The following is a 138,587-nucleotide window of genomic DNA, read 5'->3' on the forward strand; positions in this document are numbered from 1 at the left end:
AAAAAAAACGCATTTCTTTTATTTGGGGGAAATGTGTTTTTACGCCATTCACCCTGGGGTAAAACTGACTTGTTATGCATGTTCCTCAAGTCGTTACGATTAAAACGATATGTAACATGTATAACTTATATTGTATCTGATGGCCTGTAAAAAATTCAAACCGTTGTTAACAAATATACGTCACTTAAAATGGCTCCATTCCCAGGCTTATAGCGCTTTTATCCTTTGGTCTATGGGTCTGTGTGAGGTGTCATTTTTTGCGCCATGATGTGATCTTTCTATCGGTACCTTGATTGCGCATATATGACTTTTTGATCGCTTTTTATTACAATTATTCTGGATTTGATGCGACAGAAATTGCGCAATTTTGCACTTTGGGATTTTTTTGCGCTGACGCCGTTTACCGTGTGAGATCAGGAATATGATTAATTAATAGTTTGGGCGATTACGTACGCGGCGATAGCAAACATGTTTGTTTATTAATTAATTAATTTATTTTTATTTATAAAATGGGGAAAGGGGGGTGATTCAGACTTTTATTAGGGGAGGGGATTTTGTGTTATTAAAAATACATTTGTCTTTTACTTTACACATATACTAGAAGCCCCCCTGGGGGACTTCTAGTATATGCACTCTGATCTCTCATAGAGATCCATGCAGTATAGTTATACTGCATGAATCCATGAGATCGGTGTTCTATTACTTTTGGCTGCTGCAGCCAAAAGCAATAGAATGCCGAGCCGGGATCAGCGCCATTACGGAGCAGACCCCGGCCCGGGATGGATGCAGGGATCGCCCCCCCGCAATCGCGCCGCAGGGGGGCGATCCCCCCACTAGACCACCAGGTATGAATAAAAGCAAGTATTTAGAAGCAGCTGTCAACTTTGACAGCTGCTTCTAAGTACTTAATTAGCGGGCACGGCGATCGGACCGTGCCCGCTAATAGCCGCGAGCCCGGGCTACACGCGGCACCCGGGATCGCGGCAGTTCAGAGGGTGGTCGCCGCGCGACCCCCCTCTGAACTCCCATAGCGGCACGAGGACGTTCAATAACGTCCTGGTGCAGCTATGGGTTAAGAAAGAGACACTGTTATGTAAACAATACATTGTACCAGCCTGACTGCGCAGGACAGGAAACTGCTGACCATCTATGGATTGACCTATCAGAGTGTGATATGTATGTCTTGTGACTTGAAACCCCGCCTGTATTGAAAGTTTATGTATTTCATGTGAATACACTGCTCATGAGTAGTACCACCCCATATTCTGTCTATAAAAGTTAACACAAATCAATAAAGGGGGCACTTACCAAGCTTATGTTACTGATACGTACATCAGTTGTCTGTGTCTGTGATTTTAATTTGTAAGTAGAACTGCAGCTGCTAACTCTAATCTGGAACCATCCTATCCTGGAGAGTGTTTGGCTTCATAAAGTCAGGCAAATTAATAGGTAACCTTATCACTGATCTAGAAAAATTTTTTACTAATAAAAAAACTAGGGATCATGGTGCAAAAAATGTTGCCCCATATGACCCTGTAGGTGAAAAAATAAAAGCACTGTAAGAGTCACAATGGGGCCGTTTTAAATATGCCTATTAGCAAAAAAAGTTTTACTGCTAATAGAAATAGTAAAACGTTAGAAAACCTAGTAACCATGCCTATCGCCGTGTTCAGACTGACCTACAGAATAAAGAAAAAGGTCAGTTTTACCGTAAAGTGCATCCCCTAAACATGGACCCCCCCCCCCAACTTTATGGAATTACATTTTTAGACCCAAATTCATCCAATAGATGATATTTTGGGGGTTTCGTCATTCATTTTATGGAAGATTGAAAGCTGCCATTACAAAGTACACCTGTTCCTGAAAAAAAACAAGCCCTCACATGGCCCTGTAGGTGGAAAAATAAGGAGGAGGAAAAAACAAAAACGCAATAGTGACAATTGGCCTGGTCCTAAAGGGGTTAAAGGGTTGAAAAAAACATATTGCTGTAATAATGTTCTATGATTATATAGTATAATCTCCTTCTGTTGAGTGGTGGCAGTAAAGGGCGGCGCAGGCCCCTCTGCTGCCACCAATGTTCGTTTAGAGAACTGCAGGCTATCTAACCCCCACACAGTGCGGTACAGAGCAGGCTCTAGTCCCAATGTGATAGCAGAGCTAGGAGGCCCCATAGAGAGTGAATGGAGCTCAGGTACTAACCACTCCATACCAGGAACGGCGTCCCACAAGACCCCACACTTTTGGAGATGCTGTTATCACAATTCGGCCCTCATCATAGTTGCTCAGATCCTTACGTTTGCTTATTTTTCTGCTTTTATCACAAATTTCAAGAACTGACCGACCACTTGTTGCCTGATACCCCCTCACCCCTGACAAGGGTAAATGTAATCTATCCACCTTATTTTGTGTTATGGTCACTTTAGAACAGTATCACCCATAGACATCAATGGAGCGTGACCATGAATGCACAACCAACTCGCTGCTCAGTTATCCTAATGGTGCGTTTACACAGAGAGGTTTATCTGGCAGATATCAGACAGAAGCCAAAGCCAGGAATTGATTTGAAAAGAGGAGAAATCTCAGTCTTTCCTTTATGAACTGATCTCTGTTTATAGTCTGTTTCTGGCTTTGGCATCAAATCGTTGGCTGATATTGTTTCAGATAATCTTTCTGTGTAAATGGACCCTTACAAAACTCCACCCAAATTGAAGACAAGAGTGGTGCTGTCTCTGGAAGAAAGTGGCCATGTTTTTGTAGCACTTGATATGGTACCAACCATATTGAACCTAAGGGGTCACATAACGCAGGCAGGGTCACTTAATTCATGTAGTTGCAGGGATTTAGTTGTTCTTTTCTATCTGACAATTCCTGGAATCTTTTCCTTCAGTTAGGTCATGTGATCCCACGGTAACCCCATAGAAATTACACGTGTGTCTGTGCTCTCAACGGGATGATCATCTCAGCCAGCAGAACCTCCTGCATGGACTGTCTAACAAAGGCTCTCCACAGGGGAGTATACAGCTCCTCTCACACAGGCCACATTCAGATGCTGTAAGAACAACGGCCACTGTCTGACATCTTCACCCGGCTAATACTATAGTATTGGCCGGATGAACATCATTTTATTTTAACTGGAATGCAGGCACATTTGGGTATGCCCGCAATCAAATTTCCAATAGACCACAGCGTAAAGTACAGCCAGGAGCCATATTTACACTGTGAGCACAGGCCATTACGTACAGCAGCTGTTCACTGGATAGCGGCCGTACAAAATAGACCTGTCAATTATTTTGTGCGGCCGCAGAGAACAACGGCCGTAGTGTATACAGAGTGTGTACACTATGGGGGAGATTTATCAAACATGGTGGAAAGTGAAAGTGGCTCAGTTGCCCCTAGCAACCAATCAGATTCCACCTTTCATTTTCCAAAGAGTCTGTGAGGAATGAAAGGTGGAATCTGATTGGTTGCTAGGGGCAACTGAGCCAGTGTCACTTTACACCATGCTTGATAAATCTCCCCCTATGGCCATTGTTCCATACACTACTATACAATAAGGCAGTGCTGTTAAACAACGGCCATTGTTGCACTTTTCAACAACGACTGTTGTTTAACAGCCAAATACAGTGTGTGAACATGGCCTTATAATGGATTTGATGACGGGATACTTTTAAGTCTCTCAGCTTAATAAGAGATGTATAAAATGAGCAAACAGAGATGGTACTGTCCTGAGCAGTCCTTTTGATGCTGTGCTGATACATCATGGGATTGATAGCAGATATGAAGATGTATTCGAAGATGCAGTTTGAAATTTTAAAGTCAAGATGGTGGTTGGTCAGAAGTCACATGGCCCATATACAGTAATAAAATGTATTATACAGCAGAGCTGGGATGAAACGGATGACACTACAAGAACTGTGATAGTGAGTGTACATTACTATCCGGGAATACTGCTTTATGACCACAGTCACACACTGCACTCAGCAGCCTCACTCCCTGTATCAATCAAGTAATCTAGGAATAAGAAAGAAAATGAGACACCTCCAATATGTAGAAAACATCTATTTACTGTAGTTTTATACCATGTATTCATGTACATTACAGAGACCATATACAGAGTGCAATACAGCAATGAGGGGCTGGGGGACGTGTAGGTCTGGGGGCTCTAGTCTTCCATGTAGAGCTTCTCTTTCCTCAGTCTCATCGTCTCTTTTACTTCCTGCAGCTGTCTCCTCTGTGTGACCATAGAACAAGGATAAAAGCAGTGAGAGGTATAGACACTACAGCAGTGAGGACAGGGCACAGCATCAGACTATGCCATCACTATAAGATCATAGGCCGACCTCTGGGACTCCGACCAGTCCTCACAATAAAGGGGAATGCAACGGTGATGTACTGCACTGTATAGAAGGTCACACACACACAGTACACTGTATATATGTTGCAGAGAAATGATAGAATCAGGGATTTAATCAAATCCTGGGAAATTATGGAAAGAATGCGCCGTTACATCATTTTCCTAGGGAATTGATCAAATCACTGACCCCTTTCAGGGAAATGATGGAATGAACTCCATCATTTAACCCCTCCCACCCACCCCCGTCCTGTCGGCTCTGCTCCCCGTCCGCCTCCGCCGCCTCTCTGCTCCCTGTTCCGCTTGTTTCCTCTGCTACCAGCTTCCCGCTCCCCCGGCCTGTCTGCTCTGCTCCACGTCTGCCCCTGCACGCCTTCCGGGAGGTGTGCTGCTCTGCTCCCCGTCCGCCCTGCGACATGCCTGCTGCTCCCCCGGCCCGTCCGCTCTGCTACACGTCCGCCCTAGCACCGTATGCCTGCCGGGAGGTGTGCCGCTCTGCTCCTGGTCCGCCTACGGTCCCGTTCGCCCCGCGACATGTCTCCTGCTCCCCTGGCCAATCCGCTCTGCTATATGTCCGACCCAGCACCATGTGCCTGCCGGGAGGTGTGCCGCTCTGCTCCCAGTCGCCATATGCCTGCCAGGAGGTGTGCCGCTCTGCTCCTTGTCCGCCTCCGGTCCCGTTCGCCCCACGACATCGTCCCATCCGCTCTGCTCCACGTCCGCCCCAACGCCGTATGCCTGCAAGGAGGTGTGCCGCTCTGCTCCTTGTCCGCCACCGGTCCCGTCCGCCCCACGACATCGTCCAGTCCACTCTGCTCCACGTCCGCACCAATGCCGTATGCCTGACAGGAGGTGTGCCGCTCTGCTCCTCCGTCCACCCCTGGTCCCATCTGCCTCGCCACCATTTGCCTGGCAGGGAGACGTGCCGCTCCGTTCTCCCGTCCGCCCTGCCGCCATAGCCTGCCGGGGAGGTGGGCTGCTCTGCTCCCTTTGTCTGCCTCCGCCACCGTATGCCTGCCAGGGAGGTGTGCCGCTCTGCTCCTCCGTCCACCCCCGGTCCCATCTTCCCCGCCACCATTTGCCTGGCAGGGAGGCGTGCCGCTCCGTTCTCCCGTCCGCCCTGCCGCCATAGCCTGCCGGGGAGGTGAGCTGCTCTGCTCCCTTCGTCTGCCTCCGCCACCGTATGCCTGCCAGGGAGGTGTGCCGCTCTGCTCCCCCGTCCGCCTCTGCCGCAAAACATAGAGCCGGGTGACTCCTCAATCATTCATTCTTTCATTTCCCTGATCAAATCCCTAGGGAAATGATGTAACAGCGCGTTCTTTCCATCATTTCCGGGGATTTGATCAAATCCCTGATTCTATCATTTCACTGCAACGTATATATGTTCAGAAAAGGCTCGGAGGATGACATTGGGGCGTAAACTACATTCAGGCTCTTGAACCCAAAAGCCACGCGCTCATCCGTGCTCGTATATGTTGGCATCCCATTTTGCTAGGGTGCCAGGGTACAGGTGCCACAAAAGGCACACATGTAAGGTAAACGTGGTCTAATGGTATGTGCACACTATGGATTCGGAGCGGAGATGTTCTTCGCATCCCATAGATTCCATTCTATGTTCAGGCAAATTCCGCCATCCACCCAAAGAATTGACATGTCTATGAGACGGGCGTAATTCAATTGGGCGTGCGTCGGAATCCACTTGAAGTTCTTTGCTTGGAATCCATAGTGTGCACATACCCTTAGAGCCCTTTTACACGGGTCGATTATCAGCAATGAGTGTTGAAATCCTCATTCAACCAGTAATAAGCCCGTGTAAAAGCGTCAGCGAGCAGCCAAGAAGCGAAAAAACACCCGATCCTCAGCCAATCGCATCTTTTATGCAGCCTTAAAAATAATCATTTATCGGTCGTACATCTCCCTGTGTAAACATAGCAATGAATATAAATGGCTGTACGAGCCATACAGGGGCCGTTTCATTAATTGTCTTCTTTAACTTTAACTTCTTTAGCTGATGTACAAGAGGATTGTCATGATTAGACGAATGATGCCTTCAAAAAAAAAAAAATGATGGGGGTACCAGGAATGCATCCCCATCCTACCCAGCCCTTTGTATAACTAAGTTGTTCATACGTACTGACTTGCACCGGAAATCACGCTGCGAGTTTAGCAGTGAGATCCGCTACGAGTTAAGGTCCTGGCAGATCCCTGGGACTATATACTCAGTATGTAATGCAGCCGCCCCCTTAACCCCTTCCGCTCGGCTCCCCCGCTGTCTGTATATACATTACCTCTCTCCTTGCCGCACGGGGTCCCCGCTTCCTTCTCTGCCACCCAGCCAATCAGTGTGTTGCCCAGCTGCAGCCACTGATTGGCTGGCTGGGCAGGAGAGCCGGACGCCGGGACCCCGTGCAGTGAGGAGAGAGGTAAAGTATATACAGACAGTGGGGGAGCCGGGCGGCAGCTGAAGGGGTTAAGGGGGCGGCTGCATTACATACTGGCAGAGGTCTTTCAGACCGCTGCGAGTATGTAGACCCAGAGGTCTGCCAGGACCTTAACTCATAACGGATCTTGCTGCAGAACTCACAGCCAAATTTCCGCTGCTAGTCAGTACGTGTGAACGTTCCCTTAAAGGGAATCTGTGAGCTGCAACTCACATTCCAGAATGCTGATACTGTCAGGACAAGAAGACCCATGATACTTATATATCCAGCTGTGCTTCCATTTTTTTTATTCTCTAGTTCAGGGATGGGGAACCTTTGGCTCTTCAGCTGTAGCAAAACTGCAACTCTCATCAAGCCCGGACAGACAAAGCGAAGCTTTGGCTGTTCAGGCTTGATGGGAATTGTAGTTTCGCAACAGCTGCAGAGCCAAAGGCTCCCCCATCCCTGAACTAGACAGAAAGAGCCAAAAAGGCTTTCCTAAGACCCTAAAGTGGAGCGGCAATTACAGCTGACAGATTCTCTCTAAATCTGTCACTAATAAAAACATGTCTCTAGTTCTGAGGGTTCAGACCTCAACTGATCACTAGAATGAGCTGAGAGACAACCGCACTGCCGGGCTCTTCTCTCCTCTCTCTGTGAGACCTGGACAGCCCCATAGACGTGCACTGTGAGTCCACCCAGGTCATGTTACACAGAGCGGGAATAAACACCCTAAACCAGGGATAGGGAACCTTGGCTCTCCAGCTGTTGCAAAACTACAACTCCCATCATGCCTGGACAGCCAAAGCTAAAGCTTGTAGTTTTGCAACAGCTAGAGAGCCAAGGTTCCCTACCCCTGCTCTAAGCCTTCAGTGCCCCTCGGGCTCAGTGCTGCCAACATGAAGATATCGCTGCCACAAAAATGAACGCATGGCCTAATACTACCGATACACAAGCCCCTAAACATATGTATGGACAGAGTCCGCTTCCTCTTCCCAATCACACGGTTGTTACCTGTTCATCTTGTTCAGGGGGATAAATCTCTCTCTGGAAAAAAATAAAAAATAAAAATTATAACAATCTTTATCCATTCATATAAACCCATATGGGAGCAGTATGTATGGGCCCTACAGTACAGCATATACACGTATATGGAAGTACGTATATGGAAGTATATTCACTCTATGGCGTCTCAGGCCATGGCTATTATGTTTCTGATTCCAAATGGTGGAATACTGGTATTAGGCAAGTGATGCATATATAAGCCCACTCCAGTACTACTGTATACCGTAACTAGTTCAGGACCACAAGGAAAGCTGGATGACAAACCCACCCATAGTGGTCATACTGACTGTCACCCAGCTTTCCTAGAAACGGATAAGACACAGCTATGAAGAAGGAGATCTAGATCTGTGTACTATAGACCCTTTTATAACACCATTTTCTCTCCAGCTGTTGCAGAACTATAATTCCCAGCATGCTTTGACATCCCTTGTGGCTTTGGATGAGCTACAGGTTTGGGACATTGTTCTGCAAGGCATCCTAATGGTAACAAGGTATCGCAGGGATCAGGCAAGAGCCCTCTAGTTGCCAATAATAGATGGTCATCTGGATACAGATTGTGACTTCAAGGGATACACCTGTAATCCATGTGATGGGAATAGTGGTATGAATCCACATGTCTATTACTGGACAGCTGATATACCGGGATCAGAAGTATATAAGACTTCTCTGTGACTTACCTTACGCTTCACTATGTATTCTTCAAAGTATTCTGGCTGATTAGAGATCCAGAACATTGTGACAGGGAAGGTCAGGTACAGCGCCATCTAGTGAGGGGAAAAGGAAAGAGCAAGAAAACTGAAAACCAAGTCGCCTCATAGTAGTGTTCTGCTGGACCTGCGCTGCGGACACCAGGGACGGGGAATCGGCAGCCCTCCTGCTGTTGTATAACTACAATTCCCATCATGCCTTGGCAGCCCAGGCATGATGGAAATTGTAGTGTTGCAGGTTCCCTATCCTTGGTGTATACCAATAAACCTTTGTGACTGGGGTCTATCCATTTTGTTTGTTGTTTTTGGATGGACCCTGTGATGGAGTTATCTCACGTAGGTGTGAACCCAGGGTGTAAAATGTTACAGGGTTTTATGAGAATACATCAAAGCCACCTTCTAGCTCCTAATATACTTTGTATTTTATTTTCTCGCCATTTTCAGGAACTCTCCTTGCTGTCAGTGAAAGGAAACCGTTGGTGATATGAAAAGCACAGATACAGGTCACTAGGCCTTTAGGCAGCGCTGCCCCCCTGGTACTACAACCCCCATCATATCCCACTACATAACTTGCAGCAGTTGTGCTGTTGTGACACTACAACTCCCAGCATGCTCCAGACCAGCATCACTACACCTAATGTGACACTACAACTCCCAGCATGCTCCAGACCAGCATCACTACACCTAATGTGACACTACAACTCCCAGCATGCTCCAGACCAGCATCACTACACCTAATGTGACACTACAACTCCCAGCATGCTTCAAACCAGCATCACTACACCTAATGTGACACTACAACTCCCAGCATGCTCCAAACCAGCATCACTACAACTGTGACACTACAACTCCCAGCATGCTCCAGACCAGCATCACTACACCTAATGTGACACTACAACTCCCAGCATGCTTCAAACCAGCATCACTACACCTAATGTGACACTACAACTCCCAGCATGCTCCAAACCAGCATCACTACAACTGTGACACTACAACTCCCAGCATGCTCCAAACCAGCATCACTACACCTAAGGTGACGCTACATCCCTCACTATACCCCGCAGCAACTCAGCTAGTGTGGCACTACAACTCCCAGCATCCCCCATGTCAGAGCCAGTGGCTTCCCCTTTGCTGTCACACTACAACCCTCAGCAGGCCATGCTGGGACTCTTAGTGTCCCTACAGGTTGCAGTGCACACAGCAGCAGGCTATCCCCTTCATGCTCCCCCTCACATACAGCTCCTGCCCCTATATACCACACAGGACACTTACCCGGAATATCTCCAGTTTGACCCCCATGTTGTACACAAGGCCACAGACCACGCCTCCTCTTCGTCTATTGGCTGCCGCGCTTGTCAGTCAGAGCAGGCAGACAGAGCACGTGACGACGTGCGCGTCGCCGGCCTGAAAACTGCGAGGCGCGCTCCCGAGTCTAGTGGAGCAACTACAGCTCCCAGCATGCTGGGGGTTATAGTTCCCATATATAATGTCATAATAAACTTATAAGAGGATCTGCAGCCGTTCACACACTGACTCCCTGCAGTTACCTGATAACTTGTAGCTTAGCCTTATCCATGTATTGCATATGGCTGACAGAGGGGGAGCCCTTTCCTGTATAACAGGGATGAGGAAGCTTCAGCCCCCCAGCTGCTGCAGGACTACAACCCCCATCATTCCTGGACAGCCAGCAATGTAGTTCTGCAGCAGCTGAAGGTTCCCTATGCTAACAGCTTAGATGCAATAGTCACTATTAAAGGGGTACTCCAGGAAAAATCCACAAGAAAGGGGAAAAATAGGAGATTGCAGGGGTCTGACCTCTGTACCCCCCACCACTCTCCATATCGGGCCCGGCCTCTGTATTATGTATAGAGCTGTGAGTACGCCACTATTCATTCCTATGGAGCCGTCAGAAGGAGACGAGTACAGCGCTCATCCATCTTACTCGGCTGTGTCCGTCGCTCCATAGGAATTAATAGAGCTGATGGTCACGTGCCGTACCCGCGGCTCTATTCATGATAAAGAAGATGGGGTCCGATACGGAGATTGGCGGGGGTGCCGTGGTTTGACCCCCCCGCAATAAATTTTCCCCTATCCTGTGGAATTTTTCCTGGAATACCCCTTTAACCCCGGCATCGAAGTGGTTAACTCTCTGGATCTGTGATATCTCTGATCCCAGCAGTTGTGGCAGGAGCGCTCTGCTATGTGTCTCAGCCAATGATCTTACACATATAGCTGCAGGAGCAGATTAGCATGATATATAAATATGTTATAACACAATAATTAGAGATGAGCGAGTAGTGAAATATTAGACTTTCGAGAATTCGAATCGAATAGGCACCGATATTCGACTATTTGAACGAGTATTCGATCCCATTATAGTCTATGGGGAAAAAAATTGCGGCACTTGAAAAATCAAAATTCAACCACTTGGAGGTCACCAGGTCCCCCATGAAACCTCCCTAAACGATGCGATGCAAACACCTCCGAAATGACACTGGGACATTAGGGGGAGCATCCCTCGGTGCACCCAACACCCCAAAATCGCAGTATAATGCCACTCTCCGCAGTTGCAAAGGAAAAATATTTGCGAACGCTTTACGAACATTTATGGCAATGTTCACACATTTCGTTCGTATTTCTTGTGCAGCGTTGCGTACATGATTCCAATGTGCACCCGTAGAGCGTCACGTGCCTTTTACTGGGCTACTGAAACAGTATGTATAACGTGCCCTTAGTGGACTAAACCAGGGACACTATAAGTCACTTGTACACACAGGGTACTGGAATGAATACACCTGCTGATGCTGCTGCTGTTATATCATCTATTTCTTAGCACTGAGAAGGGCTTTGGATTCAGAGATGACTTTTTCGCTGGACTTTAGCCCTGAAAAGGACTTTTGGGTTCAGTAGTAATTCTGCCTAACCAAAACGCTACTAAAACCTATCTCTCCCTGCTGCAAGATCTTTCCCTGACTAGGTTTAAAGCGCATCTGCGGTCGAGAGAGGCGAGAGCCAAGTATTTAAGATTTGAGGTCATGTGGTTCAGCCATCCAATGAGGGTAGACGCCGTTTTCGCGCTGTGTGCATACTCCCAGGGTCCCTCACGGCCTCCTTGCATGGTCATTGGATTAAATAAAGTACCAACTACGATGGGAGGGCTTTCCAATGTTTCCCGCGTATTCGCCTCACTACTCGATTGCATTTGAATCTTTTGAATACCGCAATATTCGATGGAATACCAACTCGATTGAATCGTGTTCGCTCATCTCTTAACAGTAATCATAGCACGTGATAAAATATCCAAATACATACACACACACACAGTATACAGGGCCGGCATTTCTAGCACTCCATTTACTGGGGGCTTCTGGAGCCATCCACCTATTAGCTGAGCCCACTTCAGTCTGAAAGCTTCCTGGCACAAGAGCTGAGCCTACTTCACAGGTGGTGACAGTTCCTGACATGGACAGAGGTGGCAGCAGAGAGCACTGGGTCAGACTGGGAAAAATACACCACTTCCTGCAGGACATACAGCATCTAATAAGTACTGGAAGATGGAAGAATTTAAAATTACTTATTTATATATCTTTCTGATATCAGTAAATTTGAAATATACCCCTTTAACACCTCAGATACCAGTCATTTGGGGGAATAATAGAGGGTGAGGGCCCCCCTATATCATGTGATCACCCCCCTGAGATTGTGAAGCAATGGGATGGTGCTAATAGCTTGTCATGGCAACCTGGTGAAGGCTGCACTACACTACACTACTAGTATTGCAGTGTACTGTACAAGAATTGTGCATTATCATGTCCTCTAAGAACCCTTTAAAGAGGACCTGTCTTTAAAGAGGACCTCCACCTGATCCATGACCTAAATTTACAGCCTGGGATGGGAAATCTTCAGCTATTGCAAAACTACAACTCCCATCATGCCTGGACAGCCAAAGCTAAAGCAGCATCACATTCCCGTCAGTTAAATATTTAAAGGGAACCTGTCACCCCCCGTGCCAGGCTTCTGACAAGGATATCTCCGTCCCGGGACCGGCTCTAGGAGCGGGACTTGGCGAGATGGGGTAAGTATCCGGGGCTCTAGCGGGGGGTCGGGCAGTCTTCACCCAGGCAATCTTGCAACAGTACGGCCCTATTTTCAATATTATGATGTGCTCCATCAAAGTCAGTGGGAAATTGGCCGTCAGTGCACACACCGTATGGAATAACGGCTATAATTGATTACGACTGTCCAGATAATGAACACGCTCAGTATTTACTACCTGATTTTGCAAAATATGTCTGTCCATGTGTGTCAGTGGAAAACTAAAAACATTGCGGGTCATAGAGGGTGGGGAGGAAGACAGTGTGAGAAAAAAAAAATCTATCCAGGGGTTGAAACGAGATTGAAAAAATGTTTTAAAGCTTAAAGCGTACCTGTCACTAGAAATAATTTTTCCCATGTGATCAGACATGCCAAGAGTTATTGATCAGAGTGGAACTGACTGCTGACACCCAGCTGGGGAGAGGACACAGCAGAGCGATGCAATCCCCGTCCAGCAGCAAAGTTCTTTAAAATTCATAATGGAAGTCTATGGGAAATATTGGCGCTCTGAGCTGCCGGCCAGAGAATGGATTGCACTGCCGCAATCTTTCCTGGCTATATCTCCTTATCAGAGCGGGTATCGGCAGTGAGACCCGCTCTGATCAATAACTTTAGATGTGTCTGATGACAAGAAAAAAGTTATTTGTAGTGACAGTGCCTGATTAAACTCTCCCTCTTTTTCCGTGTAACATAGTCTAGATCTTTGAACTATTAGCATACCACATTATTTATTCTGCACAATAGATGCCGTATTAAAGAAGAAATATTCTCAATACCAGAATTGCCGCGTTTTCAGGACCAAACCTCCAAAACAAGTAATAAAAAGTGAGGGAAAAGACACCAATAAAAACTACAGCTCAAAAAGAGGAGTCAGAATAAGGTCTTTTTAGTCATTTTAAAGTAGTAAAACATAAAATCCCTGAAACTGAAAATTATAAGAGTAAAAACTGACGTTGGAAATGAAAGAAATGAGGAGAAAAACATCCATTGTGAAAATATTACTGTAGGATTTATTAAAAAAAAAAGCATTGTAGTTTTTAAATTTGCCACTAGGTGTCAGGAGTAGACGCTGGTGTGTATCGTTCCCTATCTGGACTGTACAGTTCCATGCTTCTATATCTCCACAATCTGTTCTGTGTAAATAACTGCTGTCCCAGTCACATCCTTAGGCCTGATTCACACATCCGTTGTTCTGTCCGCAATTGCGGACAGAACATAAAACTAATGTTATTCAATGGCCCTGTTCACGCGTCCGTACGTATATACGGGGCCGAGATCCGTGCCGCAAAAAATCTGGACATGTTGTAATGTGGACCGGTTTTTGTGGCACGGATCGCTAGGGTGAATCAAGTGTAACGTAGTGCTCTGTGAGCACTACGGGTTCACATTCGTAGTGCGGGATGCCGGTCCGCGATCACGGACTGCACTATGGGTGTGTGAATGTGGCCTTAAGGGCCTATTCCACAGGAGCAATAATCGGCCGAATTGGCCCGATTCGTCCGATTTTCGCTCTGTGGAATAGAGAGAACGAACAGCCGATGATCGTGTCATCGGCTGATCGTTTATTCAGGTTCAGACCTAAAATCGTCGTTCACCACCAGCGCAACGCTACGGTTGAATAGCGGTGCCCAGCGGCAACTGACGATTTCAGCAGAACCATACATTACCTCTCTGGGTGCAGGTCTTCTTCTCCCAGTCCCGTGCGGCAGCTTCGGCTTCGGAGCGGGGCTGTCTGAACTGACAGACCGCTAAGCCAATCAGTGGCTGGGACCGCCGCAGCCAGTGATTGGCTAAGCGGTCTGTCAGTTCAGACAGCCCCGCTCCGAAGCTGCTGCCGCTCGGGACCGGGAGAAGAAGACCTGCGCCCGGACAGGTAATGTATGAAGCAAGGGCTGCAAAAACATTGGTAACGATGTCCCTGCAGACCTTGTTTCACCATCATCGGGGCCGTGGAATAGGCCCAGTAAACGAGCGCCGATCTAGCAGATCGGCGCTCCTTTACGTCGTTGATCGGGTCCTCCTCGTCCGGTGGAATATGACCCTTACAGTCACACAATGGAAAGACAGGTATCAGATGACTGGCAGCATGTAGTGAGTCTGAGGCCACATTCACACATCCATTGTTCTGTCCCCATTCACACATCTGACCGCAATTTGCATCTCAGATCTCTATATATGAAGTGACAATGTAGTGCTCTGTGAAGCATGGAATACTACAGATGCACGTTCGCAGTGTGGTCCGTGGCCTTGGGCTGCACTATGGACGTGTAAATGTAGCCTAGGGTAGGCTAGGGTCCCATGACATGGGTCATTCAGCTACAGATTGCCATATCGCTCACTGAGCCCATATACGACCCGATAATCGTTGTCATTGGCTGATCATTGTCTTTATTACACAGAGCGATGATTTGCCAAATCGGCCTAATTCAGCAGATTATCGCTCCATGTAATAGGGCCCAATGTATTGGGCTGATACTTTTAAAGAACTGCTTTAGCTATAAGGAGTAATCATCTGTATCCTGCTACTTTAGAGGCCAAGGACCTGTCATTAGGCCTATACTTATGTACACTGTCAGTGATGTCATCCCACATGTAATGTCATAACACTTAGGGGGAGATTTAGCAAACATGGTGTAAAGTGAAACTGGCTCATTTGCCCCTAGCAACCAATCAGATTCCACCTTTCATTTTCCAAAGAGCCTGTGAGGAATGAAAGGTGGAATCTGATTGGTTGCTAGGGGCAGTTTCACTTTACACCATGTTTGATAAATCTCCCCCTTAATGCTCTATTAGGCCACGTTCACACATAGTATGACACCGTCCGTTCTGCGACCTAGCCGTGTCACAGAACAGCCAGTGTCAGAAAAGATCATCCCGGTCAGTACTGCATTTTGATCTTTATTTCTATATGATCTTTTTTTTCTGTTGAATTGGAATGTGCATCCACATCCCAATTCACCATAGCACACAATGGAGAGTGCGGCCGGAGCCACACACTCCATTGTGTAAGTTGACATGTCTGTATGGCCGCAATTCAACGAATAGCGGCCGCACAAAACTGACATGTCGGTTTTCTGTGCGGCCGGTTGGAATCCCGGCCGGAGCGTATACTATGTGTATGCACTCCGGCTCGGATTCCATTCATTCAAATACAACATATCTTTTGCATTATTCACAGCCATTGTTGCAATTTGCAACAGTGGCCGTGATTTATATAAAACATACATGTACGTGTGAACATAGCCTTAAGCCACAAGACCCAATGGTTGCTGTTACAAGGGAGGTTCCTTGTACACTGCTGTAATCACTATTGACCAGCACTAAAGAGTTAAAAAAGTAAGAGTTAAAGGGGTTTTACAAACAGAGTTACTTTCTTCCAAAATCAGCACCACCCCTGTCCTCTGGTTTTGTGCATTATTACTATTCATCTCTATTCACTTCAATAGAGCTGAGCTGCAAAACCGCACACCCAAACTAAGGAAGGAGAGGCGCTGTTTCTGGAAGAAAGCGGCCATGTATTTCTAACCTCTTTAAAATAACATCCGCTATCCACAGGATAGGTGCTGCTAAAAAAATTCCCTAGACATCAGCTATCTATAGACTGCAGCTATCTATCTCACTTGACTGTCAATATGACAGAGTAGTCATCCTCTCAGACATCCTGCATATGTCCTGCTGCTCCTAGGTGTGGCTTTGATTTATCATCAATTCAAAACTTTAAAATGTCTCAATATGGGGCTTTTTTTGGTTTAATAAGCAGTACGTTGTAATATAGTGCTTTTGTGTTGTTTGTGGCGCCGCTAAGGCTGAGTCCACACTACGTTTTTGCAATCCGTTTTTGCAAAAAACGGATGGAAGAAACAGATGCAGTTTTGATCAGTTTTTCCATTGACTTCCATTGTAAAAAAAAAAACAAAAAAACAGGTCAAAGCGCATCCATTTTCTTTATCGGACACAAAAACGTGGCTGACCTTGCTTTTGTGTATGTTAAAAAAAGGATGCGTTTTGATCCGTTTTTTTAAAATAGGGAATTAAATGGAAAAATGGATCAAAAGGGATGCACACAACTGTATCCGTTTTTCATCCATTAAAAAAAAAAAACGGATAAAAAAACGGATTGCAAAAACATAGTGTGGACCCAGCCTAAGCAGGATAAAATTGCATGTCATGGTCTGGAGACAGAAAACTGCCCATACAATACATTTGGGCGTTGCACGGACACGTAAAAATATATATATATATGTTTTTTGCCATCTTCCCGAACTTGTTCCGAACTTTACAAAAAGTTTGTTTCGGAAGAAAACCAAACTTTGTGCAAAGTTCAGAACGAATCTGGGTTTATATCTTTTTCATCTTGTTTTTAAAGTGTACCCGTTGTTACAAAAAACTTTTGACATGTCATAGAGACGTCATAGAGACATGTTAAAAGTTTTGATTGGTCCGGATATGAGTGTTCACACTTGTACTGATCTAGAGATAGAGCCGGGAGAAGGCCGCTCTGCAGCAAGTCCTCTCCCCCAGAGTTAGAAAGAGTCGGGCTCCATAGAGCTCCATTATAAGTCTGACTCTTTTTTTTCTAACTCAGTGCGGAGAATGGACATGCTGCAGGGCGGTCCTCTCCCGGCTCGTTCTCACGATCGGTACAGGTGTGAGCACTCAGACCATGAGCGATCAAAACTTTTGACATCTCTCTATGATTTGTCAAACGTTTTTTGTAACAACAGTGACACTTTAAAAAATTGATGGTCAGACCTCATGATTACCTCTTAAGGACATATGATGTACCGGTACATCATATGTCCCCAGGAGGTGTTCAGAGCGGGGCCGCGCGGCGACCCCGCTCTGAAGCGCCGCGATCCCGGGTGCCGCGTGTAGCCTGGGACCGCCGCTATTAGCGGGCACGGTGTGATCGCCGTGCCCGCTAATCAGGTAATCGGAGGCAGCTGTCAAAGTTGACAGCTGCCTCCGATTACCGGCAGCAGCACTTCCCTGGTGTCTAGTGGGGGACGCAAAAAATAAGGGCTCATGTGGGTCTCTAAGTGAAAAAATGCAAGTGCTATGGCCTTTTAAACACAAGGAGGAAAAAACGAAAACGCAAAAACGAAAATTGGCCCCGTCCTTAAAGGGTTAATATGAAATAGTTGGGGGTCTGATTCCCTGCACCTCTGACGATTAGCTGATCAAGTGATCAAGGGTTTGCAGCTGTGATATGTATACAAAAATGAGTCCATATTATGATAATGTGAACCCAGCCTTATCCTTATTAAATTGTACATGTATTTCCATATATCAGAGGCGTACATATGAGGTGTGTGTCAGGGTTAGCTCCCAATGTATCAGGTATCTGGGGACTCCATGAGACATAAAGGTGTTTCCACCAAATCATCCATCTATTCATCCAATATATACCAGCTGATTTCCCATCCATTGACCCCACTATACATTATACATAAGGGGGGGTTATGGTGAACTGGTGTCACTCATTGTTATATATGTGTCTGTGTTTATATACATATCGATATATTTTTTTATTATTCCTTTTTCGGACACTCCCTTTAAAGGATTCATGTCCCGTACTGACATTGGGCATGACACATATCACAGAGGCCGTTCCAGGTCACTGTTCAATGTATTCACATCTGATCCTGGAAATATGACATTATATAATAGAGATCACGTAATGGACTCTAATCATCCTGCTACGTGTTATTGTGAGAAAAGTATGTGAACCCCTATGTAATGACCTGGTTTTGTATTGATTACTAATAAAATGGGATCTGATTGTTTTATAAGTCAGTAGTATACACGCTATTGGTGAGCAAACTTTTTGGCAGGTTCGCTGAACTTCATCCGAACCGAACTTGAAACAAACCGCACAAAAACAGCTAAACAATTGCAGGCGTTTAGCTGTTTTATTGCTGTTCCAAAAGTTTTCTCATCATACTTACCTGTCTGCGCTCCCCTCAGTATCCTTATTCTACAGTCCTGTCCTGTCTTCTCTGGTTACACTAAGCAGTGCTGTCCTATCCCAGTCAGCCAGTGATTGGCCGAGCAAGTTGTCACTATTGTCTGACGAGACTCTTGCCTGTCACGATGGGACAGCACTATGGCTAGTGAATGAGTGAGCGGACTGTCACTCTTGTCTGATGGGACTTTTGCCTGTTACTGATGGGACAGCACTATGGCTAGTGACTGGCTGAGTGGACTGTCACTCTTGTTTCAGGAGTGACAGCCCACCGTGGCCAGTGATTGGCTGTCACTATACAGCCAGCTGAAGATACCAGTGACCCACAAGAGGACACTGGGGGAGCATGGACAGGTAAGAATATCTTTTTTTTGCCATCTTCCCAAACTTGTTCCGAACTTTGCAAAATGTTTCTTAATTAAGAAGCAAACCAAACTCGGTGCAAAGTTTGGAACAAATCTGGGTTCTGACGGCTCAGCTTTCTCATCTCTAATACACACGAGGGGGGATTTATGTAGACAGGCGTACAAGTAAGCTGGTCTTTTATTAGGCCCGCCCCCTTTCCCAGCAGGATTCACTAAGAGGCGCACGCCTCTTAGTAAATCCGACCGGCTGGGTGCCGAACGTGCGCTCGGCGTACTAAAGCTACACCTGCTTCCAGCAGGTATAAATTTGGATCATGATAAATGAGGCGCGGGAGGAACTGGGCATACGGCAGGTGTACGCCAGGTGCAGATTCGTGTACGCATCGGGTGGATGTTTCATAAATGTCCCCCAAGAAATATAGGCACAAAATATAGCAAAATATGGCGGATACTTTCTGTAGCCTGACACTCCTTTCCTTAGTATATCTTCCAAGATGTGGAGGGGGCAGTAGTGTATATATATATATATATATATATATATATATATATATATATATATATATATTAATCCTTGCAGTGTGAGGCCGGTTTCACACGTAGTAACAGTGCGGGCGTTAAAATTTCTGTCCCGTACATCTCCGGGTGGTCTGGCGGCTGTATTTGAAAACCACTTACGGTCTTATCGTAAGAGTCCGGCCGTAGTGTCATGATGTGTCTTGGCTTGTTTGGCCCCGCTCAAAAGCATGTATTTGATTCATGAATCTGCCCCCGGGCCAAATAAGCACACCCACATCCCTATAAAATCTCCGCCCACTCGCGAAGTACGCCCATATGCTTGTAGTGTTTTGAATGCCAAAAAAATAAAAAAAAAGATGTCTGATGGCGCTAATAATGCGCCCTATGGGCCAGCCCGGCGTATGAGGCTGCGCCGCAAGCACCAGCTCGTGGTGCTTTCGATCCTGTGGAAGATGCGTAATTATTACCAGCGTTTGTGTGTAAGTCTCTATATATTTATTTATTTTTTTTTTTTTTTTTTTTTTTTTTTTTAAAGCTTTATGTAACTTATTTCAAACTAGCCTTACAAACTGTTTAGGCTTATAATCCGTAAAACATTGATTTAAATGTATTGTTTATGCAAGCTCCCTTAAGTACTGTTGACCAAAGGTCCTTAAATGCAACTGTGTAATAATTTTGTGACTAATTGAGATGTCTTAAAAATAATAAATTTAATTTTTGAAAAATTCTTCTCAGAGGCAAAAAGACGCAGAGCAGCGCCGTCTGCAGGAGGTGGGACGGCGATATTGGGTCCACCCCATCAATGTTCGGAGGGAGACCCGGGGCCACATTGGTTGCCTGTATGATGATTTGCGACGGTATGTCGATTTGAATACATCAAAGTCGTCAAATCTTTGAATGTAATATTGCAAATGTAAAGGTTACTGTCCACAAATGTTTACCCCAAAGTCCATAATTTTATTATGTTTTTTGTTTATCCTTACAACGTTTGATGTTAATTTCAACATTTGTAAACCGTATGACATCTTCCTATGATGTGTGTTTGTGTGTAATATTAGTGATCAATATTTTTCTTAATTTGTTGCAGACATCCTGACAAGTTCCAGGACTTCGTCCGCCTGCCTATGGAGGCCTTTGATAATTTACTTTCCATTTTGACCCCACATCTCCAGAGACAGGACACCTACATGCGGAAATCCATCCCTCCTGTGGGACGTCTGCTCATAACGTTAAGGTGAAGATGCTTTATTTTAATGCGAACTATTTGTTCATGTAATTGTAGTGAAATCTAATATAGTGTTAAAATATGTAATAATTTAATATGTAGCTGAATGTGAAATAGAATCATAAAATACTATTTTTCATTTTTTCACAGATTCTTGGCGACAGGGGAGAGTTATGTATCGTTGCACCTCCAATTCAGGGTTGGTACGTCCACCATCTCTGGAATTGTGAGGTGCACGTGCGCCGTGATCTGGGAGCATTTGCAGCCCATCGTGATGCCCAGTCCGACCCGGGAGATTTGGTTGCAGTCAGCAGCAGGCTTTCAGTCTGTGGCCAATTTCCCCAACTGTATAGGGGCGGTTGATGGTAAGCACATACGTGTGAAGCAACCACCGCGATCAGGATCACAGTATTTCAATTATAAGAAATTTTTTTCTGTGGTCCTGATCGCGGTTGTTGATTCCACGTATCGTTTCCTTGCCATCGACGTCGGCTCCTATGGCAGTACTGGGGACTCCCGGGCGCTACTGAGATCAGAGTTTGGGCGGCGCATACTCTTAGATCACGTGACTCTACCTCCTCCCACTCCTCTTCCGGGTACCACGCATCCCGCTCCATTCGTCATGGTAGGGGATCAAGCCTTCCCTTTACTCAACAACCTGCTGCGCCCTTACCCACGGAGAGGGCTGGATGAACGGGGGAGACTATTTAACCGGAGGCTGAGCCGGGCACGTAACTTCGTGGAGTGCGCCTTCGGGATCATGACTAGTCAGTGGAGAGTGTTTACCACTGCCCTGCAGTTGAAATTGGCCACAGTTGACATGGTCATTAAAGCTGCCTGTGTTCTCCACAACTACCTTCGGGACTATGCTCCCACCCCGGAGGTGAACGTGGAGACACTGCCAGCTTTTAGTGCCCCTATCAACTATGGCCAAGGGAGACAACTCAACCGCGGGATAGTGGTCAGGAACCTCTTTGCTGACTACTTCATGACTCCTGAAGGCGCCGTGCCCGTGCCCCTTTCACAGCCTCCCTTATGAGCCACGGCCACAGGACTGATGTTTTCCCGCATGTATGTCACCTGTCTCTGGGATGTGTGTTTTTTTATTTTCTTTTGTTGTTTGAACCCGATGTATTGGTTGATATTTAATTTTCATTCTCTTTTTACTAAAACAAAAAATATATTTTCTTATTCGACTAAACAATGTGTCTGCCTTTTCAATGTATGTAAAACATGTTGTGTGTTCCCACATAGTAGTGTTCGAAAATACACATTACCTCACTCGATATACTACTGGCCAGTAATTATCGAGCATGGTCACATCATGCTAATGTTAATTGTATAGTCCTTTGAACCTAGTGTGCTGAAAGATTGATGTGATCAAAACATGTGCATTTCCTATGGAGTGACCAGCAGGGTGCGCACTATATGTCTAACTTTCTAGTGTGGGATATGTAACAGGATCTGATATCTTCTAGTGCCACAGTCCATCTCACTTCTTAACAATCACTATTAACACACCACATATATCCCTCCACACATCACCCAGGTGCGCCAGCTGGATGTGGTCTACTTAGGTTGCGGTTCAAAAATATTATTTTATCATCCATTTTTTTTCTGTAAAACACAGAAGAGTGTATTCAAAGATTAGAAATCTCGCTCTTTACTTGATCACCTGTTCCTTGTCTACAGTCATCTCCTGGATTTCTTATCCAAAATCCATCACATCAATCTGCCAGTGTAAACGCTACATTATGTAGTTTATTGTGTGTACGTTTATATATCCTCCACTTTGTACATAATGACCACATGCTGGATGTCCTGCAGGAGGAGATTTCTACTACCATCGGACATAGAGCTCTATGTGGAAATGATAGTGTCATGATAATAACATTAATGTCCCAAAATATGTTAGTGCTCATCACAAGCCTCTCCTGCTCTGCCCACTTCCTGCCTTGGCTACAGATGTCAGCATAGAGCAGGCTCAGACCTCAAAAAGAAGGAATCGCAGCATTCACTACATCTTCGCTAGTGGCTTCACAATACGTGTATTTCACTCAGTATAGCTAACAAAAACAGCAGTGGATTCTAAACACCCAAAGGATCTCGACACAATGTTGTAATGTTGTGGATGTGCGCCATTAAAACACTAAATAAGGACATTTCCAAATAACATCCATTCTTAGAAAAAAACTTAGCAATATTTCACTTTAAATGGCGCACAGCCACTCTATTTCTACATTGTGTGAACACAGCCTTTGTGTTTTTAAGCCACTACTGGTTTTGTTAACAATACTGACCAAAATATACTGACTCAAATACACGTATTGTGAACCTACTACGAACATGTAGTGAATGTTGCGATTCCTTGTTTGTCATGTATGACAGTGCTCTCTGCTGCCATCTGTGGCCAAGGCAGGAAGTGGCCACAGCAGGAGAGTGTTGGCCTGATAAATGAAATACTTAACTACATTATAATATTTCCTATCATGACACATTCATTTTAACACATACAGCAATGTCTCACATATGATTAGAAATATTCTCCTGAAGGACATCCAGCATGTGTTCATTTTCTACTAACGTAAAGCATACAACAAAATTTTATAAGACACAATAGCAACATTCAATACAGCTTTCTATGCAAACAAAGTCCACTAAGTATTTTGAAGCGTATTTCGTAGTTCCTTAGTGGCAGTCAATAATCATTTGTTTTTTTAACCCTTAAACACTAAAACATAAACAAGTAAAAATAAGATTTCGGGAAACAACAAGATATGTCGCAATGGATTTATTACATGTCAAAAAATAAAACATTCACATGATAGTGTGTGTGGGTGGATGTGGGCGAGGGTGTGTGGAGACTACTTTGGACCATGTTGACAGAAGTTAGAATAGTGTGCAGAGGCAATAGTGTGGGCAATATGTGAAGGACACAGCCAGCCTGACTGTATTCTGGCACCACAAAAATAAAAGGGACATCCCAATCCCCCCAAGCTGTTATTGTCATCCCTAGCTAATGTGATGCCAGACCTTCTAAACAGTGTGTTATTGATGTGGTCCTGGTGCACACAAATGTTAGGAAATTATTAATGCTAGTAAGGCGCGGTTGGCACTAAGGCCCTACAGTGTAGCAGACAAGGGGTGGTGTTGGTGTAGCTGAGGAGAGGGAGTGCGGAACAAACACAAATGTTGTTGGACGGTCAAGGCACATGTCACTCTCTCTCGCCAGGCTCCACAGGACCCTCTTGACATCTTGGTGGTGGAGTCCTGGCCAACCCCTCTGCCAGATTAGGTTCTTCATTCTCTTCATCCGATGAGGCCTCTGCTGGTTGCTGAACTACTTGTGGTCTGAGGAGAAAACAACACTGGTCACTATCTAAGATGGCACTTTTGTTTAAGGACATATTTAGCCAGATAACTAAAATGGAGGCATCCAATGCAGGATTACACTCTGCCTGCTTTCACACTATTTTCTATGTACGAGGTGCCACACTAGAACTTTTTACAATATATTCACACACTGTTGACCCAAAATGTGGGTCTTCACAAGGCCACCCGAGTGGAACATTAGTTTACTCTATGGACACATTGCGTACATTGTTTAAACATTATGAAGACAGTCCACGCTATTGGCATAACTGCCATTTCATGTTCTGGATTAGATCCTGGAGGGATCAAAAGCTGTTCCCAAAGCGGTTAGGCCAGGCTGCATTTGTTAGTTATCTGGTGTCCAGCAGGGGGCGCCTCATCTTCCCGAAATCGAGATTACTCTAAAGTGTTCACTAAATATACTGCTCCCCCTGCTGGAGCCTCGATGTATACAATCTATATAAATCTAACACATGTCTATGTCTGCACACATAAGACACTGAGCTACTTCCATCATCATCTGCTACTACCATGGACACATGCAATTAACACACACACTTACCTGCGGCGTCTGGGGGAATTCAAAATGAAACGCAGCATTGGGGCAAAACGCAAAGCGGCCAGTTCTTCTTGGGCGGCCCCACGCCTGATCAGCTGCCGTCGCTGCCTGATGAATCGGTCCCTCACACTGGACCACCTGGTCTCCACATAGTTAGCTTCAAGCAAAAGCATCCACACATTAGGAATATATCAGCGTCAGGTGACCATAACACTCGAGTTAATGGTTTGCCACAGTGGCTAAACAACTTACCAATTATCCATTGCTGTAATCTAGTATGCTGGTCCCAATCTGGGTATACAATCCGGGCAACCTCCCTCCATGCGGCACTCCGTGTTAGCCGGCTTCTGTACCCAGGCGCAGGGCCGTCCCATAGCACTGGCCGAGCATGGACCTGAAAATCCAAAATAATTACAGTAACGTCTTAGAAATTATTAGTCAATAAGGTCATAGCTACTACACCCATGTCACATGCTACACGCCATGTTTGATTGTAAATAGTACGTCACTTATGTGGGTGGGGTCTCCAGCTTCACCTGCAGCCAACTCCCTCCCTCCATGATGTTTGCTGGCGCCACATATCATATACACAGTACACTACTACTCACATCATGTCCTCATAGTATTTGCCCTAAATATATGTGCTTACTACTAGGGAATGGAAGGCCACAATCCGGCGCGGGGGTCTGGGATCGGATAGCGACACGGGGGGACACGCCTCCTCTCTGTAGTCTCGCCACCTCAGCACTGGGCGTAGCGGGGGTGGGGGGGGGTTAACTATTGCGTGTCGTGTGCTCGGCGAATTGCTATGTGACACCATGTAACGATGCTCAGCTTACCCATTTCTGTCCGGCATTGTCACGTCGTAAGCCGCTGCACTACAAGTGCCATAATGGTCGGCCACGCCTCTTTGAACGTGGCTGCTGCGGATTGTGTGTGCTTCCGACGTTACAACGCCTGACAAAGTACAAAGCAGAGCAGCGCTAAAAGCCAAAATACTCATTAGCCGAGCAGTGAACAGAATTAGCACAGCACACCAAACACTCCGGCTAAACAACAACCCCGCTACGCACACTGATGACGTGCATGTACTACAGAGAGGGGGCGTGTCCACGCTGTGTCGCTAGCCTATAGCATCATCAGCCTGCGCCGGATCTTGTGCGTGATTTGCGTACTATTTAAGCGACCTCCTTATGATGACACTATCAGCACATTATATGGTAGGATTTCTACTATGTATGTGCCGCCAACAACCATCATGGAGGGAGGAGGGAGGAGGGAGGAGGGAGGAGGGAGGAGGGAGAAGGGAGAGAGTTCGCTGCACGGCCATCTCGCTAAGAGCAATCCTAAGTCACGCCCTGTTTGCCCAACAACATGTGCTATTACAAGGACAATTCCTCGACCAGCCATTACTTACAAATCTCGCCTAAAATACGATGTGCGTTACATGGTCCGAAAGAGCTAACACATTCACAGATTTGGAGGAGACACACACATCTGAAAAGACTCATGCAGTCATTGCTGGATTTCAAGCGCCCCCTGATGGCAAACACATAGGAATTACACACAATCGTACTTACATAAACTACTCGGAGCGATGTATCGTGCCACTAAATGACTATAGACAATCGTACACATAAAATAAATATTATCTAGCATCTATTGATCATTACATAATCGATTTGTTTTCACTAAATTATTTACCACTTAAACAGGATGCAATTACAGATGTGACTTTTGGACATCACAAAAAGCGATATAAAAGACAAGACTTGTAAATTACATGTATGTAAATGTGACTCACACAACAAATGACAGTCATACATTAAGTCACGGCCACACAACTATCTTCTCCGAGTCCAAAGGACGATCGAAATCTTTCTATCGATGATCTTATCTATGTATAAAGCACTCCCAACAGCTCCAGAAAATACTTACTTCACTGATCAGCTGGCCGACGGCTATAACAGACCGATCAGGATACATCTCGGGCTCCATGAATCACTCCGGCTTTGTTGTCCAAATCACTTCTTCTTCCAGCGACGGTTTTCAAAGTGCAGATTCTTACAATGCAGACACATCCTAAATAACCTTGGCTTCTACCCATAGGAACTCAAAATGATACATTTGTTATCTCCATCCAGTCACGGACACGGCCTAGGTGAAGCCTGGACACAAACAGTTGTTACATTCATCCCTGTATTTTGAGTTATATTTAAAAATATACAAGGACAATTACAAAATAAGACCGTGAGAAATGTGTGGCAAACAATATTTCTCTCATGGCTAAGCTTCAAATAAATAATTCCTTTCTTCTATCATCCTATGTCAAGGCCAAATGGCAATCCTGCTCTCATCACACAGGTGCAACTAGCCACAGTGCAGGGTGGCACTCAGATACATGCACTAACAATGCTATATAACATTTGGCCACTTCTCCAAGAAATGGACCACAAACACAACATTCCTTTCCCTTCCGGCCCAAAAGGCACCTGCAAAGGTCCAGGACACATGTCCACTCTCTGACAAGGCCGAGAGCACACCTGTACCAACGATACCTCATACCCAGCCCTCAGGCCAGGCACTCACTGGTCGTCAGTTAACTGCAAACTAAGGTGTAATCTCCAGAAGGAGAAAACTGGTGCTCAGCCATGAAATGACCACAGAACAACACGTTTGTTATTCCTAGATTCATTCCTTACACCCCTTTGTTTGCACCATGTCGTACCTGCTTGCCGCTTGGGCCCCACGATTTCTGTGATCCATTCTATATTGGAGCTACCGAACCGGTGGATCAGCCCAGCCACTATCTCCATATGTGAGCGAACACACTCATTTACATATGCAAATAACCAGCCCTTGGCGGCAAAGGCCACTGTTGACTAGAAATCAACGTTAGTTTTCACTTTGGTTACTGACAGGGTTACGAAATTTTGAATTACCATATGAAATAGAGGCTTTGTATTCAGACTGATAAAGTGTTGCCATCTGTATACATGGCTAAAATAGGCATGTCGCATTAATGCAAATCATTACGCGAAACAAAGTGCACAACCAGCTAAGCTTTTTCTGGGAGAGGTGAAAAAATGAGAGATTATATAAATACACAAGGAATTTTATTCAAAAACATTCTCAGACTTGCCAAGCAATATGATGTCACAATAGTAAAGTCAAAGTTAGATTAGGACAGAGGGGGAAGGGCGCATGAAGCTGCAGCTTACTGCAGACAGATTATTGCATTCTGCTGCAGGCTCCCAAAGGCCGATCTCGTGGGCCAGTCTAGGAGCAGACTATCAGATATTCATCCAGCACACACTGAGTCAATGATTAGCGTAGTGACACAACATGTTAATAAAAGCCTGAGACTTGTGGGAAATGTTACATATATATCGTCAACACATCCATTAACTGCACTATGTGCAAAGGCCAAACCAATACAAACATAATAATGGTTAATTTTTAGCTTTTTAAACTGAAAACATGTGAATAGATCCTTGATGTATCCTTGGCAAGGCTTTAGGCCTCTCCATGTGTGAAAATGTGGATTTTATTCTAGGATACAGTACATTGTGTAAGCGCGCGGTACTTTAGTAACCTTGAGCCAAATCACTACATTACACCTCCCAATCGAGAGAGAACAACGCAGATGTGTGTGGAAGAATGTCAACTATTCGACTTACACACACACACAATGTAGCATTGTTTTCTCCAGGCCAAATGTAGTTTGGATTTTATTGTTGATCATTAAAATACTTATAATGTTGAATTAAATATTATATCTAAAATAATTTTACACCAAACTCTGCATGTTCTGTATGAAATATCACATTAAACCCATTATTGTGTATAAAGGTTAACAAAAAGGATACATTTCACAAATCAACCTTCTGTGCAAGATGCTGAGTCAAACATAGGCAACAAAAGTCAGTAATGGATGTAAAAACCGGACACATCAGACACTTGCATTTAGGAACTCATCTATTTGTATGACAGTCCTTTTTTTTCCTTATTGACGTTTAAATGTAGTGACATATTGGTTCTGCTAACAAGGGCCCCTACACACAAGAACCATTCGCCCTGGAGATAGCTAAAGGAAAGACATTATGATTTTACTTTTTTCTATAGATTCTTTTAAATGAGGATCTTAGCAAACTGTTTTTTCAAACAGAGTGTACCATGTCACCCCGGTAAGGTGTCCTCAGGGACATGGACCCTACTCTACCCTAACACAAAATGACCTCTCTGGGCCTGAAAAAGGAGACCACTTGCCATAAACCAAAAAAAAAAAAAAAAAAAAAAAAAGAAAAATTAAACCAAAAAAATATAATAATATTATGATGTATTGCCTCATACATCACATAGTAGAAATCATAAACGTCGTGGGTAACGAGATGTCCGAGAGCGCCGTCCACGCCGTGGCTGGCGCCTAGGAACGGCCCTAGTACCCTCAGATGGAGGGGGCATGGCACCAGGTGGCTCTCGGGACAATGCTGGGGGGACAAGGGGGGAGAGAGGTGGGGGCACAGGTGGGGGCGCAGTGGTCTCGGGGAAAAGAAAGCCCTCCGGCGGGATATGTGGCCTCCGTGAGTGTAACCCATACACAGATTGTAGGAGGACGCCCACATAGCAAGGGTCGGGGAAAGTATCGGGGTCAATCTGCTCGTGACACGACAGCAGCACTTCTGTAACCATCCGCGCACTACGTGCCAGATTAGTAGGGAGATTCCGTAAACGGACTCCCAGATAGTAGCAGAAGAAATCATTCTGATCATCTCCTCCATCAAACCGCCTGACAAAGTTGACGACAGATTGATCCAACTCACTCAGTGCTGAATGAGCTTCTTCTTGCTCCCGACGCCTCCTGGTGGTGGTAGTAGTGGGCCTCGTGAGTGGCTGACGTGGCCGAGCTGCCAGGGGCACACCACTAGGACCTGCACCAGATGTTGATGGTGCTGCAGCCTCCTCCTCTTCGTGCATGGAAGTCGAGCCAGAAGGTCCTGGCATCGGCTCCGTGCCCTCAGAAAGAGTAGGACTGCCAGGCTCCTGTGATGGCGGTGGCGTGGCACAATCCCCCTCCTGCTGTGATGCTGCAACATCAGAACCAGCAGCATCCTGTCCTCCCGGTGGGTCTGCGAAATTGCCACTGGTTCTGTGGAGAGACAGAAAGGTTAGCTAATATGGACACATTCATAAAGGTACTTCATATATCGAATGTTTAAGTTTTGATAACATACAGTATGTCGAAATGTGTGTTTTGGTAACACGAAGACATTATGTAGTACTATGCGCATCCTATGTTAGGACATACAACTATTTATATTAACTCATTCACATTAGTGTTTTCTAATAAACTTAAACAAAAAAACATTAGCCAAAAATGTTCCCCGTTCTGAGTGTGGAAACAATGCTCTCATCTTCAGGGCATGTTGTGGGCATGGAACCATTCTGGTGACAACACAACAACAAGTGTTTTTTAATGTGGCCCAGCAGGGAGAGGAGCCTGAGTTAGTCATGTGACCAGATACACAAGCGGCCAGTAAGAGGCCTGTGTACCTGTCATAGATCCCCGCAGGCCACACTGAGACAGTGACAGAGCAGCAGGCCGCCCAGCATTGAGTATAAAGGAAGTGAATAGTGTGGGCCGGAGAACAGCTCTCGGACTGCTTAGTACTGTAGGACACTAAATATAAAACATTATCCGCTGCATAGAAACAGCCATTTCATTCACCATGCTTACTGGCTCTGCCACCTACAGCACACGCTAAACAACTGAGGGAGTGACCGTGATCTGCAAAAATCACGAGATGTTGTTCTAGCGCCATGACAGAAACTAACATATTTTAGAGAAATGACAGGATGTTGAAGCACGAGTCAGAGTGGTGTGTAAGCATTTGTTTGAGTGTGAGCAAAGGGGACTATTGTGATTGGTCAGGATACATTAACCCTCTCTGGACAGTCACATACACCAGCATGAAGGCTAACAAACATGACACAACTAGGGCCTTATAAAGAATGGCAATAGTGTATGTAGTCAAATTATCGGGATACATTAAAGATAATTGTCTGCACATTCCTATAAAACATATACATAAAGAGGCAGATTGGTGAAATCGGATGAGATTATCTGCTAGTGAGTATGGACCAGGTTCTGCTGAACAACCAAAGGCAGAATTAAAATTCATTACTCCCATATAACATTTTATCTCATGTATTACATATTGTACACTATATGATACTATATACATTATGGAATAAGAAAAATATACTTACTGCCGTTGACTGCGGCTCGGGATAAAATCCAACAAAGGCGCATAGCGCATGGAGATCGGCTCCCCACCCCTCTCCTCCGTGCGTATCGCCCGTTGGTACTGGTCCCTGACACTAGACCAGCGTGTCTCCACTGCTCGGACTGACAAAAGCAAAGATTTATTAGAAATAGATAGATTTTAATAATTGATAGATATTTCGAGGTCTTGGTAGAAATATCGGACATTGTTCTCACAATTTTATGTCATACATTATTTGACAACACGACATACCCATCCGCAGCTGCTCGCTGTCCGTCACATCGCCCCACTGTGGGACTACCACAGCCGCTATCGTCTCCCACGTCTCGCGACGCAGGACGCGGTCGTGGTAGCCACGCACAGTCAAGTCCCACAAATGGGGACGGGACCGCACCTGAAAAATTATATAGAAAGACAGAAATCACTAGACATCTCCATCTGACTTCACCTCTCTGTGTGTCTACATCGATTAGAATAAGAACATGTTTTCCATTATGACATTACATAGAGTGGTGTTGGGATTCCAACAGACCACCTGTGTAATCTAAGGAACACAGCCTAATAACCACTGAGCCAAGACTCACTAAACCAAGGAATGCCAGAACTCTTTGAACACACTTCTGAAAACATACCAAGATTGGTGTCTAATGATTGAATTTAGGAAAGGCTTTGTATCTTAACTAGCACTAATTAGTAGGCCACAAGACCAGATCAATGCCAGCTTTGCATTCACACCTGATGAAAGAGAAAATCAACATTGTTTCGAAAATACATGAACACATGTGCAAACGAGTGAAGCTAACTATTTCACTGCTGCGGTGTTTGTTCTGGTGTGTGTGTGGTGTTTTGTTATCTTAGTGTGTGGATAAAACATGTCACAACGACTATGGTTAGAGATCTCGACATTTTGTAATAACTATGGTCAACATTTATGTATTAAACAGTCGCTGATATAGAGTGACAAATATATTTTAATAATTAAATACATGTAAGGTTAGGTATAGCATTAGGTCGAACATTCGAGGAGGAGCACACAATAACATGAAACTACGTGCAAAAACGAGCTACATGAAAAACGCATCCAAAACGCAACCTTGCTCGACTCGATTTGCAAAAGATTCCACAAACATTACTTGACTATACTGTGTACGGTGTAGTGCGCACGCTTACTCAGATTCACATGCACTATATCACACAAAAAACGCATCAAAAACGCAACCTTGCTCGACTCGATTTGCAAAAGATTCCACAAACATTACTTGACTATACTGTGTACGGTGTAGTGCGCACGCTTACTCAGATTCACATGCACTATATCACACAAAAAACGCATCAAAAACGCAACCTTGCTCGACTCGATTTGCAAAAGATTCCACAAACATTACTTGACTATACTGTGTACGGTGTAGTGCGCACGCTTACTCAGATTCACATGCACTATATCACACAAAAAACGCATCAAAAACGCAACCTTGCTCGACTCGATTTGCAAAAGATTCCACAAACATTACTTGACTATACTGTGTACGGTGTAGTGCGCACGCTTACTCAGATTCACATGCACTATATCACACAAAAAACGCATCCAAAACGCACTATACTGATTTGTGCAGAAAAATTGTCTACATTTGTACACATGTCACTGTTATTAAATACAATTGATACATGTAAGAAATCAAACAACCCTACACTCAATAGGGATACTAAATTCGACATATGTAAGTAGTGGTTTTATATGGGAACTGCACTAGAAATTAATACTATAGCAGATAAGGAAACACATGACGATACTTTGTGGTTTTTTGCAGGCCACATTCCCACGCCCGTGTCGCATGACTAAAACGATTATATTTAAGACCACTAACAGTGTTGACATTCATATGTGTGTTACATGTGGCTTAGGTGCGTTTTGGTTGGCCGAGACGACCATGTGCATTTCTAAGTCCAAGTAAAACATTTTAACACATCACATAAATATATTAACAGAGATATGTATTTGGGTTCGCATACATTACATATTATTAGACATATATTTACATAGATATATAGATAGAGAGAGGGATAAATAGATACACAGAAAGAGACTACACATCCTATTTTCCAAGTAAAACCATTCTAGAAAGATGAGTGTAATTCTTCGATCAAACTTACCTCTGCGATCAGGCGTGGAACATCAATGTCCCGCTGCCAGGAACCACGTCGCCCACGACCAGCACCACCATGCTCCGCTCGCCGTGCCATCGCTCCAGATCGGGACACCTAAAAGGATGGTCACCTATTGAAGCCCATTCACTTGGGCCTTTTAAACTGAAGGGGCGTTACGCATTGATGAATTATTCTAATGAGAATCCAGATTGATCCGGCAGTAATCAGAGGTTCCGCCAGGCCCGAATGTTACTTCCTACGGTCGACTTGGACCATTTCGGCCCGGAAATAATGGTCTTGCTCATTTTTTACGGACCCGGATACAATCAGGCCAGAAACTCATACGGAGTGTGCACTGTGCAGCCGCATATCCTATACTTCCCAGCATACACACGAAACATCAAATATACGGCCTCACTATTACATCCGTACATACGGACGCACTATTACTACGTGTGAATCGAGCCCCCAATAGCAATGTATGGCCACAAGACCTGTGTCACACCCAAAATATCAATATATATTAGCTAAAAATAAAAACATTAAACTGTTGCTATGGAAGTGTTGTCCATAGTAACAGGACACTGCTTTGATATTATTTGCAGGTGACCTGTTTATTTCAGAGGATAAGCAAATTAATTTCCTCACCTCATCTTCCTTTTGGCCCTCGGTTTCACTAACCATCTGATCTTCTCATAAAAACCCTGGAACCTGTTGACGAGGATGAGAACATGTTGGAACAAAGATATCAAATTGAGGGTGTACAAACCTACCATGCCTGGAGCGGTAGCAATGCTGAGTACAACTCTACTATTGCAGCGTAACCCTTTACTATCACAGCTGATTGCGGCAGGACACCAGCTTATCAGCTTTACCCCCTATAGAGCCCGTGAGTCATAGTCTTTCTGTCCAGCTATATAGTACTTTGTTTTTTTAGGAAAAGTTTTTTTTTTATTTAAAGTTTTCACATATAAAATTTAAAACAATAGCAGATACAGCATCAAATTTGTGTATTCAACCAATACCCATTAGACTAAGCAAGGAATAGAGAGTAACAAATTGCAAAAATTCATCTCCCAAAAACCATATACAGTACAACATCATTACAACATGTTTTGCTTCTAGAGGAACTTTAACCCCTAGATGCCGTCAACCTTGTTGGTTACCTAGGTCCCTCTTGATCTACTCCCTTCTATCCTAAGTTCACTACGACACCGTGGACACCAAGGCCACGATCCAAGATCAGTAACCTCCCACACAAATATAGCATATTTGCACCTAACACATTATCCAATTACCAATCCCATATACTTAATTACAATTTTCCTCAGCACCATCTGGCCTGTAACTGAACCAGCACATCCACACTTGTATACTCTGCACACAACCATCCTGCTCCCAGACTGAGACCATTGCCGTCAGATGCAGAGATTTGAAATAAACTGCATACATACCGCATCTTGCAACCGTGTCCTTGTTACCACGAACGGAAGAAGCTCCCGGCACTCACCGATCTTCTGCAAGGTGATTTATTGACATGAATGCAAAAAGTCCAAATACAGACAGACAGATAGGACGTGTTTCGGCATGTGTCCTTTCTCAACTAGTCTCGACTATTTGAGAAAGGCCACGTGCCAAAACGCGTCCTATCTGTCTGTCTGTATTTGGACTTTTTGTATTCATGTCAATAAATCACCCTACAAAAGATCGGTGAGTGACGGGAGCGTCTTCCGTTGTATTGTACCTATTCACAGGCACCACCACTTGTCGGAGTGCCGACCACTACCTATTACACTTGTTACCACGAAGGCACAGGCACAGTCCCCAAACATTACACTTGTCCTGCGAACCATTTATGATGGTCAAAAAGGGCCAACAGGAGGGTCGGGACCGATCTTCACAACCTCTGGTTACACCATATAAAGGACTACGTTTTATTATAGATAACCATGCTGGTCACTTCAAAACACCTTAAAGATCACTATATTCACAAAACGTACATACCTTATATATGCTCTTTTCTCATAAACATGGTGTCCGCATCGACCCATCCCCCATTACCAAAAAAGTAGAGAAGACCCACCTACTATCGGCTAGTCCTGGCGCCCAAGGAGAAACCCCTCCGGTTACACAACTTTTCAAAACTTATCCATTGATTCTTAACTCTGCTCCTATCATGAACCTCTAGAGCCAATCAGTAAATATCCGATTAATAAATATCTGCCATTGCCCGACTAATCCTGCCCCCCCTCCTACCCATCACAGACAGCAATGACAGGAAAATAACAAAAACAACAAAAAACCTTAAACATCTTTTAACCAGTAATTCTCCCGTAGGATACACTCCCGTAACTTTATGTACCATTTCTTTTTTTTTTAATTATGCCAAAGCTCATATCTGACTATACTACTACTAGAGATGTGCGAACCGGGTTCGGGTTTGAGTCAATCCGAACCCGAACGATCGGCATTTGATTAGCTGGGGCTGCTGAACTTGGATAAAGCTCTAAGGTTGTCTGGAAAACATGGATACAGCCAATGACTATATCCATGTTTTCCACATAGCCTTAGGGCTTTATCCAAGTTCAGCAGCCACCGCTGATCAAATGCTGAAAGTTCGGGTTCGGATCGACTCGAGCATGCTTCAGGTTCGCTCATCTCTAACTACTACCCACTATCTTCCATTCATGAATTGATGGGGCTCTTGTTGAAACCTAATACCTTACCAAGACCAACTGAGCTGCAAGAAACAGCTTATACACTGCACCTCTTTTAACTTTCGTAAGATGTTAATCCTCTTTTACCCCTAATATGGCACATAAGAAGTGTTAATTTATATAAATTTTAAAAAATAACTTCCATACTGATAAATATGTCTTCCCAGAATTTACGCAACCTCTGACAGTTCTACCACTGGTGGTCTAAGGCCGCATTCACATGTTCTGCACGGAACACAGACGTGGAATGCCGGGCAGCATCTGTGCTAAGAGGCTGGGAGCGGGGAACTGTACAGATATGCGACACACTGTAATGAATGGCTGCTTTATTACAGCGCGGCGCATATCTGTACAGTTTACCTGCTCCCAGCCTCTTATCACAGATGCAGCCCGGGCGGGGGAGAGTCCGTTACAGGTATTCCATGTCTGTGTTGCATGCAGAACACGGAACGCGTGAATGTGGCCTGTGTTCTCTACTCCTCATCTTGCACACCCAATTATTCTGTCCTTTGTCCATTTATTAATATCTGCAACCGAATAATACAATCTGTTCTCATAAAAAAATAACTCTATGTTTCTTCTCTGTGATATTGTCTCTTAAATTAGTGTAGACCTCTTCCCAAAACTCATTATGTAAAGTGATTCCCAAGTGATTCACCTAATAATTTAAATATTTTAGCTACTTTCCCCTTTGTGTTCCTAAGCATCTCACATACAAGTGTAATAATTTTAATTTTTCAGGAAAAGTTTTAGTTGACAATATTTTATACATCCATTTGCTATTTATAGAATAAGAAGAAGGTAAAATAAATTGATCACCCTTGTCAGTTACAGAAGAAGTATCTGTGCTCAGGGATGGATTTTAGCGGCCAAAAGAAAAAAATGTCCCTGCATCTCAAGTGTCTACGGTTTCCCGATTTATCCCAAGGGTATGTAACAATGCTGCCTGGTCACTAGACGGCCAAACTGGGTCTAGTTATGCCAACTGCCTTTTCTGGGTCCTAACTGTGTCTGTCAGTTCTCAGGTACCCCTAGTAGAGCAGAAATGCAAGAACTGGCCGTGGCTAATCTTTCCCTAATCTGTCCCTAGATCTTTCCCTAAACTGTAAACTAACATCAGACAACCTCCCTGTGCCTGCAATATACCGATGATCTAAGATCTATGCGTAAGAACTGCTTCAAACAGACCAATAATGAGAAGGAAGAATAGCAGAATGTTTCCTACTATACGTTAGACTAGGGTTAGAGAAGCTTGGCTCTCCAGCTGCTGCAAAACTACAACTCCCAGCTAAAGCTTTGGCTGTCCAGGCATGAAGGACAGTTGTAGGTTTGCAATAGCTGGAGAGCCAAGGTTCCCTCCTAGAGATGAGCGAACCGGGTTCGGGTTCGAGTCGATCCGAACCCGAACGATCGGCATTTGATTAGCGGGGGCTGCTGAACTTGGATAAAGCTCTAAGGTAGTCTGGAAAACATAGATACAGCCAATGACTATATCCATGTTTTCCACATAGCCTTAGGGCTTTATCCAAGTTCAGCAGCCACCGCTAATCAAATACCGAAAGTTCGGGTTTGGATCGACTCGAGCATGCTCCAGGTTCGCTCATCTCTATTCCCTACCCCTGCTTTAGATGGTTCTTTTTATAATATTGCATGACAGGGGTGGAATTAAACTTTTTACAGGGTCCTTACTAGCCCTGAAAGTTGCCTGTAGTCTAGTGCGCTACAGCTTTCAGTTTCCGGGTAACGGAAACAACGTGATGTACTATTTATGCAAATCCTATTAACGTGTTTGGCTTTTTTCAGAATCTTGGCCACGGGATGTCCCTTGCTCTAGAAATAGGTGTGGGTTATAATCACATCATTGGGTTTGGCATTAGGACAAGTTGACTCTCTCTATGCCTGAATGGCAGGAAATAACCAATGTGGTGACGGCAAAAGAGTCTGATCAACAAATATAACATGATTTATTCCAGGTTGTCCTCCAAAGAGAGCAAGGTCCACAGCCATTTTGGACTCAAGTTATAATGGCCAATTCCGATTTTCCAAACTTTTTAGTAAGAATGATTTGTGACATGATAGATATCTGAGGCGGTAAGTTCACTTGTGACCTGGGGGGTAAATAAAATTAATTCCATTGTGACTCATATTGTTGGCGACGTTGACAGTCCTAGCTATGCCAATGGTTGCTTCATAGAGAGCCTGTTACATAATGGCAGGTATCCATAATACAGAAACAGCCCATGAAGACGCTGGGCACACCCTGTATTTATTATAGCTCCGACCTACCTGTTCTTATTAAACATCAATTGTTTGTTAATAAGGTTTTATTGGTAACAGAACTAATCTCACTCTTTCTCGTGAAATGTGAATGGCCAGCATTGTACTTGAAATAATAGTATGTGTTCTTACAGTGGCAATTTACTTACTTGTAAAACACAATTCTGATTAATGGAAAATGCTGCTTTTTCCCAGAGGAAAGTCGTCCAACCCCACCCAAATATTCTACTTACTCAGCTCCTTGGGGCCTGCACAGGCAGCCATGCAAAGCAAAGGCCAGCATAAAGACCTCCATGGGTCTCAGAAGCAGGTAGGACTAGGTAAGTATAACTGAGTAACGCTGCATTCCCACGTTCCGCGTTTCAAGGCAAAACCAGGGCCTCTTCCTCAGTAGTAGGCCCTGGTTTTGCCTTGAAACGCGTTTAGCTAACCAATACATTGCTACAGTCAACTTATTGCACTAATATTTGATGTTGCAAGCTTGACAAATACTCACAACGAGAACGGCACGAATGATTGACAGGCCGATTCCCGCGCAACAACAAATCTGTTAGCGCCACTCTGCATACTCCAGCTCAATCCATAGCAGCTAGCAGGAGTGAAGACGCTGCACGCTGATCCGGCAGCCATACATCTGAAGCCGATACAGCTCCATCCGAATCCACCGACAGCAGCGGTCTCTAATGCGCATCGGAGGATCCTCCGGCGCACCACAAGCCACATACTACCTATGATACAGCTGATATAACAACGACCTGGTGAGAGGCGTACCACGCCAACCCTTTTTTGCACTTTTAAGGAGCTATCGATACCTCCAAACTTTATTATTGTTATATCACCTTCAATAGACATTGTGGAATAGCACTAACGCATCGTGCGAATATACGCTCATTTTCTGAGTTCAACACAGATGTACACCAAGCGGCTTCAACAATATATGAATTTTTAACTATATGTTCTTAGTTTTTCATAGTTTGATCATATTGATTATATCATTTTATATTGATCTTATATGTGTGTGTGTGTGTGATATATATATATATATATATATATATATATGTATATATCTTTATGGTGTTAATTAAAACTGTTTGTTCATTGAAGCAAGTACTCTAGAGCAGGGGTCCTCAACTGGCGGACCGCGGACCAAACCCGGACCGCGGCGGCCAGCTGTCCGGACCCCGGCTGCGGCGCTGCTCCCTGTACAGAAAGTATCTATGAGCGCTCGTAACGAGCGCTCATAGATACCGAGCGGCAGCAGCGGCACTGACAGATAGGAAGCCATTGGCTCCCTCCCTTTCAGTCACCTCTCACTGGCCGCAGCGGTCACAAGAGGCCGCGCTCCCCCTCTGGTGTCGGCGCCGAGTGACGTTCAGCTGGGACCTTCACCTGACAAAAGACCCCGGTAAGTGGACCTTCACTAAAAGTTGTTGAGTACCCCTGCTCTAGAGGATTAGTTACCTTTTTCTCTACATTTGTGATTCATTTCAATCCCTTGGTACAGGATACACTATTGACCTCGAGTATATTGCAGTATAGAGAGCTCCACCAACCGCCATTTTTTTCTAAATTATCCAGGATTAGAAAAAAACACAGGTACTTTCTTGCAAAAACAGCATCACCCCTGTCTTCAGGTTGTATGTGTTAAAGCAGTTCAGCTCCAATAACTTTAATGGAACTGAGATGCAAAATACCACACCCAAACTGAGGACAGCAGAGGTGGTGTTTCTTGAAGAAAGGGACCATGTTTCCCTAAGCCTGGATAACTCATTTAACACATGACATTATTTATCAAACATGGTAAAAAAAAAATAAAAATTATTTGCCGCACAGCTATCCTTCATTGTGTTAATGCAATGAAACTCCAAAGTGTGCAAACATACCTTCAGAGACACTTACCCGTTTAAAGTTGAATAAGGCGATGGGTCCAGATGTGTCCACCCCAGGCTTCTTAATGAACTCGGATCTGTGATTGTTGCCCCCTCCGGACAAATCTGTATAACCAATCCCTGCTAACAGGAGATGTTCCTGATGATTGGAGAACGGCCAATGTTCTACCCATGCACAAGAAGGGGAGTAGAGAGAAGCCCAGTAACTACAGGCCAGTTAGCTTAACATTTGTAGTAGAAAAAACACTTCCAATAAAGAAGATAATGGATCACCTAAGAATCAACAACTTGATGGATCCAAACCAGCATGGCTTTACTGAGGGCCGATCATGTCAGACTAATCTCGTTGATTTCTTTGATTGTCACAAAAATGCTGGATGAAGGTTCAGGGGATATCGCCTATCTGGACTTCAGCAAAGACTTTGATACAGGTCTACAAAAAGAGCTGATAGAGAAGTTAGTGAGAATTGGACTTAATCCCTGAATAGTTCAGTGGATTTGTGGTTGGCTGAGGCTAGATTCACAGCATTCTATATTCTAGCATTTAATTAGCGTTTTTTTACAGTGATTGCTCATTTTGTACAGAATAACGCTAATTTGTGATAATTAAACACATAGTAGAGAATATAGGTCAATAAGAACACATGGCACATAGAAAACATTAACCCATTAGGACCTGTTCAACTCATAGAAATACACATCTAACATCTAGTGGCGAAACTGCAGAAGTACCTTCATCACCACTTAACCTGGAGTGAGAAGCTTTTTGAGAGGTGCAAAGGAGTGATACAAAATACTTGTGGTGGGAGATATAAGGATATTGACATAAGAGAAGGTTTGGTAGGTAAGGATAGTGACATAGGAGAAGGTTTGGTAGGTAAGGATAGTGACATAGGAGAAGGTTTGGTAGGTAAGGTTTGTCTGTTTGGTGACACAGAAGTGTGCAATAGGGTTGATGTTCCTGGAGGTGTCAGTAATATGGAGAATGATATAGCTTTACTAGACAAGTGGTCCAAACAATGCAAACTGCAGCTCAATGTTTCTAAATTTAAAACAATGCACTTGAAGGAAATCAGTAGACCGTAGGCTTATCCTGGATATGGTCGTGTACTTATTTTGGATAGTCATGTATTTATCTTGGATACAGTCATGTACTTGTAACGCCTGGAGTAGTGGATCCACTGGACCGTCACCAGCGATGGCACTAACCTCACCAGGGAGCGGAGTCTAAGGGGCCGCTGGTTTTCACCAGAGCCCGCCGCAAGGCGGGATGGACTTGCTGCGGCAGGCGACCCCCAGGTCGCTACCCCTGGCTTGGTTGCTAGTGACGGCAGGCGAGGCGTGGCAGGAGCAGTAGGCAGGAGATGGTGCTGGCAGAGGTCTGTAGGCGTAATCGCAGGTGACAGGCTGAACATAGGAGCAATGGTGTAACAGGGGAACAGGAACCAGGAACAAGGACTAGGGACCAGGTAGCGGATAGGAATCAGGAACAAGGACTTGGGACCAGGTAGCGGATAGGAAACAGGAACAACAGGGGGCTGGGCCAAACGCTATGGGAAGCATGTAGAGGCTCCAACACAAGGGACAGGGCATGCTGGGATTTATAGGGAGTGATTGGTGCAACTAACCAATTAAGGGCGGACTGGCCCTTTAAATCTGAGACAGCCGGCGCGCGCGCGCCCTAGGAGGCGGGGACTGGGGCAGGACGTAGAAGGAGATCTTTTCCAGATGTGAAGTGCCCACCTGGAGGACTAGAGGTGCGGTCTGGTAGTGCACATGGTCGGTAAGAATCTCGCCCGTGACCGAGGAGATAGTCAGGGGTCTGGCTAGTGGGGTCACGGGTAGCCGCCATCTCTGGACCAATGTAGCTGCAATAAAATTGCCTGCTGACCCAGAATCGAGAAAGGCAGTAGTCTGGTGAGTTTGTCCTGAGGGTGTCTGGATGGAGACTGGCACAGACAACTTCGGAGAGGTGGCATTCACACTTAGGGAGACCTCTCCCACCGGACCTAGGTGCTGGAGTTTCCCGGACGCTTGAGGACGTTGGGGACATCTCAGCTGAAAGTGATCCGAACCACCGCAGTAGAGGCAGAGATTCAGCTCCAGACGACAAAGTCTTTCATCAGGCGTCAGGTGAGCCCGTTCCACCTGCATAGGAATCTCAGGAGTCGACTGGGACTCCGGAACGTCAGGATTCTGGAAGACCGGCGCCAGCTGGTGATGGCAACGGGACAGGCCTAGTCGCCGTTCATGCCAGACCTCCTCCTCTCTCTCAGAAAAACGAGTATCGACCCTGGTGGCCAGTAGGATGAGTTAGTTCAGGGAGGTAGGTAGGTCTCGGGCGGAAAGCACGTCTCTCACCCGACTGGACAGGTGCTTCTTGAAGGTGGCTATTAGAGCGGCCTCATTCTAGTCTAATTCTGCCGCCAGGGTGCGGAACTGGATGGCGTAGTCACCAACAGAGGAAGTTCCTTGGGATAGGTTGAGGAGAGCAGTCTCAGCCGAAGACGCACGGGCAGGTTCCTCAAAGACAGAGCGGAACTCGGCCAGGAAAATTCGGAGATTAGCAGCCACAGGATCATCACGGTCCCACAGTGGTGTGGCCCAGGCCAGAGCTCTACCTTCCAATAGGCTGATGATGAAAGCCACTTTAGAGCGCTCGGTGGCAAACTGACTGCTTAGAAGTTCGATATGCATGGTGCATTGGGTCAGGAATCCTCTGCACAACTTGGAGTCACCAGAGTATTTACTTGGGAGAGCCAGACGAAGTGTAGAAAAAGCAGCAGGAGGTGGTGAGCGCTGGGCTGTAGTATGCTGCTGTAAGGCGGCAGTGAGTTGCTGGATCTGCTGCGACTGTTGCTGGATTTGTTGCGCCTGTTGGGCGACCACTCGGGCTATGTCACGGATATCAGGCACCTCGCCGGGATCCATGGTTGGAGCCTACTGTAACGCCTGGAGTAGTGGATCCACTGGACCGTCACCAGCGATGGCACTAACCTCACCAGGGAGCGGAGTCTAAGGGGCCGCTGGTTTTCACCAGAGCCCGCCGCAAGGCGGGATGGACTTGCTGCGGCAGGCGACCCCCAGGTCGCTACCCCTGGCTTGGTTGCTAGTGACGGCAGGCGAGGCGTGGCAGGACCAGTAGGCAGGAGATGGTGCTGGCAGAGGTCTGTAGGCGTAACCGCAGGTGACAGGCTGAACCCAGGAGCAATGGTGTAACAGGGGAAAAGGAACCAGGAACAAGGACTAGGGACCAGGTAGCGGATAGGAATCAGGAACAAGGACTTGGGACCAGGTAGCGGATAGGAAACAGGAACAACAGGGGGCTGGGCCAAACGCTATGGGAAGCATGTAGAGGCTCCAACACAAGGGACAGGGCATGCTGGGATTTATAGGGAGTAATTGGTGCAACTAACCAATTAAGGGCGGACTGGCCCTTTAAATCTGAGACAGCCGGCGCGCGCGCGCGCCCTAGGAGGCGGGGACGCGCGCGCCGGCCGGCACAGACGGAGACAGGAGCGGAGGAGAGGTGAGGCGCCCCCAGGGGCCGAACTAGCAGCAGCGCCGGGTCCCTGCACAAGGACCCCGGCGGCTGCATGGGGCAGGAGGAGGTCGCGGCGGCGGCCGGAACACGGGACGCCGCCGCGGCCGTGACAGTACTCACCTTGGATCCTGGTGTCCCCAGTCATGTACTTATCTTGGATCCCAGTCATGTACTTATCCTGGATCCTGTCATGTACTTATCTTGGATCCCAGTCATGTACTTATCCTGGATCCTGGTCATCTACTTATCTTGGATGCTGGTCATTCACTTATCTTGGATCCCGGTCATGTACTTATTCTGGATCACGGTCTTGTACTTCTCTTGTATCCCGGTTATGTACTTATCTAGGATCTCATTCATGTACTTATCTTGGATCCTGGTCATGTACTTATCTTAGATCCTGGTCATCTACTTATCCTTGATCCCGGTCATGTTCCTATGTTGGATCCCGGTCATGTACTTATCCTCGATCCTGGTCTTGAACTTATTTTGGATCCTGGTCATGTACTTATCCTGGATCCCGGAAATGTAGCTATGTTGGATCCAGGTTATGTAATTACCTCGTATCCTGGTCATGTACTTACCTTGGATTGAGGTCATGTACTTATCCTGGATCCTGGTCATGTACTAATCTTGGATCCCAGTCATGTACTTATCCTGGATCTGGTCATGTACTTATCTAGGATCCCAGTCATGTACTTATCTAGGATCCCAGTCATGTACTTGTCTAGGATCCCGTTCATGTACTTATCTTGGATACGGTCATGTACTTATCCTGTATCGTGGTCATGTACCTATCTTGGATCCCGGTCGTGTACTTATCCTGGATCCCAGTCATGTGCTTATCCTGTATTGTGGTCATGTACTTATCTTGGATCTAGTAATGTACTTATCCTGGAACCCAGTCATGTACTTATACTGTATCCCGGTCATGTACTTATACTGGATCCCAGTCATGTACTTATCCTGGATCCCAGTCATGTGCTTATCCTGTATTGTGCTCATGTACTTATCTTGGATCCAATAATGTACTTATGCTGGAACCCAGTCATGTACTTATCCTGGAACCCGGTCATGTACTTGTACTGGATCCCGGCCATGTCCTTATCATGAGATACATTTGTAAACAAGCACGTTTATATGTAATACAAGGGAAGAAGTAATTTTCTTTTGTGCTCATAATCTTTATAAGAAGTAAAATGTGTATTTACATTAATATGGGGTGGTGTCAAGCGCGTACACACCTATAGGAATTATAGGGTGCCATGAGGAGACAAAAATTCTAAGAAAATGCGACAGGGTATAAAAAGGGACTGGATGAAGGTTCTGCATACTTGTCCTTTGCAGGGAAAGGTAAGCAGCTGGGTTGTTGGCAGCAGAGGAAATTTAGAGGATAACAATGGTGATATTGGGAAAGGTCAAACTAATCGGTCAGTACAGAGATGGAAAGCAGAACTTTGGGTTACATGGCATCCAGTACAGAGGGTTACAGGCCATAGGGTTCAGGAAGAGATATAATTTGGGGCTGAGAATGGCACTGGGGTGGGCATCAAGGAAACTGGATATAGTCATCTTAGTGCGTGAAGAATCATATCCAAAACTTCTATTATATGGTCTGTACTCTTTTGCTTTGCAGAAAAATGACATTTTTGACGTTCCTGGTGTGCAGCCTGCTGGTAACCTCATCATGTAAGTATCTATACAGAAAAGTTTAAGACTGTACTAAGCGTCCCGAGCTGCACTGTAATTGAGCACCGATCTACTAGATCAGCACTCGCTTACAGGGTCTCGATGATCGTGTAATCATGCCTGCTATTGCTAGATTGTTTATGTAGCTCTATACTTTACTCATCATTTGGTCCGTGTCCCCTAATACAGAGGTAGGTGTGAGGCCGATGGCAGATTGTTTTTTGACAGGTTTAAACTAAATCAGGTGACGTGCTGATCGCTGTCCCTATTACAGTGGTCGATATCTGACTGATTTGGTCGATAATCATCCCGTTTAATAGTAGACACTAGGTCAAAGATACCAGCTGAACCATGACAATTCTGCCAACTAGATGGTCTTTGAGAACGTTGATATAGTTGGGAACAGATAAACCATGAGCCATATGGCTACAAAGAGTCACCCTGCAGAACCTGGCATGTTCACGCAGTACATGGGCAACCCATTGATTTCTGTGGACAATGTTACAACTTCCCTGGGGTGCAGCTGAATGCCACCTTTAAAAAAATAGTTAGATCCTGGGGTGTGTTTTTCCCCTCACTCCCCCCTCCCCAATCTCTAGTAGAAGAGATGGAGAAATGGGCAGTAGCTCCCATTGTCTGTTGAACAGTACAACAGTTGTGAAGTTAATGGAATAATCTGTAAGTTGTGGATTTGCAGATTCTCAGTCGTGGTGGTCTAATTCGGACCTTGGTGGTGGAGGCGGACGAAGCAACAGTTACGGAGGTGGAAGCTCAGGAGGAGGAAGTTCAAGTTATAGTGGTGCAAGCTCCGGAGGAATCCCAATTGTTATTAGTGGAGGTTCCGGAGGTGCAAGCTCAGGAGGAGGCTCCGGGGGTAGTTCAAGTTATGGTAGCGGAAGCTCCGCAGGAATCCCAATTCTTATTAGTGGAGGCTCCGGAGGAGGCAGCTCAGGAGGAGGCTCCGGAGGAAGTTCAAGTTATGGTGGTGGAAGTTCCGGAGTAATTCCAATTCTTATTAATGGAGGCTCTGGAGGAAGTGGAAGTTTCAATAATGGAAGACCCGCAAGCAGAGTTATTGTTACCGGAGGAGGAGGAAGTGGAAGTTATGGTAGTGGAAGTTCTCTAGGAAGCAGTGGTGGAACCTCTGGAGGAAGTTACGGTAGTGGAACCTCTGGAGGAATTTACGGTAGTGGAACCTCTGGAGGAAGTTACGGTAGTGGAACCTCTGGAGGAAGTTACGGTACTGGAACCTCTGGAGGAAGTGGAACCTTTGGTGGAATCCCTGTTATTATCACTGGAGGAAGTAGTGGAAGCACGGGAGGAAGTGGAAGCTACGGTGGTGTAAACACTGTATTCAATCCTAATACTGGAAAATGTGCCTGCGACTTGAGTTGTGTAGATGTTAGAGCAAATGGGAACACAGCCAAGTGCCAAACTGGTAAGATGACTTTTGCCATTGTCTTGTATGTGACTTCTGAAAGGCTTTTTATGACATTTGCATGACTTGGGAGAACATTTAGTTTACTGTGACTAATGTTGGGGGAGGATCCTAGTACCCAGAAACTCCAGCTTCATCAGAGTTCTTCATCAGAAACCATAGAGAAAATTATAACTTATTTTTAGTTTCCACTAGAGAGAACTTAAGGAGAGATTTATCAAACTGGCCTAAAGTAGAATTGGCTCAGTTGCCCCTAGCAACCAATTAGATTCCACCTTTCATTTTGAAAAGAGTCTGTGAGGAAAGAAAGGTGAAATCTGATTGGTTGCTAGGGGCAACTGGGCCAGTTTCACTTTACACCATGTTTGATAAATCTCCCCCTTAGTGTATAAGGATTTATTATTTAACTTGATAGGAAGTGTGTAGATCCCAATGATAGATAGATAGATAGATATTCATGCTCTGAGCCACCCCCAATAACCTTTTCCTCATCCCAAACTACTCCAGAGTTTTTTAGATGTAATGCAAAGAAATATTTGACCTCTCCGCACTATTGAGCTTCAAACCTTCCTTGAAAACTTAAGAATTTTCCTCTAATTTCCCAAATGAATCGATCTAGTCTTATATTACAGAGAAGTATAAGGCATCCCCATGGCTGACCTGATATGTCATTGGCTTTAAAATGGTTATCTAAGCTTACAAGAATAATGGCCTTTCCTTAGTATAGACCTGCTGATCAGATGATTGAAGGGCTACAGCACTCTGGCAGGTTTCATCTAGAGGCACAGTGCCATACATTTAGTAGTGGCTGTACCTGGTATTGCAACTCAGTCTTCAGTTACCGGAATGGGACTAAGCTGCTCTAAGATGGAATATTAGACACAGTAAGTGCTGCAGCCACTTCACTCAGCAGATCCTAGTAAGTTAATAATACATAAGTAAGAACTTGATGATGTAGTAATATTGCACATGAACTATGTGGGCCTATCTCCTGAGAATAGTGATATTTGTACAGAACAGTGTATTATATAGAACGGGTGTGCCACTGCTGAGCACATGTATGTACCCCCTTCCAACAATATGGGGGGCGGGAGTTGGGGGACATTATATAATTACATATACAACATAATGCAGTGATTATACAACAACTATGAGCCAGTTTCTGATAGTTGACTATGATGTACCAATAAGCAGATCAGATATATAATCCAGTTTGTCTAGTTTAGGGAACAGCTCAGCTGTGTCAGCAGGATGACGCCTGTACAGATTTTCAGCTTCTGGGAATGAACAGGGATGTTCCCATTGGCAAACAGCAAGCAGAGATGTTGAGGAACTGAAACTCAAAGCAGGTTTATAAGTTTTTATATATGATAATTAATGGTAGTCTAGTCTAGGTCATAAAGTCAGCCTATGTTATGTATAAACCAACCCCCCCCCCCCCCCCCCGACTATTCTCTGGAAGATGATGCATGTTGAATTTCAATCCCATAACCCTTTCTATAACCTGAATATTAAAGACTTATGGGCACCTATACTATGGGCTTGCTTCTGTCATGGCATTGACCGTGTAGTTTTACCTGAGGGTTAGCTTTATGTTTCTAGAAGGGTGACGTTTTTCTTATTCGTTATAGGATATACCGCCGTCTCTTGTTCCTGTGGGATGAGTTGTGGATCATACAACTTCCAGGGCTCCAACACGTGCGTCTGCCAATGCCTTAACACAGACTGGACAAGTGCCCGCTGCTGCAAAACCGCCTAGTCACACGTCACCTGTATTTCACTGTTCACTACCACATTTTATCATTACTTTGATAACAATAAAGTTCATTTAAAATAACTCATGAACTGCTTCATTTCTTCAGCCGTGGAAACATTGTCGCTAGAGGAAACATAGAAGCTTCCTACATACTGTTTTATTATTACTGTGCAGCCTGTATGCAGTAAGCTCTTAGGCTCCCCCTAGTGGTGGCTGCAGACAGCTTGGATTAATTTTTTTTTACTTAAGTCTGTGCAGGAAATTTTGAATCCTGTATTAAAAATACCTATTAACAACATTTTTATTAATCCATTCAGAATTTTAAATGTTTTAGGTTAAAAATTACAAAATTAAGTCCCCCAATCGGCTAATGGGGGGACGGTTGGGGAGATGGGGCGGGGTGGCAGGGCAGGGAGAAGGTGTGGTCTCTTTCCATGCCAGATTTACTCCTTGAGCAGGTGTAGATTTACGCTCAGAAGCAAGTGTAGGTTTCTGCGCTCACAAATCCAGCGAGGTAATTGGGGGCTGGATAATGGATTATGAAGCAGGGTGTCCCATTAGAGAGATAAAGAGTTCAGTCTGTGATATAGAACCTGCATACGGATCGTACACGATGGATGTGAGAGTCTGGCCCCAACCGCGTATAGTCCTGAGCTGTCACAGCAAAGTGGTAGTCTAGTGCAGTTGTAGGTCAGTGGGTGGTGTGAGTGTGCCTGGAGTGTAGGGGAATGGAGATACAGAGGTGACCAGATTACAATTGAGTCTTATATCTTATGATGATAAAAGGGCGTATACAGCTGCGGAATAAAAATCCCTCAAGATCAGGTGAGAAAATCCCTCAAACATATAGGAACCTTGGAAAATTCTCTAAGAGGGACAAGTATGGACAAAAAGGACGTACCTATGGGGCCACATGTATCATCTGGCGAATGGCTGATTTTCGGCGGAAAGTGCCGATTTGCGTCTTTTTTTAAGCAAAAATGGCGGATTTGCGAATAAAATATTCGCAAATCGGCACTTTCCGCCGAGTACGCCAGGGGGCGGAAAAGGGGCGGAGAGTGGGCGGAACGGAGGGCGCGGACTCAGAGTCCGCGCGATTTATCATCCGTTCCGCCAAAATGTACGCCGAAAACCTACTCCAGTCCTCAGCTGGCGTAGGTTTTCGGCGGTGCGCAACGGCGCGCACGGGATTTATGTAGAGGCAGTCCGCCTCTACATAAATCTCCGTAGCGCCGGAGCTGCGGGGGCATTTTTACGTCCGGCGTAAAAAACGCCGGACTTAATAAATGCCTCCCATGGAGTCTACATTGTGTAAATCCCAAATGAACGTCAGAGGAATCAATACAAAATGAAATGATTGGTAATGTTAATTATTCTCACTAAAATTAGTAACTAAGTATAATAAAACAATGGCGGACTTGGCAGTCCAAAAGCAAAAGTCTCCATTTTTTAAATGAATATGCCAAAAGTCATAGGGAGATTATGGGAGTAGTAGAAGAATAGGGGTAGTGTTGAGCAAACCTGGTAAAATGTTCAGGTTCGACAACGTTCTCCAAGCCCGAACACTCAGTGTTTGATTCTCCATGGCTGCAGAAGTTGGATGCCACAGGCTGTACCCATGTTTTCCTGGCAGCCTTAGGGCAGCATCCATCTTCTTAAGCTATGGGGAATCAAATGGGAATCAATTTTTGCTCGGAGAACCTTGACGAACCAAAACATTTTGACAGATTCCCTCAACACTAAATAGGGGACATAGAGATCCCTATCAAGATATGATCTAAGCCAAGGAGGTAAAACAAGCAAGTAACCAAATTCATAAGAAGCAAATAGATCTCGAAAGAAGGTCTAAAAAGACCTAAAATGTCTCGAATTTCTAGAGAGAGTAGGAGAAAGACCTATATAACCCTCCCCCATTCCCTGTGCAGCATAGAAGACTAGACCTGACCTCAGTATAAGAAGAGCTTATCCATCCTCCACTCTAATATCACCTAATTTAGGCGTCTATAGGGAACATCCAAAATCCCCGGCATGTACAGGTCTTAAAATAAATCTGGAAATTTGTCAGCCACAGGAGGAAGTCATTGTCTTTTTATTCTCATGATCTTAGTAGCAAATGAAATATCTATTTAAATTATGACGGGGTGGTGTGAAGCGGGTACACACCCATAGAAATTATAGGGTGGCACGAAGAGACAAAGAATCCCAACATCTCATGCCACCGGGTATAAAAAGGGACTGGATGCAGCTTTGGGATACTTGCAGTTTGGAAGAAAAGGTAAGGAGATGGGTTGTCGGCACCAATGGAGGGGAAGATGGTAGGGATAGTGATGGTGATACTGTATAGTATATATGGTGATATAAGGGAGATCAGTCCAGGGATGTAAAGTAGGATTTAGGCTTTGTGTGAAGAAACAAACCTAAAATGTAAATTATATATGGTCTCTACCCTTTTTCTTTGCAGAAAGATGGCGTTCCTAGCGCTCCTGGTGTGCAGCCTGCTGGTAACCTCATCATGTAAGTATCTATACTGACAAGCTTACTGGTAGACACTAGGCTAAAGAGATCACCTGAACTATGGCAACTCAATTTACAGTAGTGAGGAACGGGTAGAGCACAGAAGACTAGAGATTGCCCATATGGCTACAAAGAGCAACTCATTTCCATGTGTAATGCTTCACCTTCCCTGTGGGGGTGCTGTGGGTTGCCCAACTCTAATGTTAGGGCACTATTATGGTGGAATTTTACACAGGGTGGCACCCTCATGGGACCAAGCTGTGCAGCATTTGCGGAACTAATGGAAAATTCTGTAACTTTCAGATTCACAGATATGGGGGACTTATACAGGAGGAGGTTATGGTGGTGGAAGACCCAGTGGAAACACTGGAGGAGAAGGTTATGGTGGTGGAAGACCCAGTGGAAACACTGGAGGTGGAAGCTATGGTGGAAGACCCAGTGGAAACACTGGAGGTGGAAGCCCTGGAGGAAACACTGGAGGTGGAAGCTATGGTGGAAGCCCTGGAGGAAACACTGGAGGTGGAAGCTATGGTGGAAGCCCTGGAGGAAACACTGGAGGTGGAAGCTATGGTGGACGCCCTGGAGGAAACACTGGAGGTGGAAGCCCTGGAGGAAACACTGGAGGTGGAGGCTATGGTGGAGGAACCACCAGAGGAGGCACTACTACTGGAAGATGTGCGTGCGACTTAAATTGTGTAGATGTAAGGACAAACGGGGACACCGCCAAGTGCCAAATCGGTAAGATAACTTTCACCAGTCTTGTACATTTCTTGGCTTATTATATCATTATGTATCTTGGGAATACATTCCATTGACAGTGGCAAATGTGCCGAGTATCCTATATAGATGTGTTAAAGGGAATGGAGGGATTTGGGGTTCTGCATGGGAAACCTACTCTCATCGCAAAAAAGATGCATAAGAAATAAATGACATACTTTCAGTCCTAGGTCTAAGACACCCCTATCACTGGCCTGACAGGTCATTAGCTTGAAAGGGGTTATCTGGATCTACAGAATCTATAGCCAGTCCTTAGAATATCGATAATGATATCAGATCAGTGGGAGTCTGACTCCCAGCGCTTCTGGTGATCAGATGAATGAAGTCTGCAGCCAAATCCACTTCTCTGTTTAACAGGCACAGCTCCATACCCATAGTAGTGGCAGTACCTGGTACTGCAACTCCAACTCATTCACCTGAATGGGACTTAGCTGCTCTCAGCTGCTGCCCCATCAATCAGCAGGTCAGCAGAAATGCAGCGAGTCATACCTCCACCAATATAATATCTGCCAAAGATTTGAAGCCAAAGCCAGAAACAGACTATAAACAGAGATCAGGTCATAAAGGAAAGACTGATATTTCTCCTATTTCCAAATCCATTCCTGGCTTTGGCTTTAAATCTTTGGCAGATAATCTGTCAGATAATCATTCTGTGTAAATGGACCCTTAGGATAGGCCATCAATTTTGTTCTCCTGAATAACCCCAAACAAGAACTTGATTATGTTATGAAGCAGATGCAGTGTTAAAGGGGTTATCCAGCAATAGAAAAAAAAAACAGCTACTTTCTAACAAAAACAGCGCCACCCCTATCCTCAGGCTGTGTGTGGTATTACAAATCAATCTCCATTCACTTCAATGAGACTGAGCTGCACAACCACACCCAACCTGAGGACAGTAGAGGCGCTGCTTTTGAAAGAAAGCTGACATGTTTTTCCAACCCTGGATGACCCATTTAACTCTCTTGGTCAGGGATTGGGAACCTTGGCTCTCCAGCTATTGCAAAACTACAATTCCCACCATGCCTGGACAGCCGAAGCTTTAGCTTCAGCTGTCCAGGCATGATGGGAATTGTAGTTATGAAACAGCTGGAAGGCCAAAGGTTCCCTCCCCTAACCTAGAGCAAAAAGTAATGCCGCCAATATCTAGTTTCCCATAAAATCACTATATGTGCGACATGTATGAACAATTACCTATAAAGTACAATGCAGTGATTACACAATGACGGTATATATTTCCATATATATAACAACATATGAGTATATATATCTGCATTTATTCCAGTTGGTTCAGGTTAGAAATTAGATAATAGATTTGCTTGAAACTGCTGTGCAAGGTGTTACTCCTCAGCATGCCTGTGTATGGGGGGTCTGTCCATTAGCTATTGTAGGGGTATAGGCACCATTACTATAGACCTGAGAGCTTGCACACTGACGTTTCCCCTATTCCTTCCAGGATATACGGCCGTCTCTTGTTCCTGTGGAATGGGATGTGGGTCATACAACTTCGAGGGTACCAATACCTGTGTTTGCCAATGCCTTAACACAGGCTGGACCAGTGCCCGCTGCTGCAGGACTGCCTAGTCATATGTTACCCTGATGTCGAGTTTATTTCAATGTTCATTACCATAATAAATCACTGCTTTGATACCAATAAAATTCATATAAAAAGAATTCATGAACTGCTTCATTTCCTTGTCTTGTACTGCAGGAAAATCCTCACTGTCTCTATAGCATACAAAGAAGCTTCCTGTATACTTCTTTAAATTAAGTTCACTGTGCAACCAGTATGCAGTATGCTCCTAGGCTCCCCCTAGTGGTGGCTGCAGGCTGCTGCAATTTTATTTATTTATTTTATTTAAATCCTTAAAGGTGTAGTTCACAATTCCCACCATGGCGCATCCTTTAAAACCTTATAAGGGTACAAACCCACACACCGTATACGCAGCAAATACGCAACAAATACGCAGCAAATACGCAGCAGTTTGATGGTGAAGATTTAATGCTGAGTTCAGTTATTTAGATCTAATCTGCTGCGTTTTTGTTGCGTATTTGTTGCGTTTTTGCTGCGTATTCGCTGCGTATCGCAGCAGTAAATACGCTGTGTATACGGTGTGTGGGTTTATACCCTCAATCTGGAAATATGATTTTTACATAGGTGGCTGAGAATTGACTTTCCGGTGCTTTAAGGCAGTATAGAAGGATAACGAAACAGACAAAAATAAAGGAAGCCCTATAGTCTACACACTATAAAGAGAAAATAGACTTTTCCAAGACACATGATGAATTATTTCCCATTCTGACCATGAACCATATCGGCCTTGTATTCTGTTCCTAATTCCCTCTGACTGACCACACATTGAAATTCATGCGATAATGGGAACAGATATCAGAGATCCCTTGCTGGCACCATAGTTATATTACTATTTCTCAGGGCCGTCACCAGGTAACCTTGGCTGAGAGCTTTATCATCATCTTATCCTGCCCCTATCACACAGTAGATGAATATATCTCCTCCCCTTGTTACATGGCTTCTGAGATTGGACCTGAATCATCAGCACCATAAGCCCGGACTCACCCGCTCGCTGCTGCCGCGCGTAATAGCGTTGGCAGCAAGGGGGGAACGAGGAGAAAACGAACGCTGATACCGCTCGTTTGCTCCTCACAGTCGGCCCGTGGAATAGGGGCTTCAGTGATAGCCGCCGACAGGTTCTGCTGTCCGCCCAAATAATTGACATGTCAATTCTTTGGGCAGAAGGCGAAATCTGCTGGCAATAATCATTGAGTCTATGGGAGAGGCTGAACTCCAAGCGGAGGTTGCCTGGCGGATTCCGCTTGAAGTCTCCGCGTGTATTCTGCTGTGTGAACATACCCTAATAGTAAAGAAGATGAAAAAAGGACAGTCTGTGAACAACTAAAAAATAATGTCTGTTGTTTGCAAAAGATGTCGGAAAATAATTGTCATGAACAATATTTGACGTCCGCCTCAAAAGATGCCTGTCACTTTATACACTGTGGGGGAAATTTATCAAACATGGCGTAAAGTGAAACTGGCTCAGTTGCCCCTAGCTCAGGAGCTGAGCTCGTTTCATAGCCGAGGACTGTGAGGCAGCTATTTGCAGCAAGGCCCTCATCCTTAATCCTGCCGCATCTCCTGTCACTTACCGATCAGGATAAGTCCCGATCCCATGACCTGACTGCCGGTGGTCTCTAACCTTCCTCTGTGCAGTCAGGTCTTTGGTCTGCTGATACAGTCTGCCACAGGCCACAGCATACCTCCCAACTTTTGCAAAGAGCAAAGAGGGACATGTGCGCCGCGGTCCCCATAGCCACGCCTCCATAGCGACCCTTCATAGCCACGCCTCCATAGCAACCCTCCATAGCCACGCCCCCATAGCAACCCTCCATAGCCACTCCCCTACAGTCACCACATGCTGCTGACTGAATAGTGCCTTATACAGTATCCAATCCCCTCAAAAATGCTCTATATAGTATCCAATCCCCCATATAGCGCCCCACATAGTATCCAATCCCCCCATATAGTGCCCCACATAGTATTCAATCCCCCACATAGTGCCCCACATAGTATCCAATCCCCCACATAGTGCCCCACATAGTATCCAATCCCCCACATAGTGCCCCACATAGTATCCAATGCCCCATATAGTGCCCCACATAGTAGCCAATCCCCCATATAGTGCCCCACATAGTAGCCAATCCCCCCATATAGTGCCCCACATAGTGCCCCACATAGTATCCAATGCCCCATATAGTGCCCCACATAGTAGCCAATCCTCCCATTAGTGTGGCCCGACCAGAAAAACAATAAACCAATAACTCACCTGTGCGCCGACCCCAGCAGCTCCTCTCCCGGCAGAGCACGTACTCCCTTCAGGGAGTACCGTCGGGGTACAAAGTCAACACGGAACCCCTCCCCAAAATTTGCGGAATCGCATTTTTTGACCCAAATTCACCCCATAAATAATATTTTGAGAGTTCCGTCATTCATTTCATGGCAGATTGAAAGATGCCATTACAAAGTACATCTGCCCCTGAAAAAAACAAGCCCTCACATGGCACTGGAGGTGGAAAAATAAAAGTTATGGGTCTTAGAAGGCGAAGAGGAAAAAAATGAAAACGCAAAAGTGACAATTGGCCCGGTCCTCAAGGGGTTAAAAGAAAAAATGGACACCTTTTTCCTTTTTCTTTTTCTTTTTTTACTTAGTGTGAACATAGCCTAACACTGTAGGCCATTTTTATGATTGTCTTGTACCTTTTTATTGTTTATTGCTTTTATGATGTCATTTTGACAGTGTATTATGTGCCATTACAGCTAATGATTTTTAGAGGCCTATGTAGTATTATTATAAAAATTATATTGGGTTTTTTTAGCCATAGATTCCTTTATGGTACAGACATCATAATATAAAACAGATACAAGATGCGGTCGGGCGTGGAGGGTACAGCTTCTGTTTGAGGGGGGAGCAACTCCATATTAATGCTTAAGGATTTAAAAGCTTCTATAGATGGAACCTGTACCTGTCCCAGTACTTTAGCCTGTATTGTGTAGATCTGTGTTCTCTATTGTAAACAAAGCGTATCATAGCGACATCTAGTGGTCAATTTTATTCAGTACATGCAGAGAGTGCAGACAGCTGTACCCATACAGTGCGTAATATAATTTAATTAAAGGGGTATTCCAGAAAAAAATGTTTTCAAATCAGTTAGTGCCAAGAAGTTATATAGATGTGTAAATTACTTCTATTTCCAGTACTTATCAGCTGCTGTATGTCCTGCACGAAGTGGTGCACTCTTTTTAATCTGACATTGTGCTCTCTGCTGCCACTTCAGTCCATGTCAGGAACTGTCCAGAGCAGTAGCAAATTCCCATAGAAAACCCTTTCTGTTCTGGAAAGTTCCTGACATGGACAGAGGTGGCAGCAGAGAGCACTGTGTCAGACTGGAGAGAATACACCACATACAGCAGTGTTTAAGTACTGGAAGACCGGAGAATCTTTAAATAATATATAAATCCGAATACCTTTCTGGCACCACTTGAATCGATTTTTTTTTCTCAGGAGTACCCCTTTAACCTGACAAAGTGCTTAGGGAGCATGAAGCATGTTATATTTTACTGATCCATGCTTTTTGCAGATACACATATAAGTGGGGAGAAATTCAATTAGATCATCTGAGATAGAGATAGTTGGTCAGAAGTGATGACATCATTCAGGGGGTGGGGCTTGAGCTCAGACAGTAGGGAGGGAGAGAGGGAGGAGCCAAAAAGCTGAATACAATACACATTATGTAGTTCTTTCATTTTCAACTTCCTGTCATGAATCGAGCAAAACCCTGCTGAAGTCTATACAATTAGTGATAATACTATATTAGTCATTTATATATCTTAAGGACATAGTTTTATTTAAAAAAAAAAAAAAACAACTTTTGAAATACTCCTTTTAACTTATATGTGTCCTTAGTGCGCTCCTTTAGAAGGACTTAGGGCCCCTCTTTATCAGGATGTTTTTTTAGCCACTATTCTAGGTTTGCAGGGGCCTCAAGGTGCCAGAACAACAGTAAAATGTATAATATTAAAATATAAAGATATAAAGAGATTTTTTAATTTTATAATTTTTTTACCCTCCATTGTTGTTTTAGCTTCAAACGTTTCATTTTCACAAGGATTTATCTTACATAGTAACTTCTGAGTATGGTAATACTGTATATGTGATCATACACTGCAGCTAAGGGCAGGCCAGGGCTCTGAAAGTTTAAAGGGGTTATCCAGCAATCCAAAATCTTTTTCTTTCAAATCATCTGATATCAGAAAGTTATATAGATTTGTAATTTACTTCTATTAAAAAATCTGAAGTTTTCCCATACTTATTACCTGCTGTATGTCCTGCAGGAAGTGTTTTATTTTCAGTCTGACACAGTGCTCTCATGGAAGTCAATGGAAAAACGGATTCAAATGGATGCACACAATTACCACTGTTTTTTTCATCCTTCTCTATTGAAGCATGTGACTTCCGGTGTTCACTCACTCGAGACAGTAGAGGGGTCACAGCAGCGGATAACGTGAGCGTGCGCCTGATTTGAACACCAGCGTGCAGCAAACGCGCGGGGAGGGGGGGGGCAGAAATAAAAAAAATTTGTGAACTGCTGTGGATACAAAAACGCAGTGTGAACACTGGATAGTGAAACATCTTCTTTTTTGGATCCAATCCTAGTTTTGGATTTACAGAATGCTCACAGACCTCGCTTTATGAGGAGGACCTACATGTACAGATGTAGCAATCAGCCATTTTACCAGCTGACACTGTGTAATATAATTATATATACAGTATAATGCGGCCATTGCACAATGACTGTGACCTGTTTTATGACACTTTGCTGCAATGGATCTGTGTGCAGGTAGAAGATTTCAGCATATATAATCTACTTTGAATAGTTTAGACAATAACAGCTAAGTCAGCAGGATCACACCTGTACAGAATTTCAGGAGGGTCTGGCCATGTTTCCATAGACTAACAGCAAGCAGAGATCCTGAAACTGAAACACAAAGTTGAAACTTTTATTAAAGGGGTTGTGTGGTTTTGCTACTAAAGTCGGCCCATTGATGAGTGTATGTGTGTAAGTATGTCCTTGTGGCTCATTACCACATATATCATTGCTTTTATAACTAGAGAATGGGATAGAAAATCATTCATGAACTAAGTAAATGTCTTCACCTGTGACTGCTGAAAATTGGCACGTTTAGTGTAGTCACTACAGGAAGAGTTTCTTGCAGACTGTTTTATTATTAAGTTCGATGTACATCTAGTATGCAGTATGCTCCCAGGCTCCCCCTAGTGGTGGCTGCAGTGAGAAATAAAATATGTAATAAATTAGCCATGACAAAATTTTGGATGTTTACTTTTTATTCTAATAGATTTTACCAATGGTCCCATTATCTAAGAGAAAGTAAGTAGTGAGGGTGCTCACCTTTGTTGTGCTCCATTATATTGCATCTCCAAGTACTATCAACTGGCACAAAAGGCAGTGGAATTGCCTTCTAGACACAAAGATTTGTTGGCTGCGGACGGCCATAAACGAGCATCGATCAGCGCTCGTTTACAGTGCCTTTACACTGCACGACAAATCGAGCGGCAAGGCTGCACAAATGATCGATGTATTGTTCATGCAGCCGTGGAAGCTGACAGCACGGATATAACATCACTAGTCGTACACCACAGAATTGGCGTCACAGGCTACCTCAACTACTGGCCAAGTACCACACATATATCTGTCAGTTTCCAGATCACACAGCAGGGCATACTTACCTAATACACTGCTGCTGTGATACGGCATTCTGTTCCCGCTGTGGTTATCTGGGTGTAGCTAGGTGTCCGAGTCTTCCCAGTTACCTGCAGTAGAATACTTAGACCTTTGTATACTGGTTGCTTTGTCCTACTGAGGTCAGTTCCTATTCCTTTAGGAAACTGCCATGCACTTTTTAGACGTGTTCCTGGCATGGGCTAAGGTATTCCTTGGTGACTACTCTCCCGTGTTGGTGCTTAGCACTGCATAGCGAAAGTGGTAGTGCTTTTAGAAGAAGACGTTGGTTTAAGCTGCATCTGCTCACTCTGGTAGCTAGACTCAACTTACTTGTTGTCCCTTACAGGGGCCCTGGCATAAGCCAGGCCCTGGCTTAGCTTCTGCAGGAACGGTGGTTTGTGTTTCCTCTCTCTGAATAAGATTGACTGCACTTCGTCCACCAGTGAAACTTCTCCTACAGCGGGACCTTGTGTACCTGCCTGTGAGTGGTGGTGATGAGTGTGTGTGCAGAAGAAAGAAGAGAGAGGATGCGATGGAAGAAAAGAGCACCTCCTAGTCGTCAGCACAGAAGACATGGTACAAAGATCAACATAAACCCATTGCCTTCTTAAGCTGTGCATAGAAATAAGTATGTAAGAATACTGACACCTAGTGGGGAAACTTAATACCTCATCCACCACTTTGTTTAACCTGAGAGAAAAGCTTTTTGACAGGTGCACAAGAGAAAACACCAGCAGTGGGACACCACATACGTATATATTGTGCTGTCAGTTTACCCTCATCATTATTGGCCACACATCTCCTGTTTACACAATTTTGAACTATGTTCTAAAGACATGATCAGCTATGGATTGGGCGTTTTCCTGTCCTCGGCTGTTCGTTCACTTTTATACGGGCCAATTATCATCTGCAAGAGTTTCTTGCAACTTTCCTGGCCGATATTTTACCGGTGTAAAAGGTCTTTAAAGCTAGTCTCAGCAAGTACCTGGTATGTAGAAGGGCTACAATCTGGTAAATTATTAGGTTAGAAAGCAAAATTCCTCTTCTTATATATAGGCAAGATTAGACGGTAAAATGTTTCCAACATAACGAGAGAGGAAGAATTTATTCAATACTTTACTGATTTCAGAATGGACTGATGGAATAGGATTTCAGTTCTAAGCTCATGGACAGCAGGGAGGGGGGTGCACGATTTATAAAGTCTTCCACTCTGGTGGATTTGGCCGTTCAGTAACTGGACACTATGGACTCCTGTATTTCCTACCACACAGAAAACCTGGATTTCAGGCTTCATTGAAATACCAGGGTTTCTAGTTTCCTCCTGAATATCAATGTACCTGTGCATCTCTAGTGACATCATCAAGGAAATCCTATAATGTAAATTTGGGGGAAAAAAAGCAAATATATTTGTCCATCACAGGAGAAAATCTTTCATTTTTGTTCTCGGAATCTTAGTAACAAGTGAAATATCTATTTACCTTAATACGGGGTGGTGTCGAGTGGATACACACCTATAGAAATTATAGGGTGGCAGGAGGAGACAAGGAATTTTATCATGTCTGCTTCAAAAAGCGACAGGGTATAAAAAAGGGACTGGATGCGCATTCTGGATACTTTCTCTCTGCAAGGAAAGGTAAGGAGATGGATTGTTGGCAGCAATGTCAGGGAAGATGGTGGGGATATGGTAGAACATAAGTAAAGTGGGATTTAGGGTCCCATAAAAAAGTGGACCACCTGATTCATTGCGGGGTTACGGGATGAGATGCAACCTAGGGTGGAGGATGGCAATACGGTGGGCAAAAATGTAACTGGAAGTAAGGAGTGGGGGTGAAGATGCCGAAAAATTTCAGTCTATTATATAGTCTGTACCCTTTTGCTTTGCAGAGAGATGATATATCTGACGTTTGTGGTGTGCAGCCTGCTGGTAACCTTATCATGTAAGTATCTATGATGACCAGCTTACTGGTAGACACTAGACTAAAGAGATCACCTGGACCATGTTAACTCTTCTAACCTTGAGAACATGTACACAATTGTAATACATATACAGCTAGATATTACAAAGGCCATCATACCATGTGTCCTAAAATGAACGAGGAAGATACTGGCTCCTAGTTGTTGAAGGAGAGATGGTTAGTTTTCCCATTTGTGGAATTAATGACATTTTTTGTGGATTTGCAGATTCACAGTCAAGATGGACTAATTCATACTTTGGAGGTGGACATGCAGGAGGAAGCGGAAGTTATGGTGGTGCACGCTCAGGAAGTGGAGCGTTCACTAGCGGAAGCTCTAGAGGAAACAGAGTTCTTATTAGTGGACACTCTGGAAGTAGTAGTTACAGCAGTGGAAGACCGGGAGGAAGTGGAAGTTACAGTAGCGGAGTCTCTGTAGGAAGCGGAAGTTTCAGTGGTGGAAGATCTGGAGGTAGTTATAGTAGTGGAAGCTCTTGGGGAGGTAGTAGTGTACACTCTGGAGGAGGTGCACATTATGGTGGTGGAAGCTTTGGAGGAAGTAGAAGTTTTAGTAGTGGAAGCTCTGGAGGAATTTACAATAGTGGAAGCAATGGGGGAAGTGGAAGCTCTGGAGGAAGTTCAGGTTATGGTGGTGGAAGCCCTAGAGAAAGCATTGCTCTTATCAGTGGAGACTCCGGAGAAACTGAAAGTCCCAACATTGGAAGCCCTGGAGAAAGCATAGGTTACAATAGTGGAGGTTCTGGAGAAAGCGGAAGTTTCAGTAGTGGAAATTCTAGAGGAAGTTATCATAGTGGAGTCTTTGGGGGAAGTGGTAGTGGAAGCTTTGGAGGAAGTTCGAGTTACAATGATGGAAGCCCTAGAGAAAGCATAGTTATTATTGGTGGAAACCCAGAAGAAAGTGAAGGCTCCAGTGGTGAAAGAATCGGGGGAAGTCTGGGTTACAGTAGTGATAGCTTGGGAGGAACTTACAATAGCGGAAGCATTGGGGGAAGTGGTAGTGGAAGCTCTGGAGGAAATGCAGGTTATGGTGGTGGAAGCTCTGATGGAAACAGAGCAATTCTTATTGGAAGCTCCTTTGGAGATGTAACTCCCATTAGTGAAAGCTCTGAAGGAAGCATAGGGTACAGAAGTGTTGGCTCTGAAGATAGTAGAAGCTCGGGAGAAAGTTATAGTAGTGGAAGCACAGGAGGAAGCACTAGTGGAAGGTCTGGAGGTAATGGAGGTATTGGAAGCTCTAGAGAAAGCATGGCTACTATTAGTGGAAGCTCTGGGGGAATTGGAAGTTCCAGTAGTGGAAGAACTGGAGGAAGCCTAGGTTACAGTAGTGGAGGTTCTGGAGAAAATAGAATTTTTAGCAGTGGAAGCTCTGAAGGAAGTTATGATAGTGGAAGCCTCAGGGACAATGGTGGTGGAAGCTCTAGAGGAAGTGCAGGTCTTGGTGGTGGAAGCTCTGCAGGAAGTGGAAGTTTCATTAGTGGAAACACTGTGGGAAGTGCAGGTTACAACAGTGGAGGCTCAGGAGAAAGTTTCAGTAGTATAGGCTATGGAGAAAGTTCCAATAGTGGAGACACTGGAGTGAATGGAGGCTACAGTAGCAATGGCTCTGTGGGAAGTGAAAGTTTCAGTAGTGGGGGAAGCAGTAGTGGAAGCTTTGGAAGAAGCAGCGTTTTAATTAGTGGAAGTTCCAGAGGAGGTGAAAGTAACAGTATAGGGAGCTCTGGTGCAAGTAGAGATTACACTAGTGGAGGCTCTGGAGGAAGTAGAAGTTTCAGTAGTGGAAACTCTGGAGGAAGTTACAGTAGTGGTAGGACTGGGTTAAGCAGTATTGGAACCTCTGGAGGAAATGCAGGTTATAGTGGTTATAGCTCTGGTGTGAGCACAGTTATTAATAGAGATTCTGGAGGAAGTAGAAGTTCTACTAGTGAAACCACCGGAGTTAGCGGAGGCTACAGTAGTGGAGTAACTGGAGGACGTGGAAGTTTTAGTAGTGGAAGCTCTGGAGGTAGTTACAGTAGTGGACGGACTGGGGGAGGCAGCAGTGGAAGCTCAGGAATGAGTGGAAGTTATGGAGGAAGTGGAAGTTATGGTGGCATAAGCTCTAGTGTAAGCACAGTTATTAGTGGAAGCTCTGAAGGAAGTGGTATTTCCAGTAGTGGAAGCTCTTCGAGAAGTGGAATTTCCAGTAGTGGAGGCTCTGGAGGAAGTTACAGTAGTGGAAACACTGGGGGAAGCAGCAACGGAAGCTCAGGAAGAAGCAGTGTTAATATTAGTGGAAGCACTGGAGGAAGTTATGGAGGCACTGGGCTAGGCAGTAGTGGAAATTTAGGAGGAAATGCAGGTTTTGGTGGTGTAAGTTCCTTTAGTGGAAGCTCTGGAGGAAGTTACAGTAGTGGTAGCACAGGGATAAGCAGTAGTGGAGGCTCTGCAGGAAATGTGGGTTATGGTGCTGGAAGCTCAGGTGGAAGCACAGTCATTAGTGGAAGCTCTGGAGGAATTGGAAGTTCCAGCAGTGGAAGCATTGGAGAGAGTTACAGTAGTGGTAGCACTGGGATAAGCAGTATTGGAAGCTCTGGAGGTAATGCAGGTTATGGTGGCAGAAGCTCTGGTGCCAGCACAGTTATTAGTGGAAACTCTGGAGGAAGTGGTGTTTCCAGTAGTGTAAGCTCTTCAGGAAGTGGAATTTCCAATAGTGGAGGCCCTGGAGGAAGTTACAGTAGTGGTAGCATTATTGGAAGCTCTGGAGGAAATGCAGGTTATGGTGGCCGAAGCTCTAGTGTAAGCAGAGTTATTAGTGGAAGCTCTGGAGGAAGTGGTATTTCCAGTAGTGGAAGCTCTTCAGGAAGTGGAATTTTCAGTAGTGGAGGTTCTGGAGGTGGTTTAGGTAGTGGAAGCACTGGAGGAAGTTATAGTAGTGGAGGCACTGGGCTAGGCAGTTTTGGAAACTTAGGAGGAAATGCAGGTTATGGTGGTGTAAACTCTGGAAGAAGTGGAAGTTTCTTTAGTGGAGGCTCTGGAGGAAGTTACAGTAGTGGTAGCACAGGGATAAGCAGTAGTGGAGGCTCTGGAGGAAATGTGGGTTATGGTGCTGGAAGCTCTAGTGGAAGCACAGTCATTAGTGGAAGCTCTGGAGGAATTGGAAGTTCCAGCAGTGGAAGCATTGGAGAGAGTTACAGTAGTGGTAGCACTGGGATAAGCAGTAGTGGAAGCTCTGGAGGTAATGCAGGTTATGGTGGCAGAAGCTCTGGTGCCAGCACAGTTATTAGTGGAAACTCTGGAGGAAGTGGTGTTTCCAGTAGTGGAAGCTCTTCAGGAAGTGGAATTTCCAGTAGTGGAGGCCCTGGAGGAAGTTACCATAGTGGTAGCACTGGGATAAGCAGTATTGGAAGCTCTGGCGGTAATGCAGGTTATGGTGGCAGAAGCTCTGGTGCCAGCACAGTTATTAGCGGAAACTCTGTAGGAAGTGGTGTTACCAGTAGTGGAAGCTCTATAGAAAGTGGAATTTCCAGTAGTGGAGGCTTTGGAGGAAGTTACAGTAGTGGTAGCACTGGGATAAGCAGTATTGGAAGCTCTGGAGGAAATGCAGGTTATGGTGGCAGAAGCTCTGGTGTAAGCACAGTTATTAGTGGAAACTCTGGAGGAAGTGGTGTTTCCAGTAGTTTAAGCTCTTCAGGAAGTGGAATTTCCAATAGTGAAGGCTCTGGAGGAAGTTACAGTAGTGGTAGCAGTATTGGAAGCTCTGGAGGAAATGCAGGTTATGGTGGCAGAAGCTCTGGTATAAGCACAGTTATTAGTGGAAGCTCTGGAGCAAGTGGTATTTCCAGTAGTGGAAGCTCTTCGGGAAGTGGAATTTCAAGTAGTGGAAGCTCTGGAGGAAGTTACAGTAGTGGTAGCACTGGGATAAGCAGTATTGGAAGCTCTGGAGGTAATGCAGGTTATGGTGGCAGAAGCTCTGGTATAAGCACAGTTATTGGTGGAAGCTCTGGAGGAAGTGGTATTTCCAGTAGTGGAATCTCTTCGGGAAGTGGAATTTCCAGTAGTGGAATCACTGGAGGAAGTTACAGTAGTGGAAGCACTGGGATAAGCACTAGTGGAAACTTAGGAGTAAATGCAGGTTATGGTGTTGTAAACTCTGGAGGAAGTGGAAGTTCCATTAGTGGAAGCTCTGGAGGAGGTTCCAGTAGTGGTAGCACAGGGATAAGCAGTAGTGGAAGCTCTGGAGGAAGTGTGGGTTATGGTGCTGGAAGTTCTGGTGTAAACGCAATTATAAGTGGAAGCTCTGGAGGAAGTGGAAGTTCCAGTAGTGGAAGCGCAGGGATAAATAGTATTGGAAGCTCTGGAAGAAATGCAGGTTATGGTGCTGGAAGCTCTGGTGTAAGCACCATTATAAGTGAAAGCTCTGGAGGAAGTAGAAGTTCCAGTAGTGGAAGCAATGGAGTAGGTGGAGGTTACAGTAGTGGAGGCACTGGAGGAAGTGGAAGTTCAGGTATTGGAAGCATTGTAGGAAGTTACAGTAGTGGAAGCAACAGTGGAGGCCCAGGAATAAGCAGTGTTATTATTAGTGGAAGTTCTGGTAGTGGAAGCACTGGAGGAAGTTACAGTAGTGTAGGCACTGGGACAAGCAGTAATGGAAACTTAGGAGGACGTGCAGGTTATGGTAGTGGAATCTCTGGAGGAAGTAGAAGTTCCAATAGTGGAAGCACAGGGATAAGTAGTATTGGAAGCCCTGGAGGAAATGCAGGTTATGGTGCTGGGAGCTCTGGTGTAAGCACAATTATTAGTGGAAGCTCTGGAGGAAGAAGTTCCAGTAGTGAAAGCACTGGGGTAGGCGGAGTTTACAGTAGTGAAGGCACTGGAGGAAGTGGAAGTTCAGGTAGTGGAAGCTCTGGAGGAAATTACAGTAGCGGAAGCACTCGGGGAAGCAGCAGTGGAAGCCCAGAAAGAAGCAGTGTTATTGTTGGTGGAAACACTGGAGGAAGCTACAGTAGTGGTAGCACTGGGATAAGAAGTGGTGGAAACTTAGGGGGAAATGCAGGTTTTGCTGCTGGAAGCTCTAGTGGAAGCACATTTACTGGTGGAAGCTCTGGGGGAAGTGGAAGTTTTGGTAGTGGAAGCACTGGAGGAAGTTACAGTAGTGGAAGCACTGGAATAAGCAGCAGTGGAAACTTAGGAGGAAATGCAGGTTTTGGAAACTATGGAGGAAGGACAGTTATCAGTGGAAGCTCTAGAGAAGGTGGAAGTAGTGGAAACACTGGGATAAGTAGTGTTGGAAGCTCTGGAGGAAATGCAGGTTATGGTGGTGGAAGCTCAGGTGTAAGCACAGTTATTAGCGGAAGCTCTGAAGGAAGTAGAAGTTCTAGCAGTGGAAGCACTGGAATAAGCGGAGGTTACAGTAGTGGAGGCACTGGAGGAAGTGGAAGTTCCAGTAGTGGAAGCATGGGAATAAGCGGAGGTTACAGTAGTGGAGGCACTGGAGGAAGTGGAAGTTCCAGCAGTGGAAGCACTGGAGTGAGTTACAGTAGTGGTAGCACTGGGATAAGCAGTATTGGTAGCTCTGGAGGAAATGCTGGTGGCAGAAGCTCCGGTGGATCCACAGTTATTAGTGGAAGCTCTGGAAGTTCTATTAGTGGAAGCACTGGAGGAAGTTACAGTAGTGGTAACACTGGGATAAGTAGTGGAAGCTTTGGAGGAAATGCAGGTTATGGTGGTGGAAGCTCTGGTGGAAGCACAGTTATTAGTGAAAGCCCTGCAGGAAGTGATATTTCCAGTAGTGGAAGTACTGGAGGAAGTGGGGGTCACAGTAGTGGAGGCACTGGAGGAAGTGGAAGTTCCAGTAGTGGAAGCTCTGGAGGAAATTACAATAGTGGAAGAACTAGGGAACGTATGATTGAAAGCTTCTTAAGAAGCAGATTTCCTACTAGTGGAAGTTCTGGAAGGAGTGGAAATAACAGTGCTGGGAGCACCGAAGGAACTCGCAGTAGTGGAGGCTCTGGCGGAAGCGGAGTTATTAGTGAAAGCTCCAGAAGAAATGGGAGTTCTGTGGAAAGTGGAGGAGGCACTGGAGGAAATGGAGTCTACACTGGAGGAAACTCTGGAGCAAACGGAAGCTTCAGTGCAGTAAATACTGGACTGGTTTCTAATACTGGGAACTGTTCATGCAACTTGAGTTGTGTAGATGTAAGAGAAAATGGGAACACAGCCAAGTGCCAAACTGGTAAGATAACTGTCATCACTGTCTTGTACATGTTTCAAGGGGATTAAGGTTATGAAGGTTATGTCATTATATCACTTGGGAATACATTCAATTTACAATGGCAGATGTAGGGGGGTTGGTGGGTCCTAGTGTTCAGAAACTCCAGCTGAGCCATAAAGAAAGAAAACATGGAGGACAACTCTCTATTGTTGTTTGTTAGCTCAGGGCCTATAGATTATTATATAATTTGATAAGAGCTGAGGTGTGCAATGGCTGTGCAATGTTGAGTGTGCAAGATTTTTTATATCGACAGGTACACTTGAAGCATAGGCCCCCAATATGATTGTAACTTGTAAAAACCCCGATTTCTGTGAAGAAGCTGATATGTTCCTGTTTCCAAGGAACTGTGGCCTAGTTCTTGGATCCAGTGCTAGTTTTAAAGGGGTTATCCAGTGGTGAAAAAGTTTTTATATATTGCTGCACTCTTGGTAAACATAATAAACTTGTTGGGGGGGATTTAATGTACGAGTATGCTGGTCTTCCCCCTGGCCTGAACTTGCGCCCCGCGTTCCAAATCTACACCTGCTTCCAGTAAATCATGATAAATGAGGTGCAGGAGGAGGCTACGCCTCCTCCCCACCTTTCTGCGCCCTACCAAGACCCCCCACCCACCCACCGGGCAAGCGAGGGGATACGGCAGGCGTATGCCAAGGAGAAGGGGCGAATCTGTGTTTTCCCGATGGTGTACGCCCTTTCTGGACCTTTCATAAATGTACCCGTTGTGCTTACCTTTCCAAGCTCCCCCGTTGTCCCGATGCAGTCTCTTCGGTGTCCACTGCAGATTCACTATGAGACAAACTCGTCTTGGGAGTCCGCAGCACTGTCCCATCTCAGTTAGTGATTGGCTGAGCATAGTTTGCCTTGGAAGTAGTAGAGCTACTGTCAGCAGGGGATACCAGAGAGGTCACATCAGGACACAGGGGGAGCGCAGAGAGGTAAGCATCACATGTTTATTATCTTTACTAACAATATATCAAAATATATAAAAAAAAAATATATCAAAGCAATATATCAACATTGAATAACCCCTTTAAATGAATAAAAATGCATACAAACCCTTACAAAACTGGATGGCCCAAAGCAATAAACAGTGGCGTTAGTTTCGTGTAACCCATAAAATGACTACATGACTAGATGTAGCAATCAACAGCAATTACCAGCTGACACTTATGTAATTTTATATACTGTATAAGCAGTGATTACACAACCACTAGGAGCTGTTTTATGCAGGTAAAGTATATGGGCATATATTCCAGTTTGCTTAGTTTAGAGAACAGCTATGTCAGCAGGATTATGTTTGTACAGTATAAGGCTATGTAACACTACATAAGTACCGTAGTGATCATGACCTTTGTTGATCACGGCCGTGATTACTACGGTACTTACGTAGTGCTGCCGCTGAGGGAATCCCGGGCGGATTGTATACACATAGGGGGGCATTTATTTATTACACCAGACTTAAAAATGCCCCCGCAGCTCCGGCGCTACGGAGATTTATGTAGAGGCGGACTGCCTCTACATAAATCCCGTGCGCGCCGGTACGCACCGCCGAAAACCTACGCCAGCTGAGGACTGGAGTAGGTTTTCGGCGTATATTTGGGCGGAACGGATGGTAAATCTGAGTCCGCGCCCTCCGTTCTGCCCACTACACGCCCCCTTTCCGCCCCCCTGGCGTACTCGGCGGAAAGCGCCGATTTGCGAATATTTTATAAAAAATATGCAAATCGGAACTTTCCGCCAAAAATCATCCGTTCGCAGGATGATACATGTGGCCCATAGTATATATACATACACATAGTATACACTCCGGCCGGGATCCCTAGCGGCGCCGCAAGAAACTGACATGTCAGTTTTCTGCGTCCGCTATTCATTGAATAGAGACTGCAGAAAACACTGTCAGTTCACACAGCTCCGGCCACACGCTCCATTGTGTGCTGCAGGTAATTCGGATGTGCTCGCATCCGAATTCAGCGGCAGCAAAGATCACTGCAGTACCGGCCGGGATGATCTTTTCTGACACTGGTCGTTCGGTGACCAGGCCGGGTCACAGAACGACCTGTCTCTTACAACGTGTGAACATGGCCTAAGGGGGTAAATTAGGATATTTTACTTTGACTGATGGTGTGTTCACACGTATAGATTTTTAGTTGCAATTTTTGGGGAAAAAAAAGCCAGGAATGGATTTTAAAATAGGAGAAATCTTAATCTTGACTTTATGACCTGTTCTTTATATACTGTTCCTGGCTTTGGCTTCAATAACTGTACTGAAAAATCTGTCTGTGTTGACACCGACAAATTTTCCAATGGAATTATTGAAGCCAAATCCAGGAACAGACTCTAAACAAATAACAGGTCATAAAGGAACAGTGCTGGACCGGCCCACCAGAAGACTGGAGCATCCTCCGGTGGGCCCCCAGCTTAAGAACTTGCACTAACACTGACTGATATGTCTTTTCTCACTGGTTCTTCATTGGTGGGCCCCCAGGATCATTATTTATTGGTGGGCCCCAGATACCCCAGTCCGAAACTGTAGAGGAAAGCCTGCTCCTCTTTTCAAATCCATTCCTGACTTTGTTTTCAGTGATTGCAACCAAAAATCTGTACATGTGAACACACCATTACAACAAGCAGAGAGGAATAGAAACACAAAGTATACTTCATACTTGTATACTTGTTACTTGCAGGATATGTTGCCGTCTCTTGTTCCTGTGGAATGGGTTGTGGATCATACAACTTCCAGGGCTCCAACACGTGCGTCTGCCAATGTCTTAACACAGACTGGACCAGTGCCCGCTGCTGCAAAACCGCCTAGTCACACGTCACCTGGATGTCATCTTTATTTCACTGTTTATTATCTTGTTCAATTATTGCTTTGATATCAATAAAATTCTATTAAAAAAAATTGATGAACGGCTTATTTCTTCATCTGTAAATTGTCACTTGTTGTATTGGCACTAGAGGAAACACAGGAGCTTCCTGCATACTGCCTTATTATTTAGTTCAATATAGAACCAGTATACAGTAAGCTCCTACGCTCCCCCCTAGTGGTGGCTGCAGTCAGATGGAATAATATTTTGTAACCCTATGTTTGCGCAGGAAATTTTAAATCCTGACCCAGAAATATGTATAAAATATATATTAAATGAATTAGGACAGATTTTCTTAAAACAAAATAATTAAGTTTAAGGTTGGACATTCACTGTAAGATTGCGGGCAGAAAAAGACCACTTGGTTCATCTAGTCTGCCCTTGTATTGTTTACTTTCTTATTATCTTAAGATAGATATATGTTTATCTCTGTATTAAAAGGGCAGCACAAACTAGTGACAGAAATCTGTCTGTGTATTACTTACATCATTCTGTTTAGCTGTTCTCCTAATATGCAGGAGAATAGGATTCTTGCCAAACCCCTCCCCCCGCCCTCCAGCTGCTGATTGACAGTTGACTGCCTATACACAGCATGGATAGATAACTGCCAATCGGCAGCTGGTGGGCGGAGTTTTTTGCTTCTCATGAATATCCAGGACTACTGGGCTCATGCACATAATGGAGAGGACTACTTATTGTCCATGTTATTCAGTAGGGTATGTCTGAATCAGTAGCACAGAACAATGTAAGTGATACATCAGTCTGTTCAGCTTTTCTGTTACCCTGAGATAGGACAGTATTAACCTGCTGACAGAGTCTCTTTAAGATCCATATAAGTTCTATATTTTTTGATTGACAAAACAAATGTGGATGAAAAAGAGCCTATATGGATATTGGATGAAGGTATGGAGATTAAGGGTGGTATTACACGGGCCGAGCAGGGCCCGATAATACCTGTAAACGAGCAGCGATCTGCTAGATCGTTGCTGGTTTACTGGGCCTATTACACAGCACGATAATCGTTTGACAAGAGCTGCAAGGACATCGTTACCAGCGTTACCGATGTCCTTGCAGCCCTTGCTAAACTGGCATACAATACCCATCCACGTTCCAGGGCTGCTCCTGCCGTCCGCTTCTCCCGGGGTCCCGCGCGCTCTCTAGCTTCACAGCGGCCTGTCAGCTGGTAGGCCGCTCAGCCAATCAGAGGCCGGGACTGCCGCGGCCTGTGATTGGCTGAGCGGCCTATCAGCTGACAGGCCGCTGTGAAGCTAGAGCGCGCGCGGGACACCGGGAGAAGCGGACAGTAGGAGCAGCCCTGGAACGTGGATGGGTAATGTATATCGTTAGTCGCTGGCCACGCACCGCTATTACACGCATAGGTGCGCGGTCGGCGCCTGACAAAAATAGGGTCTAAGGGTACTATTACACGGAACAATAATCGGCCGAATTGGCCCGCTCACCGCTGCGTGTAATAGCGGTGCGTGGCCGGCGACTAACGATATACATTACCCATCCACGTTCCAGGGCTGCTCCTGCCGTCCTCTTCCGGCCTGTGATTGGCTGAGCGGCCTATCAGCTGACAGGCCGCTGTGAAGCTAGAGCGCGCACGGGACCCCGGGATAAGCGGACGGCAGGAGCAGCCCTGGAACGTGGATGGGTAATGTATGCCAGTTTAGCAAGGGCTGCAAGGACATCGGTAACGATGTCCTTGCAGCTCTTGTCAAACGATTATCGGGCCGTGTAATAGGTTCAGTAAACGAGCAACGATCTAGCAGATCGCTGCTCGTTTACAGGTATTATCGGGCCCTGCTCGGCCCGTGTAATACCACCCTAACCTATATCAACGATCAGCCGATGATCGTTGTCATCGGCTGATCGTTGCATTTATTACACAGAGCGATAATCGGCCAAATCGGGCCAATTCGGCCGATTATCGTTCCGTGTAATAGTACCCTTAGTCCTACCATGTATACTGTAATCCTTTGTTGGATAACCTAGCTGTGCTGTGAGTCCAGGATGAGGGTGGGCAGAAATAACTACCCACACAGACATAGAAAGAAAATATATTTATTGTGGTAATGATGCTAGAACTATATTAATAATAATAGAATATAGTCTAGATAATGCCATATAATGCCCAGATAATGTAACAGCATGGGGAAAAAACAATGCATTCATTGTCTGACTGGGGGGAGGTGCAGGAGCGCTGCCCGGGTGATCGCTAGATAATCTGGGCAGCCCATAGAGAATAGCGGCGGTCTGCTGACACCGCTCGTATTCCGCGGAGAGACGGCAGTAGACCGCTGCTATCACAGTCCTTTTTCTTTCTACATGTGGAAAGACAGGCAACAGCAATGTTCAGCCGACATCGTTCATGTCGGCTGATCGTTGCCTTCTATTACATGGGACGATTATCGGCCACACCGGCTGATCTCGTCTGAATACTGCTAATTATCGTTCCGTGTAATAGGGCCTTTAGTAACTTCAGTGCAATACAGGTTATAGCAACAAAAAACTCACTAGGTGCAGGTAGTGCTTGAGGTAATGATTTCAGGAGGAAGTTAATAAAAGAAGTATAGCTTGACTTAGAAGAGGTGTAACTTGACTCAAAGGAGGTGTAAGGGGCTATCTTGGGGACCTTGTCTATGTAGATATGTAGAGAGTGACTGAGTGTACTGTAGAGAATCCTCGTATTAATGGTTAGAAGTAGACTGTAGCGAAAAGGCCAAACCAGGTCATCGACTGCAAATTTGGTAGCACGAGTCCCAGGCCTGAACAACTGGGTGCAGCTAACTCTTCAAGACTTCTCAAGGTAGTAGAGCGAAGATCAGTAGGATATATCAGCTTTGGCTCTTTGTCTTACTGGGGATCAGTCTCCTGACTTTCTATAGACTGTCCTGACTTGTAAAGAAGGATCCCAGGAGTAGACAAGGTTGACCCAGGTAACAGTTACCCCACTTTTGGGTTTAGTAGTGCATCTTGTGCTAAGAGTCTCTGTTAAAGGGGTGCTCCAGCGTGGGGGCACTTTTTGGGGGGGATCGGGGAGGAGGTGGCTGAAATAAAAGACGTCCACTTACCACCCTGGTTCCAGCGGCGGGTCCCGCATCACCCAGTTCGCTCCGGTACCCGGTTCCCGCCCTCTTCCTGGTGTCTGACGCCGCCCGAGACGCTACGTCTCAGGGCCGCTCAGCCACTCAGTGAAGGAGGCGGTATCCGAGCGGACTTCAAACGGATCCCGCCTCCTTCACTGAGTGGCTGAGCGGCCCTAAGACGTATCGTCTTGGGCGGCGTCAGACAACAGGAATCGGCCGGGAACCGGGCACCGGAGCGCCGTGATGCGGGACCCGCCGCTGGAACCTGGGAGGTAAGTGGATGTCTTTTATTTCAGCCACCTCCTCCCCGGTCCCCAAAAAAAAGTGCTGGAGCACCCCTTTCAAAGAACGGCATCTCTGTCTTAGTCTCCCCCCAACTCCAGAACACTAGAAGACCTAAGAACTACGACCTCCAACCAGGAACTAGCTAGCCTTCAATACAGGTGAACGGTCTAACCTCCTATTGGTGAGGAATGTGTAGGAGAAAAGAGAGGAAAGGAGTGTGATTGTTGGTCTGTGTGTGAGGTACCTGAACCTGTGGTTTATCAAACAGTGAACAGTTGAGCACGGAAGTTAAAGTGTCACTGTCGTGAATTTTTTTTTTGCAGAAATCAATAGTCCAGGCGATTTTAAGAAACTTTGTAATTGGGTTTATTATCCGAAAAATGCATTTTTATCATGAAAAAGCAGTTTGAAGCTCTCCCCCCTGTCTTCATTGTTCTCCTATGGAGAGAGCTAAAGAAAAGACCAAAACAGGACAACAAAGAGTTAATCTACAAATCCCTCACGGGATATCTCCTGTGACAGTCACCAGTGACCTGTCTGAGCTCGGATTACAGCTGTCACCCAGCTCCGTGCCTGTAATCCTCTGTTATCTGCTTTCTGCTGCCGGCTAACTCCCTCCTTCCTCCTCCCCCCTCCCCTCTCCCTAGAACAGACAGGGGACGTCTCCTGCAACAAGTCACAATTTTCAGATTTTTCAGAGTGGATGAAAAAGAGGAAGGAGGGGGGGGACCTAGGAAAAGGCTTTTTACATGCAGATAATGGCAGATTTGGCTAATAAACCCAATTACAAAGTTTCTTAAAATCGCCTGGACTATTGATTTCTGCAAAAAAAAAAATACGACAGTGACTCTTTAAAGTGTCCCTGTCGTTATAACTTTCAAAATCTAAATCAACAGTAGATGCGATATGAATCAAGTTCGCAATATAAATTCTTTTTTTTTTTTTTTTCTCAAAAACAGGAAAGAGTCAGAAAACAGGAGGTCCACTGTTTCCCAGGCCATCTGAGCCCTCACAGAGAGAATGCAGTCATGTGATTGACAGACACATTGAGCTGTGACTCTCTGTACTGGACGGAATTCCTGGGTTTAGTCTGTTTTCTTTTAAACCAGAACAAGTCAGGAAATCTGTCTTCAGGAGAATGGACCTGGATTTCTGGTAAGTACAGCTTTGTTTTATAGCATGATAACTACAAAAAAAAATAATGAATATAAATTGCAAACTTGCTTTATATCACATCTACTGTTGATTTAGATTTTGAAAGTTATAACGACAGTGACACTTTAAACTTTAGTCTTCAACTGTGCTCTAACAACCAGATAGGGGAGAGAGAGACACCAAGTGGTGACAGTGCAAAAGGCATCTATCATCCCAGAGTGTGACACCTGACAGAGTTACCTTTAACCAGGTGGCATAAGACTTAGTGCACATCCGTACAAATATACATTACACTTAAGGAACCTGTTTGTGTCACCCTGTGTTGCACCTTTGACAAAGTTGGAGACACGGAAATAGTTGGGTAAGACAAGGGAGGAGATAGTTGGTATTTTACCTAGTTTGGGACAAACATATTGTTTGGGGGTACTTTTCTTGTAGCTACGGTGACATAGGTGCACTGTTCTTTTTACTATTTATTCATACATTTGTGTGTTGTATGTCCCCTTTGCTGTATCTTTAAACTATCTGTATACAGGTGTGCACAGGGCCATCTTATAATTGTATATGTAGCTAGAATTGTACTGATATAATGATTGTGTTAATACCTCCCCTCCCTCAGGGGTCTGTGCTGTATATCCCCCTGTCAGTAAACATGTTGTATATTTTTTCTGAAATATTTTTTAATTGTGTAACTATTGAATAAAATTGATTTTGTATGATTTATTGCCCACATCTGTCCAGCATTTTCTCTTTTGTTGGTTCAATATATACTAGTGCATATGGACAAATTATTGTGAGGTAAATTCTTTGGTTAACTGTGTTGCAGCCGCGGCACAATGTAGTAGAGCAGGTCAATCACTGTCTTAGTTACTGTTACCCCCTATAACGAGAAAGAGATGTGAATTAGTTCCCAATGACTTAGCAGGTGCAATCACATGCGCTCAGCATACTGGATGGATGTACTGAGAGCCAATCAAAAGAACATAGGGGGCACCATTAATAGTATGTAACAGCGATATCTATATGAATTTACTGTATATATATATATATATATATATATATATATATATATATATATATATTATATCTATTACCTTAACAGCAAATCCGGAGGCAGCAACCTAATGTGTAAAAATAAATAAAGAATTAGACTTACTTAGGCCTCATTCACACTATCCAATCTGCAATGGCCAGAGGAGGATCCTCTAATAGAAGTGCAGCCCCCCCCCCCCCGCCGCCCTGCAGCAGAAAAGACAGGAGTGCATAATGTGCGCTTCTGTCATCGCATCTGACAACTACTCCCGTACTCCCCTGTACCGACTGGCATACACATGCTCACACGAAGTGGTGCTGACTACGCTGGTTTGTACTGGCGCCGGGAGAAGAAGGCAGCGTAGTCCTCATCACTTCTGGTGTACATGTAAGACGGCCAGGACAGGGGAGTAGGTGAGTAGTTGTCAGATGCGATGGTCTGACTGGCTGATTGGTTTCCTTTAAAATGATCAGGTGATATTATATACAGTAGATGTAGGGTACAACCAATAATTACTTCTACAGGTGAGCCCTAGACACCCAAGTTCAACACTACTAGGTGATGTCTGTTTCTTAGGAATACAAGCAGAGAGGTACACCACCATTTTTTTTGTCTTCAAATTATCTGGTATCAGAAAGTTATACAGATTTGTAATTTACTTCTATTTAAAAATCTCCAGTACTTATCAGCTGCTGTATGTCCTACAGGAAGTGGTATATTCTTTTCAGTCTTACACAGTGCTCTGCTGTCTGCTGCCACCTCTGTCCATGTCAGGAACTGTCCAGAGCAGGAGATGTTTTTTTGTGGGGATTTGCTACTGCTCTGGACAGTTCCTGACATGGACAGAGGTGGCAGCAGAGCACTGTGTCAGACTGGAAAGAACTGTAGGACATACAGCAGCTGATAAGTACTGGAAGACTTGAGATTTTAATTACAAATCTATATAACTTTCTAACACCAGTGGATTCTAAAGAAAAAAAAAAAATCACTGGAGTAGCCCTTAAAAGGGCCAGTTCACACTGAGCAAAAGCGGCTTCAGTGTGTTCTCTATGACAGGATTCGCGCGGGAGCCCTCCTGTAGAGAATAATAATAATAATGTTTTTATTTGTATAGCACACACAGATTCCGCAGCACTTCACCTGTCTGTATGGTTTGGGTGAGGGAGGAAACCCACGCAGACATGGAGAGAACATACAAACTCTTTGCAGATGTTGCCCTTAGTGGGGTTTGAACCCAGGACTCCAGATTCTGCCTCTTTTGCTCCATCTGAACTAGCCCAAAGGCAGCTTTGGAGATGACTGGAGAAAAAGCTCTAACACAAAGCACATTATTGGCTAAGCAAATTGTTAGTGTATAAAAATCAAGAGAAATTATAAACTTACAGAGCTGTTTCTTGTTTACGGATTTTTTAGGACCTTGTGTTTCAGGTTCTGCAGGAACTGTGGATGACATAGGATAATGCCACAACTTGGTAATGATATAGCATAAAGTGTGCACAGGACAACAGTAATCATAAGTCCATCTTATATCACTTACGTTGCTGGAGATAACCAGGCAGGTTTATATCTAAACTTTTGTTCGATAGTACTGAACTAAACTTTTTGAAAAGTTCGGAAAAACAGAAACAAGGGTTTTCTCACCTGTCCATGTGTTCTCCTCCAGTCTTCAGTCCATTCAGTCAATCACTGACTGAGACGGGACAGTTCCACGGCCAGTGATTGGCTGAGCAGACTGTCACCGAAAAAGAGACTGGAGAAGACGGATTTCAAGGGAGCGAGGAAAGGTAAGTAAAATGAACGGCTTTTACAAGCCGCAGTAAAACAGCTAAACGCCTTCGGGCGTTTGGCTGGTTTTTGTGCGGTTCGTTAAAGCTCGGTTCTGCACAAACCTGAACTTTACATTAAGGTTCAGCGAACCTGTCGAACGGAACTTTTGAACAGTTCGCTCATCTATAGTCTTTACAATTAAATTTAATGAACCTTTCAATTAAAGACACAACCAAAGCAACCAACAGCCGCCATTTCACTAACGGGTGGCCAAAGGGCGAATTGACAGGCGTCATCTTAAACAATAAAAAAAAAGGAAAGGAAAAAACGTCATGCAAACATAGCCTCCCAGTGCAAAACCTGCATCAGGAACCCCTCAGGGACAAGTCAGGGATCACCCCAACCCACACCGTGAACATCTCAACACAGTGCAGGACAATATCCTAAAGCAGAGGAACTGATCCGGATAGAGCAAAGCAGCCAAGAGCCTACGTACTCTATCTCGCAATGCAGGTTAGACACCCTCAGACACTTAGCTCAACTCAGGTAACCAAGACTGGGGCTTGTGTCACCCTGTTAAGATGGGTACCCCGACACTGCAGGGCAAAAGGTGGTCTAGCGACAAAGTTTAAAACACGGGCACAAGTATTCTTCATTCAAGTATTCTTCTCAAGAATTCTTCTTCTTCTTCTTCTAAAGTTCCGGCAGAGCACAGTACTACATTGAGTTGGGACTCTCAGGACAAACTCCTCTACTACTCTAAACTCTCTACTCTTCTCAGAACGTAACCAAGTCAGCACTGCTTGTCTTACTCTCTCTCTCAGCTACTCTCAGTACAGATCTGGTGAACGCAAGTCTGTATCTCAACAGTCACTTTTTTTTTTTTTGTACCACAGACGAAAGTTTATTTATTTTACTGGGACTCAGCGATCATTGCACCAGCACCTACACACACGCTACACCGTCCTTAGGTCATTTCCCCTTTCTGTGGGTGGCGGTACCAACAGTCCGGGTAGGTCATAACTCCACTTCCGACCACCATGATAAGCGCCCCAAGGGACCCATCACAATCCAGCAGGTCACTGACCATTGAGGAAGGATATAGCCAGCCACAAAAAGCTAAAAGCAGGTATGCCATGACACCTGTGTGCTGAGTCAGCACTGGCGTCACAACAACCTCATAACTGGCTGAGCTATACTCCACCGACCAACCACCACAGTAGTGGAGTCACACAGTACTATCTAGCAAGTGACCGGTCAAGTACACACCACACATGTGTAATGTGTTTTCTTCTTAAGTGGGCCCACTCAGGTACTTATAGTTGTGAGACCATTAGTCTTTTGGCCTTCATGGAGTTCCTAGTGTTATACTGTATTACAAAGCTATATATGGTGTGGAAGGTTCCAGAAATGACCGAGGAGGGGGTCTAGTCACGGTGTAGAGTATAGTGGGGTAAAGCAAGCTCATATTATGTGGATAGTGATAGTTCTTAGCAACTGCAAACTTTTACTTGAATGGGTTTAAACCCACGCAGTTGGGAACTGTAGAAAATTTGATGAACTACAAGTAACAGGAATATTCAATCAGTTGATGAAGCGGCCTGTGCCCCTTTGGGAAAGTTTACTTGTAGTTACTGTGAGTATGCAAATACAATTGCAGTGTCCCAGAGCAGGGGTCCACTGTTTTTTTTCCCAACAAGTATAGGTCGGTACCATGTATGTATATGTTTCCAGACTAAAGTCTGTGGTATGCAACTCCTGCAGATTGAAGGTACAGTACAGTAAGGGTTAACAGATTTCCTCTATTGAGTCATGCCACTGTATACTTGCACCACACTTTGTCCAATCCCTGAGCTAGATCAGATTCCCTCCTGAAGGCCTAAGGTTATATATAGTGGGGTTGGGTCTGAGTCAGTGAGTTGTCAGTTAGTCCTAATCAGAGTGCGTATAAGAAGTGACACTACAGAAAGCCTGGCGAGAGATTCTTTCTGGATCTGGCCAGGCTCCCTGGACACATGTGAAGGACTATCTTTCATCTATATCCTGATACTCTAGCCATGTCCAGCTAGAGCACCACGAGAGAGGGGCTGTGGAACTCTGTGAGTAAATCCTATCCACGCTGGGCTGATGTCTTCTTCTCTTAGCCTGGGGATCATTCCAGGTACAAGTTAGTAGTCAAGGTAAGTGCATAAGCTGAGTCTCTACTGCAAGGTGCTAGTGTCCCTAGAGGGTCTCGTGGATAACTAGCTTTACCCACAAGGAGAGCCCTACATCACTGCATCTGTGTCACTCTGTGCCTATAGACAGCATTAGGCGGATGTTCATACCTGTGGGTTTAGGTAACTCCTGTCTAATGAGCTCCAGCTGAGTGCCAAAGTATGCCTCAATAGGATCCCATTCACACTCCACAGTTTTCTGAATCGCTTCAGTCCAGCTACACAACTTCTAAGCCTAGTTCAAGAAGGGACAATAATTGTTTGGTCTAATAGGGCCCTAAGTCTATGGGGTTGTCTTGCTCACATAGAGAGATGCACAGCAATGTGTCTTCTCCTGCTTGTTCTCCTGATCGGTTGCGGTCTAAACACTCAGGCCCCGACTCATAAAATATTTTGACATATCAGATCTAACACAAGATCAGTACAAGGTGAGTATAGCAAATTATACACAGAGTGAATCAAGACTTACATTCTTGTATTGGCTGACATGGTGGCTTCTGGGGTTGGGCCGTGGTGGCTTCAGGATAATTATCTGCAGGTGCTATAAACAATACAGGATAATACCACAACATGGTTATCATACAGTATAAAGTGTGCATGGGACAATAGTTACCAAATACTATATACTAATTGTAATGTCATTGATTAAGATATCACTTAGGCCCCCTTCACACGTCCGGAAAATCTGTCCGGATTTCCGGACTCATAGGCTAACATTAGACACGGACACCCTTCCGGATTTTTCCGGAAGGGTGTCCGTTCCGGAAAATAGGACCGGATTTTTTAGATCCTGTCCTATTTTCGTCCGGAAATCCGGCACGGACGCCCCCATAGAAGTCTATGGGAGCGCCGGAATCACGGGCATTTTCCTGATGTATATCAGGAAAGTGCCCATGATTCCGGAATGGTAGAGAGCCAGGACCTCACCACGGGGCCGACCACCCGCACCGCACACTGTGCCCGGTACGACAGGGCTGGCCGGCCAGAGTGCAGTGCGGTGCAGCCCGCCCGCTCGCACCGCTCGCCCGCTCGCACCGCTCGCCCGCCCACTCCGCTCGCCCGCCCGCTCGACCGCCCCTCTGGTACTACAGGGCTGGCCGGCCAGAGTGCATGCGGTGCAGCCCGCCCGCTCGCTCCGCTCCGCTCCATCCCCCTTGGCTGGGGATAACCTGGCTGGTTTATGTCTAAATAGAATAGAGATTCCATTATGTTAGACTGGAAAAATATTCTCACATTTAAAAAGAAAATATTATTTATAAAAACTTTATTATGATTCCACCGTTTTAGCTGTGATATACATTTGTTTGTGTATAAGGCCGTAATGTCAATGTAGATAAAATGCCCGTGTAATGTGGATATGTGTGTAGAGGACTATGTATGTGTCATAAATGCAATGTGTATAAGTATGTAATGTGCTTTTAAAGGGGTACTCCAAAGGGAAAAAAATAGTTTTCAAATCAACTGTTGTGAGAAAGTTATACAGATTAATTACTTTTTTTTTTTAATCTCCAAACTTCCAGTACTTATCATCTGCTGTTTGCCCTGCAGGAAGTGGTATTCTTTACAGTCTGAAGAGCAGCAGAGGTTTTCTTTGGCCATTTGCTACTGCTCTGGACAGTTCCTGACATGGACAGAGGTGGCAGCAGAGAACACTGTGTCAGACTGGAAAGATTACACCGCTTCCTACAGGACATACAGCAGCTGATAAGTACCAGTAGATTGGAGATTTTTGAATAGAAGTAATTAACAAATCTATATAACTTTCTGACACCAGTTTTTCCTCAAGCGTACCCCTTTAATACTGATATCTTCTTCTTGACTACCAAGTGCTAATGCTACCTCTGCACCATCTATACTCACTTTTTTTCTCCCATAAATAAATAATTAATAATAAAAAAAAATGCATAGGGTTCACCCTATTTCCATAACCAAACAGCAGCAGCCTAGTAGTATTAGGGTGGAAAGTGCCTTTTTTTGGCTCTCCCCAGCCTAATAATACTAACCTGCTACCGCCCAGTCCAGGGGAACCCGCCTATTCCCAGTACCCCTGGTGGCATTGGTTACTGGGGTAATATTGGGGGGGTTAGTGTTAGCCATTTTATACCGGCTAACACTAGGCCCCGAATTAGTAATGGATGCCATCTATCAGGTGACATCCATACTTAACCCTTTGTGTGCCAGACTGAACAATGTGGCCCCAAGGGGGTTAAGTGAGGATGCAAGGCATCCTCAATTAACCCCATGTACATTGATGCCACAATGTACCCATCCCAGCAAGAAAGCGGTTAATTGTGTCTGCCACCCGCTCCAGCAAGGAAGGGGTTACTTAAAGGACACCTGTCACCCCCGTGCCGGGGTGACAGGCTCACGACCCCCTGCGGGCGCACTCACAGGAGAATCCGATGCCCATAGAGAATGAATGGGGAGTCCAATGCTCCGTCATTCTCTATGGTCATCGGACTCATCTCTCAGCACGCGCATCGGGCTTCGGGCGCTGAAATCTCAGTGACCCGACCGTCTCAGGAAGCGGGACCCGGCAGGGTCACGTAAGTATAGGGGGATCTAACAGGGGGTCAGGAGCCTGTCACCCCGGCACGGGGGATGACAGGTCCTCTTTAACTCCTTCCTTTCTGGAGCGGGTGCATTCAGGTTGGCATTTTGAACATGGACTTTTAAGTCCATGTTTGGGGAAAACCACCGACCCACAAAAAAACTATGTGTGAAGGCACTCCAAGGTGAGTCCAAGGTGAGTATAGCAAATTATACACAAAGTGAATCAAAACTTACATATTGGTTCACATGGTGGCTTCTGGCGTTGGGCCGTGGTGGCTTCAGGATAATCTTCTGCAGGTGCTGTAAACAGTACAGGATAATACCACAACATGGTTATCATACAGCACAAATTGTGCATATTGTTACCACATACTATATACTAATTGTAATGTCACTGATTAAGATATCACTTACTTGGCTGGGGATAACCTGGCTGGGTTATGTCTAAATAGAATAGAGATTTCATTATGTTACATTGGGAAATATTATTTGTAAAAACGCTATTATATGATTCTACCGTTTTAGCTGTGATATACATTTGTGTGTGTATAAGTCTGTAATTTTCTGACACCAGTTGATTAAACAAAACAAAAAAAACATTTTTTTCTCCAGAGTGCCCCTTTAATACTGTTGTCTTCTTATATGCACTGACTATTCAGGTGCCAATGTCACCTCTGCACCCTCTATACACGCAGGGCTGTGGAGTCGGCATTGTGGAGACGGAGCTAGTTTCGGCTGGAGTCATAGTCAATAAAATGTACCGACTCCACCTTTAAAAAAAAAATCTTTTAAAATGTTATAATTGACGTTTCATAGTGATTTTATAAATGTAACTCATCAATATATCAGAAATAAAGCACTGATCCTATTAGATGGTTGGGGAAAAGTTGGCAATTACTATTTGTCAGTTTGTTTGTGAGCTGGAAGAGTCCATCCATGTGTGGGGGAGATCTGTGCTGTTCTCTTCCTGGAGGCTGGATAATTGGAATTGAAGAGTCAATTGTGTGGGGGGAGATCTGTGCTGTTGTCTTCCTGGACGCTAGATGATTGTATATGAGCAGCAGTGTAATATGAAGATATCCTGTGTAATATAGAGGAGGAGGTGAAGACATAAGTAGTGTAGCTATAACCTCTGTCCTGTGGTGTTTTCTCTCTGGGAGAAGATTGTGTGTTTTTCTTCAGTGTTCTATGGCTGCAGCTGTGTGTGTGTGTGTGTGTGTGTGCTATGGCTGCAGCAGGCTGTGTGTGTGTGTGCTATGGCTGCAGCAGGCTGTGTGTGTGTGTGTATGCTATGGCTGCAGCAGGCTGTGTTTGTGTGTATGCTATGGCTGCAGCAGGCTGTGTGTGAGTGTGTGTGTGTGTGTGTGTGTGTGCTATGGCTGCAGCAGGCTGTGTGTGTGCACACGCACTATGGCTGCAGCAGGCTGTGTGTGTGTGTGTGTGTGTGTTAGGGCTGCATCAGGCTGTGTGTGTGCATGCTATGGCTGCAGCAGGCTGTGTGTGTGTGCGCGCGCTATGGCTGCAGCAGGCTGTGTGTGTGTGTGCTATGGCTGCAGCAGGCTGTGTGTGTGTGTGCTATGGCTGCAGCAGGCTGTGTGTGTGCTATGGCTGCAGCAGGCTGTGTGTGTGTGTGTGTATATGTACTATGGCTGCAGCAGGCTGTGTGTGCTATGGCTGCAGCAGGCTATGTGTGTGTGTGTGTGTGTATGTACTATGGCTGCAGCAGGCTGTGTGTGTGCTATGGCTGCAGCAGGCTGTGTGTGTGTGTGTGTGTTATGGCTGCACCAGGCTGTGTGTGTGTGTGTTCGCGTGCATGCATGCTATGGCTACAGCAGACTGTGTGTGTTATGATTGCAGCAGGCTGTGTGTGCTATGGCTGCAGCAGGCTGTGTGGGTGTGTGTGTGCGCCTGCTATGGGTGCAGCAGGCTGTGTGTGTGTGTGTTATGGCTGCAGCAGGCTGTGTGTGTGTGTGCGCGCTATGGTTGCAGCAGGCTGTGTGTGTGCGCTGTGGCTGCAGCAGGCTGTGTGTGTGTGTGTGTGTGTGTGTGCATGCGCTATGGCTGAAGCAGGCTGTGTGTGTGTGTGCTTTAGCTGCAGAAGGCTGTGTGTGTGTGCGGTGGCTGCAGCAGGCTGTGTGTGTGCTATGGCTGCAGCAGGCTGTGTGTGTGTGTGTGTGTGTGTGTGCTATGGCTGCAGCAGGCTGTGTGTGTGCGCTATGGCTGCAGCAGGCTGTGTGTGTGTGTGTATGAGTGTGTGCTATGACTGCAGCAGACTGTGTGTGTGTACACTATGGCTGCAGCAGTGTGTGTGTGTTCTATGGCTGTAGCAGGCTGTGTGTGTGTGTTAGAGAGAGGCAAAAATTAAAGGGTCATTCTGGGCAACAGTGAAAAATCCAGGGGGGACAGGGGGTGGTGGGATCATAATAAAGCAGTCCCAATGACCCATCCTCATGCCCCTGCAGCGCAGTATTACCACTCATGGTCCCTCAACGTGCTCCCCATCCTGTGATGTCACAGCCCTCTCAGCCAATCAGTGAGTGAGGCGGGACACCGCTGCAGTCACTGACTGGCTGAACAGGTAGTACCTGTGCGGCTGTGATGATTCAGGAGCGCAGATGACCCCTCTCTATATCACTATGTGTGACCCCTCTATATCACTATGTGTGACCTCTCTATATCACTATGTGTGACCCCTCTCTATATCACTATGTGTGACCCCTCTATATATCACTATGTGTGACCCCTCTATATATCACTATGTGTGACCCCCTCTCTATATCACTATGTGTGATCCCTCTCTATATCACTATGTGTGACCTCTCTATATCACTATGTGTGACCCCCTCTCTATATCACTATGTGTGACCTCTCTATATCACTATGTGTGACCTCTCTATATCACTATGTGTGACCCCTCTATATCACTATGTGTGACCTCTCTATATCACTATGTGTGACCCCCTCTCTATATCACTATGTGTGACCCCCCTCTATATATCACTATGTGTGACCCCCTGTATATCACTATGTGTGACCCCCTCTCTATATCACTATGTGTGATCCCTCTCTATATATCACTATGTGTGATCCCTCTCTATATCACTATGTGTGACCCCTCTATATATCACTATGTGTGACCCCTCTATATATCACTATGTGTGACCCCTCTCTATATCACTATGTGTGACCCCTCTATATCACTATGTGTGACCCCTCTATATCACTATGTGTGACCTCTCTATATCACTATGTGTGACCCCTCTCTATATCACTATGTGTGATCCCTCTCTATATCACTATGTGTGACCTCTCTATATCACTATGTGTGACCCCCTCTCTATATCACTATGTGTGACCTCTCTATATCACTATGTGTGACCTCTCTATATCACTATGTGTGACCCCTCTATATCACTATGTGTGACCTCTCTATATCACTATGTGTGACCCCCTCTCTATATCACTATGTGTGACCCCCCTCTATATATCACTATGTGTGACCCCCTGTATATCACTATGTGTGACCCCCTCTCTATATCACTATGTGTGATCCCTCTCTATATATCACTATGTGTGATCCCTCTCTATATCACTATGTGTGACCCCTCTATATATCACTATGTGTGACCCCTCTATATATCACTATGTGTGATCCCTCTCTATATCACTATGTGTGACTTCTCTATATCACTATGTGTGACCCCTCTGTATCACTATGTGTGACCCCTCTCTATATCACTATGTGTGACCTCTCTATATCACTATGTGTGACCCCCTCTCTATATCACTATGTGTGATCCCTCTATATCACTATGTATGACCCCCTGTATATCACTATGTGTGACCCCCTGTATATCACTATGTGTGACCCCTCTCTATATCACTATGTGTGACCCCTCTATATCACTATGTGTGACCCCTCTATATCACTATGTGTGACCCCTCTATATCACTATGTGTGACCCCTCTCTATATCACTATGTGTGACCCCCTCTCTATATCACTGTGTGACCCCTCTCTATATCACTATGTGTGACCCCTCTATATCACTATGTGTGGCCCCCTGTATGTCACTATGTGTGACCCCTCTATATCACTGTGTGACCCCTCTCTATATCACTATGTGTGACCCCTCTATATCACTATGTGTGACCCCTCTCTATATCACTATGTGTGACCCCTCTATATCACTGTGTGACCCCTCTCTATATCACTATGCGTGACCTCTCTATATCACTATGTGTGACCCCTCTATATCACTGTGTGACCCCTCTCTATATCACTATGTGTGACCCTTCTATATCACTATGTGTGACCCCTCTCTATATCACTATGTGTGACCCCTCTATATCACTATGTGTGACCCCCTCTCTATATCACTATGTGTGACCCCTCTATATCACTATGTGTGACCCCCTGTATATCACTATGTGTGACCCCTCTATATCACTATGTGTGACCCCTCTATATCACTATGTGTGACCCCCTGTATATCACTATGTGTGACCCCTCTATATATCACTATGTGTGATCCCTCTCTATATCACTATGTGTGACCTCTCTATATCACTATGTGTGACCTCTCTATATCACTATGTGTGACCCCTCTATATCACTATGTGTGACCTCTCTATATCACTATGTGTGACCTCTCTATATCACTATGTGTGACCTCTCTATATCACTATGTGTGACCCCCTCTCTATATCACTATGTGTGATCCCTCTTGTAACCGGATGGGTTTATTTCAGATTGTTAAAGTGTCTTATTCATGTGATAGGAAGGAATGTAGTGTTTTCATGTCTTATTTGTATCTATCTATCTATCTATCTATCTATCTATCTATCTATCTATCTTAGCTGGCTGTGTAAGTGGGATTGGTTTGTATTTAGCTATGTGCATGGGAATAGGTAGATGTATTGTTATGTCAACTGTTCGGCCATAAACCTCCCCAGTAGTGTCAACATTGGAGGACACAGTTGTTGTTATTGTCCAAATGCATGTAGCTGAAATTGAACAACCACATTTTGCTTGGTAAGCATGTACAAAGCCTGGGAAACTTCCATTCATGGTCATCAGTGGTCTACATAGACATTTCTGGAAGCACATCACCCCCCCACCCAAACTTACTATAAAGATCGGGGGTATGTAGCTTCTAGTCAGCCTCAGCTGGGACCATGGATGGAAGGTGCCCAGCACCCTGTCATCGAGCAAAATGGGTGTATATTAGTCCATAATATACAATGGGGCTCCCCATTTCATTGTGGAAGGAACAACTATGCATCTGTACCATCTGTAACTGCAGCTAAGTATTGTTTTCTGTAATAAATCTCTTATTTTTCTATAAATCTGTGTGGTTATAGCCTTCTCAGACTATTATCAAAAGCAACCGGTTACATAATGGTGTCAGAAGTGGGATAATAGTCCAGGAATTGCTATAACTATATAATAGAAATATAATGTATGTGTTAGCTGAGATGTGTAGTTGTGGGGTAGATGACAAAGCGAGTCCAGTCCCCTGGTGGGTGTGTAGTTCGCGACCCTGTGCACCCAGCACTCGAGATGGTGACACCATTTCAGCTGACAGACCCCAGTCGGCTGGTGGTGCATCTTGTTATGTCTCTTGAATGGCAGAAGACCGCAGCAGATGTGGGATGGATCTGTCTGCTGGCGCGAATTGAGAGAGACAAACAAGAAAAAGAAGTGAAGCAAGTGGGCTTCATGGATGTGGAGATTGTAGGGTGGGAGCAGCTCCTCACCAGGTTTTGGCCAATGAGTGGTGGCAGTGTGTTGGTCTATAGGTTTGAAATAAATCATGTTAAGAGTTAGAGAGATGTGAAACCTGTAGTAATGTGTTTGCAAAGAGGATGAGTAGAAGTTGTGTGTTATTGGCAGGTAAGAATGGATGTTATTGTATTACCGGTATTGGAACGACGAATGTGTAGAAGGTAACAGTGTGATAGTGAAAAGTGTAACTTCCAGCCATAAATGACGGCTTGTATATTTGTGTTGTAATGGTCCGTATATGACGTTGCATGTGTATTTGCACTGCAGAAAAGTTTTTCTATCTCTGTATCTAGGAGAGCAGAGTGAGCAGCAGCTTGTCAGGTAACAGTCTGTGTTCAGTCTCTGAAGCTGATCTATGGCTTATAGTAGTAGCATGGAGTTGGTGGAGTTTTGACAACAAGTCTAATATTACTAGATATTCACATTTGAAACTAATGAAGATCATGAATATATTGGCTAGAATGATACCAGTTGGGGACTCTGTTTGTCATTTGAAGGAAAGTTGATGGCTATCTGGTGGTGAGATTTATAGACTTAATCTCTGTGCAAAGTGTTGTCCTCTGTCCATTGTTTTAGTGTTTGTATTTTCTGTATGTGGACCAGTCAGATAAAGGTTAATCTGATGGAACATGATGACTTCATGGGATTATTTAATCAATGATATAACTAATATGTCTGTGTTTTATCTGCAGGTTCTTGGAGTATTGCTATATATAGTATGTGTATAACCTGGGATGTAATGGATATCCTTTAACATTAATTTAAATCCACGTGGTAACAAATTGGCCAAATGTCAGTACTTTTGTATTGTGTACATGTTATGTTTTCCTTATTGTTTTGTATTCTGCAGCTGTTGAGAGAAGAACAGAAGTAAAGAGACACCTCCTGCTAATGTATTTCTTCCCCTAATTACAACTAATGATTTGTTTGTTTGCAGGAGTAAGTGGCCATCCTAGCAGAGAAGCCATGTTTGATATCACCTGTTGAGTCCTGGCCAGAGTAAAACTTAATGTTCTTTTTTTGTAGTGCTATCCACATGTGTTGTTTGGTTATACTGGGGATTGTAGTTCAGTGAGTCACCAGACTGAATAAAAATGCGCATTTAGGTTTTTGGTTTTTCTTTGGAGCTCCAGTTAGAGTTGATAAGAACTCTTGTTTTTGTTTTTTTGTTTTTTGGAAGTGACTTTGCACTTCCTGTGAGACTGTTGTGAATGGGCCCATGTATGTCTATTGTTTGTCTGTACTGCCGTATGTTATATGTTTCTAAACGTTTGCGCAGCGATTTTGAACTCAGCTGAAAGCAATAGAGTGATCTATTTAGATCATTCTATGAGCTGTATGTATAGTTGTATTACCTGTATGTATGGATGGTTTAGACTGATGTATAGTTCTGTGAGCTGTATGTTGGGGTTATATGACAGATAAAAAATGTAAAAGTAACCTGCCTGCATTGTGAAAATTTATACATGATACGATCTAAAATGTGATGTACTAAATTTTATCAAATTTTACAGATGGTAAAGGAAAGTTGACATGTTTTATACTCCCTCTTGCTATAACAGAAATATGTACTTTTATTGATATTAATGAGATACCTGAGAGCCTTAAAGTATTTAGCAATAACGGTAGAATGATTAGAGACATATAGGAGGACAATATGTGTTTGTCTTGTTTGTTCTATAACAGAAATCCTCAGGTGCTGACTGGGCAATGTTACTAGAGGAAGGTGTTGGATTGACAAAATTAGAGTGTGACATTTGTTACTGTTGTTTCATTCATGTAATGAAGGGGTGGTGAAGAACAAACACCATAAAGAGATACAAGAGCCATCAAGGATGCTGCAAGTCATGATATTCTGCTCTTGTGTGACTGAGACTGAGTTGCTGAGCCCACCCCATACAGCTTGAATGTTTATCTGCTATGGTCTGTCTCTAACTCCATCTTCAGAGGAGGTGCAGAGGAGCCTGAAGAGGCGACAACCTGAGATGACTGTCTGCCGAGGTGCCAAGATGATGGAGAAAGATGACCCTCACCCGGCACAGCACTGCCACAGAAAGGGGCTCTAGAGTCTGCACCTCCAGCCATATCTGCAACCCCCCTGACCTGAGAGAGAGGAGGGGGAAGGACTGAGACAGACCAATCAACTTGCAAAGACATCTATAAAGAGAGACATTTACGAACTAAAGAGACATTTTTTCATTGCTATGACTGATAATCCAGCACACCAGTCTTTTCCAGTTTTGGTTTTTAGCCCAGTCAGTGATGGGGTAATTTCTGTGATAGACAAATAAGAAATAGTGAAATATTGTCCTACAGCAACCTCATGTCCATTATGGACCAAGGGGTGGGAAGTGTCATTACTGATATGTACTTGTCATGGTCTCAAGCTTAGCTAGTTTATTACACAAAGGTTTAGAAACAGGAGGTGAAGTATAAAATGAAGAGAATAGTATGTGAATAATTACATGTTCAAATGAGGATGATACCAAATCTATGACATCACAAATAATGTTTTGTAACTTCCTTAAATCACATCAATAAGACAAGGGGTGGAGTGTAACCGGATGGGTTTATTTCAGATTGTTAAAGTGTCTTATTCATGTGATAGGAAGGAATGTAGTGTTTTCATGTCTTATTTCTATCTATCTATCTATCTATCTATCTTAGCTGGCTGTGTAAGTGGGATTGGTTTGTATTTAGCTATGTGCATGGGAATAGGTAGATGTATTGTTATGTCAACTGTTCGGCCATAAACCTCCCCAGTAGTGTCAACATTGGAGGACACAGTTGTTGTTATTGTCCAAATGCATGTAGCTGAAATTGAACAACCACATTTTGCTTGGTAAGCATGTACAAAGCCTGGGAAACTTCCATTCATGGTCATCAGTGGTCTACATAGACATTTCTGGAAGCACATCACCCCCCCACCCAAACTTACTATAAAGATTGGGGGTATGTAGCTTCTAGTCAGCCTCAGCTGGGACCATGGATGGAAGGTGCCCAGCACCCTGTCATCGAGCAAAATGGGTGTATATTAGTCCATAATATACAATGGGGCTCCCCATTTCATTGTGGAAGGAACAACTATGCATCTGTACCATCTGTAACTGCAGCTAAGTATTGTTTTCTGTAATAAATCTCTTATTTTTCTATAAATCTGTGTGGTTATAGCCTTCTCAGACTATTATCAAAAGCAACCGGTTACACCTCTCTATATCACTATGTGTGACCTCTCTATATCACTATGTGTGACCCCTCTCTATATCACTATGTGTGACCTCTCTATATCACTATGTGTGACCTCTCTATATCACTATGTGTGACCCCTCTCTATATCACTGTGTGACCCCTCTCTATATCACTGTGTGACCCCCTCTCTATATCACTATGTGTGACCCCTCTCTATATCACTGTGTGACCCCTCTCTATATCACTATGTGTGACCCCTCTCTATATCACTATGTGTGACCCCTCTCTATATCACTATGTGTGACCCCTCTATATCACTGTGTGACCCCTCTCTATATCACTATGTGTGACCCCTCTCTATATCACTATGTGTGACCCCTCTCTATATCACTGTGTGACCCCTCTCTATATCACTGTGTGACCCCCTCTCTATATCACTATGTGTGACCCCTCTCTATATCACTGTGTGACCCCTCTCTATATCACTATGTGTGACCCCTCTCTATATCACTATGTGTGACCCCTCTCTATATCACTATGTGTGACCCCTCTATATCACTGTGTGACCCCTCTCTATATCACTATGTGTGACCCCTCTCTATATCACTATGTGTGACCCCTCTCTATATCACTGTGTGACCCCCCTGTATATCACTATGTGTGACCCCCCCTCTCTATATCACTATGTGTGACCCTCTCTCTATATCACTATGTGTGACCCCCCTCTATATCACTATGTGTGACCCCCTCTCTATATCACTATGTGTGACCCCCCCTCTCTATATCACTATGTGTGACCCTCTCTCTATATCACTATGTGTGACCCTCTCTCTCTATATCACTATGTGTGACCCCCCTCTATATCACTATGTGTGACCCCCCCTCTCTATATCACTATGTGTGACCCTCTCTCTATATCACTATGTGTGACCCCCCTCTATATCACTATGTGTGACCCCCTGTATATCACTATGTGTGACCCCTCTATATCACTATGTGTGACCCCCCTCTCTATATCACTATGTGTGACCACTCTATATCACTATGTGTGACCCCTTCTCTATATCACTATGTGTGACCCCTCTATATCACTATGTGTGACCCCTCTATATCACTATGTGTGACCCCTCTATATCACTATGTGTGACCCCTCTCTATATCACTATGTGTGACCCCTCTCTATATCACTATGTGTGACCCCTCTATATCACTATGTGTGACCCCCTCTGTATCACTATAGCTGACCCCTCTATATCACAGGGATCTGGCATTGTTAGCAGTGTTTCTTTGTGTATGGTGAATATTAGTTAAAAAAATAGAAGATTGTCAGCAGGAAAAGACCACCTGCTCCATCTAGTCTAGTTGTGAGTTGTTCAGGACATGGAGGCTGGAGACTGGCTGCATCCACTGCACACACAGGAGAAGCTTCCTTTGTATGTTTCAGAAGTCGGCCCAGGATCATGTAGGACATTAGGGAGAAGCAGCTGAGCCAGTGTGATAATAACTCCCCTGGTATCTGACCGGCCATTTATGAAGAAGCAGGAGTCGGAGGGAGGAGATATCGGTGTACTGGGGGTGCGATTGAGCGGGAATTGCAGATTGAGACACTGGCGCAGATGTCGTGAATCGGACAGCGGTTTGAAAAATAGACGACGCCACCGGGATCTACACGCTGACACCAACCAGGTAGTATAAAAAAAATTTCAGTAAACAAAGTGGTACATGGGCTTTCAGTAAAACTATTATAGCATTAAATATTTTTGAATTTCTTAAAGGTTTCTGGTCTTCTTGGACCATCCTTCTACTCATAAGAAGTATTCATGGTATATATGTACTCAGGCAGCCACCTTCTTGTGTATATAACACCAAGCAAAGGGAAAGAAAAAAGAAAAATAAAGAAACTTACACGCTTGAAATGGCGCCCCCTGTTGTTGTTGTTGCATACAGGCTGCAATAGAGAGAGAATAGGATTTGTAAATATCTGAGATCAAAGAAAGATGCAACGAAAGGATCTTCAAACAGTGAATTATAGGACAGAAGGAAGTAGATGCCAAAGTGAGTACAGGTTACATAATATTATAACCTGGTGAGTATTAGGTCCCATGTTTGTTTTTTTTTCTTTCAAATCAACTAGTTTTAGAAACTTACACAGATTTACCTCTATTTAAAAATTTGTCTTGAGTACTTATCAGCTGCTGGATGTCCTGCAGGACGTGTTGTATTCTTTCTAGTCTGACACAGTGCTCTCTGCTGCCATCTCTGTCCATGTCAGGAACTGTCCAGACTCCTGCTCTGGACAGTTCCTGACATGGACAGAGGTGGCAGCAGAGAGCTCTGTGTCAGACTGGAAAGAATACAACACTTCCTGCAGGACATACAGCAGCTGATAAATACTGGAAGGCTGGTGATTTTTAAACAGAAGTAAATTACAAATCTGTAACTTTCTGACATCACTTTATTTGCTGGAGTCCCCCTTTTAAGCTGGAAAATCTGGAGAAGTCTCAGGGTTGCCCTCAAAGGTTCTTCCCCAGTGGATCACGGGACTTCATTTTCTGCCATAACTGCAAACTTTACGGAATTCTGGGCACCCCTGTGGCCTGGATCTGGGGGACACCTTTGAACTCCTGAAAAGGTTTTACCTTGCTGCAAAAGGAAAAATAATTTTAGCTGTTTAGCTGATGTAGAATTGTCTAAATATGGAGGCCAAACAGCGGTGGATGATCAAAACAATCCCCTTCATATTGTATTACATGTCCGGGCGCAGAGGACGGCAACCAAGGCAATGAATGGGTGGATTTCAAGATAATTTACCATATTTACATTGCCACGGAATTCCGCCAGTTTTGCTCAGTGTGAACGGAGCCTAAAGGCAATACAACACTTTGGGGGGGATTTATGAAGACCGGTGTACAAGTCTTATATTAGGCCCCGCCCCCTTTTCCTGGTAGGATTCACTAAGATGCACGCCTCTTAGTGAATCCGGCCGGATGTGCGCCCGAATCGGCAGGTGTAGATTTGGATCATGATTTACGCCTGTGAGCAGGCGTAAATCATGATAAATGAGGCAGGAGAGGAGGCCACGCCTCCTCCCCGCCTTGCCACGCCCCCTTCAAGCCCCCCCAGCCCGCCCATTGGGTAAGCGGGGCGTACGGCATGCGTACACCAGGGAGAAGGGGCAAATCTGCACCTTCTTCCTGGCATATGCCTCGGGCGTACATTTCATAAATGTCCCCACTGGCAGTAGGGTCAGCCATCAGTATCACCTGTGAAATACTAAGGAAATCCTCAAAACATGACCTGTTGGTGAGGCCCGAGGACTGGAATTGAGAAGCACTGATCTATTGAGTTTCCTTCCCCCAGTTCTGAGCTGCTGCTGAAGACACAAAAATCTATGTGTGAGCTTTTTCTCTCAGTCTCCCCCCCCCCATCCCCTTCTGAGACAACTGATGTAAACAAGTCCCTGACTGGCTGTATCTGCAGCATTGTAGCTTCTTTGTAATCCCGGGAGGGTTATTCTGATGTAAAGCTGCTTATGAACTCACTGTGATTATCCCTCCCAGCATTACAAAGTTGCTACAATGTTGCGGATAAAACCAGTCAGGCGCTTGTTCACATCATCCGTCTCAGAAGGGAGGGGGAGGAGGGGGAGACCGAGAGAGAGGCTCACACACAGATTTTTGTGTTTTGAGCAGAAAGCAGCAGCTCAGAACTGGGGGAAGGAGACTGAATAGATAATAACAAGTATAGAAGGAATTGTTAGTCTCATCATGGTCAGCAACATATCAAAAGTTATGTTTGAGTGGAATACCCCTTTAAGTTCTAACAAGGAAATCATGAAAAAAACAAACAAAATGAACAAAACTGATGCACAAATGACCAAACTAAATCTCATTGTTGGTCAATCCATAAGAAGTTATAAAGCATGTATAAGACAAATCTAAAAAAAAAAAAAAGATGATGTGGGGGGGGGGGTTTGAGGATTGGTTCATGGAGAATTCACCATATTAATGCATAGAGTAATTCAGGTGATTTAGTGTAACCACATTGATTGGTGGAGCATCCATGGGGATGGAAGCCGCAGCCTCTAGTCATTGTGCAGTAGTCATCTCCCATTCACTTTAATTCAGTGCACAGTGAACAGTGTCTCCTATTATCATATTGCAACAATAAGACAAAACAAAATCTGACTTCACATTTCCAAGAGCTATTGAGGAAACCGATTCACTTACCCATGTTTCTCCACCGCTCTTGTGTCTTCCAAGTGTAGAATCACTCCTGTAGTCTCTGTCATCTGATGCTCAAGACCCAAGACTTTATATCCCCGTCACTTTCCTATCTTCCATTACTTCCCCTTTCATATATAGGGCAAGTGCATTTTTAATTGATCCCTGTAGAATGTTCATGTTCTAATGAAGGTGTTTCCAGGTTATCAGTAAGTGATTGATCACCCTCATCACATAGGTGTTATACCAATTCATCAGTGAAAAATTCTAAATATGATGTTGATAATTGATAGAGCCCCTGCACTACCTATCATGTATACATGTAAGTAGCTAAAATAACATTAACATTAAAAGCAACAGTAACATTAAAAGCAGAGCATATACTATACTACAGACAGGCCCAGACCAAACAACCCTCTAATTCTAATTAAAGGGGTTATCCAGCGTTACAAAAACATGGCCACTTTCTTCCAGAGACAGCCCCTCTCTTGTCTCCAGCTTGGGTGGGGTTTTGCTGCTCAGTTCCATTGAAGTGAATGGAGCTTAATTGCAAACCGCACCTGAACTGGAGACAAGAGTCGTGTTGTATCCGAAAGAAAGTGGCCATGTTTTTGTAGCACTGGATAACCCCTTTAACTCTCCCACTAGCCCACACTGGATGCCCTAAATCTTTGCTGGATGGTGGTGAGCCACAGGTTTACTTGAAAATCAGGGCTTATATTGCCAAAATAACCACTGCCTGGTATTAGAAAGAGAATTGATTCTCTCCATTAGGGATGGTCCAAACCTGGTTCGGTTCGGGTTCGTATAAACCTGGACTCTCGGCAATGATTCCCGCTGTCTGTCCGCTCCGTGGAGAGGGTGGATACAGCGGGAGGAACGCCTGGAAAACTGGGATACAGCCTATGGCTATGGCTGTATCCCAGTTTTCCAGGCGGTCCTCCCGCTGTATCCACCCTCTCAATGGAGCGGGCAGACAGCGGGAATCTGATGTCAAGAGTTCGGGTTCATACGAACCCAAACCTCGGCAAGTTCGGACCATCCCTACTCTCCATCAATCATGCAGCCATAATACATTGATGTGAGGCCTATTCATACCTCCCAACTTTTTGGACGGCCAAAGAGGGACGCTTGTGGTTCAGTCTAGGAAAATTTTACAGGCGTTTCTATACTTTTTACTTCAAGGATGCAATCACACATACAGGACCTGCTGCAGATTGATGCATTTAGTTACATTGATATCTGCAGCAGATCCTGTAGGTGTGACTGCATCCTCTGTCTGTAATTATGGACAGGATTACAAATGTATTTCAGTAATTGTCCACATTTGCAAGGACCCACTGTCAGAGTTACACAGATGCACAATGACTTAAATCAATTTTTTGTGGCACGGATCTTGTCCCCAAAAATGGATCGGGAACACCTACAGATGTGTGTATGGTGCAATTTGTTACATGTGTGGTGTCACACCACGAGTGTTCCTTGTCTGGCACCTGTCGCAAAAAGCCTAGTACTCAACCTTAAGGTGGTGATGAGGTTGTATATGAGTTTTGCCACCAGATGTCACTATGTATAACTTTGTATGTATTGCACTATAGGGTTACTTTCTTTGCTATGTGATTCTGTGGACCAGTGGAGATGCTTCTTTCCTCTTCTCTACCTATCCCCACTCTCCTTTCTCTGCACGCTCTATTCTCCACCACTCACAGGGACCCTTACACACCCTGTAGGAAATAGTTACATGGGGAGAGGGAGTGTAGCGTCAGCCAGCTAGTTAGTTTCCCTCTGATTCTCCGAGGAGTAGGACACACACAGACCAGGCATCCCTGCTGAACTTAGCCAGGGCCTGACTCTGCCAGGTTCCCTGTCCAGGACAGACCAGCTGTGAAGTAGTCAGACACACGTGTATGGAGAACACAGAGACTTTCTTTCTACAAGCTATAACTACAGAGACCACCCCAGCCGATGCTGAGAACCTCTCTTAACAGTGCAGGGTGGTATCCTAGGACAGAGGAACTGACCGGGATAGAGCAAAGCAACCATAACCAAGGTCTACGTACTGTATCTTTCAGAGCAGGTGAAACCAGGACACGCTCGGACACTTAGCTTCACCCAGGTAACATAGTCTGGGGCTTGTGTCACCCTCGTAGGACGGGTACCCCGACACTGCAGGGCAGAAGGTGATTAGCAACATCATAGACGGGCACAAGTATTGTCTTCTCAAGTCGTCTCTTCAGTACTCTCTTCTCAAGTTCCGGCAGAGCACATTATTACACTGGGTTGGGGCTCTCCCGACAATCTCCTCTCAACTCCTCTACTTCTCTCAACACTAAACTAAACCAGCACTTCTATTCTACCTCAGCACTTAAGCATCTCTCAGTACAGATTCAGTGAGCTGAAGTCTGTAACAGAGAAGTCACCTATTGAAAAGCTATCCTGTATTGCAAGAGACAGTAAAGCCATTTTATTTATTCTACTGATCATTGCACCAGCACCTACACATACCGGCTACACAATCCTTGGGTTAATCTCCCCTTTCTGTGGGTGGTGGTACCAACAGTCCGGGTGGGTCATCTCCCCACTCCGGACCAGTGTGACAAGAGCCCAAGAACCCATCAGGCCACCGACCATTAGGGAACAATATAGTCAGCCACAGCTTAAAGCAGGTATACCATCACACCTGTGTGCTCAATGAGCACTGGCGTCACGACTATACCATCACTAGCTGAGCTGTATTCCAACCACCAGCATAACATAATCCCGGTGGTTGGGCACCACACATGATTCATCTGAATATCACAATTTAGGATCCAACTGGCACCACATGATGGCATAATATGCAATATGCAAGTTTGGGTCTATTATACAGTTAAAAAACAGACACATTTTTCAGAGCAACAAAGTTTATTAATGCAAATCTAATTCCTAGGTCTAAAAGAGGGACATGTAAGGGACAAAGAGGGACAGAGAGAAAAGTAGGGACTGTCCCTCCAAAAGAGGGACACTTGGGAGGTATGCCTATTACACTGGGCAATTATCTGCCAAATCAGGTAGAATTGGGCAGATATCGCCCTGTGCAATAAAGACAATGATCAGCCGAAGAGCAAGGGACTGTTTGCTTGTCAGCTGATCATTGGTCTTTCAAGAGGACACAGTGAGAGGTTACTTGAGGGAAAGACCAGATGTTATACTTACCTCTCCACGCTTGCCATGTGTCCCTCTGCCTTGTCTCTGCTTCCCCCACTGACTGCAGCCACCACCGAGCCCTTCTCTGCAATGACAGCCCACTTATCCAATCACTGGCCCCCATGCTGTCTGGTCTCACTCAGTGATTGGCTGAGCAGGCTGTCACTCTAGAGATGGGCTCAGTGGCAGCTGCAGTCACAGGGGGAAGCAGAGACAAGGCAGGAGGACGCCGGAGGAGCGTGAAGAGGTAAGAATCTTTATTATTTTACTCCTTTAAAGCAAGGGCTGCACAGACATCGCTAACAATGTATATGAAGACCCGCCCACATGATTATCGAGCTATGTAATAAATGCCTGGAATTCTAGCAAGACGTGACTTGAATTTAATAGGAAAAAGAAATATATGAAGCATAGGAGACACATAAATCACATAAAAATTAATAAAAACAACAATAATGATAATGAAAACACTGGAGAAACATAAAAACCTGTCATACTACTACTACTACTAATAATAATGCACTTCTCAACATTAATGCAACATCAAGAAGAAAAAATGTCAATGGATTATGTAAATCACATGATCCATAGGTATGTAAATAACAGACACATGGACACACACGCACTTACACACCTTGTCACTCAGGGAGGTTATTCTTAGTTGTTTGAGGAATGTTCTGCCACCCTGAATGCACTTGGCACAGAAAATCAAGATTCATGTATGACACCTAAATCTGGCTTAACCCTTAGAGGACCGGGCCAATTAAAATTTTTGAAATTAGCAGTTGCATTTTTTCACCTAGAAACCCACATGAGCCCTTATTTTTTGCGTCACTAATTGTACTTTGCAATGTCAGGCTGAATTTTTGCATAAAGTACACTGCGAAACCAGGGAAAAAAATGTGTTGTGAAATTGAAAAAATTTGGGGGGTATTTATTTTTACGCCATTCACCCTGGGGTAAAACTGACTTGTTATATATGTTCCTCAAGTCGTTACGATTACAATGATATGTAACATGTATAACTTATATTGTATATGATGGCCTGTAAAAAATTCAAACCATTTTTAACAAATATATGTTCCTTAAAATCGCTCTATTCCCAGGCTTATAGCGCTTTTATCCTTGGCTCTATGGGGCTGAGTGAGGTGTCAGTTTTTACGCCATGATCTGTACTTTCTATCAGTACCTTGATTGCGCATATGCGACTTTTTGATAGTTTTTTATTAAATTTTTCTGGATTTGATGCGAATTTGGAATTGTTTTGCTCTTACGTCGTTTACCGTATGAGATCAGGAATGAAATAAATTAATAGTTCGGGCGATTACACATGCGGCGATAGCAAACATGTTTATTTATTTATTTTATTTATAACATGGGAAAAGGGGGGTGATTCTAACTTTTATTAGGGGAGGGGGCTTTTTATTAATAATAAAACTTAAATTTTTTTACACTTATACTAGAAGTCCCCCTGGGGTTAGGGTTTTCCCCCCTGGGGGTTAGGGTTATTCCCTCTGGGGTGAGGGTTATTCCCCCTGGGGTTAGTTATTCCCCCTGGGGTGAGGGTTATTCCCCCTTGGGTGAGGGTTATTCCCCCTGGGGTTAGGGTTATTCCCCCAGGGGGACTTCTAGTATCACTACACTAATCTCTCATAGAGATCTATGCAGTATAGATATACTGCATAGATCAATGAGATCTGTGTTTTATTGCTCCCAGCTGCTGCAGCCGAAAGCAATAGATTGCCGAGGCGGGACGAGCGCCATTATGGCGCAGACCCCGGACGGTGCTGGATGCAGGGATTGCCCCTCCACCATCGCGCGGGGGGGGGGGGGCATCCTCCCACTACACCCCTCAAGGAATCTAACAAGGGGTGCAGTGAGCATATGGACCCCACTGGTGACGGGCACAAATGTGGAACAATGTGGAACAAATGTGGAACAATGTAATGTAACAATGAAAGGGAATATTTTCATTTTTTCACTTTCATGGCACAAATGTGCCCGTCATCAAGGGGTCCATATCCTCATTGCACCCCTTGTTAGATTCCTTGAGGGGTGCAGTTTCCAGAATGGGGTCACTTCCACTGTCTTGGCAGCACGAGGGCTCTGTAAATGCGACATGGCGTTCATCATCCATTCTAGCCAAATCCAACCTCCAAAATCCAAATGGCGCTCCTTCCCTTTGGAGGCTTGCCCTGCGCCCACATGGCGATTTATGTCCACATGTGGGGTATTTCCGTACTCAGGGGAAATTACGCTACGCATTTAGTGTTTTTTTTTTATCTTTTAGCCCCTTGTGAAAATGAAAAAATCATGACAAGATTAATGATTTAGAGTAAAAATTTTACAAAAATTACACTAAATGTTGATCTAGCCTTGATTTTTTCCATTTCCACAAGGGGTTAAAAAAGAAAATGAACACAAAACTTGTAGGGTAGTTTCCCCTGAGTACGAAAATACCCCACATGTGGGCATAATGTGCCATATGGGCACAGGGCAAGCCACCAAAGGGACAGAGTGCCATGGAGGATGGAGGCCATGTCGCAATTACAAAGCTCCTGTGCTGCCAGGACAGTAGAAACCCCCGACAAGTGACCCCATTCTGGAAACTACACCCCAAAAGGAATCTAACAAGGGGTGCAGTGAGCATATGGACCCCACTGGTGACGGGCACATATGTAGAACATGTGCCAAGAAAATAAAAAATACCATTTATTTCATTTTCATGTCACCAGGGGGCACCATATCCCCGCTGCCCCCCTTGTTAGATTCCTTATGGGGTGTAGTTTCCAGAATGGGGTCACTTGTGGGGGGTTTCTACTGTCCTGGCCGCACAGAGGCTTTGTAATTGCATCATGGCATCCTCTAATGGGAATTGCGGCCATACTTATTTAGCTGGGGAAAAGGGACAATTCTAATTTATTTGGGGGTATTAGGCCAATTATTAGTTTATAAGGTTGGAAAGGACAGGTGTCCATCAAATTCAACCTGTGTTGATCCAGAGGAAGGCAAAAAACCCTCGTGAGGCAGACGACAGTAGCCTCATCACAGGGGAAAAATTCCTTCCCGACTCCATAATGGCGATCAGAATAATCCCCGGACCAACGTGACCCCTGAAATAGGAATAAGGGACAGAATTTAGATAATGTAGAACCCCAGTGACGTGTGGTGCGCCTTGAAGCGATCCAGTATGCAGAGGCCGGGGGGATCAGGACAGGTGTCACACTGGAAAATGGTGTCCTTCCTGATCCCCCTGTTACACCACACTCTGCACTTCTTCTGGGGTCTCCTGTTTTCCAGTGTGGGGGACGTCACCTGGAAAATGTTGTCCTGGTGAGATACGGGGTCCTTCATACCCAGAAGCGCTGGGTCCGCTCCATGGCTGCTAAATATTAGGGCGCTATTACTACTTCTGATATTTTCGGATTGTGCCGCAAGCTACAGGGCAGCGAGGGACCGGTAACCTTTTTCCAGCAGTGGGAAGATCAGGTCCCAAACTATCTCCCCACTAACTCCGAGGATGGGGGGGAGGGGGCATCTGGGGCTGGATTCAGGTGTCCCTTCCTACATACACTCTAAGGGTACATGCACACTGCGGAATCGCGGCAGATAACCCTTCGTGCATTCCACAGCTGGCACCCAGTCTATGACACGGGTGGAGACACGCACCCGCATTAGTCCGCCGGAGGTTGCCAGCTGCGGAATGCACGAAGGGTTATCCTTGCCCATTCCGCAGTGTGCACGTACCCTAAATCTGTAAGTACACCCTGAGGTACTCTCACAGAGTTTGGAGAATTTCATACCGTCATCTCTTATTGGGACGGTACTGTCGGAAAAGACGTGTCTGGGGGGCAGCGTACGCTACGCTACCCCCAGACACGTCACTGGATGATGAGGATGATGAGGATGAATGGAGGAAAAAAGGATCCCCCCCCATTCATCCTCACAGGCTGTTTCGGTGTCGGAGGCAATAATAACGTATGCGTCCGACGCCGAAAACACCCTGGGGGCCATCTTTATACGGGGACTGGTATATGGGGTATGTAGTGGTGTAGTGTCAAACTTTATTCAATGTAGTGTGGTGTAATGTAGTGTTTTTTACGTGTTTTTTTACAGTAAGTTTGAAAAAAAAAAAGTACGGCAACAAAGGAGTTGCTGATAAATGCCGCACTTATGTGTGGCACTTATCAGCAGACCGTGGCAGTAGAATATAGAAAAAAAACACCTTACGCCAAAAAGGAGGAGTTGCTGATTAGCAGCGCACTTTCGTGCGATGCTGATCAACACTCAGCGGCGATAGGGTGCGGAAAATAGAGAAAAAAAAATTTGGAAAAAAACACAAAAAACTTTTTCTACATCCCTGTAGCTGCTGATAAGTGTATTACACATATCAGCCGCTAGAGGGCAGCAGAGCGCAAAATCCGGAAAAAGACGAGGCTGGAGCCGAAAATAGCCGAAAAAAGACGATGGGGACCGCCGGAAATAGCCGAAGACCCGACGGAATGACGGAGGATGCCGCGAACCCTGAAGACGCCGATCAGGACCCCGGGACAGATGAGTAATGTACAAATACCTGCTCTGGACCCCTCAGCTACCTAGCTGAGGGGTCCAGAGCAGGTATTTACTATTTTTGTGGACTCTGATCGCCGTGCCACCGGCCCGATCGCCATGAACGGCCGGCCGGTATCGGCCGGCCGTTCACGGCAATTGGGTCGGTGGCACCGTGACCACCATTACTTTTTACAGTAATGGCGGTCGGTGCCGTCCTTGGACAGCACCGACCGCCATTTTTTCCGGGTCATCGGGTCACCGATGACCCGGAAAGGTTCCGATCACCGCTATTGGCTGATCTGAATTGATCAGCCAATAGCGGCGATCGTAAGCACGGGGGGTGTTAACCACCCCCCGTGCCGAGAAGCTAAGATGGCCTGCTATGAGTTATAGCAGGCCATCTTCCCCGATCGCTGTGTGCGGGGAAACAATTTACGCCCTGATGCGTTAAGTGCCAGGGCGCGAGGGCGTAAATTTACGCCCGATGTCGTTAAGGGGTTAATGTATAACAGATGTGAGCAGACCAAAATACACTTTTGGGCACTATGTATAAATTGGCTAATCCAATATGCAGCCTGCAATACCAAAGCTAAGTATTGCTGTGACTGCAATGCTCTCTATGGACAGGAAAATGCTTGTTGCAAATATGCTAGTGTAACCTTGCTAAACACCCCACTAATCTCACTGCCTATCTGACTAACTGAAGTGGCAGCACTGAGAGAGCAGTCTGTACAGCACAGTGAGTGAGGAGAAAATGGTGTCCAGAAAGCAGCACAGAGACTTTTATATGAGATGGTCATGTGATTTTAGCAGCCAATGAGACCCCTACACCTCAGCAATGACGTTTCTGACACTTCTATGTTATCTGCACTAATTGGCTGGCAAAAAGGTGCTCGAATGCTAACTCGAGCGAACAGTAAAATGTTTGGTTCAGTTCTAGAAAATCGAAATGGTCGACTCGAACGTAACTTTTCTCGATCAGTTCGATCAACACTACCCTCCGCCTCTTCATTTCATAACTATGCATGTTTGGCTGATGGGGGTTTGTAATTGCTATCAAGTTAGCTGTGTAATGCTTATAGATAGTAAAATATAGTAAGATCTTATGTCTGACTACAGTGAAGATAAACTGTAGTCTGTGTCCAAGGGCAACCAGCTAAATTTTGAAACAGGGTGTAGATAGAAATGGACAAAAATGACATTGGTGCTAAAGAAGATGGGAAGAAACAAATGACAGAAGTAAATCAGGAGTGGATAGAGAGGTAGATCAGAGGATGGTTTTAGATGGAATAGAAAAATGGGGACATATACTAAACCTGAAAGGTCCCTCCAGATGGGACTTTTACTATCAGGTATCAGGAGGCTGGGATGCCAAGCATATCAGGCTTGGTGTTGTTGTCTTTTAAATGGACAGTCTAATCAGCACAGATGCCTGTGATTTTGTGATTTGTTTGTCTTTTAGGTCTCACATTTGTAGTTAAATACAAAAAAGGGCAATTACAATTGTCCTAAAGGTACCGTCAATTTACCAAGTGTCTAAATGAAAATGATATGTTTAAAAATACCTTTAATAAAGCATGGGTATAGTATTGAAACACTCAAAATTAAAATAAAAGCACACGCTGAGCAAAGAATAGAAGTAATGTGTAAATGAATTTGTTTTCACATATGGGATTAGAGTGCATAGAAAGAGCTCGAGTTAGGTCCGCGAGAAAACACCACAGGGTCGATATCACTAATGGACACTTGGGGTCAGTATTACTCTACTAGAAACACATGGATACACTCCGTAAGTATATGTAACAAAGGGATATCACCCTTATATCCAGCAGAGTGTCAGGATGCTGAGGATGGACTCAAAGGGTCAGTATTACTCCATTAGATACATCTGATCCAAGTATTAATAATGTGTTCAGGTTTGCAAGCATGTGGAGCGTTTGCCTCCTGCCCGATTATATCCTTAGCAACAGGTATGTAGTCAGGGCCAATTCTAGTTTTTCTGTTGCGAAACCTGAAATATGCCCCCCCCCGCCAGTGCCCACACCGGCCCATAACCCACCCTCCCCATGCCCACACCGCCCTATCACCCCCCCCCCCCCCCCCCGTGCCCACACCGCCCTATCACCCCCCCCCCCCAGCCTATTGAAAATAAGTAAGGCATGTGTGCAGAAAATCTGCAGCATATAATAAAAGATGCATACACAATCCAGCTCATCCATAAATCACCCTGTTCCAATAATACATTCCATCCTTGGTGAGGACAAGACAGAAAAAGTTTTAAAGTTAACATGAGTGTGTAAACAATTCTTTAATCTTTATTGCTCCTCCAAATATAAGCCCCTGACATATACAAAAGTCAATGCCTTGTGTCTACTCCTGGTGGTCTTATTCATGGTCATACTACCATTACACCTCATGCTCCATATAAAGGGGTAGTGATCACATGCAGTGTAGTGATGTATGAGACATATAACAATACCTGCACAATGTTTGCAGTCCTGACTTCCTTACATTCTGTCTCTGTGTCCAGCTATAATTTGTAGGTCATGGGGTCAATGAAGTCATTGGTGTTTAGCAGAGACAGTATCATTTATAGCCACTCCAAAAAATGCTACAAATCTGCTGTCATTTGGCCTCATGGCAGATACAGCCCTGTGTGTAGTTACTCTGTGGATCTGTGGTCATCCATTCTGATTGCTTTGGATCTTGCCTCTGACTTTGGATTCTGCTTCTTGGATGATATCTCTTGGTTTGATTGATTTTTTTATTACAGACCACTGTAAATGTCATTTATTTCTGTTGTATTATCACTTTCATGCTTTCCGCAGCCACTCCTGACATGTCGTATCAAAGGTCTCGGCAAGTTCGATTTTCCATCTTCATTTGCAATGAAAGTTTTTATATGAACTTACACAGACGTCTTCTTCTTGCACAGAGTGCTAAGGCAGGCCATACAGAGGTTACCTAGGGGAGAAAATAACAATTAGATTTTTATTAAGCACCAATAAAGTGCATTTATTTTAGTGGTCAAATAGTCCCTTTAGGACAATGACTCTCAACCTGTGGCTCTTTAACTATTACAAAGCTACAATATCCAACATGAATATGCAAAAGAAGGACCCAGCCAAGGAATGGCTCCTGCAAGGAAACCACCAAAACCACCATATTAAGTGGCCCTATAAGTCAGTGTAATGACAAGAGAAAACCAAGGCCAGATATCCATCCACATACAGCTGTTTCGGGGTGTTGCCCCTCATCAGTGTGGAGCAGGATTCTGACTAGGTGGGAGCAATGCCTAGTAGAGCCATAAGAGAAACAGATCGCTGATCTCAGGGAGACCAGCCAAATGATAACACTGTTGGCTGCTAGCGAAAGCGCTCAATGCAGTGAAATCCTAGGTGCATTGCCCCCTGGGAAACATGAATATGAAAAAGAAGAGCCCGTGGAGCCTCATTGAAGAGTCTCGAAACACAGGACTAGGCAGACAAAGCAAAATGAATTCTCTTCTTGTTTATTAGACTTGTAGCCTTTACAGCCTTGTGCTAGATACCAGGCTTATATACCAGGCTACTTACATATAACTTCCTGGGTTCTTGAGGGCTGATGTGCTGGGGACACAGCTGAAAAATATAAAGAATTGCAATTATTAAAGTGCCCATAATTTCTCCTTACAGATTTCCCCACAGAATACAGTCTTCCTAACAGAAAGACACTTTGGGGTGGGATTTATTAATGATTTCTGTTATGTTTCGGTGTGAACAAAATATTTTTTCATGTGTTTTATGCAAAAATGGGACAGTATTGTGCAAATTGTCCGATTGGTCAGTCAGTGACTGCAATGGTGGCCTGCCTCAATTACTGATTGGCTGAGTGGGCAATCCATCAGCGGGGCCATGATGGTTTAGCAGCAGGAGCTGCAGGAGGCCAACAGCTGTCTGGTATCAATCAGGCAGTGCTACTGGGGCACAGAGATAGGTGAGTAAACTTTCTATGTTCCTGCAGCATCCTGCCTTCCTGTATTTTTTTAATTTCATGGGACTTCTCGTTTAGGGGACAAACACACTTGCCAGATCTGCAGCGAGTCCTCTCGCTGTGTATTTGCAGCGAGACTCGCTGCGGATCCCGACCCCATTCTTTCAATGTTAGACAAAATCGCAGCAGGGATGTACATCCCTGCAGCGAGTTTGTCCCCAGCCCGCCCCGTTAACCCCCCGGCCGCCAGAGCATATACTTTACCTGATCCTGGCTCCGGCTTGCTTCAGCGGTTCCCGGAGTCTTCAGCAAGCCGGAGCCAGGATCAGGTAAAGTATATGCTTGCTCCAGTGCCCGCCCGCAGCCACGGCCGTCTGATCACCCCCTCCCCCCCCCCCCCCGCAGCCGGCCAAGCACTGGAGCAAGGCACTGGCACTGGAGCAAGCATATACTTTACCTGATCCCAGCTCCGGCTTGCTGAAGACTCCAGGAACCGCCGAACCAAGCCGGAGCCGGGATCAGGTGAAGTATATGCTCCGGCAGTCGGGGGGGTTAACGGGACGGGCTGGGGACAAACTTGCAGCAGGGATGTACATCCCTGCTGCGATTTTGTCTAACATTGAAAGAATAGGGCCGGGATCCGCAGCGAGTCTCGCTGCAAATACGCAGCGAGGGGACTCGCTGCAGATCCGGCAAGTGTGTTTGTCCCCTAAATCATTGTTCTGTATTATGCAGAATTACATAAAAATGTGTGTGTGTGTGTGTGGAGGGGGGGAATTATCTATCTATCACATACCTGGCACCTGATTGACGATGTAAGCTCCAGCTAAAGAAAACAGAACACAATTATAGCTTTTACGCTATGTTCACACTACGTATATTTCAGGCAGTATTTGGTCCTCATGTCAGGTCCTCATAGCAACCAAAACCAGGAGTGGATTGAAAACACAGAAAGGATCTGATCACATAATGTTGTAATTGAGTGGATGGCCGTCATTTAATGCCAAATATTTGCTGTTATTTTAGAACAACGGCTGTTATATTGAAATAATGGCCATTATTTACTGTTATATGGCGGCCATCCACTCAATTTCACCATTGTGTGAACAGATCCTTTCTGTGTTTTCAATCCACTCCTGGTTTTGGTTGCTATGAGGACCTGACATGAGGACCAAATACTGCCTGAAATATACGTAGTGTGAACATAGCCTTAATATAAAAAAAACCCTGCAATATAATGTAAAAATCAATTGCCAGGCTTGAAATTTACACCTGGTCCTGCAAAGACCAAGCCTTTATATATAACAAGGTCAACAGAAAATCAAGCTTAAGAGAGCTTTTCCCATGAGGAACACAGAAATTGTTGGAATAGGTGTGGGGCCCAATTCTGGAACTATTACTTATAGGGAAAGTTGGGTACCATGCTGTTTGCTTGGCTCCTTCCTACACTAACTGATGAAGAGCAGACACGTTTATAGCTTTAATAGGTTTATCTACAATGTTACCTATTCATGCTAAAGATAATGTAAAATGAAATAAGAGGGTGTTCCATTAGGACAATGCATATGACCAGCTAGGGCATGTAGATGATAAGGGAACATTGTGGCAAGATGGGAAATACACTCCTTACCCAGGATGCACTATGATATAGTTAACCCCTAGATGACATTGGACATTCCGGTACGCCTTGGGTGCCTGTCCCCAGACGACCCTGGGCGTACCGGTACGTCTTGTGTTATGAAGAGCGCTCCGGAGAGGATCAGCAATCAGCAGCCGGGCCTTTACTGTTAATGACAGGCTGCAGCAATCGCGCTCCAGTGTGTCATTAACCCCTTAAACGCCGCAATCACGATTAAGTGTAAGTGACAGGGGCAGTCCCCGGTCACTTACCGATTGGGACGCCCGCAGTGTGACTGCGGCAGTCCCGATCATTTTAACCGGAGGTCTCTTACCTTCCTCCCTGCGGTCCGTTCGGTGCTCTGCTGATTGAGTCTGCCACAGGCAGGCTCAATGAGCAGAGCGCCTATTACACTTATCAATGCTATGCCTATGGCATAGCATTGTACAGTGTATGTAATCTGATGATTGCAGGTAAAAGTCCCCCCAGGGGGACTTAAAATGTGTAAAAAAAAGTAAAGATGTTTTTATAAGTACCCGAAAGACCCTTCCCCAATAAAAGTTAAAATCACCCCCCTTTCCCATTATATAAATAAAACATATAAAAATAAATAAATAAACATAATATACCGTAGCGTTTGTAATTGACCGATCTATTAAAATATAACAATCATCATCGCGAACGGCATAAACGAAAAGAGGGAAAAACGCCAGGATTACAGATTTTTGTTACATTATATATAAAAAAAATTATAAAAAGTGATCAAAACGTCCGATCTTCCCAAATATTAATAAAAACTAGAGATCATGGCGGAAAAAATTACGCCCCATACTGCCCCGTAGGTGAAAAAATAAAACCGTTATAAGCGTCACAATAGGCCCATTATTAATAATTAATTGCAAATAAAAAAGGATTTCATAAAATATATATATATATATATATAAAACATTAGAGAATCTGTGTAACCTGCATATGGCTGTGTTCGGGCTGACCTATAGAATTATGGTATCATGTTGCTTTTACCATATAGTACATTATGTAGACACAGGAACCCCCCAAAAGTTACCATATTGCATTCTTTTTTTTTTTAAGATTTCACCAATTTATATTTTCATAAATAATATATTTGGGGTTCCATCATACATGTTATGGTAGAATAAAATACGCTATTACATAGTACAACTATTCCTGAAAAAAACAAGCACTTACATGGCCTTGTAGATAGAAAACTGAAAGGGCTAGAGCTCTTAGAAGGGGGGAGGGAAAAATGAACGCAAAAATGAAAATTTGTGCGGTCCACTGGGTCAATTTGGGCCTGGTCCTCAAAGGGTTAATCAAATCTAAACAATCTATTGCTGCCATGTCTTACTTGTTTGACAAGAAAGTTGCATCGCTGGATGGACTGTGGAAGCCTGAGGAGCGGACACTACAGCAGGGATATAACAAATAATAAGTGTAAAAGTATATAATGGCTACAATAGTGCAAAGGTAGAAAAATAAATTTTGCTTTCTGTTGAGTAATACGATTATTTCCTTACACTGGATAAAAATATGGTCATGTGATGCGACATTCAGATGATTGGTTCGCATTTCACGTTTCACGCCGCAAATAACTTTTTGGGGGCTTAGTAATACATTTATGATAAAATGAAGGGTATCAATACAAAGTACAAAAAACAAGCCATTATATGGCTCTGGTCATTAAAAAAAGGAAAAAAGGAGGGGAAAAAAAAACAAAATAAAAATTGGTTGTATGTTTGAAGGGGTGCTCCAGAATTTTTTTTTCTTAATCAACTGGTGTTAGAAAGTTGTACAGGCTTGTAAATTACTCCTATGTCCTGCAGGAACTGGTGTATTGTTTCCAGTGTGACACAGTGCTCTCTGCTGTCACCTCTGTCCATGTCAGGAAATGTCCAGAGGTTTTCTATGGGGATTTGCTACTGCTCTGGACAGTTCCTGACATGGACAGAGGTGGCAGCAAAGAGCACTGTGTCAGACTGGAAACAATACACCACTTCCTGCAGGACATACAGCAGCTGATAAGTTCCGGAAGAAATTAGTATTTTAAAAGAAGTAATTTACAAATCTGTATAACTTTCTGACATCAGTTGGTTTAAAAACATTTTTTCTCTGGAATAAATCTTTAAGAGGTTAAACTAATTATAGAATTACAAAACTCTTACTTTGTAGACTTGTCTGATGAGGAAGAGTCATGGCCGTCTGGATTGTGGAGGCCTGGGGGGCATACGCTACAAGAGAGATGTTATAATGTCACTTATTTATCAACAAGTACAAAAAAACAACATGGTTAATACTATAGACTTTATTTCCGAGACATTCCATATATATATATATACACACACACACAAATACTCACCTGGCCCAGCGTAGTCACCCGGGGTTTCTTCTTTCTCCCTGCTCTGAAGCTGGAGAACTGGGACAGGGAGCGGCCTCTTGTGGCTGGAGGTGCAATGCTGCCTCCAGCCACAAGAGAGTGGCAGAGCATAGAGACAAAGTCTCTATGTCACTTATTTATTAACATGTACAAAAAAACAGCAAAGTTATTACTATAGACTTTCTTGTCAGAGACATTCCATATATATATATATATATACACTCACCGGCCACTTTATTAGGTACACCATGTTAGTAACGGGTTGGACCCCCTTTTGCCTTCAGAACTGCCTCAATTCTTCGTGGCATAGATACAACAAGGTGCTGGAAGCATTCCTCAGAGATTTTGGTCCATATTGACATGATGGCATCACACAGTTGCCGCAGATTTGTCGGCTGCACATCCATGATGCGAATCTCCCGTTCCACCACATCCCAAAGATGCTCTATTGGATTGAGATCTGGTGACTGTGGAGGTCATTGGAGTACAGTGAACTCATTGTCATGTTCAAGAAACCAGTCTGAGATGATTCTAGCTTTATGATATAGCGCATTATCCTGCTGAAAGTAGCCATCAGATGTTGGGTACATTGTGGTCATAAAGGGATGGACATGGTCAGCAACAATACTCAGGTAGGCTGTGGCGTTGCAATGATGCTCAATTGGTACCAAGGGGCCCAAAGAGTGCCAAGAAAATATTCCCCACACCATGACACCACCACCACCAGCCTGAACCGTTGATACAAGGCAGGATGGATCCATGCTTTCATGCTGTTGACGCCAAATTCTGACCCTACCATCCGAATGTCGCAGCAGAAATCGAGACTCATCAGACCAGGCAACGTTTTTCCAATCTTCTACTGTCCAATTTCGCTGAGCGTGTGCAAATTGTAGCCTCAGTTAGCTGAAAGGAGTGGCACCCGGTGTGGTCTTCTGCTGCTGTAGCCCATCTGCCTCAAAGTTCGACGTACTGTGCGTTCAGAGATGCTCTTCTGCCTACCTTGGTTGTAACGGTTGGCTATCTATCAGCTCGAACCAGTCTGCCCATTCTCCTCTGACCTCTGGCATCAACAAGGCATTTCCGCCCACAGAACTGCCGCTCACTGGATGTTTTTTCTTTTTCGGACCATTCTCTGTAAACCCTAGAGATGGCTGTGCGTGAAAATCCCAGTAGATCAGCAGTTTCTGAAATACTCAGACCAGCCCTTCTGGCACCAACAGCCATGCCACGTTCAAAGGCCCTCAAATCACCTTTCTTCCCCATACTGATGCTCGGTTTGAACTGCAGGAGATTGTCTTGATCATGTCTACATGCCTAAATGCACTGAGTTGCCGCCATGTGATTGGCTGATTAGAAATTAAGTGGTAACGTGCAGTTGGACAGTTGTACCTAATAAAGTGGCCGGTGAGTGTGTATATATATATATATATATATATATATATATATATATACACACACACACACACACACACACACACACACACACACATACTCACCAGTCCCGGCGAAGTCACCCGGGGTTTCTTCTTTCTCCCTGCTTTGAAGCTGGAGAACTGGGACAGAGAGCGGCCTCTTGTGGCTGGAGGTGCAAAGCTGCCTTCGGCCATAAGAGAGACTGGCAGAGCATGAAGACAACGGCTTCTTGCTCTGTCAGTCAGAATGCGGTCACAGAGTCTATCACGAACGCTCACAGTTAAAGGGCCAAAGCAGGTCTTGTTGTACTCAGTCCGGGCCTGCATCCCCTCTTCATGCATGTGCCCTGTAGCAGTGGCGTGGTCTGTCTTCAGGGTATCCACACCAATGGCTATACCTTCTGAATACAATTTTCTTACAATGGATAAAAAAAAACCTCTCTTGGTCATGTGACAGATGCTCAGATGCTTAGTTCTGATACCACATGTGTCACACACCCCTTTTCTGGTTTCGTAGTACATAATACTGTGTAGTAAAATGAAGAGTATCAATACAACATACAATTGGACCTGCAAAAAACAAGCCATTATATGGCTCTGATCATGGAAAAATAAAATGGAGGAGAAAAACACACATGAAAACACAAAAAATAAAATCATAAAAAAATCATAAAAGTAGAAAACTCTTACTTTGTAGCCTTGTCTGATGAGGAAGCGTCATGGCTGCCTGGACTGTGGAGGTATGAGGGGCGTACGCTACAAAAGAGATAATGTAATGTCACTTATGCATCAATACTAGAGATGAGTGAGCCGGGGCTTCCGAACCCAGATTCGTTCTGAACTTCGTATAAAGTTTGGCTCGTTACTGAACTTTTTTGAAAAGTTTGTGACAAGTTTGGGAAGATGGAGGCCACACATCTAAAAAAAACAAACAAAAAAAGATATTCTCACTTGTCCATGCCCCCTGGTGTCCGCCTGTAGAGTGAAGGCCCACTCAGCCAATCACTGTTCGTGGTGTTGTCCCATCCGAGTTAGCCTGTGATTGGCTGAGCGGGCTGTTAAACCTGAGAAATCAGGATTAGAGAAGGACACTAGGGGAGCGTGAACAGGTAAGTATGATGAGCAAACTTTTTGCTCTTGGTTGATGTCTTTAGTGGTTTATGGTTCAGTGACCCCAAATACTGTGTGTGTACGTAGCTTTTGAGACCCCTTTTTTTTTGTAATATCACACACAGTATTTTGGTTCTTTTTTAGGTGTTTTAGGTGTCATTTTGGTCAGTGGCTTTTGGAACCAACCACCCAGAAAAAAACTATAATGGAGATATTTGCCCATTTATTTGTGTTTTGTTTCCACTGATTGAGTTTTAATAAAATACCAAAACAAAATTTTTTTTTTTACTTGCTCCTTTATTCTCCACTGCTATATCGCTGCTATGGTGTCTTCTGCTGGAAGTGCTGTGATGACATCATGTACATTGTTCACATGAGGCTGTCACATGAGCCAATCACTGGCCTCTGTGGTCACATGACATACCATACAGGAAGAGACGGCCCAGAGCAGTCTGTATCATCACAAGAGAGTGCGATATGGCACACTTTGAGGTGAGTACAGGATTTGCTCGTACTCACCCCAGGAGAACCCCTGACAATTTTAACCCTATGACCCTATGGAACTTACCTATTCCCAGATTTGATCCGATACCTTGCTGCTGACTGACAATGTAGACTCCACCTAAAGAGGAAAGAACAGAAACTGCTATAGCTTTAAATAGCTTCATCTAGATGTTTCGTATCCATGCTAAGGAGAAGGCAAAAAAACAAAAACAAAAAAAAACATAATGGGGGGAGGGGGGCACAATGTGTAATACCCTCCTTACCCAGGATGCACTATGGTAGTTGATCAGTATGAAACAATTATATTGCTGCCATGTCTTACTTGTTAGATAAGGACGTTGCATCGCTGAATAGAATGTGGAAGTCTGAGGAGCCGACACTACAACAGGGATACAGCAAATAATCAGTGAAACACTATATAATAGTTACAATACTGCAAAGGTAAAAAATAGAGCACCATGAGAGCTGCTAAGTAGGAACCGCTCTTAGTGCTGTCCCGGGGTAGAGGTGTGGTCCGTAAGCGCCATGCAGGAGGGGGTTTCCGTGTGTGTGTGGGGGGGGGGGGGGGGGGGGGGCTTAGAAGGGGGTGTTGCTGTGCTGTGAGAGCTGCCTTGAGCATCGTCCTGGGGAGGAGGGGTGGTCCGGGGGGCTTAGAAGGGGTGGTGCTTTGAGAGTCACTCAGAGAAGTTGTCTGGGAAGGGGGCATACACTACCCCCTAGACATAAACTACACCCTAGACACTAGGATTCATGGGGCCCATACTGCTTTTTGTTATGGGGCCCTATTAATCCCAGTCACGCCCCTGCCCCTGACCTCTTTTTAGTTGACTATTTATGCCTGACCTGCTAAAATTCAGCTTCAATGCTCTGCAGTAGATGGAGGTCTGTGCGGCAGCACTGACAGGGGAGAGGTGTCACACAGGTTAGAGGTCAGAGAAGTCCAAGAAACTGACAGGGGCAGAGGGGATAAGAACTGTCGGGGAGATTTATCAAACATGGTGTAAAGTGAAACTGGCTCAGTCGCCCCTAGCAACCAATCAGATTCCACCTTTCATTCCTCACAGACTCTTTGGAAAATGAAAGGTGGAATCTGATTGGTTGCTTGGGCGACTGAGCCAATTATACTTTACACCATGTTTGATAAATCTCCCCCAATGTGTTTCTCTCTCTATATATATATATATATAGATAGATAGGAGACAGCCTATCTATAAGACCATAGATGGGAGGAGGGCTCAAGCCAAACATTTGCATTTGAGCCTTTAATCCTTGGAGCTATGTTCACACTACGTATCTTTCCGCTCATAGTGCGAACCGCGAATATACGCACGTAGTTTTGAGGTTGATGCGTTCGCTTGAAAGTATACGATATACGGGCGCACAATGCACACTACGTATGAACTTACGACTGGATCATATACGGTGCCGTGAAAAATTAACAAGACCATTGTTTGAGGACGGAAATGTTCGAACTCACGGCCGTGGATTTCCATGCTGTCCCGTACGAAGTACTTATTTCAGCCAAATTGAACTTGATTTTTTGATCCAAAAGGTTCTGTGACTTTTATTGGGCTGGGCGAAGATTTCCATGTAAATGACCTGCCTCAGATCGCTTCGAAACAAGCTAGGGAAGCATAACTGTACTGCGGGCGTATGTTCGCGGTTCGTACGCATCTGGCCGCATATTGATTTTCCCCACGCCCGTAGTTTCAGCCGCACATGTACGCTGGCGCGCGAACTGCGGACGGAATTGTACGCAGTGTGAACATAGCCTTAGGGTGCGTGCACACTACGGAATTGCCGCATATGACCCGCGGTGGATTCCGTCGCTCATACCCGCACGCGGCGGGCGGAATGCAGAATCGGCCCGTACATAGAATAGTGTCTATGGCATGGGCGGAGATGCGCGCCGCCGCTTGCGGGTACGAGCGATGGTATCCGCCAAAGGGTCATACGCGGCAATTCCGTAGTGTGCACATCGGAGAGCAGTGTACTGACTATGGGTATGTAGAGCACTTGGCGTTTGCTGTTTACATTGTGCACCAGTCACTTTACTTACAATTGTATATTGGGCTGTTAGCCCAGTAGATTATTGTTTACATGGTTATTTCCCTTAATGTGAATACTGGTGGATTTGTTTACTAATGGTTTACAGCGCACGTGCTCACTTTATCATGAGGTCGCCCTAATATGCTCTACCTGAGGTGTCGTCTTCCATGTGTGGATTTTTGACATTTCCTACTGCTTATTTTTAACCAATAAAGAATTGATTTAGACACATGTCAAGTTTTGATTTTTCTTATTTATAGTACATTGCACATAAGGTCTTGGTGGAAAATCTTTTTTTGGATTATGGTCATGTAACAGGCACAAAAAACTTTTTGAATGGTACATTTTATAGGGAAATGAAGAGTATTATTACCAAGTACAATTGGGCCAGCATAAAGCAAACCATTATATGGCTGTGGTGACAGAAAAAAAATAAATGAAAACACAAAAATAAAATTTGACTAAACAAATAATAAAAATAGAAGACTCTTACTTGGTAGCCTTGTCTGATGAGGAAGAGTCATGGGCGCCTGGACTGTGGAGGCCTGGGGGGTGTATGCTACAATAGAGATGTTATAATGTCACTTATACATTAATACGCACAAAACAACAGGGTGATTATTATACAACAGACTTCGTTGTTCAAGGTGGATTTAATACTATAAAACACGTCAAGAAAAATTGTACGTTTTTTTTAAAGTTTAGATTTTGGCACCCGCAGAGTGAAGACTCAGATCCATGATATGGTAACCATAGACTGCTATGGGCCTATACTGGACCGCCAAATTACTTGCACTGAAAAGGTTTAACTTTTCTTATATTATATTCTTATTCCTATGTTGGAAAATCATCTAACTTTTTACTATATAAAGAATAATTGGAAATGGAACACCCCTTTAAAATTATGATAAAAAAGAATAAAACTCTTACTTGGTATATCAGTTCTCTGATGAGGAAGACTCATTGCTGCTTGGACTGTAGAGGCCTGGGGGGCAGGCTCGGACTGGGCCACCGGGGAGCCGGGGGATTCCCCGGTGGGCCCCGCCCCCTCCTCCCTCTTGCTGGGCCCCGCCCCCTCCTCCCTCTTGCTGGGCCCTGCCCCTGAGCCGGAGAGGGGCCTCCTGTTTAGATCCCGTTTAGTATGGGGAGCTCAAGGGGGCCCCCTGCTGGCTCCCACACTGCTGTGGGGAGTAAAGATCGGCATCAGCACCGCCCGGTGAGCTAATCATGGGCTCTCCCCTCCCCCTGCACTCAGTCAGTGTGGCCCAGCTCCCGGCACTGCTCTCTTCCTGCTTGTTATCAGGAAGATGCAGAGAGAAGGAGCAGCTGCAGGGCCCCTCCATCCCCCTCCCCTCTGCAGTGACATCTCTTCTCTTCTGCCACTGTGTGTGCTGTCGGTGCAGAAGAGAAGGGGGAGGGGCTGCAGGCTGCCGGGTCTGGCTGGGAGAAGAGGAAGTGAAGATGGAGACCAAATGATTCCATGGAGCTTCCTGCCCTGCTTAACATGTGAGTTTTGTTTACTGTATATTTGTCTGTCTTTGTCATCTGTGTGTGTTTGTACATCTGTGTCATGTGTTTATGCATGTGAGTGTTATATCTATGTAATGTTCCTGTGTGTGTGTGTGTGTGTGTGTGTGTGTGCATCTACCATGTATATAGTGTATATTATGTAATGTAGTTCTATAGATATTATATTGTATATATGTAATCTGCATGCTTTTGTATCTGTCTGTCCTGTGTCTGTGTGTGTTAGTATGATTAGATGTATGTATATATGTAAGGTGTGTTGTGTCTGCATGTTTGTGTATCTCTGCAGTATGTCTATTTGTGTGTATGTATGTATGTGTATGTGATGAGAAGACGTTCGCCTTTTGGAGGTCCCAGTTGTGCAGGAGATCTGTGAGGCTTAGGCGCCGATCAGCTGATTGAGGATTCTCACATCAAAGATGATAGTTGTAGTAGACGTAACAGTAAGACTTTAATCAATGGATAATGTGTTTTGTAGAAAACCCTCAATAGATCTGACGAAGAAGGTTCCCCTCAAAACATCCATTGATTAAAGTCTTACTGTTACGTCTACTACAACTCCTATCATCTTTGATGTGAGAATCCTCAATCAGCTGATCGACGCCTAAGCCTCACAGATCTCCTGCACAACTGGGACCTCCAAAAGGCAAACGTCTTCTCAATTATTGCACCGACTCAAAAAATAAATATATAAGCAGCATCAGCTGCCGCAGTAGACGCAGGTAGGATAATGCACTCCATCTGAACAGAGTTTTAAAAAAGCAGCAGACACAGCACCGAAGTAGTAAAAAAATTTTGTGACTTTATTCAAACCCTCTGTGTGATGTTTTAATTTTAGTCGCACAAGAGGGAGTGAATAAAGTCACTTTGGTGCTGTCTCTCCTGCGGAATGATTGTACCGAGTCTCCTGGTTGTGTTGAAAGGGCTGCAGATGGCGTCAAGGTGTATAAACCACCACTAAAGTGACTGGCAGTGTTGGGCTTGTAGCCCCCGTGGTGAGCAGCAAGTTTAGCTACTGGCACAAATCTGTTCTGCAGTAATACGCCATATGTGCCTTATGGTGTTCTCTGCCATTTCCTTGTACATGTATACAATGGCAGATCACACCTTGATAAGGCTAGATTCACACTATGGAAAAGTACTGCCGTTGTTGCCATTTGCAAAAACGGCTGTACTCTGTATGGTGTAGGACACTGCCTTTACTGCTATGGGATCCCGGCCGGAGAGTACACACATGGTATACGCTTCGGCCGGGATCCCATACTGCTCCGCAAAGAACATTTCAGTTTTCGCCCGCCGCAATTCAGTGAATTGGGGCCGAATCCTCTGGTGCACTCCCATCTGCTTCTTCCGGTCCTAACTAAAAATCTCCAGTCTTCCAGTACTTATCAGCTGCTGTATATCCTGCAGGAAGTGGTGTATTCTCTCTAGTCTGACACAGTGCTCTCTGCTGCCACCTCTGTCCATGTCAGGAACGGTCCAGAGCAGGAGAGGTTTTCTATGGGCATTTGCTGCTGTTCTGAGACAGTTCTGGACAGTCTCACTGTGTCAGACTGGAGAGAATACACAAAGTAAAGCAATTTACTGATCTGTAACTTCTGACATCAGAGTTGAAAATTGTTTTTTCTTTACCGGATAACCCCTTTAACGCTTTAATGACCACTGATATGCCATTCATGAAGGTCCTTAAAAGTCTTATTCCAGCCCAACAGCTTGTGGTGAGGCTAGAATAAACCGTCATGGGTCTCCTCTGCTGGAGATTGTAATAGAAGAGAAGACTAGATGGTCATTTTCTCCTTCATCTTTTGAGGCTGTGTTCACACATGACATTTTTCATATGTTTTTGCAGCAATATTCTTGAAATTTCATTTAGGTTTCTACATAAATAATCCTGTTTTACCGTAACTACATAAACCAGTAACAACTGTACAAGTGACTGGCAGTGCACTAGCATTGCTGCTCACATACACAGCTCAATGCAAAGTCACTGTAGTAACATGAAAGGTTTGCCGCTGATTATGGCTATGTTCACACTACGTAAATCTACGGCCGTAGTTCTCGCCGCAGAACTACAGCCGTAGATGTGCGGCGTGGAACATAGCATTGTTTGCTATGGGTCCGCAGAAGGACCTGGCAGTTCACACAGTGAAGCGAGCGGCTCTGGCCGCTTGCTTCACTCTGTGCTATGGGAAGCTCTGATGCGGGCGCGCGCTGATGCGCCCGCATCAGAGCTCCACGGAGGAAAGATCATCCGGCCGGTAGTTAAGTACCGGACGTGATGATCTGGGCTGAGACCGGCCGTTCTGTGACCCGGCCGGAGTCACGGAACAGCCGGTCTCCTCCATAGTGTGAACATTGCCTTTGTCTGTGTATGTCGGGTGGGCCCCAAGAATCAATTTCCCTGGTGGGCCAAGGTACCCCAGTCCGACACTGCTGGGGGGTGTACGCTACAACAGAATTGTCATAATGTTAATGTCATTTAAGTGCACGAAAAGCACCCACAACAACACTGTATACAACAACAACAGTATACAACAACACAGTATACAACAACACAGTATACAACAACAACAGTATACAACAACAACAACACAGTATATAACAACAGTATATAACAAGAATAACAATGCTACTTTATTTGGTCAGAATGGATCCAGTACTAGTGTTGAGAAGAAATCCAGAACTATTCGGGTTTGGCAATGTTCTCCGAACCTGACTGCTCAGCATTTGACTCCCCGGAGCTGAATAAGTTGGATGCAGCCCTAGGGTGTCTTGAAAAACATGGATACAGCCTACGGCCTATGTTTTCTTGGGAGCCTTAGGGCTGCATCCAACTTCTGCAACTGCGGGAGTCAAATGCTGAACGTTCAGGTTCTGAGAACATTGCCAAACATTTCTGCACAACACTATCCAGCATTATAGGGTAAGGCCAAACATGGAGTATAGGGTAAGGCCAAACATGGAGTATATACTGAGTCCAAACTGGTGATAATTCAATGATAAATCTCCCCTAGTAAGTTTTGTGAAAGTTTGTGAACCCCCCTTTGCACAAGTTTGACATTACAGATGAGCAACCTTAACTCAAAAGACTGGCACAGATACATGACGTATACTGCAAACCGTTCGGCATGGATCTATAATATGGCAACCAAAGCTTTGGGCCTATACCCCAGATACCTCCAGATTTACATGGTTCTTATAGAGTGATAACTTTACCATTCCTGGAATGTGTGTGTCTGGTACTTCTGGCCAACCATGACTGCCCTACTGGCATTAGCCCTCTCCTATCCTGACCTTTATACTTCACCATGCCTTTCTAAATACTTCAGCTGAGCATCAATTGGTGCCAACTCGATACGGCCAAAACCTGAGTATCTGACTATAGGAGGGGTTAACGATGAAGATCAGGCCTATGTTAAGTATTGACAAACTATAGCACTGAATGTTCCACGTTTGGTTTAGCCTATATCTAGGGGAAGCTACAGCCAGCCTTACATTTCCCTTGTAGTGACCACTACAGCAGACATGTGGCATTACATGTGCATAGGGTTTCATCTAATGCATGTGTGGCCCAAATCCGCTAGAGACCATTTTTTGTTAGGGCCAGTTCACACGGAGTAAAACTGGTGGAATTCTTCCAAGCGTAGAGGCGCATGAGAGAGGAGGTGTGTGAGCCCTCCCATATACAGCCTGTATGACGCGAAGGCTGGCGGGCCAGTTTTACTCTGTGTGAACAATGTCCACGATGACTATCATACGCCCTTATAAATCTGAACACAATGACAGTCCTGTCTGAAGGGCGAGCCCTAGTTTTATAAAAGAGATCTAATATAGTGTAAAAATTTCAGCTTCGAAATAAATCACTTACTTGTTAGAAATGGAGTAAGTTGTGGTGGAGCTGAGGATTTTACGGGAGGGACGTCTAATGTACAGATGAGAGAAGTTGCCCATTACAGTTATTATAAATTAAAAGTCAAAATATTTAAAGAGTCACTGTCCTGAATTTTTTTTTTTTTCTTTTTGCAGAAATCAATAGTCCAGGCGATTTTAAGAACCTTTGTAATTGGGTTTATTAGGCAAATATTCCATTATCTGCATTTAAAAAGCCTTTCCCCAGGCCCCCCCCTCCTCTCCTTTCTGTCATCCACTGCTCAGAATCAGGAAATCTCAATCAGACGGATCCTGTCTGTTCTATGGAGAGGGGAGGAGGGAGGAGAGAGGGAGGAGAGATGGAGGAGAAATGTCGGCATCAGAGAGCAGAGAAAAAAGGATTACTCAGCAGGGGAGCTATTCAGATTGCTATTCAGAGGTCAGATGGGTCAGTGGTGACATCAGAGGAGAGAGCCGCGTAATGTAGCTTTTAATTAACTCTTTGTTGTCCTGTTTTGGTGTCTCGTTTCTCTCTTTCCATAGGAGAACAATGAAGACAGGGGGGAGAGCTTCAAACTGCCTTTTCATGATAAAAATTCATTTTTCGTCTAATAAACCCAATTACAAAGTTTCTAAAAATCGCCTGTACTATTGATTTCTGGGGAAAAAAAATTCCGGACAGTGACACTTTAGGATTATTATACAATACAAGGCTCAGTATAGTATAGTATCTATATTACAGCTGGAACTCCCAGACACTACCGCAACACCGCCTATGCTCGACCCAGTCTAGATCACCTAAACTTACAAACTTATGAAGATCTCTTATGAGGATCAGAGGAACTGTCGGGTTTTGGGGTGTTGTGATCATAACATGAATAATACGCCATATGAATTAAAACAGGCCTATTGATATCTTTATGCATCAAAACTGGTACATAGCAAAAAAAAAAATTCTTGTACAAGTTTGGGAATCTTTAGGTGTCTGAAATTGATCATGTTTTCTGTGAGTGCAGTGTTCTAGTGTGCCCAGCATACTGCTGACACCGTTACATACTGTTGGTCCTGTGACATCATATCTATGTCATTGATTATACTACTAAAAAAGATTAAGGAATCTGTACTAACTCTTATGTCAATGAGCAGCCAAGTGTTTGCTGGGAGTCCTTAAAGAGGTATAAAAAAACTTTATAAGTTGCTACAAACTGTGTATTCTTACGTTTCAGCACTTCCCTGGTGTTGTCCTACATCATTTTCAGGTCCCCGTCTGAGGGATCACGCCTCTATTTACGTGTATGACACATCTGGGACCAATCACTGGCCGCGGCACTGTCCCATCCCGGGCCACTAATTGGTTGAGTGGGCCGTCACCCTCATACCAGTGCGTCTTGGAATTGAAGCAAGATTACTCAGCCGGGAAGCCAAAGATGACATAGGACGACACTGGGGGTGTGCAGAAAGGTAAGAATATGCTGTTTGTTATGTTATCCCTAGGGGCGGCAATATATTAACAGTTATTTTTGAGTGGAATACCCCTTTAAAATTGGGAATTGTCCTGACTCTTTGGCCATAAAATCTCCCTAGTCCTTCCGCTCTGCATGTACCCAGCATATGCCAAGAGTGTCCAGTCTAAGTCATTATACATTGCCAAAAGTTTTTTTGATCTTTTTTTTTTAACTATATTGCATGGCTAATCCTATATATGATGTTGTATACCTTTTTGTTAATGGGAGACAATATCTTTTTATGCCATTCTAAACCCACAAAGCAGCGTACATCAGGGATACAGCATACAGTACATAAGGCAAAATCATAGAAGATCCTAGATCTATCATATAAAACATTATAACAACAGCATTGAAATCTTATAGTCAGAATTGTGTTGAAATACACAGCTTACCTGGCACAGAACTGACAGCATAGTTGACATCTAAACAGGGATCTTACAATAATGAAAATGATATAACATTAGGGCAGGCTAGTTAAACCACATAGTCTTTGTCTTCCAATAATCATCTTACATATATCTCATGTTTCAAGAACTTTAAAGCGACTTTGTACTCACAATCTGACCCCCCAAACCACTTGTACCTTCGGATAGCTGCTTTTAATCCAAGATCTGTCCTGGTGATGCAGTTATTGTCCTAAAAAACAACTTTTAAACTTGCAGTCCTGAGTCAAACTGGCGTGGCCTAGAGTACCCATGCCCTAGGATTGCACCATCTCTCTGTTCCTCCTCCCCGCCTTCTTCATCATTAGGAATGCCCCTAGAACATTTTCTCCTGTCTGAACATTGCACAGGTGCCTTAACAATCCAGCCCATGTGTCGGGCTGACACAGGTGAGGAATAGTAGAAAATATGCCTGCAGCATTCCTAATGATGAGGGGGGCGGGGAGGAGGGACAGAGAGGGTGTGCCAGCGTAATGCATACACAGTCTAGGCCACAGCAGTTTGACTCAAAGCTGCCGGTTTACAAGTAGTTTTTTAGGACAATAACTGCATCACCTGCCGAACGGACCCCAGGACAGATCTTGGAATAAAAGCATCTGACGGTACAAGCAGTTTGGAGGGGGGGGGGTCAGATTGTGGGTACAGAGTCACTTTAAATTCCCACAATATAAGGGCCAGTTCACACAGGGTAAAACTGGCGGAATTCCACGGCCGAATTCTCCGCTATGGCAGCTCACCAGCCTCCATGTCATACTGGCAGTCTATGGGAGGCTCGCGCGCCAGCATGACATGGAGGCTGGCAGGAATTCTCCGCCACGGAATTCCACCAGTTTTACTTCATGTAAACTCAGCCTAAGGTTAATTTTTGTAACTTAAATCGTATGCCCAACTTTAACCCCTTAGATGCCATAGACATGAATGATCACAACATCTAGATGGCTAGACAGGCGGAAGAAAAACAGAAGACGCATGAGGAGGATAACCGTAAAACACAGGATAGACATCAGGAGGATAACCATAAAATACAGGAGAGACATCAGTCGAAAAAACCACAAAATATAGGAGAGACATCAGGAGGAAAACCATAAAACACAGGAGAGACATCAGGAGGATAACCATAAAATACAGGAGAGGCATCAGTCGGAAAACCACAAAATATAGGAGAGACATCAGGAGGATAACCATAAAACACAGAGGAGACATCAGGAGGATAACCATAAAACACAGAGGAGACATCAGGAGGATAACCATAAAACACAGAGGAGACATCAGGAGGATAACCATAAAACACAGAGGAGACATCAGGAGGATAACCATAAAACACAGAGGAGACATCAGGAGGATAACCATAAAACACAGAAGAGACATCAGGAGGATAACCATATAACACAGGAGAGACATCAGGAGGATAACCATAAAACACAGAGGACACATCAGGAGGATCACCATAAAACACAGGAGAGACATCAGGAGGATAACCATAAAATACAGAAGAGACATCAGGAGGATAACCATAAAACACAGAAGAGACATCGGGAGGATAACCATATAACACAGAAGAGACATCAGGAGGATAACCATATAACACAGAAGAGACATCAGGAGGATAACCATAATACACTTACTTATTGGTGGTGGACGATATTGTGGCTCATATGGCCGGTACCTGGTATCCTCAAACCGAAACCCTATAAGAGAAATGAGACCGATTATCCATGGATGATACCAAGTTATGAAGTACAGTGTAGTCTATGGGAGAGCTGGCATCACCAGCTGTCTTAGACATCGAGGCTTTGTGCACACAGAGGGATATAGACAAAACACCTGCCATAATTTTCCTATTGAATTCTATTGACTCCAAAGGGAAAATGTCTCTTTGTTCAAACAAGTTTACAGCTTTTCATAGGGCCCAATAAATGTTAAAAAAAAGTCTATAAAAAGTTAGCAAATATATATATAAAAAAAAAATGTAAAAAATAAAACCTAAAGTGAAGGTTCTGGAGTGGCCATCTCCATCTCCATACCTCAATATCATTGAGCCACTCTGAGGAGATCTCAAGCACGCAGTTCATGCAAGGCAGCCCAGGAACTTATAGGAACTGGAGGCCTTTTTGCCAAGAAGAATGGACAGCTTTACCATCTGAGACAATAAAGAGCCTCATCCACAACTACCACAAAAGACTTCAAGCTGTCATTGAGGTTAGAGGGGGCAATACACAGTAATAAGAACTGGGGTATGTAAACTTTTGATCAGGGCCGTTTGGGTCTTTTTGGTTGTCATTATGATTTAAAAAGAAAAAACGTAGTAGTCTGACAATAAATGGCTTCACCAGACCACTAACCATGAGTGGGAAAAAAGTTCTTGTGTTATCATTTATATTCTCTGAAGAAAAGGATGAGAAATAAAAAATTCTGCCGGGATATGTAAACTTTTGAGCACAAATAACAACATGTATAAAAACAAAAAAAAAAACTAATCAAATTAGAGTAAGTAAAATCTTACATGTTGCTGCTGGTTGTGACTGTTTTATTTGCTGTATAGGATAATGCATAGTGGCTGCCGATGGGTCAGTACCTACAAAAATGATTGACTTTACCCATTAATATTTTCAACACGAGAAATAATAGAAGGAAGAGACATCAGGAGGATAACCATAAAACACAGAAGAGACATCAGGAGGATAACCATAAAACATATTGGGATAGAAAATAGAGACATAAAAGAGAAAGCAAATTAGAATAGGTAAAATCTTACATGTTGCTTCTGGTTGTGACAGGTTAACTTGCTGTGTAGGATAATGCATAGTGGCTGCCGATGGGTCAGTACCTACAAAAATGATTGGCTTTACCCATTGATATTTTCACCAAGAGAAGTAATAGAAGGAAGAGACATTAGGGGGATAATCATATAACACAATAGAGACATCAGGAGGATAACCATAAAACACAGAAGAGACATCAGGAGGATAATGATAAAACACAGGAGAGAGATCAGGAGGATAACGATAAAACACAGGAGAGACATCGGGAGGATAACGATAAAACAGAGAAGAGACATCAGGAGGATAATCATAAAACAGAGAAGAGACATCAGGAGAAAAACCATAAAACACAGGAGAGACATCAGGAGGATAACGATAAAACAGAGGAAAGACATCGGGAGGATAACGATAAAACAGAGGAAAGACATCGGGAGGATAACGATAAAACAGAGAAGAGACATCAGGAGAAAAACCATAAAACACAGAAGATACTGTACATCAGGAGGATAACCATAAAACACAGGAAAGACATTAGGAGGATAACCATAAAACAGAGAACAGTCATCAGGAGAAAAACCATAAAACACAGAAGATACATCAGGAGGACACCCATAAAGCACAGGAGAGACATCAGGAGGATAACATAAAACACAGAAGAGACATCAGCAGGATAACATAAAACACAGGAGATGCATCGGGAGGATAACCATAAAACACAGGAGAGAGATCAGGAGGATACCCATAAAACACAGGAGACATCAGGAGGATCACAATAAAAAAAACAGAAGAGACATCAGGAGGAAACCATAAACCACAGAAGATACATCAGGAGGATAACCATAAAACACAGAAGAGACATCAGGAGGATAACCATAAAACACAGAAGAGACATCAGGAGGATAACCATAAAACACAGAAGAGACATCAGGAGGATAACCATAAAACATATTGGGATAGAAAATAGAGACATAAAAGAGAAAGCAAATTAGAATAGGTAAAATCTTACATGTTGCTTCTGGTTGTGACAGGTTAACTTGCTGTGTAGGATAATGCATAGTGGCTGCCGATGGGTCAGTACCTACAAAAATGATTGGCTTTACCCATTGATATTTTCACCAAGAGAAGTAATAGAAGGAAGAGACATTAGGGGGATAATCATATAACACAATAGAGACATCAGGAGGATAACCATAAAACACAGAAGAGACATCAGGAGGATAACCATAAAACACAGAAGAGACATCAGGAGGATAACCATAAAACACAGAAGAGACATCAGGAGGATAATGATAAAACACAGGAAAGACATCAGGAGGATAACCATAAAACACAGGAGAGACATCAGGAGGATAATGATAAAACACAGGAGAGAGATCAGGAGGATAACCATAAAACAGAGAAGAGACATCAGGAGAAAAACCATAAAACACAGGAGAGACATCAGGAGGATAACGATAAAACAGAGGAAAGACATCGGGAGGATAACGATAAAACAGAGAAGAGACATCAGGAGAAAAACCATAAAACACAGAAGATACTGTACATCAGGAGGATAACCATAAAACACAGGAAAGACATTAGGAGGATAACCATAAAACAGAGAACAGTCATCAGGAGAAAAACCATAAAACACAGAAGATACATCAGGAGGACACCCATAAAGCACAGGAGAGACATCAGGAGGATAACCATAAAACACAGAAGAGACATCAGCAGGATAACATAAAACACAGGAGATGCATCGGGAGGATAACCATAAAACACAGGAGAGAGATCAGGAGGATACCCATAAAACACAGGAGACGTCAGGAGGATCACCATAAAACACAGAAGAGACATCAGGAGGATCACAATAAAAAAAACAGAAGAGACATCAGGAGGAAACCATAAACCACAGAAGATACATCAGGAGGATAACCACAAAACACAGAAGAGACATTAGGAGGACAACCATAAAAAACAGAAGATGCATTAGGAGGATAACCATAAAATACAGAAGAGACATCAGGAGGATCACCATAAAACACAGAAGCAAATTAGAATAGGTAAAATCTTACATGTTGCTTCTGGTTGTGACAGGTTAACTTGCTGTGTAGGATAATGCATAGTGGCTGCCGATGGGTCAGTACCTACAAAAATGATTGACTTTACCCATTAATATTTTCACCAAGAGAAGTAATAGAAGGAAGATACATTAGGAGGATAACCATATTACACAGAAGAGACATCAGGAGGATAACCATAAAACACAGAAGAGACATCAGGAGGATAACCATAAAACACAGGAAAGACATCAGGAGGATAACCATAAAACAGAGAAGAGACATCATGAGGCTAACCATAAAACACAGAAGAGAGATCAGGAGAAAAACCATAAAACACAGAAGATACATCAGGAGGATAACCATGAAACACAGGAGAGACATCGGAAGGATAACCGTAAAACACAGAAGAGACATCAGGAGAAAACCCATAAAACACAGAAGAGACATCAGGAGGATAACCATAAAAAACAGAAGAGACATCAGGAGGATCACCATAAAACACAGGAAAGACATTAAAAGGATAACCATAAAACACAGAAGAGACATCAGGAGAAAAACCATAAAACACAGAATATACATCAGGAGGATAACCATAAAACACAGGAGAGACATCGGAAGGATAACCGTAAAACACAGAAGAGACATCAGGAGGATAACCATAAAAAACTGAAGAGACATTAGGAGGATCACCATAAAACACAGGAAAGACATTAGGAGGATAACCATAAAACAGAGAACAGTCATCAAGGGAAAACCCATAAAACACAGTAGATACATCAGGAGGATAACCATAAAACACAGGAGAGACATTGGAAGGATAACCATAAACACAGAAGAGTCGTTAGGAGGATAACTATAAAATATAGAAGAGACATAAGGAGGATAATCATAAAACACAGAAGATACATCAGGAGGACACCCATAAAGCACAGGAGAGACATCAGGAGGATAACCATAAAACACAGAAGAGACATCAGGAGGATAACCATAAAAAAACAGAAGATGCATCAGGAGTATAGCCATAAAACACAGGAAAGACATCAGGAGGATAACCATAAAATACAGAAGAGACATCAGGAGGATCACCATAAAACACAGAAAAGGCATCAGGAGGATACCTTTAAAATACAGAAGAGACATAAGGAGGCTAACCATATAACACAGAAGAGACATCGGGAGGGTAACCATAAAACACAGGATAGACATCGGGAGGATAACCATAAAACACAGGATAGACATCAGGAGGATAACCATAAAACACAGAAGATACATCAGGAGGATAACCATAAAACACAGGAGAGACATCCGAAGGATAAACATAAAACACAGAAGATAAATCAGGAGGATAACTATAAAATACAGAAGAGACATAAGGAGGCTAACCATGTAACACAGAAGAGGCATCAGGAGGATAACCATAAAACACAAGAGAGACATCAGGAGGAAAAGCATAAAACACAAAAGAGACATCTGGAGGATAACCATAAAACGCAGAAGAGACATTAGGAGGATAACCATAAACCTCATGGGGATAGAAAATAGAGATATAAAATAGAAAGCAAATTAGAATTGGTAAAATCTTACATGTTGCTTCTGGTTGTGACAGGTTAACTTGCTGTATAGGATAATGCATAGTGGCTGCCGATGGGTCAGTACCTACAAAAATGATTGACCCATTAATATTTTCACCAAGAAAAGTAATAGAAGTAAGAAACATTAGAAGGATAACCATATAACACAGAAAGACATCAGGAGGTTAACCATAAAACAGAGGAGAGACATCAGGAGGATAACCATAAAACAGAGAAGAGACATCAGGAGAAAAAACATAAAACACAGAAGATGCATCAGGAGGATAACCGTAAAACACAGAAGAGACATCAGGAGGATAACCATAAAATACAGAAGAGACATCAGGAGGATAACCATAAAACAGAGAACAGTCATCAGGAGAAAAACCATAAAACACAGAAGATACATCAGGAGGATAACCATAAACCACAGGAGAGACATTAGAAGGATAACCATAAAACACAGAAGAGACGTCAGGAGGATAACTATAAAATACAGAAGAGACATCAGGAGGATAACCATAAAACACAGGAGAGACATCAGGAGGATAACCATAAAACAGAGGAGAGACATCAGGAGGATAACCATAAAACACAGGAGAGACATCAGGAGGATATCCATAAAACACAGGAGAGACATCAGGAGGATATCCATAAAACACAGGAGAGACATCAGGAGGATAACCATGAAACACAGGAGAGACATTGGGAGGATAACCCTAAAACACAGGAGAAACATCAGACATACTGGAAGTAGGCACGTAGATAGTCCTGGTGAGTGACTACAGGAGATCTTTCTATTAGGCATAAAGGGAGAGTTGTGAATCACAAAGTAGAACCACCTACTTGACCCTTTAGATGCTAGGGATAAGTTCAGACATACTGTACGCACACGCACACATACATGCTGTAGTCAGGGGAAGACAGGGAGAGAAAACTACAGAATGACTTGGTGCCTCCTCCCCGCTTTGCTGCCCCTCTCCTGATCCCCCCACCTACCCCTTGCCCACCCATCTGGCCAGCAGAGATTACGTCAGGGAAAGGGCCTATACAGTCCCCTGGAGTTTTAGTGTACTTACTTTTTGCACGTTCTAATGCAGATCCATTCAAAAGGACAGACAAAGGATCCCTATTCTTGTGATTGGTGGGGAAAAAACCTTTAAATCTCTGGTACTGCTATGACACCTGTTGGCAGCAGGTAATATGGCAGGTTAACACAAGATAACTCAGGCATCACATGTACAGTATATAAATAAACCAAGAAAAAGCAAAGAAAACTATCTGATCTGTTTATCACCAAGACTGGACGACCATTTTTTTTGTCAGCTATCTAGTCTATGTTGGCAATGCTCTAGCCTTAGTTTATGCTCCCACTCACCCATTTTGACCCATAATTTTGCAGAGTAGATTTGCTCTCCTAGTTTTGGCTAAAAAACTGACTAAAATACCAAAACATAAGTGTGAACATCGACTTATAGATGGACACTAGTATTGGGTATATCACAGAAGCGTAGAGGGTATAGGCATCTTCGGCTGTTCTAGTGGACCCTTACTCTTACCTACTTATAATTTTGACAAACATGTAATACACATAGAGAAATCCTTTGGGGAGGAAAGGGATAATTGTCTCAACCCCCTATGATCCTCCATCCTCAAGTATTCAGGGCCTTTACTATGCGAGCAGGGCACTCACTCCTCATGTATGGATAATTATATGTATATCTATGTAATGTCTATTTTTTGTCTATGTATGTACCCCCAGAATTGTAAAGTGCTGCGGAATCTGTTGGCGCTATATAAATAAAAATTATTATTATTATTATTATTTAGTTGAAGCCCCTTTGGCAGTGGTTCCGGCCTCCAGTCTTCTTAGATATGAGGCCACAAAGTTTGCACCCCTGGCTTTGGGTATTTTCTGCCATTCTTTGTACATCCTCTCAGCTCTGTCAAGTTGGATTGGGACCATTGGAGGAACCATTTTTAGGTCCCTCCAGAGATGTTTCAGTGGGTTTAGGTCAGGCCTCTGACTGAGCCACTCATGGACATTCACATAATTGTCCCTAAGATGCTCCTGTTTTGACTTCTGTAGCTGTGTGCTTAGGGTCATTGTCATGTTGGAAGATGAACCTTCGGCCCAGTCTGAGGTCCAGAGCACTCTGGAACAGACTTTTATTGAGAATATCTCTGTACTTTGCTCCATTCAGCTTGCCCTCTACCCTGACCGGTCTCCCTGCACCCCGTCCTGTCCCCCCCCCCCCACACACAGCATGATGCCACCATCACTAGACCTCTCTCTAGGGATGATATTAGGCAGGTGATGAGCTGTGCCTGGTTTCCTCCAGATTGAATGATTATATTTGAGGCCAAAAAGTTCAATCTTGGTTTCATCGGACCAGAAAATCTTATTTCTTACAATCTAAGACTCTTTTAGAGTCTCCGGGCAGCTTTCATGCGTCTGAGGAGAGGCTTCCATCTGGCCCATCTGCCACAAAGACTATATTGGTTGAGAGTCTTGGTTGTTCCAAACATCTTTTATTTAAGAACTATGGAGGTCTCTATGCTCCCTGGAGCTTTTAGTGCAGCAGAAGTATTTTTCTGTGCACAATCCTGTCTCTGAGCTCTACAGGCAGTACTTTCCTCCTCCTGGCTTGGTTTTTGTCAGCGGTGAGATCTTATATAGACAGAGTTGTGTCTTTCCGAATCCTGTTCCTTCACCTGCACTGGTGACTTCAACCAAGGTGCAAGAAACATCTCCGAGATGATCAAGAGAAATGGGAGGCCGCGGAGCTAAATTTCAGATGTTAAAGCGAATGGTCTAAATACATGCGTTCATGTGAAATCTTTTTTTTTTTTTTTAATACATTTTTTTTAAAAACTGTAATTTTTTTAGATCTTTATTATAGGGTGTTGACTGCAGGTTAGCTTCAAGAGACTAACTTGAAGAAAAGACGTTACGTAACGGGATCAGCGTGGCAGAAAGAATTCTCCATACCATAGGTATCCCGCCTTGGCACAGCAGTCTTCATGATTACAGTTCTCAGATGTGGATCAAAAGCTTAAAGGGAAACTATCAGCAGGTTAGAAAATGGTCATTTTCTTACCTTCATCCTCTGTGCTGGCTTCATGTACTTTGTAGTTTAATCCTTATGGTAATGAGACGGTTTGGTGCACTAGGCCAACCTGCCCCTTTGAATGAAAACTGAGACGGCGCTCTGCAGTGACATCACTCTGGAAATCATCACTGGAGAACGCCCGATGAACATTCATTAAAAGTGGAGGGCCGGTTGGGGCTCTGGGGGTGGTATTCCCACCAAAAGTGCACAAAGCCAACTCAATAGCATACGGATGAAACTGCAAAGTACACAAAAACAGCGCTGAGGATTAAGTTGAGAAACTTACCTTCATCCCTGTGCGCTATAGGGAGATATCCCCTTTAAGCTTTTAAGCTTCATTTGAGAACTGTAATCATCAAGACTGCTGTGCTAATACCCCTATTCCACGGAACGATTATCGTTCATAAACTCGCTCCAACGACCGCTCGTTAATGATCACTAAACAATTTTTTTTAGCGAACGATAACACATAATGTGAACGATATATGTAGTGTAACGATTATTTTGCGGTCGTTACATGGTCGTTTAAAACGTTCGCCGGGGTGATCATGACCATACGACACACCTACTTTTTTTAAACCTTTTTACGAACGACTGAAAGATTTCTAATTTTATGAACCAATTAGCGAATTATCTTTCAAAGACCAACGACTTTTTTTCGACATGCTGAAAAACTATTTTGAACGACAGTATAACGATTTCGCCTTTGTCGTTCGCTCGTTTACACCGATTCCACAAAGCGATTATCGTTAACGAGCGGTCGTTGGAGCGAGTTTATGAACGATAATTGTTCCGTGGAATAGGGCCTTAAGGCAGGATACCTATGGTATAGAAAATTGCTTATTCCACTAAGCCTGTTACTCAACCTTTAAGTATATTGCCAATATAGTGCCAATGTGAAAGAGATTCCATAGGGAAGCGCCCCTTATACCATAGTGTAATAAAGTTACCCTGTATACCCCATGTGATCTATGGGAAGTGGACGGAGCACTTTCTATGAAAACTGTAGTACCGTTCAGATAATAGAAAGGGCGACAGGTAATTCCACATGACCTCCAACATCTGGGGACTTGAAGGAGCATCCCCCACCCCCCAAATGGTCTTTCTATACAATAATAATCATTATATATTAGTGCATATTATCACAATCACACATATAAACACTCACCTCTAGATCTTTTATCCTCCACCGACTGGTTATGTGAGAATAATGTTATGTTCCCCCGAGACTTCAAAATATTCTGTCACTTGACACACATACTTCCAATAAGTTTTTCTGACCCTACTTCCTTATACTTCATAGGCTGGGTAAAACCCCTTGCATTTTTTTTTTTTTTTCTTTTACTTTTTATTAAAAAATTGACTCTTTACATAACAACGGCAACATAAACATGAAGGCGAATAAATGAACCAGAATCTCGCAGGGCATTGATGCTTAATGTGACTTTCTAGGACTTTTGGGGGTGGCACCTATTTTTTAGATACAATGTTGTCATAAGGGAATGTTTCATTAACTATGGATTTCTGCAGTGTGTCTCCAGCAACGCACAGGCGTTAAGAGTAAAGGGTACATTCTTAGCTGGCCTAACAGTGGACCACCTGCCCTGGGACACCTTCATGGCACATGGGGCAGTAGTAATGGGGGGGGGGGCTATGCAGTTGCTAGGGTGGGGATAATCTGTGTTTTGTCAATGTTCATTGAAATACTATACCCAGCCAACGGTAAGTTGAGGTGCCCTTGACGTTAACGTCTGTGAGATGAAGGAGATCACACCGATTGGTTTCAGGCAGCAAATGTGGTCCACACCCATCAAAGGTCCACTAAGTTTTGGACTGCTAAGAGGTCCTTGAAAACGGTAACTCTCTCAGACTAGAGGACATGTGACGCTGGTCTTCTTCTTGAAGGCTGCAAAAAAGAAAGATGCCAGTTTCTTGAAAGAACCAGTTTTGATTCTGAGTAGACCAGGCCAATCAAAGGCCGTATTACACAGCAAGATAATCCGGAGGGAGCAAGCGTCGACCTGTCAGTTCAGTGTTCGATTTCCCCTCTTTCAGTGTGCGCTGCTTGTGCTATTACAATGACAGACAGCAAGTGGGGAGCAGCGGGAGGGGTCACCTGAACAATCATTAGATTGTTCGGGTGGCCCATTAAAGTCAGCATCAGCTGCTGCCACCACTCTTATTAAACAGAGTGACACACAGCAGACCATCACTGCACAGATCAGGATCTTTTAGGGTGCGTTCACACCTACAGGATCCGCAGCAGATCCGCAGCAGATTTGATGCTGTGTTCAGTTATTTAAGTGAAATCTGCTGCGGATCTGCCGCGGATCCGCAGAAAAAAATACGCTGCGGATCCGGTGAGTGTGAACGTACCCTTAACATGTTAAACGACCACGTTCAGCCAACATGCACATGTCGACTAATCTTGTGGCCTTTCAACATGTGCTATTATACTAAACGTTTATCGGCCAGAACGGACGGTAATTGGCCAACTAAGGTCGATAATCGTTTACTGTAAAAGGGCCTTAACTCCTCACATGCCCCTTGTGTTTGTTCTCTTCCTCTGCTCTACTCCGGTACTCTCTACTACTATTAATCTTTAACTAACCCCTTTAAGTGGGTACAATCAGGCACCAGGGTCTCGCTGTGCTTTATCTGCTATCTCTGAACCTTTTAGAAGCTACACCCCATTTCTAATCAGTTTTGGCTGAGAAAGAGAAGATTCCATCAGACATTCCTTTTTATTTTCTGAATGCCCTCCTAGGCAAAGGTGTAACTGGGCTGCGGGGAGAGAAGCTGAGAAGCTATTCGGCTTTTACTAGGTCATGTAGTAGATCACAGGTTAGGGCGCTCTTTATTCAGAGTGAAAGAAGAACTAAGAATTATGTACAGAAAAAAAGGAAATGGATTTTGTCAGCTGTGACCCCCCCATGATTTTCAAAGTAAAGGGTCTTTATAGATCACCTAACCCCTAAGGCCTTATTCACTCGTCCCGTAAAATTGTCCATGGGCGCAGATCCACGACCACAGACAATATTAGGGCCCATGAATTCCTATGTGGGCATTTACACCATCCGTGCCGTGATTCTTGCCGCGAAAAAATAGGATGGGTCATAGTGCAGATGGTGGCACGGATGCCTCCCCCGGCTCCTGGCTCTCATCTACCCCGCAGCTGTCCCCCCCCTCTCGGCTCTCACCTCCCCCGCCACTGTCCCCCCACTCCTATGTTCCTCGCTGTTGCACCCCACTCCAGGCTCTCATGTCCCCCGCTGCTGTACCCCACTTCCGTCTCTCATCTCCCCCACCACTGTCCCCCCACGCCAGGCTCTCATCTCCCCCGCTGCTGTACCCCACTTCTGGCTCCCATCTCCCCCGCTGCTGTACTCCACTTCTGGCTCTCATCTTCCCCACTGCTGCCCCCCGCCCCCGGCTCCCATCTCCCCTGCCGATGTCCCCCACTCCCGAATCTCATCTCCTCTGCTGCATGCTCCATGAAAAACTCTGATGAACCCATGTGAATGAGGCCTAAGATACTTATTTAAAAATTCTATTAAAATCAATGGCATTTCACAGAAAACCAATTTGGTCATTCACACACAGCTCCACACATACATAAAGTGCTATTCTATCCTTTTGTGAGTCGTGTGGGGTCTCGGGTAGTATCCCTCAGCCATTGCTTTGATTCACTCCATAGAAACTGTTTCTGCATTGTTCTGAAAAAGGGTACGAACAAAAGCATAAAAACTGGTAAAAAATAGTAATGGTACAGCCGAGGTCACGGCCAGCGGAGTTCATAGAATACACAGTGAGCAAACAAAATAATCAGGAAAAATCCCAGTCAGAACTAAGGGGGGAGATTCATCAAACTGGTGTAAAGTAGAATTGCCTAATGCTGGGTTTACACAAAGCGATAATTCGCCCAATCGATCGTTTAACGATTTTGAAGCAGCGATTTGGTTTTTATAACGATCAGCATTTAGACGACTAAATCGTTAGAAAATTCATAAGAAAAATCGTTATTGCGATCGTTTTTAAGATCGCTTAAGCCCATCTTTTACATAGGGTGAATCTTTGAAAGACTTTACACGAAGCGATCTGCGAATTTTTAGCGAACGATGATTTGAGAACATGCTGAAAGATCAAAATGAACGATTTGCCGCTCGTCGCTTGATCATTTGCTGTGTTTACATGGAACGATTATCGCTCAAATGCGATCGTTATTACGAAAATTCGAACGATAATTGTTCCATGTAAAAGCAGCATTAGGGTCCATTTACACAGAAAGATTATCTGACAGATTATCTGCCAAAGATTTGAAGCCAAAGCCAGAAACAGACTATAAACAGAGATCAGGTCATAAAGGAAAGCCTGAGATTTCTCCTCTTTTCAAATCCATTCCTGGCTTTGGCTTCAAATCTTTGGCAGATAATCTGTCAGATAATCTTTCTGTGTAAATGGACCCTTAGTCACCCCTAGCAACCAATCAGATTCCACTTTTCATTCCTCACAGATTCTCTTGAAAATAAAAGGTGGAATTTGATCGGTTGCTAGGGGCAACTGAGCCAGTTTTACTTTACTCTTTGATAAATCTCCCCCCCCCCCCCCCAAGTGTTATGGGAAACAAAGGAGCTCGGAGTTGTCAGGGATAGGGGGCGCTCAGTCATAGGCTGCGCACAAATCATTTGTCATGTGCTGTTGCGGTATCCCGGTGTAACTGTGAGGGGTTGCTGGGTATTATGGTGCAACTGGGGCCTAACTGAACCTACTTGTCACGGTGGGGTCCGAGGGTGTTATGGCGGCCCGGCCTCTCAGCACGCACACAGGAGAAAAGTCATATGTACCTTGAAGTAAGCAATGTCCACACACTTGTAGGATGGAAGCAATAAGGCACTTTACTTGAGGTAAAACTTTGGTACAGTTCATACAGTTGCATAAGGTGACAATATGCAGTCAGGATGATCCAACATTAGGAGGTAATGGTGAGATCTGTGGTAGCTTTCAGTTTAGTGATGAAATGGGGTTCTGAGGCAGCTATAACTCTGGTCCTCTCAGTTCTTCTATCTTTATGAGCAGCTTACTGAGGAATAGGTTAGGCAGAGCTGAGGGTCTCACATACACTCGGGCCTGGGCACAAGGTCTCTGTAGCAGGGTTGACCTAATGACTGAAGTTTTCTGAATTGCAGAAATTAGAGAAGGATATCTCAGTAACTTGAACCGGAGTGGGACACTTTGGTATACTGGTAAGTTCAGAGAAAGCCTCTGGCGTTTGGGGATTCTATCCAGTAGATCACTTACTCTTGCACTGGTCCCAAACAGATGATCCAGGCTCCTCTACCAAAGGGATCTAGTAGTTCTGGGAGTAAAGATGCTGCTTTACTTCTCTTCTAATTCTCAGACCTGAAGGTGGACTGAGAACAGGGGTAACTTCACCTGGCAGAGCCAGACACTACACACTACACTGGTCCTAACCAGGGAATCTCACTCCTTCTAGAAGAAGGGCGGAGTTGGGGCAAAAGTTATCTCTTGGCCCAATCAGAGGGGTTCTGTCTTGGTACCAAGGATACAAGGCTT

At 44.4% G+C, this 138,587-nt stretch overlaps 7 protein-coding genes across 9 annotated transcripts; 4 read left to right on the top strand and 3 right to left on the bottom strand.

Annotated features, from left to right (window-relative positions):
* Positions 1-4,044: 4,044 nt before the first annotated feature.
* PET100 (PET100 cytochrome c oxidase chaperone) lies at positions 4,045-9,897 on the bottom strand. The gene is made up of 4 exons (XM_069968900.1): positions 9,816-9,897; positions 8,514-8,600; positions 7,786-7,818; positions 4,045-4,231 (listed from the first exon to the last, which is right to left on the bottom strand). The coding sequence occupies exons 1-4, from the start codon at positions 9,840-9,842 to the stop codon at positions 4,163-4,165; spliced, it is 216 nt and encodes a 71-aa protein (XP_069825001.1). The 5' UTR covers positions 9,843-9,897; the 3' UTR covers positions 4,045-4,162.
* A 10,328-nt stretch (positions 9,898-20,225) lies between these two features.
* Positions 20,226-21,907, top strand: LOC138790054 (uncharacterized). Its single transcript, XM_069969015.1, has 3 exons — positions 20,226-20,341; positions 20,572-20,718; positions 20,860-21,907. The coding sequence occupies exons 2-3, from the start codon at positions 20,609-20,611 to the stop codon at positions 21,746-21,748; spliced, it is 999 nt and encodes a 332-aa protein (XP_069825116.1). The 5' UTR covers positions 20,226-20,341; positions 20,572-20,608; the 3' UTR covers positions 21,749-21,907.
* Positions 21,908-45,137: 23,230 nt separating this feature from the next.
* RETN (resistin) lies at positions 45,138-48,463 on the top strand. Its single transcript, XM_069969114.1, has 3 exons — positions 45,138-45,188; positions 45,886-46,626; positions 48,258-48,463. The coding sequence occupies exons 1-3, from the start codon at positions 45,140-45,142 to the stop codon at positions 48,383-48,385; spliced, it is 918 nt and encodes a 305-aa protein (XP_069825215.1). The 5' UTR covers positions 45,138-45,139; the 3' UTR covers positions 48,386-48,463.
* Positions 48,464-50,796: 2,333 nt separating this feature from the next.
* Positions 50,797-53,344, top strand: LOC138790542 (sec-independent protein translocase protein TatB-like). The gene is made up of 3 exons (XM_069969125.1): positions 50,797-50,896; positions 51,200-51,634; positions 53,127-53,344. The coding sequence occupies exon 2, from the start codon at positions 51,236-51,238 to the stop codon at positions 51,584-51,586; it is 351 nt and encodes a 116-aa protein (XP_069825226.1). The 5' UTR covers positions 50,797-50,896; positions 51,200-51,235; the 3' UTR covers positions 51,587-51,634; positions 53,127-53,344.
* Positions 53,345-60,875: 7,531 nt separating this feature from the next.
* On the top strand, positions 60,876-70,106 carry LOC138767800 (uncharacterized PE-PGRS family protein PE_PGRS54-like). Its single transcript, XM_069945581.1, has 3 exons — positions 60,876-60,924; positions 61,169-67,171; positions 69,895-70,106. The coding sequence occupies exons 1-3, from the start codon at positions 60,876-60,878 to the stop codon at positions 70,020-70,022; spliced, it is 6,180 nt and encodes a 2,059-aa protein (XP_069801682.1). The 3' UTR covers positions 70,023-70,106.
* Positions 70,107-74,725: 4,619 nt separating this feature from the next.
* Positions 74,726-95,433, bottom strand: LOC138790699 (protein piccolo-like). Its single transcript, XM_069969134.1, has 7 exons — positions 95,384-95,433; positions 82,593-82,622; positions 82,413-82,478; positions 80,095-80,166; positions 77,026-77,082; positions 75,704-75,730; positions 74,726-75,489 (listed from the first exon to the last, which is right to left on the bottom strand). The coding sequence occupies exons 1-6, from the start codon at positions 95,385-95,387 to the stop codon at positions 75,705-75,707; spliced, it is 255 nt and encodes an 84-aa protein (XP_069825235.1). The 5' UTR covers positions 95,388-95,433; the 3' UTR covers positions 74,726-75,489; position 75,704.
* Positions 95,434-105,299: 9,866 nt separating this feature from the next.
* On the bottom strand, positions 105,300-116,727 carry LOC138790855 (hepatitis A virus cellular receptor 1-like). 3 transcript variants are annotated; one of them, XM_069969148.1, is made up of 9 exons: positions 116,668-116,727; positions 114,448-114,504; positions 114,190-114,243; positions 113,202-113,267; positions 110,888-110,953; positions 110,074-110,130; positions 107,883-107,912; positions 106,690-106,734; positions 105,300-106,078 (listed from the first exon to the last, which is right to left on the bottom strand). In XM_069969148.1, the coding sequence occupies exons 1-9, from the start codon at positions 116,696-116,698 to the stop codon at positions 106,023-106,025; spliced, it is 462 nt and encodes a 153-aa protein (XP_069825249.1). In that variant the 5' UTR covers positions 116,699-116,727; the 3' UTR covers positions 105,300-106,022. The 3 variants fall into 3 exon arrangements, with proteins under 3 accessions (XP_069825249.1, XP_069825258.1, XP_069825268.1); XM_069969157.1 differs by lacking the exon at positions 116,668-116,727 and adding an exon at positions 114,969-115,119; XM_069969167.1 differs by lacking the exon at positions 116,668-116,727 and adding an exon at positions 114,583-114,616.
* Between the last annotated feature and the right edge of the window lie 21,860 nt (positions 116,728-138,587).

Source organism: Dendropsophus ebraccatus, chromosome 1 (genome assembly GCF_027789765.1).
Source record: "Dendropsophus ebraccatus isolate aDenEbr1 chromosome 1, aDenEbr1.pat, whole genome shotgun sequence".
Lineage (NCBI taxonomy): Eukaryota > Metazoa > Chordata > Amphibia > Anura > Hylidae > Dendropsophus > Dendropsophus ebraccatus.

Excerpts from the sequence above, each read along its gene's own strand:
- PET100 (XM_069968900.1), bottom strand. The coding sequence starts at position 9,842 with ATGGGGGTCAAACTGGAGATATTCCGG. Across the intron at positions 8,601-9,815 it reads TCAAACTGGAGATATTCCGG|ATGGCGCTGTACCTGACCTT; the intron begins GTAAGTGTCCTG and ends TCCCCTCACTAG. Across the intron at positions 4,232-7,785 it reads CCCCTGAACAAGATGAACAG|AGGAGACAGCTGCAGGAAGT; the intron begins GTAACAACCGTG and ends ATGGTCACACAG.
- LOC138790699 (XM_069969134.1), bottom strand. Across the intron at positions 80,167-82,412 it reads GCCACCATGTGAACCAATAT|CACCTGCAGATAATTATCCT; the intron begins GTAAGTTTTGAT and ends TATTGTTTATAG. Across the intron at positions 77,083-80,094 it reads ATGTCAGCCAATACAAGAAT|TTCCTGCAGAACCTGAAACA; the intron begins GTAAGTCTTGAT and ends TGTCATCCACAG.
- LOC138790054 (XM_069969015.1), top strand. The coding sequence starts at position 20,609 with ATGGAGGCCTTTGATAATTTACTTTCCATTTTGACCCCACATCTCCAG. Across the intron at positions 20,719-20,859 it reads CGTCTGCTCATAACGTTAAG|ATTCTTGGCGACAGGGGAGA; the intron begins GTGAAGATGCTT and ends ATTTTTTCACAG.
- LOC138790855 (XM_069969148.1), bottom strand. The coding sequence starts at position 116,698 with ATGACTCTTCCTCATCAGACAAGGCTACCAA. Across the intron at positions 106,735-107,882 it reads CATCGTCAATCAGGTGCCAG|CTGTGTCCCCAGCACATCAG; the intron begins GTATGTGATAGA and ends TATATTTTTCAG. Across the intron at positions 106,079-106,689 it reads AAGAACCCAGGAAGTTATAT|GTAACCTCTGTATGGCCTGC; the intron begins GTAAGTAGCCTG and ends TTTCTCCCCTAG.
- RETN (XM_069969114.1), top strand. The coding sequence starts at position 45,140 with ATGACATTTTTGACGTTCCTGGTGTGCAGCCTGCTGGTAACCTCATCA. Across the intron at positions 45,189-45,885 it reads CCTGCTGGTAACCTCATCAT|ATTCTCAGTCGTGGTGGTCT; the intron begins GTAAGTATCTAT and ends GTGGATTTGCAG. Across the intron at positions 46,627-48,257 it reads CACAGCCAAGTGCCAAACTG|GATATACCGCCGTCTCTTGT; the intron begins GTAAGATGACTT and ends TATTCGTTATAG.
- LOC138767800 (XM_069945581.1), top strand. The coding sequence starts at position 60,876 with ATGATATATCTGACGTTTGTGGTGTGCAGCCTGCTGGTAACCTTATCA. Across the intron at positions 60,925-61,168 it reads CCTGCTGGTAACCTTATCAT|ATTCACAGTCAAGATGGACT; the intron begins GTAAGTATCTAT and ends GTGGATTTGCAG. Across the intron at positions 67,172-69,894 it reads CACAGCCAAGTGCCAAACTG|GATATGTTGCCGTCTCTTGT; the intron begins GTAAGATAACTG and ends TGTTACTTGCAG.
- LOC138790542 (XM_069969125.1), top strand. The coding sequence starts at position 51,236 with ATGGTGGTGGAAGACCCAGTGGAAACACTGGAGGAGAAGGTTATGGTG.